General features: G+C 41.6%; 2 protein-coding genes and 1 long non-coding RNA gene across 7 annotated transcripts; 1 reads left to right on the top strand and 2 right to left on the bottom strand.

Annotated features, from left to right (window-relative positions):
* Positions 1 to 494: 494 nt before the first annotated feature.
* LOC106599473 (uncharacterized) lies at positions 495 to 25,082 on the bottom strand. The gene is made up of 3 exons (XR_014391862.1): positions 24,500 to 25,082; positions 17,650 to 17,808; positions 495 to 1,043 (listed from the first exon to the last, which is right to left on the bottom strand). It is a non-coding gene; the product is annotated as an uncharacterized LOC106599473 (long non-coding RNA).
* Positions 25,083 to 34,097: 9,015 nt separating this feature from the next.
* Positions 34,098 to 79,726, bottom strand: LOC106599477 (vasoactive intestinal polypeptide receptor 2). Its single transcript, XM_014190730.3, has 13 exons — positions 79,079 to 79,726; positions 61,843 to 61,948; positions 59,866 to 59,979; positions 52,475 to 52,566; positions 41,700 to 41,797; positions 41,339 to 41,471; positions 40,832 to 40,982; positions 39,869 to 39,929; positions 39,519 to 39,588; positions 38,789 to 38,880; positions 37,223 to 37,349; positions 37,047 to 37,088; positions 34,098 to 36,630 (listed from the first exon to the last, which is right to left on the bottom strand). Exons 1-13 carry the CDS (start codon positions 79,127 to 79,129, stop codon positions 36,457 to 36,459), a joined length of 1,311 nt encoding a protein of 436 aa, XP_014046205.1. The 5' UTR covers positions 79,130 to 79,726; the 3' UTR covers positions 34,098 to 36,456.
* Positions 79,727 to 90,988: 11,262 nt separating this feature from the next.
* On the top strand, positions 90,989 to 115,204 carry zmy11 (Zinc finger MYND domain-containing protein 11). Of its 5 annotated transcripts, none has more exons than XM_014190355.3 (17): positions 90,989 to 91,242; positions 97,240 to 97,375; positions 98,489 to 98,648; positions 99,162 to 99,185; positions 103,533 to 103,556; positions 103,902 to 104,063; positions 104,757 to 104,834; positions 105,189 to 105,281; positions 108,810 to 108,897; positions 109,264 to 109,319; positions 109,470 to 109,547; positions 109,692 to 109,810; positions 109,961 to 110,225; positions 110,547 to 110,651; positions 110,792 to 111,067; positions 111,705 to 111,890; positions 112,331 to 115,204. In XM_014190355.3, the coding sequence occupies exons 2-17, from the start codon at positions 97,245 to 97,247 to the stop codon at positions 112,451 to 112,453; spliced, it is 1,968 nt and encodes a 655-aa protein (XP_014045830.2). In that variant the 5' UTR covers positions 90,989 to 91,242; positions 97,240 to 97,244; the 3' UTR covers positions 112,454 to 115,204.
* Positions 115,205 to 121,896: the final 6,692 nt, after the last annotated feature.

Here is a 121,896-nt window from a genome sequence, read left to right as displayed (position 1 = left end):
GAGTTCTGTTGAGGCTACTGTAGACCTTCAGTGCAAAACAGTGTGTTTTAATCAATTATTTGGTGACATATGAATATATTTAGTATAGTTTTAACTAAAAAGCATAACTTTTGAAATGTTTTACCATTTTTATTTCTATTAAATTTACTGAGGAGGATGGTCCTCCCCTTCCTCCTCTGAGGAGCCTCCAATGTGATATACTGATTCTATTCCATAGGTCAACCAGAGGACCACATTTGTTATATATTTGATGATACAGTATATAATGTCTACTGCTTAGCATGACTGAAGAAAAGTCGATGTGAGTAACATGCATGATGAAGGATAGTTTTCTCAATTTCAATTTCTCAATATCTGCAGGAATTTCCTCAATGTCAACTGAGCTACCCACAACCCACAACAATACCTGAGGGAAGGTCATCTGTTAAACATTAATCTCGGTTACGTGGAGCGGCACAGGGGAACCCAAGAGCAGACTCAGACGAGGAAACAGATGAATGAACCAAGGTATTTATTGTAACACAGGTAGATATGGAGTGCAGATCCGGGGAAGCTTGGATGAGTTGTAGGAAACCAGATGTGGAGGCTGAAGTTGGAGTGTGCTGGGTTGGGACAGGGTATACAGGTCCAGAGGGGAATCCAAGGGAGTGGTGGTGTGGGGAGTCCAGAACAGGGTAGCAGGGTGGTGAGATGTGGAACAGGAGACAGGCGCCAGAGTCAGGGCGGCAAATTGAGCAGCAATTACGATCTGGCAGAGTGGAGGTGGCAGAACTGAGTATTTGTAGAGGTCTTGATAATGGAACGAGTTGCAGCTGGTAGGGATCTGCTCTGACTCCAGCACACCTGTCTCCAAAAACGCAATCACACACAAACAGAAAGGGAGGGGGAGAGAGAGAGAGAGAGCGTACTGGGGGAATGGCTGCAGGTCAAGCAGTCACCGGATGACCACTAGGGGGTGTGGCAGGAGCAGATGTGACAATCTCAGGCTCAACACCCAGAACCAAATCCACTAGTTACAAATAAAAGTTCCCTTCCTGGAGTTGCTGTGTGAGAGAGAGAATGATGATCAAAAGATGAAGGGGAAAAAAATTAAAAATACAACATAATAAAAGTACATTTGAATGACACCAAGTGGCAGTGTTTTTACAACTAATGCCGGTTTGCCTGAGGCTGATGCCGTGCAGGTGTTTGTACACATGCATATACACACACTCTCATTCAAATAAACACATACAAGAACACACATATACATGTAATAGTGCCAGACATGCACACAAACATATACAGTTGGCATTTCTGTTATGATTTCAGTTGTCCTTGATGTCCTTTGTTTTAAATGTATTATTATTATTATTTTTTAATTGCATTGTTGTATGCACTGCAGTGCTAGCTAATTGTAGCTTAGGCTTTCAGCACTAGATTCATTCTCTGATCCTTTGATTGGGTGGACAACATGTCAGTTCATGCTACAAGAGCTCTGATAGGTTGGAGGACTTCCTCCGGAAATTGTGATAATCACTGAGTAGGTCTATGGATGGGAGTGAGAACCATGAGCCTCCTAGGTTTTGTATTGAAGTCAATGTACCCAGGGGAGGACGGAAGCTATCTCTCCTCCAGATACATCATGGTGGTACCCTACAGAGTTCTGTTGAGGCTACTGTAGACCTTCATTTTAAAACAGTGTGTGTTAATCAATTATTTGGTGACATATAAATATATTTAGTATAGTTTTATCTAAAAAGTATACATTTTGAAATGTTATACAATTTTTATTTCTATTAAATTTACTGAGGAGGATGGTCCTCCCCTTCCTCATCTGAGGAGCCTCCACTGTGATATACTGATTCTATTCCATAGGCAAACTAGGGGTGAAAGTAGCTTTTGGGGTGGCAGGTAGCCTAGTGGTTAGAGAGTTGGGCCAGTAACCGAAAGGTTGCTAGATCGAATCCCTGAGCTAACAAGTTAGAAATCTGTAGTTCTACCCCTGCACAAGGCAGTTAACCCACTGTCCCTAGGTTGTCATTGTAAATAACAATTTGTTCTTAACTGGCTTGCCTAGTTAAATGAAGGTTACATAAAATATATATATTTTAAAAGGTGCTTACAATATAAGCCATGGTCTATAGAATCTTATGCATTCAATTATGATACATTTTGTTGATTGGCATGACTGACTGATATTCTACAGATATAGAAAAACATACTTTTGACAATAAGATTTCCAAGAGGAAATTGAGCAACTGAACTGCCCACAACCCGCAACAATGCTTCAGGGAAGGGCATTAGTTACACATAAAGAATAGACTTGTTCACCATGTCATTTCGTTCCATTCCATAGGTCATTGTGGGATGAAGCAGCAGTGATCTGTCCACCCCTGTGTTCAATTGCTGTATGTGTGCATCCCAAATTACACTATTCCCTATGGCCACTGGTCAAAAGTAGTGCACTATATACGTAGGGAAAATAATGCCATTTGGGACGCACCCTATGTGAGTGACAGGGTTGGGTTAGTGTAGCTGCAGGGACCAGTACAATGGGATAATCAATGGCCATGGGCTGGTCACATAGACACATAGAGAGTGATTATATTGACCCTTCACACTTTCAATGACATACATCATCTACATTAGCCCTCATTTGGACATCTTTATCCTGCTACAGTATATTTTTCTCAGAAAGTCATATTTCTGGTTGATGTATGATTATCTGGTAAATCTGGTAAGATCATGTGACTCAAAATCAGTAGAACTGTGGATTTATTTAGTGTAGCAATGGGGTGAGGGGACACGTCCCCACCACTCTACCCCCTATTTGATGAAATTGTCAGTTGTCCCAACTTTTATTTATAGCAAGCACAATTAAGTCAATGAATTCCTGTGGAAAATCCAATAGGCGTCCCCCAGCCACTGAAGCCTCTCATGCAAGGTGACCTGTGCATCAAATGGCATATAATCTAAATCAAAATCTGGCACTTAACCGACAGCAGTTAGACAAGATTGACCTCTGTTACTGTTAAATCGCACTGAGAGATGTTCACCAATGTTTTCATGTTGTTTATTTTACACATACTGTTTACGCTTCATTACAGTTAAAATGCTATTTTTAAAACCCCACCTAAAGAATCAGTCAGTTTACTTTCATTAATGTATGTTTCTTGAAGATGACTTCATTTTAGACCAAAATAGAAGCTAACTAAATGCCCTAGATATTAAATGCCCAAAATAGAAGCTAACTAAATGCCCTAGATATTAAATGACCAAAATAGAAGCTAACTAAATGCCCTAGATATTAAATGCCCAAAATAGAAGCTAACTAAATGCCCTAGATATTAAATGCCCAAAATAGAAGCTAACTAAATGCCCTAGATATTAAATGCCCAAAATAGAAGCTAACTAAATGCCCTAGATATTAAATGCCCTAGGTCAACGTATCCATGGACCTCTGACTATGGTTGCAAAGGGAGGGTATATTACTGGTAACTTTCAAATGTTAACAGTAAACTACCAGAATTATTCATAACTTTCAAGTTTAAGGGGGGAATTTATCACAAGACAACTGGTGGCCTTTTGGGGTACTTTTTGGGTGCTCTGGCCCTCTGTGTGGCCTTATCACATGTAAAATATATAAAATAATCAACTAAGATGAGTTTAAAATAAAAAATTGAATGTAAAGTCTGTAAAACATTATCCTAAATATAAACCATCAACTTAGTGAATACCATTGGTGTTTAATATAAGGGTTTCAGCATGCGATATCTTCAGCATTTTTTGAACACACTTTAATTGATTTACTTTCATATGTTTTTGTTGTTAATGTTTTGGCGCCAAACTGGTGGCTGTTGTAAAATAAAAAGTAAATCATTGGAAGAGTTGCAGTGTCAATTGAAAATAATGCATTGTTGATTAAATGCTTTTTTTTATTAAGCTATTGTATTATTTCTTAAACCATATTGTCTATCGTCACTAGAAACTCGTGAACAATATAGACACAGATATACAAATGTAATACTATATATTAATACATTTTTTCAAGTTATTCAAGTATAAATGACCAAAGTTACAATAGGTTGCCATAGATTACATGATAATTACCAAAATGACTGAATGTTCCGGTAGCTTTTGCAACCCTACATCTGACCACTAATTTATCCAACAGCACTCTGTGACTGTGTCACAAACGGTACCTTATCCCCCCATAGGGCTCTGGTCAGAAGTAGTGCACTATATAGGGAATAGGGAGCCATTTGGGACAGAATGTATCTGAACACTGCAGCAGGTCCCCCTATTCACTAGAACATATTCATCACAAGAAGCAAACCTGATGGGAACCATCCTTTCTCTGGCTCAGCCACAAGGATAAATTGCTCAATAGAAATGAAAAAGAAGGGACACACAAAATACACTGGTTGACCATTCACTCATCTGGAACCACTCTTGAGCCTGCTTAGAGAGCATCCTGCTCAATTGAAGTCTAGGGCTTTCATTCTGATGACAAGGGCACAGAAATGATTTTAGATAAAGGAGGAAAACAGAGTCTAATTCCTTATGGTTAAAGTAATTGAACACAGAATTACGTAAGAAGTTCCCTAGATGGAACAGTATGCGTTCCAAATGGCACCTTATTTCCTAGATAGTACACTACTTTTGACCAGAGCCCTGTGGGTAGTGCACTAATAGTAGTGCACTATATAGGAAACAAGGTGCCATTTGGGATGCAGACATTACCTCATAATATACATTACTGGGGCTTGTTAGGGTCTACTCTGTATAGCCATGTGTGTATAAAGGAGGATGAGTATACATAAATAGGTTTATTCATACTTTCCATTACACAAATACACTAGAGCAGTTCATGACATGTCAAGCTATGAATATGAACTATGTTCCTGTCTATTTGTCTTGTCTGAATTGTATATTGTACACGTTAGAGGCAGAGTCGGTTAGTATGTGGTTCTCCTCACCCACGCTGTATCTAATCATTGCATCCTCTGCTGTATAGCTTAGCATTATTTCTCTGATTATAAATACAACCCCTCGTGTTGTTTTGCCCTGGTGGGCAGGTATGCAGATCCAGCTGAAGAACAAGTGAAACAATTCTGAAAGCAGATTAATAATATTGCTTTGAAATTTGTATGCTTCCATCCTTAGAAGCTCAAGCGGTATCTCAACAGAATGGACCCGCTTGTTTGCCAATCATTACGTATGTCCTTTAGAGTTTGACATGTTATGTGCTGTATATTCTTATGTCCTCCAAAGATACTGTACGTTACAGCATTTCAATGACATATTAATAAGTATTTTCAGCTTCAGCAACAAATGATCACAAATGTCTTTGTCGATTGGTGTCTGAATTCTGTTGCCACAGTCCTTGGTGATTGAACTTAGCTCAAACATACATTTTCTAAACACAATGACTAAACAAACAATTGTTAGGCTACCACTGCAAGAAAGAGCAGTTTCTGGGAATTTACAAACCCGAGCACATCCGTTTCCACTGTTGTCACTAGTTACCACAGCCATAAAGCCAAAAACCTCACTTATTAAAAAAATTATAATCTCAAAATAGGATTTTAAACCTAACCCTAACCTTAACCCCAATCTCAACCACACTACTAACTACTATTTATCTTCTTACAATGGGATTTTAAACCTAACCCTAACCTAACCATAACCTTAACTTTAGGGCTCCTGAGTGGCGCAGTGGTCAAAGGCACTGCATGTACATACTACCTCAATCAGCCCGACTAATCGGTGTCTGTATATAGCCTTGCTACTGTTATAGCCTCGCTACTGTACATAGCCTCGCTACTGTTATTTTTCACTGTCTTTTTTACTGTTGTTTTTATTTCTTTACTTACCTATTGTTCACCTAATACCTTTTTTTGCACTGTTGGTGAGAGGCTGTAAGTAAACATTTCACTGTAAGCACGTGACCAATAGACTTTGATTTGATCTCAGTGCTAGAGGCATCACTATAAGACCCTGTTTCGATCCCGGGCTGTATCACTACCAGTAGTTATCGGGAGTCCCATAGGGCGGCGCACAATTGGCCCAGCGTCGTTAGGGGAGGGTTTGGCCAGTGTAGGCTGTCATTGTAAATTTGTTCTTAACTGACTTGCCCAGTTACATAAAGGTAAAAAAAACCTACTAACCTTTAATTAAGACAAAAAAGCAAATTTCTGTTTTTATACATTTTTACAATAAGCCAGAAAGTCTACTCAACAAATCAGATGAGGGAGTGTGATGATGTGTATGCCGGCTCAGAAGGCCCACCTACCAGACCAATTAGATGAGGGAGTGGTATGACACGTATTCCGGTTAGCAGGAAACGGCGTATCTCGAGTTCAAGTTTAAGGGCCAAATAATGAACTAAATTCGGCAACAAGAATTGGCAACATCACAAAAATTCATAACATTGAGAAAGGACAAAGTTTTGGGCAAAATGGTGAGTTGTCTTTTCATTTTTACATAACTTCTGCTAATCTCATCTAAAATTTGCTAGCTAGCTAGCATAAGGGATTCCATTCCAAGCACAGAGGACTTATTCTATTTGACAGAGCAATGTTGTTAGTTTCCCTACAAGCCTTTTATTCTAATAGTAAAATATCATATTCTTGACATTCAAAAGATGCACAGCCTTTGGCAGGAAAACAAACTCAGTTGGGAGACGTCACGTCTACTCCTGCTCCTCCTCTCTGGCGCTCGTTGTCTCATCATTATGCACACTTGCCACCATCATTACATGCAGATGCTCCTCATTTTACTCACCTGGACTCTATCACCTTTCTGATTACCTTTCCTCAGGCGTTATTGACTCTGTTTCTGTATATGTTTCATATCTGTATGCTACTCGTGTTTCTTGTTTTGTTCCATGTTTGTTTATTTATTAAATTCACTCCCTGTACTTGCTTCCCGATTATTAGCATATACATTACAGAATAACGCCTCACCAAAGGGATGAAACAGGGATTTATTTTGCTTTATTACTGGTGACGTCGTGTCCAAGGGCGGCTGCCGAAGCAACCGGGGATGCCTCAGCTGGCTCATCAGGCTTCCATGCCTCAGCTGGCCCGTCGGGCTCCCATGCCTCAGCTGGCTCATCAGGCTTCCACGCTTCAGCTGGCTTGATAGGTTCACAAGCCTCGGTTTGCTCGTCAGGCTTCCATGCCTCAGCTGGCTCATCAGGCTTCCATGCCTCAGCTGGCCCGTCGGGCTCCCATGCCTCAGCTGGCTCATCAGGCTTCCACGCTTCAGCTGGCTTGATAGGTTCACAAGCCTCAGTTTGCTCGTCAGGCTTCCATGCCTCAGCTGGCTCGTCGGGATTCCATGCCTCAGCTGGCCCGTCGGGCTCCCATGCCTCAGCTGGCCCGTCGGGCTCCCATGGCTCAGCCGGCTCGCCGGGCTCCCATGGCTCAGCCGGCTCATCAGGCTTACACGCTTCAGCTGGCTTGATAGGTTCACAAGCCTCGGTTTGCTCGTCAGGCTTCCATGCCTCAGTAGGCTCGTCGGGATTCCATGCCTCAGCCGGCTCGCCGGGCTCCCATACCTCAGCCGGCTCTACAGGTTCCCGCGCCTCAGCTGGCTCTACAGGTTCCTGCGCCTCAGCTGGCTCTACAGGTTCCCGCGCCTCAGCAGAGTAAATAGTACCCGCAAAACACCAGTCTCAACGTCAACAATAAAGAAGCGACTCCGGGATGCTGGCCGTCTAGGCAGAGTTGCAAAGTAAAGCCATATCTCAAACTGGCCAATAAAAAATGTAATATTAAGATAGGCAAAAGAATCCAGCATCCTGGAGTCGCCTCTTCACTGTTGACGTTGAGACTGGTGTTTTGTGGGTACAATTTAATGAAGCTGTCAGTTGAGGACTTGTGTAGCGTCTGTTTCTCAAACTAGACAATCTAATGTACTTGTCCTTTTGCTGGTGAACTGGTGAACAGAATGAGCAGCATTACCGAGGGGATCCGTGACAACAGCTTTGCACACTCTTGGCATTCTCTCAACCAGCTTCAGGATGTAGTCACCTGGAAAGCGTTTCAATTAACAGGTGTGCCTTGTTAAAAGTTAATTTGTGGAATTTCTTTCATTCTTAATGTGTTTGAGCTAATCAGTTGTGTTGTGACAAAGTAGGGGTGGTATACAGAAGATAGCCCTATTTGGTAAAAGACCAAGTCCATATTATGGCAAGAACAGCTCAAATAAGCAAAGTGAAATGACAGTCCATCATTACTTTTTTGTATTTTTGTATTTTATTTCACCTTTATTTAACCAGGTAAGCTAGTTGAGAACAAGTTCTCATTTACAACTGCGACCTGGCCAAGATAAAGCAAAGCAGTGCGACACAAACAACAACACAGAGTTACACATGGAATAAACAAGCGTACAGTCAATAACACAATAGAAAAAAAAAGAAGGGAAAAAAAGTCTATATACAGTGTGTGCAAATGGCGTGAGGAGGTAAGGCAATAAATAGGCCATAGTAGCGAAGTAATTACAATTTAGAAAATTAACACTGGAGTGATAGATGAGCAGATGGTGATGGCAAGTAGAAATACTGGTGTGCAAAAGAGCAGAAAAGTAAATGAAAACAGTATGGGGATGAGGTAGGTAGATTGGGTGGGCTATTTACAGATGGGCTATGTACAGCTGCAATGATCGGTTTGCTGCTCAGGTAGCTGATGTTTAAAGTTAAAGTTAGTGAGAGAAATATAAGTCTCCAGCTTCAGCGATTTTTGCAATTTGTTCCAGTCATTGGCAGCAGAGAACTGGAACGAAAGGCAGCCAAAGGAGGTGTTTGCTTTGGGGATGACCAGTGAGATATACCTGCTGGAGCGCGTGCTACGGGTGGGTGTTGTTATCGTGACCAGTGAGCTGAGATAAGGCGGAGCTTTACCTAGCATAGACTTATAGATGACCTGGATGAATATGTAGCGAGGGCCAGCCGACTAGAGCATACAGGTCGCAGTGGTGGGTGGTATAAGGGAATTTGGTGACAAAACGGATGGCACTGTGATAGACTGATCCAGTTTGCTGAGTAGAGTATTGGAAGCTATTTTGTAAATGACATCGCCGAAGTCGAGGATTGGTAGGATAGTCAGTTTTACGAGGGTATGTTTGGCGGCGTGAGTGACTTTAAGACATAAAGGTCAGTCAAAAAGTTTCTTCAAGTGCAGTCTCAAAAACCATCAAGCACTATGATGAAACTGGTTCTCATGAGGACCGCCACAGAAAAAGGAAGACCCAGAGTCACCTCTGCTGCAGAGGATAAGTTTATTAGAGTTTCCAGCCTCAGAAATTGCAGCCCAAATAAATTCTTCACGGAGTTCAAGTAACAGACACATCTCAACATCAACTGTTCAGAGGAGACTGCGTGAATAAGGCCTTCATTGTCAAATTGCTGCAAAGAAACCACTACTAAAGGACACCAATAAGAAGTAGATACTTTCTTGGGCCAAGAAACATGAGCAATGGACATTAGACCAGTGGAAATCTGGCCTTTGGTTTGATGAGTCCAAATTGGAGATTTTTGGTTCCAACCGCCGTGTCTTTGTGAGTTGCAGAGTAGGTGAACGGATGATCTCCACATGTGTGGTTCCCACCGTGAAGCATGGAGGTGTGGGGGTGCTTTGCTGGTGACACTGTCAGTGATTTTCACTTAACCAGCATGGCTACCACATCATTCTGCAGCGATACACTATCCCATCTGGTTTGCGCTTAGTGGGACTATCATTTGTTTTTCAACACGACAATGACCCAACATACCTCCAGGCTGGGTAAGGGCTATTTGACCAAGAAGGAGAGTGATGGAGTGCTGCATCAGATGACCTGGACTCCACAATCACCCGAACTCAACTCAATTGAGATGTTTTGGGATGAGTTGGACTGCAGAGATAAGAAAAAGCAGCCAACAAGTGCTCAGCATATGTGGGAACTCCTTGGAAATGCATTCCTCATGAAGCTGGTTGAGAGAATGCCAAGAGCGTGCAAAGCTGTCATCAAGGCAAAGGGTGGCTATTTGAAGAATCTCAAATATAAAATACATTTTGATATGTTTAACACTTTTTTGGTTACATTATTCCATATGTGTTATTTCATAGTTTTGATGTCTTCACTATTATTCTACAATGTAGAAAATAGCTAAAATAAAGAAAAAAAATGGAATGAGTAGGTGTGTCCAAACGTTTGACTGGTGCTGTAATAATCTCTTTCTGTTACAGTTTAAGATATAGCCTACTACATACTATCCAGTTGCAAGTGTTTTGGTGTAATGTAATCCCGGACCAAAACTATGCTCCCATGAAAATGTAGAGATAAATCAAACTGATGTGGGATGTGTTCCATTGTGTAATCGATCATGATAGAAGGGAACAGGGCGTGCTGACTGGTACTGTATAGGGAGTAGGGTGCCATTGTTGATAACAGGATGATGGGCTGCCTCTTTCTCTGCTGTATTGTGTGTGGGTGGTCAAGTAGGAGGGGTGGGTTGCTGGGCAACATGGTTACTTCTATTACCTTATGATAGGAAGAGATTATGGTTGATTCCCAAATGGTACCCTATTTCCCTAAATAGTGCACTACTTTTGACCCGAGTCCATTGTGCTTTGGTTAAAAGTAATGCACGATATAGGGAATAAGGTGCCATTTTGGACATGTTTGTCATAGTATTCTGCCAACCTCGTCAACCTTGACACAAGGGCATGATGTGTTGTGCTGTGCCCACCACAAAATAACCTTATCCTACACAGTGAATGAATGAGGACACTATGTAGTAGAAAGCTCTCACTAAAGGTCTTACGAAATGTAAAATTAAATCAGAGTGTTTATACAGTTCATTTGATTTGACTGTAGACTGAAACCACAACTATAAGCAATAGCCTTCCAGAAACATTCACAGAACATTTTCACGGAATATGGTTACTGTGGATTTAACCATTCACACATGGAAGATAATGGATCTGGCTGCAGCATTTAAGCTGTGCTGTAACTGTCATTGTTTTTTATTTTGATAGAAAAATGCATAGCATTATCCTCAACAGTAGATTTATTCTTTAGTTTCACTTAATCATTTTTCATTGTGACACAAGTGAGATCTGAAGCCCGGTCCTGCTCGGGAAGAATAACCAACTCTGTGGCAGCAAATACACTCTCTGCACAGAAGAGACACAATTGTGTTATATTTGATAACATGGTAACAAAACAGCACTGGTTGTATACAAACTTTTACAGATGCACCATTGAGAGCATCCTGTCGGGCTGCATGACCACCTGGTACGGAAACTGCACCATCCGCAACCGCAGGGCTCCCCAGAGGGTGGTACGGTCTGACCAACGCTTCACCGGGGGCACACAGCCTGCCCTCCAGGATATTACATTACATTACATTTAAGTCATTTAGCAGACGCTCTTATCCAGAGCGACTTACAAAATGGTGCATTCACCTTATGATATCCAGTGGAACAACCACTTTACAATAGTGCATCTAAATCTTTTAAGGGGGGGGGGATTACTTTATCCTATCCTAGGTATTCCTTAAAGAGGTGGGGTTTCAGGTGTCTCCGGAAGGTGGTGATTGACTCCGCTGTCCTGGCGTCGTGAGGGAGCTTGTTCCACCATTGGGGTGCCAGAGCAGCAAACAGTTTTGACTGGGCTGAGCGGGAACTGTGCTTCCTCAGAGGTAGGGGGGCCAGCAGGCCAGTGGTGGATGAACGCAGTGCCCTTGTTTGGGTGTAGGGCCTGATCAGAGCCTGAAGGTATGGAGGTGCCGTTCCCTTCACAGCTCCGTAGGCAATCACCATGGTCTTGTAGCGGATGCGAGCTTCAACTGGAAGCCAGTGGAGAGAGCGGAGGAGCGGGGTGACGTGAGAGAACTTGGGAAGGTTGAACACCAGACGGGCTGCGGCGTTCTGGATGAGTTGTAGGGGTTTAATGGCACAGGCAGGGAGCCCAGCCAACAGCGAGTTGCAGTAATCCAGACGGGAGATGACAAGTGCCTGGATTAGGACCTGCGCCGCTTCCTGTGTGAGGCAGGGTCGTACTCTGCGAATGTTGTAGAGCATGAACCTACAGGATCGGGTCACCGCCTTGATGTTAGTGGAGAATGACAGGGTGTTGTCCAGGATCACGCCAAGGTTCTTAGCACTCTGGGAGGAGGACACAAGGGAGTTGTCAACCGTGATGGCGAGATCATGGAAGGGGCAGTCCTTCCCCGGGAGGAAGAGCAGCTCCGTCTTGCCGAGGTTCAGCTTAGGATATCTACAGCACCCGATGTCACAGGAAGGCCAAGAAGATCATCAAGGATGTCAGCCACCCGAGCCACTGCCTGTTCACCCTGCTACTATCCAGAAGGCGAGCTCAGTACAGGTGCATCAAAGCTGGGACCGAGAGACTGAAAAACAGCTTCTATCTCAAGGCCATCAGGCTGTTAAATAGGCACCACTAGCCGGCCCTCGCCCAGTACCCTGCCCTGAACTTTAGTAAATGTTACTAGACAGCTACAACCCAGTTACTCTACCATGCACCTCAGAGGCTGCTGCCCCATGTACATAGTCATGGAACACTGGTCACTTTAAATAATGTTTACATACTGTTTTACCCACTTCATGTGTATATACTGTATTTTAGTCAAGGCCTATCCTATTTAACTATTGCTGTACATATACTATTCTTCAGATATACTACACTACGTATTCTATCCATATACTGTCCATATTGTCTATACATAGCATCACATAAAAATAAATAAAAAATAATATATAATAATATACATGTATATATACTGTATTCTCCGGACTTCAACATTGCTCCTCCTAATATTTCTATATTCCTTAATTCCATTCTTTTACTTTTTAGATTTGCGTGTATTGTTGTATATTGTTAGATATTACTGCACTGTTGGAGCTAGGAACACAAGCATTTTGCTACACCCACAATAACAACAGATAAATATGTGTAATTGACCAATAAAAGTTGATTTGATTTGAAAACATTAGGCATACATCGCCATTCAGAGAGGTGAGGAGAGGGGTCCCTTAAAACATCCATAAGTACTGTACCATCCAGTAAAGGACAGGCCATAAGGCATTTTGGGCAAATGCCAGATAGGTTGGTCCATCTTTAGCCCTTTGGGCATGTCCTTTGTAGCTCAGTTGGTAGAGCATGGTGTGTGTAATGCTAGGGTAGTGGGTTTGATTCCTGCAACCACCTACATGTAAAAAAGAATAATAATAATAATAATAATAATAATATGCATGCATGACTGTAAGTCGCTTTGGATGACAGTGTCTGCTAAATGGCATATAAAATAAATTGGGGGTTTGGTGCAGAATGTATGGCTAATAATAGGGGCCATGTTCCCAGTCTGTCCCAGTCTCCCTGGAGATACCAACAATGATATTTCTGAATGAAAACCACTGAACTGTTCACTCCCCAAAGAGTACACACTGTGCAGAATTATCAAAAGCAAACAAGGTACAAAATATGTTCCATTTTGAATTATAACCAGGGACAGAAATAATTGTCCATGTACAGTATGTATAGACTGAATAATGTAAGACGTTTGAATTAAAACACTCTGTATGTTTAATGACTTAGGACTTGGATGAGGGACTAATGTTTGGATGGGGCACAAAATAAAGAGATTTCTGACTGAAATGTTGCTAATAAATGTGCAGGTAAAATTGTGTGTGTAGGATTTTGGGGATGTAACTCCCTGCACCACAAGTGAGAAAAGCATGCTAGTGTGCTTGTTAACCCTTAATTTTCTAATAACTAACGTTTCTCTCCCTATCTTATGTGGGGGTAAAGTTCCAATGACGAGGAATGAGAGGAAGGATAGCAGAGTCTACTCCCTCCACCTCAACCCCCTCTATCCCTCGGCCTCATTGGATTATATGGATTAGAAGAGCACAGATGTCAATCAGAAATCAATGCGGTGTAGAGCGGTGTAGAGCTAAATCCATCATTGTGGAGGCAGATGGTCTGGCATGGACACTGCCATCTGGGACAGCAGTGGCCAAAAATAAAACGTAATACCTTGAATATAAAGTCACAATGACATAACGAGGATCAGTCAAAATGTACACATATACTGTATGTCAGCTCATGGACGATACAATAAAGTATAGCTTGTACACTGCCCGATACAATACCAAAAAACGGTCAAATTTGGGCTCACATTTTGGGCTAAGGGAAGGGAACACTACAACATCTTTGCTCTCCAACCAAGGTGCATGGACTGAGGAGCAAACTGAAATAAAAGAGGAAATTCAGCTACTCTTGGAGTACCGTGGAAGTTGATAAAATAGCTTATTTATCATCCATGGCACCACTGGGCTCCCCTCAGTTTAACTAGCAACACAATGATTGACAACAAATAATAATCGTTTGGTAGGTGCTTATTTGTCCTATTTCATTGGAATTTGAAATGTGGTTTTTTTTTGTTGCATATCCAACTCCCACTGAGACACCCTCAGAGAGTATGATTGACAATTTAACCTCTTAGGGTGCTTGGACACTGAGCCCAAAAGATGTACCCAAACGTTGAGTGGAAGTTAATTGAATATATCATAGTAAAGACTGGAATGAAATAAATGAAACAGTATGAAATACATTACTTAATACCATTCCATTTATTCCATCCCAGCCATTAATATGAGCCCATCCTCTGATGTAGCCCTTTCCTGCAGTCAAATGACCTAGTGGCCTCATGAGTGGAATGTTATTCATATTTTTCATAATTTCATAATAGATACATAAAAAAAAGAAAGTGTTTGTTTTATTTCAGTCTTCTGTGATATATTTCAAGTGTAATATTGGGATGCAAACTCAAAATGTTATACATTTCAACTGTATATCTGACATGGTACAGGAGTCATGTGTACCATGTGTGAGATGTATACTTTTGTTTCAGTGTAGATTTGTTTAAGACTACCAAGAAACACCCTGTGTGACCCTGATTTTGGTTTAAAGTAACTGTCCAGTGTTTCCAGATTTCTCTTAAATATTACCTATAATTAAGTACAATATGAATTAAATCGTTTTTCTTCCCCATAAAAGGTCATTCATTATGTTAAAAAGCTGCATTTCTGTGTTGGATTGGTTTTCGCGTACCCCAACATCAGAATGGTGTGGACATATACCAGTCATTACAAATATTAATGTGAGTAGACTGCTGATTGCCAACTCAGCCAATGAGCCAACATGTCATTATTTGGGTATGAGTTAACACTACATGAACTTTAAATTAAAAGTCATATTTTCACTGGAAAGTTACTTTAATGTGCCAACAGCCACCACTACGGGGAACATTGTATTTGTGGTAAATGAGTGTTCAGGGCAGATTAGACTTAGTTACAAACAGACATTGATCTATCATGCTGAAATGTAGCAGATACATGGTGTTATATCTAGGATTAATCCCATAAACGAAAGGAGAGCTCCAACTAAATATAACAGTAAGCATTTTTACATTTTAGTCAGTTAGAGCAGATGCTACTTTTAGAGCAATTAGCTACATATACAATCAATGCATTCAATGTTGATATTTTCAACACATAAAATGTAGAATAGTTTAGTTTTACCATAATGGTATCTATCAAATAAATAGGATTACATCCTATACCTATGATTTACATTATGTGTGTGGGTGAGGGAGTAAAAGGTAAACTCCTTATGCTGGTTGCATCGAAAATGACACACTATTCCCTAAATAGTGCACTACTTTTGACCAGGGCCCATGCCTTGGTCAAAAGTAGTCCACAATATAGGGAATAGGGTGCAATTTGAAACACATTGACAGTATATGATTAATCAGAGAGCATCTATGATCAGAGTACAGGGTGTTAAGTACACTGAGTATACAAAACACTATGAACACCTGCTTTTTCCATGACATTGACTGACCAGGTGAATCCAGGTGAAAGCTATGATCCCTTATCGATGTCACCTGTTAAATCCACTTCAATCAGTGTAGATGAAGGGGAGGAGACAGGTTAAAGAAGGATTTTTAAGCCTTGAGATAATTGAGACATGGATTGTGTATGTGTGCTATACAGAGGGTGAATGGGCAAGACAAAAGATTGAAGTGCCTTTGAACGGGGTATGGTAGGTAGTAGGGGAATGGTAGTAGGTGAATGGTAGTAAGGGAATGGTAGTAGGTGAATGGTAGTAGGGGAATGGTAGTAGGGGAATGGTAGTAGGGGAATGGTAGTAGGTGAACGGTAGTAGGTGAACGGTAGTAGGTGAACGGTAGTAGGTGAACGGTAGTAAGGGAACGGTAGTAAGGGAACGGTAGTAAGGGAACGGTAGTAGGGGAATGGTAGTAAGGGAATGGTAGTAAGGGAATGGTAGTAAGGGAATGGTAGTAAGGGAATGGTAGTAAGGGAATGGTAGTAAGGGAATGGTAGTAGGGGAATGGTAGTAAGGGAATGGTAGTAAGGGAACGGTAGTAGGGGAATGGTAGTAAGGGAATGGTAGTAAGGGAATGGTAGTAAGGGAATGGTAGTAAGGGAATGGTAGTAAGGGAATGGTAGTAAGGGAATGGTAGTAAGGGAATGGTAGTAAGGGAATGGTAGTAGGTGAATGGTAGTAGGTGCAATGCAATATTAGGAAGGTGTTCCTGATGTTTGGCATACTTTTCTTTCTTTTGTATTGCAAAATTGAAGTTGAAAACAACTGGTTCAATTGTCCAATACTCAATCTTCCCTATAATTTTGGATGCTCTCTGGAATTGGAACGATAACAACATAATCAATATGTCGTTATCTCTCATTCCCAGAGACCTCCATCCAAAACCATCCATCTAAAACGATCAAAAATACCCAATATTTATATATATATATATAGATGAAAATGACAGCAAGAAGAGATGCTGTCTGGAGGATTTAGACTCCGTGGCAGTTAAAGACCTATTGAGGTTAATGCCGTGTGGCATACTACATGTCCAATGCGGCCATGCTGATGTGACAATACCATATCATGGTCAGCATCCCAAATGGCACCATTCTCCCTATATAGTGCACTACTTTTTTAAACATTTTTAGTTATTTAGCAGACACTCTTATCTAGAACGACTTGAATGAGTATTTTTTATGTGCACTATATAGGGAATTGGGTGCCATTTGGGATGCAAACATGGTCTCTGCAGTGATAGGCAGAGCATGGAGATATCCACCACCAGGGCCGAAGCTATTGTACATATGACACAGAGGTCCGCACCTATGTAATTTTTTCAAAAAGAAACAATTATAATAATAATTATAGATTTTTTGAAACTCAGTTGGGGTCTCAACTTACTGTTGAGTTAGAATAGTAGAATACACAAGGTGCAATTTCGAAACTTGGTTGCAGCAGTTTTATTCGTGTTACTTTATGTCACTCAATTAGCCCATGTCAGTTAAAGCATTTAGATTGGTAAATTAGTGTACTTAGTTTAGCCAGCTATCTAAAGTTGTAGTAATCATGGCCGAATTACCGACCGGACCATGCAGGGCATGTACCCAGGGGCCCACCCTTCCAGGGTCCCCCATTGATTTTGTTAGTCACTCAGATATCATATTAACATGGCATAACTTATTGGAAAATGTGAAGAATTGCAGGAAATTTGCTGTGAAACTGAAACAAAAAATAATTTTTTTTAAATGTAGCTTCATTCACCATTCCTCGATCTCTTCCCGTGGGCGACGGTATTCCCCAGCCTGATGCCAAGGTCCAGCCCCATCCAAAATCTCCTCCCAAGTCCATTTTTCCCCATAGTCCATATACTGAGCGTGCCGCTCCTCTCTCCGCTGCTTGGTGTTGGTTAGGTGGGGGATTCTGTCACGAAAAGAGCCGTGTTGAATAGACCAAACTGCAGCGGGAATATGGATACTCATATTTTAATTCAAAAAACGGCGTAAAGCATCCACTGGAACAAAAAACAATACACACGACAGGAACAGTCTTACAGGCATACAAAAACGCAGTGCAAGAACAATCCCCCACAAATGACAAACACACCCTAATATATGGGACTCTCAATCAAAGGCAAATAGACCACACCTGCCTTCAATTGAGAGTCCCCACCCTAATTAACTAAACATAGAACCAGACTACCTAGACTAAACATAGAATACATGAATCTTAAACAGTGCCCAAAAAACACCCGGAATACTTAAATCAAATGCCCTTACTACAAAAACACCACCCCGAACCACATAAACCAAATACCCTCTGCCACGTCCTGACCAAACTACAATGACAATTAACCCTTATACTGGCCAGGACGTGACAGTTTTTCTATTCTCCAAATAGCATTTTAGTTTTTAAATGTATAGAAATGCAGTAAATGAGCTTGAACTTTCCAAAATAATTATTGCATATGGGGAAAACCATTTCAACCAACATGGCCTTAATCCGATTCATCCACAATGCACAAACAGACTGGCACTAAGGCTAGCCTAATGCCTGTCTTGTCACTGCAACAAATATTTTTTTACAGTCAGTTTCTAAGATGTGTTCATGTTCTAATATTAAGGTGAATATTCAGATGACTTAGAAGAGCCAGAGCCACTTTGGCTCAAATTGGGGAAGCGGAATGGAGCACATTGACTTTGATTATTGTACAGGTTAAATGTTACAAAACATGCTTATGAGGTAGAGTTGAAGTTCATTGAAGTAGACAAGAGGACCGTGATGAACAAGAGGAGTTTGGACTGAAGATTGACGCTGGCTAGAGAGCTGTGGCCGTGGAGGGAGACAGTCCTCTGCTCTCTGCCTGATAAACAAGAGCGACAGACGGCTCAGGCTGGCAGACGGCAGCGACCCCTTGTCCGTAAGTCCCCCCTCTGACTGGTACACTGGCTACGTCCCAAATAGCACCCTATTCCATATGACTTGTTTCTTATTATAGTGAATATGGTGTCATTTGGGACACAGAGTGTCCTGAGCCCGACTTCCCTGCACTGGCCACTGACTGTCCACACTGAGTCTTTACTCTTATCAGCAGCCCCTTGTCACCACCAATGATGCCTTTTCACAGTCATTTCAAAGTTCTCTCTCCACATTTTACTGACAGGTATAGTGCACAGTGGGTATATTCTGCTCCCCCCTCTTGTTTCGGTAAAAAGCTGAGGGATGAGGCTGAAGAAATTAGAGTTGAGTGATTATTGCTTTTTGAGGTTGGTTCGGTTTTGGTTTGATTATTTAAGCAATAAGGCACAAGGGAATGTGATATATAGCCAATATACCACGGCTAAGGGCTGTTCTTAAGCACGACGCAATGCGGAGTGCCTGAATACAGCCCTTAGCCATGGTATATTAGCCATATACCACAAACCCCCGAGGTGCCTTACTGTTATTATAAATGGATTATAAACGTAATTAGAGCAGTAAAAATAATTATCTGATATACCACAGCTTTCAGCTAATCAGCATTCAGGGCTCGAACCACCCAGTTTATAATAAAAAATAATTATGCTTTAGATTTCAATTTCAATTATTTTTTACACATTAAATGCATTATGAAATAATTAAATTGAATTTAGAGCTTTTTAATGGAAATTCCAAAACCCCAAAAATAGTGAACATTCAATTGCCAAAACATAGAAAATATTCCATTGTCTCTGCCAGGTCCACATTGGGTAGACATCAATAGAGAAATAGGACATTTATATGAAATAATCTAATATTTCAGTAGTGTTTTAATTTGATGACTTTATTATTTTTCATTCTTTAAAGTCATAATCTCATCTCATCTCATCTCATGCCAGCCAGCCAGCCAGCCAGACAGACAGACAGACAGACAGACAGACAGACAGACAGACAGACCATCTAACGTGTTGTGATCCCCATACTGTATTGTCATTATGTAGCACATAGGGTTGTGTGAAACTTACGCCTCAGCTAAGACGCTTGAGGGAGAAAGGTCGCACGTGTTTGCAAGGCAGAGGTCCCGAGTTCACGGCAGGTATGTGGTACTCACTAAACAAGCAGAGTTGATGTCCTGTATATTCACAGCCTGCCTAAGTATGCTGCAGAGCTGTCTGACAAAATAATTGTACTCGTTTTTCAAAGTAGATAAGAGCATACTTTCACAAACTGTCTCTGTCCCTCTCGTTGTTGTGTTGTCGCTGTCTCTCGTTGCTGTCCCTCTCGTCGTTGGAGTAAAGCAAGCTTATATTTAGAATTTTGATGGGGTACAACAGTTTAACTAAGCTCATGAGGCATCTATTAGTTATATTCTTCAATAATCAATGGGGACAGTGCATTCGGAAAGTATTCAGAGCCCTTGACCTTTTTCCAGATTTTGTTACTGTCACGTCCTGACCATAGTAAGACGTTATTTTCTATGGTAGAGTAGGTCAGGGCATGACAGGGGGTGTTTTGTGTTTTTCAATATTTTCTATTTCTATGTTCTTAGGTTCTAGTTTTTGTATTTCTATGTTGGTTTGTTTGGGATGATCTCCAATTGGAGGCAGCTGGTCCTCGTTGTCTCTAATTGGAGATCATACTTAAGTAGGGGTTTTTCTTCCTGGGTTTTGTGGTTGATTATTTTTGAGTAGTGTTTGTTTCTCCACTGCGTCACGGTTTGTTGTTTTGCCAATTCAGTTTATTTATGTATTGCAAAGTTTCACAGATTAAATAAAATGTGGAACTACACGCACGCTGCACTTTGGTCCCCTCTCTACGACAGCCGTGACAGTTACATTACAGCCTTGTCCTAAAATGGATTCAATTGTTTTTTTCCCTCATCAATCTACACACAATACCCCATACCGACAAAGCAAAAACATATTTTTGAAATTGAAGCAACATTTTTGCAAAAAAAACAAAACAATATCACAATTACATAAGTATTCTGGCCCTTTACTCAGTACTTTGTTGAAGCATCTTTGGCAACCATTACAGCCTCGAGTCTTCTTGGGTATGACTCTACAAGCTTGGCACACCAACATGTATATTTGGGGAATTTCTCCCATTCTTCTCTACAGATCCTCTCAAGCTCTGTCAGGTTGGATTGGGTGCGTTGCTGCACAGCTATTTTCAGGTCTCTCCAGAGATGTTGGATCGGGTTCAAGATCAGCCTCTGGCTGGGCCACTCAAGGACATTCAGACACTTGTCCCGAAGCCACTCCCGTGTTGTCTTGGCTGTGTGCTTAGTGTCGTTGTCCTGTTGGAAGGTGAACCTTCGCCCCAGTCTGAGGTCCTGAGCGCTCTGGAGCAGGTTTTCATCAAGGATCTCTCTGTACTTTTCTCCATTCATCTTTCCCTCGATCCTGACTAGTCTCCCAGTCCCTGCCGTTGAAAAACATCCCCACAGGATGATACTGCCACCACCATGCTTCATCGTAGGGATGGAGCCAGGTTTCCTCTAGAAGTGACGCTTGACATTCAGGCCAAAGAGTTCCATCTTGGTTTCATCAGACCAGAGAATCTTGTTTCTCATGGTCTGAGAGTCTTCAGGTGCCTTTTGGCAAACTCCAAGTAGGCTGTCATGTGCCTTTAAGTGAGGAGTGGCTTCCGTCTGGCCACTCTACCATAAAGGCCTGATTGGTGGAGTGCTGCAGGAATGGTTGTCCTTTTGGAAGGTTCTCCCATCTCCACAGAGAAACTCTGGAGCTCTGTCAAAAGATCTAAAAACGTGTTTTTGCTTTGTCATTATGCGGTATTGTGTTTAGATTGATGAGGAGAAAAAAACGATTTAATCATTTTAGAATAAGCCTCTAACGTAACAAAATGTGGAAAAATTCAAGGGGTCTGAATACATTTTACGTGTAATAAAAAAGTTTGATGTAGCAACTGCTGATTTCCCCTTTAAAATATAATGTTTATTGATTCAGAACTCCACAGCAGCAGTTGCAAAAGGGTAATAAAATGTGTGAAGATAAATTGCTTTTTGGGAATATACACAGAAAATGGAAAGGTTGACCAACAATGCTGGATCATGATGAGCAGGCCATATCAGCTCCAAATCTATTTTCTATGGTCGGTTGCTATCCATTGTCCTGGAAGAAAGTCAATAATGAGTGAGTATCCTATTAAAAAGGCAGGAAAGTCATCAGGAAATTCTAGAGCGTATCTAGGAAGAGAGAGAGAGTCCTATCAAGGCTAGAAAGATTTTGCACCTCTGAAGACATCCACATCCATGTCCCAAATGGCAACCTATTCCCTCAATAGTGCATTACTTTTAAACAGACCCCTATGGGCCCTGGTCAAAAGTAGTGCACTACATAGGAAATAGGGTGCCATTTGAAATGCAGACTACATCCCCTTGGTATCAGCAGTGTTAAAGAAAGCAGCAATAAAGGCAGAGGGAGTTAATTTTCTCCTCTTTGCTGATGACATCAAAGTCAGCAATGGCACAAACACAAAAACCATTGCCTTTTAATTGAATGAATCCTAGTGCTGATGGAAACTCACCCAAACCAACTCCAGGTGTGTGTGATGTATTACATAGATCAGAATAAGCATGACTTCTCCATGGTTCTACGTTCAGCTTGTCCCTCAGTGATTATTAGCAAAGCAAACATGACAGTACAGAGGACTCCCGCAGTGTAGCATTGGCACATCTGATTTCCAAGAATGTCCCCTACCCCCCCAGATATAATGTCTGTGTCCCATATAGCACACTATTATCTTCCTAGTTCAGAATCCTTTGGGCCCTGGTCAAAAGTAGTGTACTATATAGGGAGTAGGGTGTCATTTTAGCCTCAACCACAGTGTCTGATGAATTCCCTCTGTGGCTCAGTATCTATGAAGTATACTCAACTGGTATAAAGGGACATCATAGCTCTGTACACCATACCTCTTTCTGCTCTTTGATAAATGGATTGTGGGGGTGTAATGGAAGCCAATTAACTCATACAGATGTAGGATCTTAATTTAATCACCCTGTTGCAGGAGAACTTTCCTGCAATAAAGGACATTTTCAACTTGCAGTGTATTGTAGGTTTAAAAAGGATTCTGAAGTTTGTAATTTCCACTTTGAAATTTCAGACTTGATTTTCCCTGCGAAAAATGTATCAATCGCTACAAAAATGTCCTTTTACTATAATCCACATAATAATTCACATTTCCTGGATTATTTTCCTGCTGTAGCAAACTGGCTCAAATTGAGATCCTACACATGTATATGTCAATTAGATTTACATTAGTATATTCCATCCAAAAGGACCAGAGCCATATCTAAAAGGACCATATGAGCCACTCGCAAAAGGGTGTTAAGAAATATGAAATGTATTTTCAATAATTCAACCATTAGGCCCAGAACTAACTTAAACCTTATGTAGTTTGTCATGTACAACTATACTTCTAAATTATCAATGTAGTACAGTAAGATTTCACGTTTATCAACTTTGTACTGTAAGGCATATATTTAAAATCAAAGGCATCAACATCAGAGATTCCTTAATGTTCTGAATACACTTTTCAGAATAACAATTTATTTTAGCTTGTTTGTCTGATACATGAAAAGGAAACACAGGGGACAGCTCTTTAATAGTTCTGTGATAAGCTGTGTTGATATTTTCAGTTAATTTACTCTGTGTGTTTGCAGCATGAACAACAACCCTAGAGCACAGATTATAGGCTAGGCTTCCTTCCCTTATGTGGAAAGAGATTGTCTGCATCCCAAATCCTAATCACTACATTGTGCACTACGTTTGACGAGAGCCTTATGGGCCCTGATCAAGTGCACTTTGTTAAGGAATAGGTTGCCATTTGGGACTTAGACATTCTAATCTGCTTTTTGACTGAACCCATCAATATGTGAACACTTCCCGTCGCTATGGCCTAATCAGGAGGATTGTAATACTATAAATAAATATGATATGAATCTGTCCATCAGGGCAATCAGCCACTTCTGTGTCAGCAGCAGCTAAAAAGGCTTGGAGTGGTTTGGGTACATATACATATTTTTTCATTTCTTTTAGCTATTGCTTCAGGATTTCTGACCAAAATGACAAGTCACTTGCCCATTTCTCATAACCTGGCCCATGAGTAAAGCCTAATTCCAATTTCTTGACATAATAGTATACTGTATATATTGTTAACTGGGTGGTTTGAGCCCTGAATGCTGATTGGCTGACAGCTGTGGTATATCAGACCAAATACCATGGGTATGAAAAAACATGTATTTTTACTGTTCTAATTACATTTGTAACCAGTTTATAATAGCAATAAGGTACCTCAGGTTTTTGATATATGGCAACATACCACGGTTAACCCTTAGGCCTCAACATTAGATAGTTTACATTGGTAGTGGCCACAGATACCTAGGGTCATTATGGACCCCCCCACACAATGCCTAGGTGGCTCTACACCCAATTCCTCTCTTCCAATTGCATAGAATACTACCTATATCAGGGATCTCTACACAAAATTTTAACGACAGGTCACCAGGTTAGAATGCCTCAACAGATATTTCGGCATTTAACACCTAGACTACACTAAAATCCTTAACATCTATCATTTAATGCAATCATACAGGTACTATTCCCCAAATCCGCGTGAATAAAGATTTACTGACCTTCGTCTTGTAGGCTGGGAAAAGCAATGTAGGGTGGATTCCGTCACCGTCTCTGTCGACCTTAGATATATACCGGCCTGCTATGGAACCCCAATCACAGGGGACAGGTCTTTAATTTACGGGTCAAAGACCCACCCGTGCACAGTTTTCGGCGTGTTACCTTAGGAAGACAGGGACAGGTATTGGGATCCAGCTCGAAGGACCAATTGTTAAGAGAATTTTGTTCTCAAAGTCCTTCAATTAAACTACTCAGTCTGCAACCCAGAATTTGTAAGATTCTGGTTGAATGAAACACGGAGACCCAGCTTACAATAATCCGAATGTGTATTTACGAGAGCTCTGAAGTCCATTATACAAAGACATCCATTTTATAGTTCACTTCATATCCTACGCACATACATACACACAAACAGTAGATATCCTACACACATACATACACACAAACAGTAGGTGAGTTGTGTGCTTCTCCAGAGTTTTCACCACTGTGTATCACTACCCAGCGCTGTCTATTCCATTCCCCAGAGATAAGAGAAACCTTGAGGTACTCCCTGTCCTATCTTAAGTTTCTCAGAGTCCTAGCCAGGTCGAGCCAAACACAGTCTCTATTGTTCTCGGTATTTTCTTCGGCACACACATACACACATTTATCTCCCTCCCAGTCCAACTTAATTGGACTTATGTTTAATACTTTAATTATGCATTATACATGCTACATAAACAACTAATTACTAATTAGTTACATTTCAGGGTAGAATTATTGAATCATTTTCTTTAAACATATAAAATCTTTTATCAAAAGGTAAAATAAAAAGTGATGAGCTTTGAGGGCACTATGGTGTTGAACGCTGAGCTGTATTCAATGAATAGCATTCTCACATAGGTGTTCCTTTTGTCCAGGTGTGAAATGGCAGTGTGAAGTGCAATAGAGATTGCATCATCTGTGGATCTGTTGGTGCGGTATGCAAATTGGAGTGGGTCTAGGGTTTCTGGGATAATAGTGTTGATGTGAGCCATGACCAGCCTTTCAAAGCATTTCATGGCTACAGACATGAGTGCTACAGGTCGGTCGTCATTTAGGCAGGTTACCACAGTGTTCTTGGGCACAGGGACTATGGTGGTCTGCTTGAAACATGTTGGTATTACAGACTCAGACAGGGAAATGTCAGTGAAGACACTTGCCAATTGGTCAGCGCATGCTCGGAGTACACGTCCTGGTAATCCGTATGGCCGCCTTGTGAATGTTGACCTGTTTAAAGGTCTTACCCACATCGGCTGCGGAGAGCGTGATCACACAGTTGTCCGGAACAGCTGATGCTCTTATGCATGTTTCAGTGTTACTTGCCTCGAAGCAGAGCATAGAAGTTATTTAGCTCATCTGGTAGGCTCGTGTCACTGGGCAGCTCTGTGCTGTGCTTCTCTTTGTAGTCTGTAATAGTTTGCAGGCCCTGCCACATCCGACGAACGTCCGAGTCAGTCTAGTACGAGTCCCCGGCCACTAGGAGCACCGCCTCTGGATGAGCATTTTCCTGTTTGCTTATGGCGGTATAATACTCATTGAGTGTGGTTTTAGGGGCAACATCAGTCTGTGGTGGTCTACAGCTTATCATGAGATACCCTACCTCAGGCGAAAATAGCATGGTTGGTTAAGAGCCGATAAGACGGCAGCCTTCAGGCACCAACACATTGTCCCTATGGAACGCACCCATGGACATCCAACCCTCTTTTGCATTACAGCCATTTGAAAAATGTTGGTTGCCATGATCAAAACATGTTCTAAATGTCAGCAGTGAACTCATTGGCTGGTGTTTTTCCAAGAAATTAACTGACCCCTCAAGCATGTTGGGACTGAGTCAGGGACTACAGCTGGCAAGTTGTGGGGAATCAATTACCTAGACAGCTCCAGGTGAATACTACCTAACAGATGGCCTTCTGCAGTGGCATTCATCTGTTCATTCATGTCATGTTTAAGAATAGTTTTACAACTAATTAACATCTTGCATCTAGACGTTCCACTAGCGGAACCCTGTTCCGCCAGCGGAACCCCTAGCCAACAGCCAATGGCATCGCATGGCGCGAAATACAAAACCAACTAAAATACCACAATTCATTTTTCTCAAACAATCAACTGTTTTACACCATTTTAAAGATAAGACTCTCATTAATCTAACCACATTGTCCGATTTCAAAAAGGCTTTACAGCGAAAGCAAAACATTAGATTATGTCAAGAGAGTACCCTGCCAAAAATAAATCACACAGCCATTTTCAAAGCAAGAATATATGTCACAAAAACCAAAACCACAGCTAAATGCAGCACTAACCTTTGATGATCTTCATCAGATGACACTCCTAGGACATTATGTTATACAATACATGCATGTTTTGTTCAATCAAATTCATATTTATATCCTAAAACAGCTTTTTACATTAGCATGTGATGTTCAGAACTAGCATACCCACCGCAAACTTCCGGTGAATTTACTAAATTACTCACGATAAACATTGACAAAAAACATAACAATTATTTTAAGAACTATAGATACAGAACTCTTTTATGCAATCGCGGTGTCAGATTTTAAAATAGTTTTTCGGCGAAAGCACATTTTGCAATATTCTGAGTAGATAGCTCGGCAATCACAGGCTAGCTAATTTGACATCCACCAAGTTTGGTGCTCACCAAACTCAGATTTACTATAAGAAAAATTGGATTACCTTTGCTGTTCTTCGTCAGAATGCACTCCCAGGACTTCTACTTCAACAACAAATGTTGTTTTGGTTCGAAATAATCCATAGTTATATCCAAATAGCTCCGTTTTGTTCGTGCGTTCATGTCAGTATCCGAAGGGTGACGCGCGGGCGCATTTCGTGACAAAATATTTCAAAATATTCCATTACCGTACTTCGAAGCATGTCAAACGCTGTTTAAAATAAATTTGTATGCTATTTTTCTCGTAAAATTGCGATAATATTCCAACCGGGCGACGTTGTATTCATTGAAAGAGAGAAAGAAAAACATGGAGAATTCACATGAACGTGCATCTCCAGTGTCACTGTTCTCAGCCTGACCACTCACAAAATCTCCTGCTGTTTTTCGCCCAGAGACTGGAGAGACATCATTCCACTTTCTGGCGCCATCTGAGAGCCAATGGAAGCCTTAGAAAATGTCACGTTACAGCACAGATGCTGTATTTTTGATAGAGATGCCACAGAAGGAGAACAAATTGTCAGACAGGGCACTTCCTGTATGGAATCTTCTCAGGTTTTGGCCTGCCATATGAGTTCTGTTATACTCACAGACACCATTCAAACAGTTTTAGAAACTTTAGAGTGTTTTCTATTCAAATCTACTAAAAATATGCATATTCTCGTTTCTGGGCAAGAGTAGTAACCAGTTTAAATCGGGTACATTTTTTATCCGGCCGTGCAAATACTGCCCCCTAGCCCCAACAGGTTAAAATGCTAATCATTTAATAAAATTTTTGACATGCGTTTTTCTGGATTTCTTTGTTGTTATTCTGTCCCTCACTGTTCAAATAAACCTACTATTAAAATGATAGACTGATCATTTCTTTGTAAGTGGGCAAACGTACAAAATCAGCAGGGGATCAAATATTTTTTTCCCCCACTGTATGACCTGTTTTGTTACAATGTCTACACGGTGCCTCACAGTCTCTTGCGAAGTGTCCATTCTGGTTACAATTGTAACATCTATAGTTATCTCCATAGTTATCTCTATCTGACCCTTTTTTTTACCCTCCCTGGTAAATATCCCCCTTTTTCTGTCCGGACCTTTACCTGCTATCTCACCTAGAGTGGCCATCAAGTATTCTGCCCCTCAACTTCTTCTTAGTCTCCTCGCTTTTATCATGCTGTTCATAGTGGATCGCGTATCTCTTTACCTCTCTTAGTTCTGCTAGTCCCCACCCCACAAGTGTTTTCTTAATGGTACGGTTTATCTCCGGGCGCATTCCACTGAGGAAGGCTATTTTTAGCTGTTGGTGATATGCAGTGTTAAACCCAGCTGCTGCGGGGGGCTCTGTCAAACCACTGTTGGCGTTAAACACATCCTTCAGTCTCTCTAAGTATTGGCTAACGGTCTCACTATCTCCCTGCCTGCATTCAGAAACCTTAGAGAAGTCTGCGTGTCGGTGGTAATAGTCCCTCAAATTATTACACAGTTCTGTAACTTTGATTACATAATCCCCATCTGCAGCCCATGGTAATACAAATTGTTATGTCCTGGCACCCATTGTCCCCGAACCACTGCCCAATCTTTCCCCACCAACTGCCTGACTGCTCTCTCCACTTCCCCAGTATTGAGCTTAAAACTGGCAGCTAAACCTTCCAGATCCCATCTGAACCCTTCCATGCCTGTCTTGGGATGCACCATTCCTTCCACTGCTCTTTCTACATCCCTATGTGTCCATGCCCTGTACACTTCTAAAATGGGTTCTTGTCCTGCGTCCCCAGCCCGTGGGTTAGGTAGAGCAATTAGAGGATACTGACTGTCTGTCCCCTCCTTCTCCTCTATCCATTCTGAATCATCTCCACTTTCCTCTTGACTATCTCCCTCTGGACTCCGGTTATGGGAATCGAGTCTGCTGAGAGCTGTAGATTGTGCAACCCCGCGACCCCGCTCTCTTCCCTTTCTCCCTCCTTTCACCTTTCTTGGCTTTCTCCCTTTCTCCACCTCTATCCACTTTCTCAATAAGGTTGCTAGATCCTGTCCTTCTCCCTGTTTCTCCTCCTCTCTTCCTCCCTCGGCCCCCTGAGGTCCCGCATATGGGGGTGGTAGCAGCGGAACGGGCGGCACCTGGTCGGGCTGCCTCCGTCTCACCACCACCACCTCGTCATCAGGATTCGCTCTCCATGCCTGGTTCGGCCAGGGAGGGGTATAATTTGGGTACATGCAGTGCCTCTGGAGGGGCCGAGGGAGTTGTTATCTGTTCTGGGCTACTTACTTCTACCTTCTTAGTAACTTCCATTTTCTTTTCACCCTCTACTCACTTCCTTGCTTCGGCCAACCTCACCCTCGTTGTCTCCAACCTCTCTACTCGCTGTTTGTCCACATTCTCTCCACATGCCTTATGAATCTGTCTTACCAATAGTCCCAATTTTTCTACATCCAATCTTCCATCAAATTCATACTTCTTCCTCCACTTTGGATCGAAGTAAATATTTATTTTATCTTTTAATTCCATGTATCGCTCATCTCCCGTTAATTCCTGCACCTCCTTTGAGGATTTGCCACCCATGGTTATTCAATAACTATTTGTTATTAGGTTGCACAATCTATGCGTGTGTTTCAATCTGTTATTATCCTTAATCTATGTGTGTGTACTTTTACTCTGTTTCAATTTAAACCTTCTATGTGTCTCACAATCTATGTGTTTATCACTCCTCTCTATGTGGGTGCTCACACTCTATGCTCACAATCTCTGTGTACGTGCTTTTCACTTTTCACAATCTATGTGTGTGTGCTCCCTCCTTCCATAGAATAGTCAGACCAATTTTTGCGCCCTGTTAGATCTTGACTACCTTCCCCGCTAATATACTCTAGATCAGTTATCCGTTAGATCTCAGAGCATTAGCCCGTCCAATGTATCTTGACCAGTTTAACCGTTAGGCCTCAACATTAGATAGTTTACATTGGTAGTGGCCACAGATACCTAGGGTCATTACGGACCCCCCTACACCTTGCCGAGGATGGCTCTACACCCAATTCCTCTCTTCCAATTGCATAGAATACTACCTATATCAGGGTTCTCCACACAATATTCTAAAGACAGGTCACCAGGTTAGTTTGCCCCAACGGATATTTTGGTGTTTAACACCTAGACTACACTAACTCCCTTCTCCACTACATGCAATCATACAGGTATTATTCTCCCAAATCCGCGCAAATAAAGATTTACTGACCTTTGTCTTGTAGGCTGGGGAAACAATGTAGGTCGGATTCCGTCACCGTCTCTGTCGACCTTAGATATTTACCGGCCTGTTATGGAACCCCAATTTCAGGGGACAGGTCTTTAATTTACGAGTCAATGACCCGCCCGTGCACGGTTTTCGGCGTGTTACCTTAGGAAGACAGGGACAGATTTTGGGATCCGGCTCGAAGGACCAAATTGTTACGGGAATGAAGTTATCAATGTTCTTAAACCGAACGTCAATTAAACTACTCAGTTTGTATACCAGAAGGTGTAAGGTTCCGGTTGAAAGAAACAGACTGAGACCCAGCCTACAATGGTCAGAACGTTTATTTACGAGAGCTCTGAATATCATACAATGTACACAGCCTTTTATACTTAACATTTGGTCATACCATATGTCATACCCCTTACAAATGCCCCCCCTCTTCTTTAACACTGTCAATGCTTATTTACAAGTCTTCTCCATCACATACATTGCTTATCATATCCTGCCCCATGTTCCATAATCTACTGCAAGCCTAACGGTTTCTCCCCTCCCTGGGTGGGGAGACCTTCTTCCTGTTATCAGTTTCACAGTAGTCACAAGTTGTCTGCTGTCTGTTAACAGTTCCCCTTTCTCCATGAATTGCTAAATCCTTAAGATTAAACTTTTCCTACACACACACAAACACACACACACACACACACACACACACACACACACACACACACACATTAGTACCTTCATCTTATAATCACTCGGTTATACATTTTCAGGGTGAAATCATTTAGTCAAACCTTTAATCATACAATTTTCATTACAAGTAGACAATTCCATCCTCTGTAATACAGTAATGTTTTCCCTTTGGAGTAACCAAAATACACACATTTTTGTCAGTGACCCAAATGCAGGTAATTAAACAACATTCATATACATTTAATGATGTATCTTATTTAACATAAAACATCTATATTGGAACTATGAATAGCACAGTACTTTCTAAGTGAAGAGAACTTGTGCCTCTGCAGTTGAGAATCAACTTTCTAAGTGAGGGGAATTTGTCTGTGAATTTGAGTTTGAAGAGGATGAAATAAAACATCCATATTTGTGGTAATCCTTGTAACATTTTTCCTCAAGTGCAGATAAGCTTGAGTGATGGTATTTGCCACCTCCCCCTCTTACAGTTGAAGTCAGAAGTTTACATACACTTAGGTTGGAGTCATTAAAACTCATTTTTCAACCAATCCACAATTTTCTTGTTAACAAGCTATAGTTTTGGCAAGTCAGTTAGGACATCTACTTTGTGCATGACACAAGTAATTTTTCCAACAACTGTTTACAGACAGATTATTTCACTTATAACTCACTGTATCACAATTCCAGTGGGTCAGAAGCTTAAATACACTAAGTTGACTGTGCCTTTAAACAGCTTGAAAATTCCAGAAAATGATGTCATGGCTTTAGAAGCTTCTGATAGGCTAATTGACATCATTTGAGTCAATTAGAGGTGTACCTGTGGATGTATTTCGAGGCCTACCTTCAAACTCAGTGCCTCTCTGCTTGACATCATGGGAAAATCGAAAGAAATCAGCCAAGACCTCCAAAAAAAACTAGACCTCCACAAGTCTGGTTCATCCTTGGGAGCAATTTCCAAACGCCTGAAGGTACCATGTTCATCTGTACAAACAATGGTACGCAAGTATAAACACCATGGGACCACGGAGCCGTCATACTGCTCAGGAAGGAGACGCGTTCTGTCTCCTAGAGATGAACGTACTTTGGTGCGAAAAGTGCAAATCAATCCCAGAACAACAGCAAAGGACCTTGTGAAAATGCTGCAGGAAACAGGTACAAAAGTATCTATATCCACAGTAAAACGAGTCTTATGTCGACATAACCTGAAAGGCCGCTCAGCAAGGAAGAAGTCACTGCTCCAAAACCACCATAAAAAGCCAAACTACGGTTTTCAACTGCACATGGGGACAAAGATCGTACTTTTTGGAGAAATGTCCTCTGGTCTGATGAAACAAAAATAGAACTGTTTGGCCATAATGACCATCGTTATGTTTGGAGGGAAAAGGGGAGGCTTGCAAGCCGAAGAACTCCATCCCAACCATGAAGCACGGGAGGGGCAGCATCATTTTGTGGGAGTGCTTTGCTGCAGGAGGGACTGGTGCACTTCAAAAATAGATGGCAACATGAGGGAGGAAAGTGATGTGGATATATTGAAGCAACATCTCAGGACATCAGTCAGGAAGATAAAGCTTGATCGCAAATGGGTCTTCCAAATGGACAATGACCCCAAGCATACTTCCAAAGTTGTGGCAAAATGGCTTAAGGACAACAAAGTCAAGGTATTGGAGTGGCCATCACAAAGCCCTGACCTTAATCCTATAGAACATTTGTGGGCAGAACTGAAAAAGTGTGTGCAGGTAAGGAGGCCTACAAACCTGACTCAGATACACCACCTCTGTCAGGAGGAATGGGACAAAATTCACCCAACTTATTGTGGGAAGCTTGTGGAAGGCTACCCGAAACGTTTGACCCAAGTTAAACAATTTAAAGGCAATGCTACCAAATATTAATTGAGTGTATGTAAACTTCTGACCCACTTGGAATGTGATGAAAGAAATGAAAGCAGAAATAAATAATTCTCTCTACTATTATTCTGACATTTCACATTATTAAAATAAAGTGGTGATCCTAACTGACCTAAGACAGGAAATATTTACTAGGATTAAATGGCAGGATTTGTAAAAAACTGAGTTTAAATGTATTTGGCTAAGGTGTATGCAAACTTCCGACTCCAACTGTACATTACCTGTTTGCAATCATTCCTGAGGAGCCTCTTGTTTTGTCTCTGTTGCTCCACATCCTTGAGTGTAGCCAGTAATGTGGGAGGTTCACTCAAGCTGTAAGGAGGCTTCTCAACAGCTTTGAGAATGAAGTACAACAAGAAGATACATTTTAGACTGACGGTCACAAAGGAAAAAGAGCAGAAAAGTGCTCTGCTCCACCCATTACATTTTTTCTATCCAATTTCTCCAGTATGAGTTCACTGTTATGAGTTTACATCTTACCTTTAAGGTTAGAGGTTTCCATATGTGGCTCAAATGTATGCTTAATAATGATATTTGGCCTGAGGCCTCGCATTCTTTATCAAAGCTTTGATTCAGATATTTAGCCAAAATATTTTCCCATAATGAACCCATTCTCCTTTTGAAGAAGTAATTAAACCCACTCATTCACATATCCCATCCACTCATATCCCAAATGCAAGAATACAATCAGGATGTGTAGAGAAATAGAGTGACTCCAGTGTGGATCAGTGGTTGTTTCTTTCTTGGACAGCATCTTCTCTTCCAATTAGTGCTGCTGCCTCCACCCCGGAGCAACTCTGTCAGCTCAGATCATCACAGCTCCTCGTCTCAGAGTCAGCGACACGTTCAGCTAGCGTCCCCGAATCCTGGCTTGCGTCCCAATTGGCACCCTGTTCCAAAAATAGTGCACTACTTTGACGCACAATAAAGGGAATGGGGTTCTATTTGGGATACAGTCCTGGAAACTAAAGTAAGCTAGAGCTTTGACAGTACACCGTCTATGAACCAGCAAAAAGGCCAAGGTTTAATCAGAGAACATTTCTACTGTACAATAATAACATTTATTTAAGGAACTAGTCTCATCAATATGTAAGTCATAAAAAGGTTAAATATTGAAGGTCAAGTTTATTCATCATGTGCTCATAACATACATACCCAGACATTAAACAAAGCAACATTCAAAAGCATGTTGCTAATATATAAAACTTTTTGTTATGCAACCTTAGAACATGTCCACTGTAAAGCGGTGAGAATTCAGCTAATGGAAATATCTCTTAACCATAAAGGCAAAAACAAATTTTGTTCTCATAAGGACATCAATACATAGCCTGGTTCCAGATCTGTTTGTGCTCTTGCCAACTCCATGGCGGTCCATGTAAAGCCAATGACAATGCGTATGACACTTGGCATGACAAGGAGTTGGCATGAAACCACAAACAGACTGGTGTTCAGGCTCATCAATACAAGGATACATCACTAATGTTCACAAAATGAACACATTAACTGTGGTAGCTATGACATTACAGATATTACTCCACTTCTCCATCTCCTTGGATCTTTAATATACACATAGGATGCACCCTAAATGGCACCCTATTCCCTATATTGTCCACTAACAAAGTAGTGCACTATGTAGGGGATATTGTGCCATTTGGGAAGGAGACAGCAACAGAATGTAGAATAAAATAACTCTAAAGATGAAATAGCAAGTATTAGGCACTGTTAACATTTTGATTTACTACATCAATGACAAACATGCAAAAAACACAATCCTGGCAGAATTCTACATGGCAAATACATGAGTTCGCTCAACATATGAAATCTCTTCGGAGATCAGGGAATAATAGTACACTTGGGAGGATTTTCCATGAAATACAAAAGATGACCGTGTTGGAGCCTAGGTCTCCTAGTATGACCTCAAGTCTAAGCATTGTCACCTTGTCAGTGGAAACACCTTTGTGAGGGAAATGCCAAGGTAATCAGCAGTCATTTCCTATCAGTCTTCCATATCTACACGAAGCACCTGAAATCACGGTCTGGTTCAGGGTCAGTTTGTTCAGCCGGATGGATGTGTGTATAGCAGTCCAGACAGGAGCATTGATCTACCACAGAACTCATACCTTGAGTTAAAATTTAAATAGACAGCATAGGTATATAACTTACAGAGATGGCTTTGGTTGGTTGTCTTAGTGAGGAATTAACACACACAAAGCATAACATACTGTAAAAGATAAAGAGGAAAATTACATTCACATGATACAATACTAACAAGAGATTGTTCATCAATCATGTTGTGGTATGACATTCATGGTGTCTTTGCAGAAAATAATGCTGAGTAATATCTTAGCAAAAATGACATACCAGTACTTTAGACTTTGCGGCAGGTCAATAGACCCTCTAATATACACAATGGTCCTTTACAATTCATCTCCTCTCCTACCTGCTCATATTGTACTTGTTCTCAACTATCTCATTTAAGTCTCTATATCTATTTTAATCCTCTCGACGGTAATACAAAGCAACATGTCAAATGTACGTACTGTATATCTATCTATACATCTTTGCCATGACAATCCTAGTCTCCTTGTAATCATGTTTGACAAAATGACATCTACTAGAACCCCAGTTCAGTTCGACAACACATTGCTTAAATGTTTAAACAGCAAATGAACCATGAAGAAAACTAAATCTATGCTACAGTTATTTTACATTTACGAAAGTAGATACAATGTTTGACAGTCAAGATGAAACCATTGTTAATTAGAATCCATAACTCTCTCTTACCCTTTAGTTCTTTTCACTCTGAAAGTCATCACAAGTGACTCAACCGATATTGTCAATGTCCCAAATGGCACCCTATTCCCTGTTTAGTGCACTACTTTTGACCAGGGCCCATAGGGCTTTGGTCAAAAGTAGTGCACTATATAGAAAATAGGGTGCCATTTGAGACTCAGGTATTAACTTGAAAGACATTGTTCATTTAGACTAGTGTCAGAACACATGGGTGGAGGGCTGCATGAGGTCACTAAGCACAGTGTGAAATCCATTTCATCACAGAGGGAAAGAGAGAGGGATAGGGAGAGGGATAGGTATACTAGCCATGCACAGCACTTCTCCCTGGCATCCATTAATGAAAGGTTTATTTAAACTAACCAATGAATTAAAAACATTGACATTACTGCAGACAGACCAATTTATTCATATCTGTTAAAAATACCCTGTTACGACATCTGCTATAAGTTGCAGGCACAATAAAGGGTACAGGTTTAATAGACAAACTCATTAGAAGATCCTAGAGCCATTTCAGTAATTGTTCTGCCAATACTGTGGGCCAACCTAACTTTTTAGTGCCCACAACTGTAGCCTATGCTTGCTGTAGTGTGTATTTAGGCCAATACCAGAGTTTTATAGCGTTTTAATGGAGACAGATGCCTCTTTACCCGCAGCCCTCACAGTACAGTAGTCTCTGTCTGCAGGAAGGACTGGGCACGACAGTTACGTTGGAACTGAGCCATGTTCTCTGAGCCGTTTCTGGAGGCATAGGTGTTGTGCTGGGTGTAGTTTCTGGCCATATGGCAGTTGAGGCATATACTCTGCCATTTTCTCTTCAGTTCCCCTTGAACCTGAAGTAGGAAGATAAATCTCTTAGCACAAAGGGAAAACTAGTTGACATCTGTCAATTCATAGCTATACTATATCATGTTTCAATATAATCCTGTCCTCGCCGATTTACTACAATGAAAACAAAGCAGACAACATTTAAAATGTCAAAGTTTAGCAACTGCTAATAAAAGACCTCCCTAATTAGACTGTAAACATTTCTCTTAATCAGTTAAAACCTTGTTTTCCAAAATAGCTTTCATAAAAGCCCCCACTTTTCTTCCCAAATTGACCCAAGGAAGACACTGTCAACACTGATTCACTAATCATTTACACTGCTATTTGTCTTCTTCATTGAGCCATTAGTCCAAAGCAACCCTTTAATTCCAGAAAGAAAAGAAACAACAATTAAGTCAAGAGCTTAAAGACAATGGCTTACCTCACTGTTTAAGAAACAGTACAGGATGACAACCACCAGGCCCTGCCAATAGAACATCAACAGAAAATCCCGCAAATGAGAGAGAACCAAAAACACAAACAATTCCCAACAAAACTGCCAAATATAGCCAGAAGATATTAATTAGGATTAAATTATGCAAAAATGATCAGTTTTACCTGAAAGGATCCGATAGCGAGGTCAAAGAAGATTTTGTAATCTGCCATGGATTCATTGAGAGACACAAAGACAACGTAATGGATGCCAAACAGAGGGATCAACAGGAGAGTGGATTTGGCCAACCTCCTGAAAACACACACAATATTACAGATACTGTATGCAGGGGACCTAGCGACTACACACTGTTATATTCAATAATATACTGTATAATATAATAATAATTGTTGGTTATATGGCCGAAACGTTGGTGTTTACCAATTTAAATTATTGGGAGCATATATGTATGCGACTTTACATTTTTTGTTGAGTTGGCACTTCTCTAACTATTTTGGGTGTGCGTCCTCATGCTTTTTTGTACATATCCACATCAATGGAATACGTAAGGGATAATCAACAAGGGGCTGTGCCAGTGCACGTCAGGCAGTGGAGGCTGGTGAGAGGAGGACGGCTCATAATAATGGTGTGTAATGGCTGGAATGGAGTGAATGGAATGGTATCAAACACGTGTTTGACACCATTCCATTCCAGCCATTATTATGAGCCGTCCTCCCCTCACCAAGCCTCCACTGATGTCAGGTCAACATCACACCCGGCATCATGGTTTATTTCCACATTCCCATGTTGACGATCTCTTTACATAAAGCATGTCTGGAGTTTCTCTAGAATCCCATAAATATGCAGCTCAATAACGTGCAATGTGTATAGAACGGCATAGAGAATATCCTGTCAACAAAAGGGCACCCAAAATAAACCGTAGTCTTTATCTAAGTTTTTACCCAGCATTCCACAGCCTTTTGCCACAAGAGCAGTCATTCAGATCTACATATATCCTTAGGGATATATTTCTCTGAAGAGGCAGCATCTTAGCCTTTCTAAAACCTCAACAGACTGCACAGATTACAGAGTGAATTACTCAGTTTTGGTGATGCTACCCTTCTGGCTGCTGAGAATTTCCTCAGAAGGTTTTCAGGGAAGCAGATAGTCATCAGCAGACTGGTCTGAACTCAGGGATGGCTTTGTGCTGCAGTGAGAGTAAAGTCTGCATCCCAAATGGCCCCCTTTTACCTATATAGTGCACTACTTCTTACCAGAGCCCTTTGGGCCCTGTAGGGAATAAGGTGGCATTTGAAATGCCTCCTAAATCGTTAAGGGATACTGACTGCCAAGTGCCAACCTGTGATTCTTAGCACTGAGGTGGATTATGCTGTAGCAGTAGACACCAGCTCATCCAGTTTTAGCATCACCACCTGCCTCTTATCCCTTAAATCCCCTCGCTGACCAGATGGGAATATTTCTCCCTGAAGGCAAAGGCGTGCTGTGATGACCAGCTTTATAGCTAGCCTGAATCTTGTGTCACTCTGCAGTCTGCACTATAGAACACCTTCAGGCTGCATGTCTTTGGCCTGAGAAGGCAACTAAAATACCACATGTCAGTGGCATGCAATTGTATACTGTGGCATTTAAGTGTTGTGACATAGGAATGTTGATACACTCCATTGTTGAGTACTCATTGTCTTTTGCCTGAGTGCAGTAACACATGCCTACTTGGGTACAACAGCACATACCTGTATTGTGACTGGTCGTTGCCACCCACATCAGGACACCTCAGTTTCTGAACCAAGATTCTTATAATACTGATGAACAGGAGGAAGTTCACCTGGAAAGCCAGTCAACAGACATGATATATAATATATTATCATATAAATATGACACATATTTGTATATTTAGTCAAATTTGTTCACTGCATTGCTTTTGAAGGGCATTTAGGTAATCTATGACCAGTAATGGTTTACATTTGAGGGAAATGTGATGCAATCAGATAAGAGGAAACTGTAGAAGCCGTTACATATAAATCACTTGCTGTAAATAACTATGTTTGGACAGGAGAAATGTCGATAAAGCCAGGATCAACCTTGAATTATATCCAGGAACTGCATTAATTCACATGCATGCAGAGTAACTACATAAATGTAGCATGCTCTTGCTATTACAGTCCTATCAGCTCCCAGTATGCGCTAGATTGACAGATCTGAATATTCTCTGTCTGCATCCCAAATGGAAACCTATTCTCTTTTGCAGTGCACTACCTTTGAGCAGGGCCCATGAGGCTCTGGTCAATAGTAATGCACTATATAGGTAATGGGTGCCATTTGGGACGCATCCTCTGTATGACATTTACTTATCTAGTGGACACCTGTTTAGTTAATGCCTGGATATAGCAGCAGTTGGATGCTGCATATGGTAAAGGGAATTACAGCAGCAGCAATGGGTCAGGATAGATGTTGGATACCTACCATGATGGAGATTCCTATGGGCACATTGATCACCCACATTGGGATTGGGTTATCATTCTGTTCCCAGCAGCTGAAGAAATAGGAAAAACCTATATGAGAACATTAGTAAACACGTTCCATGCATCCCTGCCCATACTAACCTAACCACAGCACATTGTACTGGTCAAAATGATTTGAGCATTAAATCAAAAGGATAAAGGTTGCCAAATACTTGATTAATTTGATAATCACATGAATCTGAAGTCACAAATTATAACATGCAAACCAAGACAAACAGCAGTCTGGCAATCACATAGGAAAAGAATCCAACACATCAATCATATACATTTATGATTTCCAAGGTAACTCACCCAGTATCCTCATAATAAACCCTTGCAATAGCCCATGCAGAAACAAACACTGTTGGGATTCCTGAAACAGAGAGGAGAATACATCTGAAAGTATAAATGGATTGAATGTACTGTATGTTCCTCACTGTTGTTGATACTTTGCACACAGTATATATTCATGATTATAAACTGGGTGGTTCGAGCCCTGAATGCTGATTGACTGAAAGCTGTTGGATATTAGACCGTATACCACATTGCGTTGTGCATAAGAACAGCCCTTAGCCGTGGTATATTGGCCATATAACACAACCCCTCTGTCACGTTCGTCATAATAATAATGGTTGGACCAAGGCGCAGCGTGAATAGCGTTCCACATAATTTATTAGAAAGTGACATTTTTGAAAAATACAAAACAAATAAAGAATAAACGAACCGTGACTACAATGAAACTACACATAAACAGTATCCCATAACCCACAAGTGAAAAACAAGCTACTTAAGTATGATCCCCAATTAGAGACAACAATTACCAGCTGCCTCTAATTGGGAATCATACAAATCACCCAAACATAGAAAACTAAACTAGAACCCCACATAGAAAATAATAACTAGAAAAAAACCACTGTCACGCCCTGACCTACTCTATCATAGAAAATAAGAGCTTTCTATGGTCAGGACGTGACACCCTCATGCCTTATTGCTTAATTCTAAACTGGGTGGTTCGAGCTCTGAATGCTGATTGGCTGACAGCCGTTGTATATCAGACCCTATACCAAGGGTATGACAAAACATACATTTTTACTGCTCTAATTACATTGATAACCAGTTTATAATAGCAATAAGGTACCTCGGGGGTTTGTGATATATGGCCAATATACCACGGCGTCCAGGCACTCGCATTGCGTCGTGCATAGAACAGTTCTTAGCCATGGTATATTGGCCATATACCACACCCCCTCGGGACCTTTTGCTTAAGTAGCTTACCCCAGCCAATGAGAAGATAAACAATGAAGTGCCTATTTTCAGAGAAGATGACAATCAGCAGCATATGGAGGTAGAGGCCCTCAACCAGCAACCAGAAGAAGTTGGCCATGATAAAGTAGTGAAAAATCACCAGGCTCGCCTTGCATCCAATCTGGAACAACATTGTAGTACATCACTTGTGCTGCTATACAAAGAGAAATTACTGGACAATCAACACAAAGAACAAACGTGTGTGTCCATATGGAAACTGAATTCCATGTCCTTATTCTGATACACGAAGAAGTGGAAAACACACATTTCTAAAGTATACCCACACAAACATAATCAGAGTGAACTGAAGGTACAATAACCAAAACATGTGTCCAATGGAAACTGAATTCTGTTCCTCAATCTCAAAGAAGTGAAAGAAACATGTTTCCAACCAATCTATAGAAATACATATCAGTCTGATTTGTGAATGGACTATAAGAACCAGAGATATGCAGGCTGATAAACATCCTGGCTCACCAGTGAAGGCAGCTCAGAACACTGATTGCTGCGAGAGAAGAGGATGTCGTCCTTCACAAGGACCGCCACCGCCCTCAGGATGAAGGAAAAGAACAGGTTGAGGTGAATGTAGTTCCTCGTGCAGTGTAGTTTTCTATAGAGGGGGTGGCAGAGGTAATTATTAATCAGAGGATCTCTGGTGTGTTGATCCAATACCCTGCTGCTCTGAACAGAGGGTGTTCTCTACTGTACGTAACTAAGGTTGTGTCCCAAATGCCACCCTATTTCGTATATTAAGAACTAATTATGACCAGGGCCCTTGGCAAAAGTAGTGCGCTATATAGGGAATAGGGTGCCATTTGGGATGCATCCTAACGCTCACCTGAATACACAGAGGATGGCGCTCCCGGTTGTGAGGGCGATCAAAGACAAACTGTGGCCCAGGGTGTACAGAGTCTTCACCACCATAAAGAAGACCAGCTATAGGAGAGAGAACAAACAGTACAGTCATTGGCAGTATCAAAGCTGTATATATTCAATTAAATGAAATGTAAAAAAAACTATGGGCAATTACTTCACCAACATATATAGAAGACAAGTTAGAATAAAGAACATGTGCAAGTCATGTGCAATATCAACATTGTGTGTACTTTCAGAATGTACTTAATCCTAACATCAAATGAATAATAAGGAAGGACAGATTATAGGTTGTAATAGTTTTTAAACATCCTCAGCAGGTAAACATATCATTACAAATACTAAACCATTCTTCCATGAGACTGGCATGCATCAGCACATCCAAGACCTTCAATTTTATCAATCAATCAAATGTATTTAATAAAGCACATCAGCAGTTGTCACAAAGTGCTTTACAGATCCCCAGACTAAAATCCCAAAGAGCAAGCAAGCAATGCAGAGGCAGAAGCACAGTGGCTAGGAAAAATCCCCTAGAAAGCAGGGAAAAAGCCTAGAGCGGAACCAGGCTCCGAGGGGTTGCCAGTCCTGTTCTGTTACACCCTGATCTGTTTCACCTATTCCTGTGATTATCTCCACCCCCTCCAGGTGTCGCTTATTTTCCCCGGTGTATTTATCCCTCTGTTTCCTGTCTCTCTGTTGCCAGTTCGTCTTGTCAAGTCAACCAGCGTGGGTTTTCCCGTGCGCCTGCTTTTTCTTATCTCTCTTTTGTTAGCCCTCCCGGTTTTGACCCTTGCCTGCCTCTGAAACCGCCTGCCGGACCTTTCTGCCTGCCACTTTGTACCTCCTGGACTCTGACCTGGTTTTGATCTTTTGACTGTCCACGACCATTCTCTTGCCTGCCCCTTGGATTATAATAAATATCAGACTCAAGCCATCTGCCTCCCGTGTCTGCATCTGGGTCTCGCCTTGGGCCCTAATATCTTCTGGCTGTATAGCGTAGCGATTTAAGTGGTCAATTAAGGCCAGATCGTTTTTCAAGACATTCAAATGTTAATAGATGTACAGCAGGGTCAGATAAGAACTATAATGGCAATAGAGGGTGCAACCCTTCAACACGTCAAGATTCCACGTCAGTTGGCTTTTCACAGTCAGGGATTCAAAGTTTCAAAAGCAGCTTTCTATCTTTAGAGAAATTAAGATAAAGTCACAAAAGTGGTAAAAAACATTTGGGAGAAAAACATGTACCAAGCATTACTGTCAAAAAGAGCCTTCCCCTGAGAGGAGGTACTGAGTGCAGTGCTTACTGCTTATCATTTCAACCCACTCAAAGAAAGATTTACACGTTGATTCAAAGGGATTTACTATGTCATTAAAAGGACCTGCGTGAGCAGAGGTAGGAAAAGCAGAGGTACAGAATCATTGAGACATTTTGAGAGACATTTAGAGACTCCTTTCCAGACTCACAAAAGTGTACTGTAGAGATGGGCGAAAAAAAGTGCTTCTACTGCTAAATCATTTCAACCCGCTCAAAGAGTGATTCACAGGTTGATTCAAAGAGATTGAAATCTGTTAAAAGGACCTGTGTGAATCTGCTCTCTAATATTGTTTCCCCAGGAAATGTGTCAAATGTTTGATTTCCACCCTTTTACCACTGTCTAGTGAAAAACAAAGTGACTTTCTTTAAAACGTCAGACAAGGACCCTACCAACCTACCAATGCACCAACACTCCCAGTTTGAGGCAGGGCCAAATGTACATTATCTTACTAAAACAATAATTCTCTCTAAAAGCACGGAGAGAGCTCCTGTTCTGCAGCGACCTCTTCTACACCTGCACTTCACACTATCCATTGCTCATTGTTCTTCAAAACGCGCACACACGCATGCATGACATTTGATATCACATCAGTTCTTGTTTTAATTATTCTAAAATATACAGCACGTTTGAACATCACACCATAAGTACCCTTCAAATATAACTATAAGAAAAAGCTTTCCAGCCAAAGTTGAGGTTACAAAGCCTGGTCCCAGATCTGTTTGTGCTCTTGCCAACTCCATTGCTGCCATTTTGCATTTGTATTTATTATGGATCCCCATTAACTGCTGCCAAGGCAACAGCCACTCTTCGTGGGGTCCAGCAAAATTAAGGTCATTACAATAAATATACAGTGCATTAGGAAAGTATTCAGACGCATTCCCCTTATCCACATTTCTTTACATTACAGCCTTATTCTAAAATTGATTAAATAAACACATTTTCCTCATCAATCTACACACAATACCCCATAATGAGAAGGTGAAAACTGTTTTATTTTTACAAATGCATTAAAAATAAAGAACTCGAAATTGAACACAGGTGTATCCTGTTTCCATTGATCATCCTTGAGATGTTTCTACAACTTGATTGGAGTCCACCTGTGGTAAATTAAATTAATTGAACATGATTTGGAAAAGCACACACCTGTCTATATTAGGTCCCACAGTCGACAGTGCATGTCAGAGCAAAAACCAAGCCATGACATTGAAGGATTTGTCCGTAGAGCTCTGAGACAGGATTGTGTCGAGGGACAGATCTGGGGAAGGGTTCAAAAACATTCCTGCAGCATTGAAGGTCCTCAAGAACACAGTGGCCTTCATCATTCTTAAATGGAAGACGTTTGGAACCACCAAGACTCTTCCTAGAGCTGGCCATCCGGCCAAACTGAGCAATCGGGGAGAAGGGCCTTGGTCAGGGAGGTGACCAAGAACCTGATGGCCACTCTGACAGAGCTTCAGAGTTCCTCTGTGGAGATTGAAGAACATTCCAGAAGGACAACCATCGCTGCAGAACTCCACCAATCAAGTCTTTATGGTAGAGTGGCCAGACGGAAGCCAATCTTCAGTAAAAGGCACACTATTTGAAGTTTGCCAAAAGGCACCTAAAGGACTCTCAGACCATGAGAAACAATATTCTTTGGTCTGATGAAACCAAGATTGAACTCTTTGGGCTGAATGCCAAGCGGAAGGAAAGCATCATCCTGTGGGGATGTTTTTCAGCAGCAGGGACTGGGAGACTTGTCAGGCTTGAGGGAAAGATTAACGGAGCTAAGTACAGAGACATCCTTGACGAAAACTTGCTCTAGAGCGCTCAGTACTTCAGACTGGGGCGAAGGTTCACCTTCCAACAGGACAACAACCCTAAGCACACAGCCAAGACAACGCAGGAGTAGCTTCGGGACAAGTCTCTGAATGTCCTTGAATGGCCCAGCCAGAACCCGATCAAACATCTCTGGAGGGACCTGAAAATAGCTGTGCAGTGACACTCCCCATCCAACCTGACTGAGCTTAGGAGGATCTGTCGAGAAGAATGGGAGAAACTCCGCAAACACAGGTGTTCCAAGCTTGTAGCGTCATACCCAAGAAGACTCAAGGCTGTAATCGCTGCCAAAGGTGCTTTAACAAAGTACTGTGTAAAGGGTCTGAATACTTATGTAAATGTGATATTTCTAAAACCCTGTTTTTGCTTTGTCTTTATGGGGTATTGTGTGTAGATTGATGAGAAAAAAAAGAACACATATATCCATTTTAGAATAAGTGGTCTAAATACTTTCCGAATGCACAGTATATACAATAATATTTTACAACACATTAAGTGTGTGCCCTCAGGCCACTACTCTACTACCAAACATCTACAGGACAACACAAACTCCATGTGGACGTGTGTGTATAGTCCTTATGTTATCATGTGCGTGTGTCTGTCTCTTCACACATCTATGCCCGTCATGAAACGAAAGATTTCAACCTCTGTGAATACCGGTGAACCTCGTCTCTGCAACCGGTAAAAATTGCATGTTTTCTGTTTCATATGTTCAAAACCCGAGCCCTCCCTTAGGCCTACTATGATGAAATCTGGTTCAACAGCAATGAGTGTCTTTTTTATCCTGACGATTTTATGATATCATTACATTTTACATAGTTTTTATAAAACCTGCTTGTTTTTCGTTTAATTTTATTACAACCTAATTTAATAAAATATTTCACTTTCCTGGTTTTATGGTGACAACGTCCGTGGCGTGCTTGCAATGCAACTTCTGGAGATGTGTGAATGCTATCTGATCTGTAAAAGGGTTCAGATTATGTTCATTAAACAGGCCTATTTGGGAGCAGTATAACGGTGAGTGGACATTCCCCCTATCAAAATATACTGGATCTTTGTCCAGCAACTGTGAAAAGTTTGGAGGTGCATAAAACCCTCCATAATCTGTGTTGTTTTAATATTATATGCCCAGAGGGAGAAATGCTGGTTCCCTTAAGTGTGACATACTATTGCCTATTTAAAACTAGTTGTTATTTTGTTTAGAATTTGATTAGAATTATTTGTTCTCTTTTTAGGCCTTATCAATCAATCATTTAATCTTGCTTATTGCCAAATGTTTTTCCATGTCCATGCTCAGCCATAATGAAATTTAGAGTAGGCTTAGCCCCTATATCAGTGTGAATGCTATTGAAGCCATGTAATTACTTAGAACAATGTGGACTGCAAATGGATTCAAGTTCATGTATTTAGCAAAAATAAAAGACTAAGTACACAACTTGAAGCAACCACATATTTTGGGATGGAGCACATTCTGATTGGCCTTTGAGGGGCCAATCCTCGACAAACCCACAAATGTATCAAAACCCAGCCCTTTCACGCCAATGCCAGCAAATGAGCCGATTATTGTGAAAGTGAAAATAGCAAAAATACATTTGACTCACCCCTGAACCTATAATGCTACCTCCTGTGCTTAGATTTACCATTGTGTTAGTTTTGTTAAAATAGAGCCCTTTATATCTTTTATGTTTGTTTCATAGTACAGTTTCTCCTTTTTGTTCAGTTTAGTAACATGATTTCTCAGTTTACAGTACATTTACCAATCGGTTGTGCATTTTCTTAATGGGTGCATGCTTATTAGTAACTGGAATAAGAGATTTCATAAACATGTCACGTGCAGTGTCTGGTTGCTCCTTATTACACACCACAGACCAGCAAATATTCTTTACATCTTCAACATAGGAATCACTACAAAACTTATTTTATGACCTCATATGCATTATATTAAGCCCAGCCTTTGGAACTTCGTTTTTTCTAGATATGACTACTATATTATGATCACTACTCTACATCCAATGGATTTGGATACTGCTTTGGAGCAGATTTCTGCAGCATTGGTAAAGATCAATTTCATTCCTGTGATGTTTAAAAATACCCTGGTAGGTTGACTGATAACCTGAACCATGTTACAGCTTTTTCTTGAGTGGACGGCTTGATGAAAGCCAATTAATATTTAGGTGACCTCTCTCATTGTCAAGCCAAACAGAAGGAGTGACAAGGAGTTGGCATTATAGCATAAACAGACTGGCACTCGGACTAGAGGTTACATCCCAGAAGGGGGTTCCCAAAGAGCTTGCACTGTATTGGTAATGGCAGGGGCATCATTTGGTACTTCTTGCCCCTCCACCAATTTCAAGGATTCCTGGCTTCACTACAGTATTGCAGGCATTGCAAAAGTTCTGAACTCTCTGTGTGAAACAAGTCATAGAGGAAACATGTGTTCTTTCTATTTTTCATAGTGAGAGAAGATGAATTTTCCATTCCGAAAGATTGGACTTGGCCTTAACATGGACAAACCGGGGGAAAGGCTTGGGTGAGAGTACAGTTGGTGAATTTCCCAGATTAATGGCCACTCGGTTAGAGGAAAACATTTTAGTGTATTAAATATTTAAGAAAGTAGGAGTTTTATTTTCATATGGAGATCAGTAGAGTGCCACCGGTGGCTCTGTGATCCAGACCAGTGGGGCCTCTTAGATAACCTCCAATAGAATAGAGCGCAGAGAGCACAATAGGCTGTTCGAGGTCATTCCTCAATCTGAATGAAGCAAGTGAATCGTAGGGAATTGTGGCCAGCAATTTAACTACAGTCAGTTTGCCAAATAAGAATTACTGTTGGGAGGATTATTGAAATGACCTTAAATTAATGGGTCATTTGTGAGTTTGATTGCTCTTTTTTCGGGGCTTATCTCTGGTTCAGCTTTCTTCAAAGAAGATTGCTCTGATCAAATGCTGGGCAGTGGAATAGCAGTATGAATCATCAGACTTCTTCATTTTTCCTCCTGGAACATTGCTGCTACTTGGCCTCTTATTAACATCTGCTGTATTGGGCCAACCAGGAGGATAGTAATTTGGAGTCTGTGTCCCAGATGGCATCCTATTCCCCACAGGGCTCTGGTCAAAAGCAATGCACTATATAGGAAATATCAGGGTGCCATTTGGGACACACGTGGTGCAATGTTTAGATTGAGGAGACAGCTGGGTGCCACGGTGAACAGGATTTTTTCTTTAGCTTTTAAGGCGCCTGTGTTTCATCTGTATTTCAAGGCATCAGGTGGAATTGAGAGCACGCACACACACACACACACACACACACACACACACACACAAAAACACACACATACAAAAACACACTACACCAGACCGAGGACAGAATTTCCATGCATTTAGCAAAGGGTTATACGGCTAGTTTTCATTATCAGCATGAGGGCCTTCACACCCAGAAATCAGACCACAAACTAAATCAAATGTTATATTATATAATACAATCGAAAATCACTCACACAAGAACATTGTCATGTTCCTCTCTATAATGTCCAATGTAGCAATACCTTGATTGCAATGTCTGATATATGATAGACTACAGTATTGTATTTCCAAACACAGCTACTTGCATGTCATATCATGTATTGTTTCTTGCTCAAACTTTGAACGATGATACAACACCAGAGAGACCAGAGACCTAGAGATCTAGAACAGCAGAGAGACCAGAGACCTAGAACACCAGAGAGACCAGAGGCCTAGAGATCTAGAACACCAGAGAGACCAGAGACCTAGAACACCAGAGAGACCAGAGGCCTAGAGATCTAGAACACCAGAGAGACCAGAGACCTAGAACACCAGAGAGACCAGAGACCTAGAGATCTAGAACACCAGAGAGACCTAGAGATCTAGAACACCAGAGAGATCAGAGACCTAGAGATCTAGAACACCAGAGAGACCAGAGGCCTAGAGATCTAGAACACCAGAGAGACCAGAGACCTAGAACACCAGAGAGACCAGAGACCTAGAACACCAGAGAGATCAGAGACCTAGAGATCTAGAAAATCAGAGAGACCAGAGACCTAGAGATCTAGAACACCAGAGAGACCAGAGATCTAGAACACCAGAGAGACCAGAGGCCTAGAGATCTAGAACACCAGAGAGACCAGAGACCTAGAACACCAGAGAGACCTAGAGATCTAGAACACCAGAGAGACCTAGAGATCTAGAACACCAGAGAGACCTAGAGATCTAGAACACCAGAGAGACCAGAGACCTAGAGATCTAAAACACCAGAGAGACCAGATGCCTAGAGACCTAGAACACCAGAGAGACCAGAGACCTAGAACACCAGAGAGACCAGAGGCCTAGAGATCTAGAACACCAGAGAGACCAGAGACCTAGAGATCTAAAACACCAGAGAGACCAGAGACCTAGAGACCTAGAACACCAGAGAGACCAGAGACCAGAGACCTAGAACACCAGAGAGACCAGAGGCCTAGAGATCTAGAACACCAGAGAGACCAGAGACCTAGAGATCTAAAACACCAGAGAGACCAGAGACCTAGAGATCTAGAACACCAGAGAGACCTAGAGATCTAGAACACCAGAGAGATCAGAGACCTAGAGATCTAGAACACCAGAGAGACCAGAGGCCTAGAGATCTAGAACACCAGAGAGACCAGAGACCTAGAACACCAGAGAGACAAGAGACCTAGAACACCAGAGAGATCAGAGACCTAGAGATCTAGAAAATCAGAGAGACCAGAGACCTAGAGATCTAGAACACCAGAGAGACCAGAGATCTAGAACACCAGAGAGACCAGAGGCCTAGAGATCTAGAACACCAGAGAGACCAGAGACCTAGAACACCAGAGAGACCTAGAGATCTAGAACACCAGAGAGACCTAGAGATCTAGAACACCAGAGAGACCAGAGACCTAGAGATCTAAAACACCAGAGAGACCAGATGCCTAGAGACCTAGAACACCAGAGAGACCAGAGACCTAGAACACCAGAGAGACCAGAGGCCTAGAGATCTAGAACACCAGAGAGACCAGAGACCTAGAGATCTAAAACACCAGAGAGACCAGAGACCTAGAGACCTAGAACACCAGAGAGACCAGAGACCAGAGACCTAGAACACCAGAGAGACCAGAGGCCTAGAGATCTAGAACACCAGAGAGACCAGAGACCTAGAGATCTAAAACACCAGAGAGACCAGATGCCTAGAGACCTAGAACACCAGAGAGACCAGAGACCAGAGACCTAGAACACCAGAGAGACCAGAGGCCTAGAGATCTAGAACACCAGAGAGACCAGAGACCTAGAGATCTAAAACACCAGAGAGACCAGAGACCTAGAGACCTAGAACACCAGAGAGACCAGAGACCAGAGACCTAGAACACCAGAGAGACCAGAGGCCTAGAGATCTAGAACACCAGAGAGACCAGAGACCTAGAGATCTAAAACACCAGAGAGACCAGAGACCTAGAACACCAGAGAGACCAGAGGCCTAGAGATCTAGAACACCAGAGAGACCAGAGACCTAGAGATCTAGAACACCAGAGAGACCAGAGACCTAGAACACCAGAGAGGCCAGAGGCCTAGAGATCTAGAACACCAGAGAGACCAGAGACCTAGAACACCAGAGAGACCAGAGGCCTAGAGATGTAGAACACCAGAGAGACCAGAGACCTAGAACACCAGAGAGACCAGAGACCTAGAGATCTAGAACACCAGAGAGACCTAGAGATCTAGAACACCAGAGAGATCAGAGACCTAGAGATCTAGAACACCAGAGAGACCAGAGGCCTAGAGATCTAGAACACCAGAGAGACCAGAGACCTAGAACACCAGAGAGACCAGAGACCTAGAACACCAGAGAGATCAGAGACCTAGAGATCTAGAAAATCAGAGAGACCAGAGACCTAGAGATCTAGAACACCAGAGAGACCAGAGATCTAGAACACCAGAGAGACCAGAGGCCTAGAGATCTAGAACACCAGAGAGACCAGAGACCTAGAACACCAGAGAGACCTAGAGATCTAGAACACCAGAGAGACCTAGAGATCTAGAACACCAGAGAGACCTAGAGATCTAGAACACCAGAGAGACCAGAGACCTAGAGATCTAGAACACCAGAGAGACCAGAGACCTAGAGATCTAAAACACCAGAGAGACCAGAGACCTAGAGACCTAGAACACCAGAGAGACCAGAGACCAGAGACCTAGAACACCAGAGAGACCAGAGGCCTAGAGATCTAGAACACCAGAGAGACCAGAGACCTAGAGATCTAAAACACCAGAGAGACCAGAGACCTAGAACACCAGAGAGACCAGAGGCCTAGAGATCTAGAACACCAGAGAGACCAGAGACCTAGAGATCTAGAACACCAGAGAGACCAGAGACCTAGAACACCAGAGAGACCAGAGGCCTAGAGATCTAGAACACCAGAGAGACCAGAGACCTAGAACACCAGAGGCCTAGAGATCTAGAACACCAGAGAGACCAGAGACCTAGAACACCAGAGAGACCAGAGACCTAGAACACCAGAGAGACCTAGAGATCTAGAACACCAGAGAGATCAGAGACCTAGAGATCTAGAACACCAGAGAGACCAGAGGCCTAGAGATCTAGAACACCAGAGAGACCAGAGACCTTGAACACCAGAGAGACCAGAGACCTAGAACACCAGAGAGATCAGAGACCTAGAGATCTAGAAAATCAGAGAGACCAGAGACCTAGAGATCTAGAACACCAGAGAGACCAGAGATCTAGAACACCAGAGAGACCAGAGGCCTAGAGATCTAGAACACCAGAGAGACCAGAGACCTAGAACACCAGAGAGACCTAGAGATCTAGAACACCAGAGAGACCTAGAGATCTAGAACACCAGAGAGACCTAGAGATCTAGAACACCAGAGAGACCAGAGACCTAGAGATCTAAAACACCAGAGAGACCAGAGGCCTAGAACACCAGAGAGACCAGAGACCTAGAACACCAGAGAGATCAGAGACCAGAGACCTAGAACACCAGAGAGACCAGAGACCTAGAGATCTAGAACACCAGAGAGACCAGAGGCCTAGAACACCAGAGAGACCAGAGACCTAGAACACCAGAGAGATCAGAGACCTAGAGATCTAGAACACCAGAGAGACCAGAGACCTAGAGATCTAGAACACCAGAGAGGCCAGAGGCCTAGAACACCAGAGAGACCAGAGACCTAGAACACCAGAGAGATCAGAGACCTAGAGATCTAGAACACCAGAGAGACCAGAGACCTAGAGATCTAGAACACCAGAGAGACCAGATGCCTAGAGACCTAGAACACCAGAGAGATCAGATGCCTAGAGATCTAGAACACCAGAGAGACCAGAGACCTAGAACACCAGAGAGATCAGTGACCTAGAGATCTAGAAAACCAGAGAGACCAGAGACCTAGAGATCTAGAACACCAGAGAGATCAGATGCCTAGAGTCCAGAGAAACCAGAGACCTAGAGATCTAAAACACCAGAGAGACCAGAGACCTAGAGATCTAGAACACCAGAGAGATCAGAGACCTAGAACACCAGAGAGACCAGAGGCCTAGAGATCTAGAACTCTCAGAGAACATCACCCTGGTTACCTTATCATGCTTTTCCTCTGCCCCACACACACGGGTTATTTGGGGAAAAACTTCAGACCATCCGTCCTCTGTACAGTTCTTACTTATGTTTCCTGTGGGTAGGAGAAAAACATTGCTTTTGTCAGTTAAATGTTTGTATTGCCTCATCTCTAAAATACTTATAAATGGTTATTCCTTTCATAAATCATAGTCAAAAGAAAATTGCAGCATGTATTTTTGTAGACACAATTATTTGATTTCTCTGGTAAGTGAGTCTGATGAATGATATTTATTCTGCTAAGATGATCCTCCTTTGTATACCCACTCAAGTCGACCAAAAAAGTTTGTGTGATTTGCTACACATGGCTTCACACACAACCCTAAGTGGTTGCTCAGTGGCTGTGATTCCATTTTGAGCATGACGCTTGATGGCTTCCATTAAAGTTTCATTCAACTGGTTCTTGTTTACAGTGTTGTCAAATTATTCTAAAAAACATTCAGACAGACTTCTCAAGAGCAAATAGATGTCATTTTCAGAGTTTTTTCACAAAAACTTCTCTCCCTCTCTCTGGGAAGCGAAAGGGTTCCATGTTTAATTCAAAGAAGCCTTCGACTTACTCAGTTGAGTACTGAATGAACCCAGTATGTAATGTCATGTAATGTACTTTGCCACACACTATTTAGGACTACAGCCACAGGCCTCTTTCTTTCTCGGCTCCTTTGAATGTCACACTCCATCAGTCTACTCTACACAGACCATGCCACAGCAGCCTACCTACTTGTAGGCTTGACGGGTGCTATAGGGATCGCAGAGGTTTCTGTTACAAATACATCTTCCAAGCCAATTTACATGCCCAACTCATCCTCTCCAATTCAATTTCACACAGCTACATTTAGTCGGAGGTATCTTGAATGTGGGGCGTTCATCATAAGACTGGAACCTGTCTTAATGTAAATACAATGATGTTACAGTAATCTATCATCTATCATACTCTTTGTCTGGGTAATTAGTTTATAATGAATGAAGTGTCAGTTCAGATTCGTCTAGACAGTCACCAGTAGTGATGGGTAGGATGAGTGCTCCACAGAATCCTAGTCTGCCACATGGGCCATTGGAGATTGTGGAGTGAGCAGACATGATTAATTTTGCCTCTAGTCCATGCAGTGCAGAACATACTGTATCATTCTTGGCTTGGTGCAATTTGGCTTGGTGCAATTCACCATGATTCAATGGAGAATTTTGCCATAGTATATAGGCTACAAAAGAACAATAGACAGTGCATTTGGAAAGTATTCATACCCCTTTACTTTTTTACAGCCTTATTCTAAAATTGACTATATTGTTTTTTCTCCCTCCTCAATCGACACACAATCTACACACAGCGGCAGGTAGCCTAGTGGTTAGAGCGTTGGGCCATTAACCGAAAGGTTGCTAGATCAAATCCCCGAGTTGACAAGGATAAAATCTGTTGTTCTACCGTCATTGTAAATAAGAATTTGTTCTTAACTGACTTGACTAGTTAAATTAAATACATTTTAAAAAATCCCACAATACCCCATAACGACAAAGCAAAAACAGGTTTTTAGAAATGTTTGCTAAAAGACTCAAATATCACATTTACTTAAGTATTCAGACCCTTTACTCAGTACTTGGTTGAAGCACCTTTGGCAGTGATTACATCCTCGAGTCTTCTTGGGTATGACGCTATAAGCTTCGCACACCTGTATTTAGGGACTTTCTCCCATTCTTCTCTGCAGATCTTCTCAAGCGCTGTCAGGTTGAACACACAGCTATTTTCAGGTCTCTCCAGAGATGTTCGATCAGATTCAAATCCGGGCTTTGGCTGGGCCACTCAAGGACATTCAGAGACTTGTCCAGAAGCCACTCCTGCATTGTCTTGGCTGTGTGCTTAGGGTCGTTGTCCTGTTGGAAGGTGAACCTTCGCCCCAGTCTAAGGTCCTGAGCTCTCTGGAGCAGGTTTTCATTAAGGAACTCTCTGTACTTTGCTCCGTTCATCTTTCCCCCATAGGGATGGTGCCAGGTTTCCTCTATACGTGAAGCTTGGCATTCAGCCCAAAGAGTTCAATCTTGGTTTCATCAGACCTAAGAATATTGTTTCTCATGGTCTGGGAGTCCTTTAGGTGCCTTTTGGCAAACTCCAAGTAGGCTGTCGTGTACCTTTTACTGAGGAGTGGCTTCCGTCTGGCCACTCTACCATAAAGGCCTAATTGGTGGAGTTCTGCAGAGATGGTTGTCCTTCTGGAAGGTTCTCCAATCTCCACAGAGGAACTCTGGAGCTCTGTCACAGTGACCATTGGGTTCTTGGTCACCTCCCTGACCAAGGCCCTTCTCCCCGATTGCTCAGTTTGGCCAGATCTAGAAAGAGTCTTGGTGGTTCCAAACTTCTTCCATTTGAGAATGATGGAGGTCACTGGGTTCTTGGGGACCTTCAATGCTACAGACATGTTTTGGTATCCTTCCCCAGGTCTGTGCCTCGACACAATCCTGTCTCGGAGCTCTATAGACAATTCCTTCGACCTCATGGCTTGGTTTTTGTTCTGACATGCACTGTCATCTGTGGGACCTTATATAGACAGGTGTGTGCCTTACCAAATCATGTCCAATCAATAGAATTTTCCACAAGTGGACTCCAATCAAGTTGTAGAAACATCTCAAAGATGATCAATGGAAACACTATGCACAAGCTCAATTTCGAGTCTCATAGCTAAGGGTCTGAATACTTATGTAAATAAGGTATTTCTGTTTAAAAAATATTTTCAAAAAAGTTGTTTTCACTTTGTCATTATGGGGTATTGTGTGTAGATTGCTGATTTTTATTTTTTTATTTAATACATTTTAGAATAAGGCTGTAAAGTAACAAAATGTGGATAAAGTCAAGGGTTCTCAATACTTTCCGAATGCACTGTATACTTGGGGCCCATTTTTGTTTCTGGATTTCAACGTGCTCCAACTGTAGAAAATCTACATTACACTGGTCTGTGCACCTCTGTAATTCTGTGAAATTAGGAACATTGGTCTGGTGTGAATCCAAATCCTGAAAATGGTGTGAGCTCTACCCGGAAAGATGCACACATAACATTGTAGTGTAGCTGTAGCAGTGGCGTGTATTCATGGATGACCAGGAAAAAATAAAAAAAACACAAAATTATTTATCTTTCATCTCGCTGTGTTTCATAAATGTACTTCAACCTGCAAGAGGTTCAATGTATCTCACCGGAGAAAGCATCCAAGTGAACGAAACAGCGCCCCTCTGTCTAGTATGTGTAGCCCATCTATGCATTTCGCCTCCCATGATAAAAAAATATTTAAAATAGAAGCCTATCAGCATTGAGCTAAACTGAGTGAGTTCAGCTTTGAATGGTCCTGGCGCACCAAAAAAAAAGTGTCAAGGGAAGCCAGTTCACACCAATCACATTAGAAGCCAAATGACAGAAAACTTGAATTGTTGCATCTCGTTGTGTCGTTGTCCTCTGGCGACTAGCTAGCTATCTAAAATTCTCCCCTTCCTAAATTATCCATGGATGGAGATAGCGATTTGGACGTGTGGTTTTACTTAACTCTCCATAAATTCATACATTGTGCCCCTGTCCTGAGAGGATGGAAGTTCAGCGTGTAGCTAGATGTAGTAATTTTAGGCTAATGTTAACTAGCTGTCCTGGCGCATTATTGCCCATGAAAGGAAGTTAAGGCTAGCGAGCAAGCATTTTAGCCAGGTAGTCTAGGACAACAAAAACTTAGTGTGTACTGTATGACAGAGTCAGACCAATTTAGGCAACATGAAAGAGGAGGATGCCATTGGCGTTTCTCTACAAGTAGGGTGAGTCAACATGTTTTTTCTACTTACACGCACGCATGCACGCACACACACATAAATCAGTACTATGGACAGCCACATATTTAGCTTACGTTGATTGGACTAAATTATTTTTGGTATCTTTTAGTAGTCACTGTAAGACTAAGTATAGGTGACTAGATGTTGAAATGGTGCTGGAATAGCGGTTCTATATCAGTAGTTGTTTAGTCGTCAAAAAAATGTCAGAAACATTAACTTGCTTGACCACACTGTAGGTCATGTAACTGTTTGTTTCATGCAATATGTTTTGTGGACTTCACCATTTTTGTGATAAAACAAAGGTGTGGTTGAATATATTCTTCCACTGTGTCTTCTTATTGTCTCGGCCTTAGGCATAAATATCACGGTCACAAGGCATATGAACTAACAGGTTATAGAGAAAACAACGCAATTATCACAACACATACAGTACCAGTCAAAAGTTTGGACACACCTACTCATTCAAGGGTTTTTCTTTATTTTTACTATTTTCTACATTGTAGAATAATAGTGAAGACATCAAAACTATGAAATAACACATATGCAATCATGAAGTTACCAAAAAAAGTGATAAACAAATCAAAATATATTTTAGATTTTAGATTCTTCAAGGTAGCCACCCTTTGCCTTGATGACAGCTTTGCACACTCTTGGCAATCTCTCAACCAGCTTCACCTGGAATGATTTTCCAACAGTCTTGAAGGAGTTCCCACATATGCTGACCACTTGTTGGCTGCTTTTCCTTCACTCTGCGAACCAACTCATCCTAACTCATCTCAATTGGGTTGAAGTCGGGTGATTGTGGAGGCCAGGTGTGATGAGAGTGATGCAGCACTCCATCACTCTCCTGGTCAAATAGCCCTTACACAGCCTGGAGGTGTGTTGGGTCATTGTCCTGTTGAAAAACAAATTATTATCCCACTAGGCGCAAACCAGATGGGATGGCATATCGTTGCAGAATGCTGTGGTAGCCATGCTGGTTAACTTCGTGGTGACAGGGGGCAGTATTCGGAAATTCAGATGAATAACGTGCCCAAATTAAACTGCCTGCTACTCAGGCCCAGAAGGTAGGATATGCATATTATTAGTAGATTTGGATAGAAAACACTCTGAAGTTTCTAAAACTGTTTGAATGATGTCTGAGTATAACAGAACTCATATGGCAGGCAAAAACCTGAGAAGAAAATCCAACCAGGAAGTGGTTTGTAGTTTTTCAATTGATTGCCTTTCCAAACCACAGTGTCTGTGGGGTCATTTTGCACTTCCTAAGGCTTCCACTAGATGTCAACAGTCTTTAGAACCTTGTTTCATGCTTCTACTGTTACTGGGGAGAGAATAAGAGCCGTCTCAAGCCTGGGACCAACGAGTTGTTTACTGTGCAGGCACACAGGCGCGCCGTTCCTTCTTTTTCCTCTGTAATAAATACGCTATTGTCCGGTTGGAATATTATCGAAGATTTATGTTAAAAAGACCCTAAGGATTGATTGTAAACATCGTTTGACATGTTTCTATGAACGATAATGGAACTATTTGACTTTTCGTCTCGGGTTTTGCGCTCGGGCATTATGCCTTTGGATTAGTGATCTGAACGCGCGAACAAAACTGAGGTATTTGTACATAAATATGGAGTTTATCAAACAAAACAAACATTTCTTGTGGAAGTGGGAGTCCTGGGAGTGCATTCCGACGAAGATCAGCAAAGGTAAGTGAAGATTTATAATACTATTTCTGAGTTTAGTTGACGCCAGAACTTGGCGGGTAACTGTATAGCTTGCTTTGATGGCTGAGCTCTGTACTCAGAATATTGAACAAGCTTTCGCCGTAAAGCTATTTTGAAATCTGACACAGCGGTTGCATTAAGGAGAAGTGTATCTTTAATTCTTTCAATAACTGTTGTAAATTTTATCAACGTTTATGAGTATTTTTGAAAATTGATGTGCTCATTCACCGGAAGTTTTGGAGACAATACATTTTCTGAAGATCATCAAAGGTTAGTGATTAATTTTAGCTGTATTTCTGGTTTTTGTGACGCCTCTCCTTGCTTGGAAAATGGCTGTGTGGTTTTTCTTGTTAAGGCGCTGTCCTAACATAATCTAATGCTATGCTTTCGCCGTAAAGCCTTTTTGAAAATCGGACAATGTGGTTGGATTAACGAGAAGTGCATCTTTAAAATGGGATATAATAGTTGTATGTTTGAGAAATTTGAATTATGAGATTTTTGTTGTTTTGAATTTGCCGCCCTGCTATTTCACTGGCGGTTGAATAGTGTGTCCCACATGTCCCAGAGAGGTTAAGTGTGCCTTGAACTCTAAATAAATTACTGAGAGAGTCACCAACAAAGCACCCCCACACCATCACACCACCTCCATGCTTCATGGTGGGAACCACACATGCGGTGATCATCAGTTCACCTACTCTGCGTCTCTCAAAGACACGGCGGTTGGAACCAAAAATCTCAAATTTGGACTCATCAGACCAAAGGACAGATTTTCAACAGTCTAATTGCTCGTGTTTCTTGGCCCAAGCAAGTCTCTTCTTCTTATTGGTGTCCTTTAGTAGTGGTTTCTTTGCAGCAATTAGACCATGAAGGCCTGATTCAAGCAGTCTCCTTTGAACACTTGATGTTGAGATGTGTCTGTTACTTGAACTCTGTGAAGCATTTATTTGGGCTGCAAATTCTGAGGCTGGTAATTCTAATGAACTTATCCTCTGCAGCAGAGGTGACTCTGGATCTTCCATTCCTGTGGCGGTCCTCATGAGAGCCAGTTTCATCATAGCGCTAGATGGTTTTTGAGACTGCACTTGAAGAAACTTTCAAAGTTCTTGAAATGTTCTGCATTGACTGACCTTTATGTCTTAAAGTAATGATGGACTTTTGTTTCTCTTTGCGTATTGTAGCTGTTCTTGCCGTAATATGGACTTGGTCTTTTACCAAATAGGGCTATCTTCTGTATATCACCCCTACCTTGTCACAACACAACTGATTGGCTCAAATGCATTAAGAAGGAAAGAAATTCCACAAATTAACTTTTAAGAAGGCACACCGGTTAATTGAAATGCATTCCAGGTGACTACTTCATGAAGCTGGTTGACAGAATGCCAAGAGTGTGCAAAGCTCTCATCAAGGCAACGGTTGGCTACTTTGTAGATTCTCAAATATAAAATATATTTAGATATGTTTAACAATTTTTTGGTTATTACATGATTCCATATGTTATTTCATCGTTTTGATGTCTTCACTATTATTCTACAATGTAGAAAATAGTACAAATAAAGAAAAACCCTGGAATGAGTAGGTGTCCAAACTTTTGACAGGTAGTGTATGTTGAAATATAGCTTTTTTTCTGGCTTGGCTTCCCCGGTGATTTTACTCACGCACCGCTACTGAGCTGTAGTCATTACAGACAACATGAGAACATTGCTTGAGGAAAATCTCAAACATCTCTAACATTTGCATGATGTGGGACACAACACTTACAGAAATCCACCCAGAAATGTGACTTTGACATTGATATTGAAATTCATATATGAAGAAAACTATAGGCTACAATACTGTACCATTTCTGCCAAAGAATGTCTTGAGCACTCTGGGGCATTCTCTAGAGACTGTCTCTCCAACCTCTGCACGGCCCCAACATGCTATGTTATCCCAGATAGCTTTGCATCCCGCTCCTGTCAAGAGATTAGACAGCAGAGTTTTAATATAAATACAATGATTCAAGACAGTTGTTTGTTTGTCTCATATTTGTGAAATTTGTAGTTGCCTACCTCATGCAACAATTTCCCAAAGCAAATCTACTTTGTCATAGGGGATTCAAGACCATACCCTCACCCTACAAGTTGTTCATTATGGATAGCATCATACTGTAGCAGTATTGAATATGATAAATGCCTCACATACATAGTGTATGCACAGCGTACAGCGCACTAGGCTCTTTCAGAATGAATGATAGTCCATTAGGCTACTGGTACTATGAAACTCTATGATAGATTCTCCGTGTGGGGGTGAAGTGGCTAAATGTGTGAATCTATTTGTCTCACCAATGTCAGGAGGAAGGCCAAGGCTAAGAAAGCCTTTCTCTGAAACTTGACTCCTGAAATATTTTGTTATTAATTAAACTAAAAGGTGTACAAAGGAAAATGGCATACAAAGGAAAATGGCATACAAAGGAAAAGTCCACAAAATACGATATTTAGGTGTTTCTTTCATTAGTCCACTTTTGAGACAGTCCCAAAATGTTTTGCATGTCAGCAGTCAAGTTTTCAAGATATTGGACATTCAAGAAGCAAAGTGTCACTTGCCACATCTTAGTTGTAAAAATGGAGCGCTTAGCCTTAGCTCAGTAAAACATAGCTCCGCTCCCTTCCAGAGATAGAGACAGCAGAGAAAGCCTCCATCTGTAAACAACATAGCTAGCTCTATAAAAAGAAAGCTATTAACATCAGATAGAATTAATTAAATTAAAACACATTGTGAAAAGCGGACAAAGAAATACATATTCACAATGTGACCCACATAAGTATCTCTTCACTCTCTTAGTGGTATAATATGTGTCTCTCGGTGTCTCAAATGGCACCCTACTCCATTTATCGTGCATAGGGCTCTGGTGATATTATTTCAAGTGCAGCTCCTGCTTTATGGTATCTCCATACCTGTGATACAGTGTCTGACAATGGCAGTGCAGTACCACACTATAAGATACAAATGTTGAGCATATTGCCACCCACAGTGATTACTGGCGCTAACAAACACCGATTTTTTTATCCTAAATGTTGCATAATCATATTAGGCTAGTGCAACTGATGCATGAAAACCCTGCTCCCTTTAATGTTGACCTGGATGCTCTCTATGCTTTCGAAGCACAGTTGACTTAATTGGTAAGAACATGGCGCTAGCAACGTCAGGGTTGTGGGTTCGATTCCCGCTGGGGCCACCCATACGCAAATGTATGCACTCACTGATGAAAGTCGCTTTGAATAAGGTGTCTGCTAGACAGCGAATATTAAATGAATATTACACAAACACAGGCTCAGAAACATACACATTGTTTTTTTGTCGGGACTCAGGAGAAAGCCAAAGACTGAGTGTCTTGTCTTTGATAGCGTACACTAATTCCCTTGACAATTAACCTTATTTCTCTACCCAATTAGTTGAATTTATGTAGCACAGCCTTGGCTATAACTCACAGTAAAGTTTCAACATAGTAAGTCGGCAGCATGGTGGGGCTTGCAGGCATAACATTTTGTAGAATAATCATAGGCATGAGTTGTAGAACCTTCAACATGTTCAACATTTACTTCGAGATAGTTAAAGTGCAAGCTATTCAGATTTTAAATGGAAAGTGACAATACATCAAAGTTTGTGGCGAGTGACCTAAAAATCGATGTAAAAAAAATGATCTTGCACCATTCACCAAAATATGCAGTCTGTTTCCATTCCCGGAATATTCAAAAATCTATTCACAAGCCATGGTTTATCTTAACTGTCAGATGAGGAGATAAATGTGAAATCAAAATATGCCGTGATGGTGTCACCTTTGGATGCATTTGAAGATTCTTGTTCCCTCAGCTTCACAAGACATTCCTCCTGGTCTTTCTCAAGCTCCACAAGGAAGTTACATGTTGGATGTCTTCCACTCACCTAATTAAAAAGAAATTCAATGTTTGATTAACTTGAATTAACTCATCCTTAGATGTTAGTATTTTAATAGGTCAGTTGTGTAGTAGAAAGAAAGGTGTACAGTAATTACATTCATGCACATTCATATTCTGAATTCAATGAATTATTCATAGGACATCGTATCTTATAGGCTACAGAATAGCAGGCAAAGACCAGTGAACAAGACATTAATCCAGCTGGCGTGCCGCGGGACAAATCTGGCCGGGGGCATAAAAATGTCAGCAAATCAGCTCCAAGTGATTTTCATTTTGGGAATCTGTTCGAAGGTATTCCGACGCATAATAGAGAGAGATTTCGTGATTGTATACAAACGTAAGCAAGGTTTGAAATGATTATGTTTCAGTCAAATATTATATCTGTTTGGGCTATTTGCGGTCTACAAATGATTTGTAATTATTTTCCGACCCCCCTGACCATCCACTCAGCCCGCGGCTGAATCTAGTGGATGATCCCTGATCTACAGTATCAGGTATCATGTTTAAGATGCTTTGACACTGTATCTTGTTTTAAATTGTAAAAAAATCATGGCATCTGAGCACTGAATTTCCACCTTCCTAACTACATGCGAAGTTGAGACAGGGAATAAATGAATTAAATAATGAGTAGGTTTACTGGAGGGGAAAGATTCCCATAGTATTACAGATAGAATCAAATGGATGTGATTTTTTCCATTTTAAATAAAGTAAATGGAGAGATGGATAGAAAAACCAACATAATGGCCTCCCGAGTGGCGCAACGGTCTACAGACCCGGGTTTGATCCCAGGCTGTGTCACAACCGGCCGTGACCGGGAGTCCCATAGGGCGACTCAAAATTGACCCAGCGTCATCCGGGTTAGGGGAGGGTTTGTGTCATCAGTTGAACGGTGTTCCCTCCGACACATTGGTGCAGCTGGCTTCCGGGTTAAACGGGCTGGTGTTAAAGAATGTATATTGGCGGGTCATGTTTTGGGGGGGCGTATGACTCGACCCCGAGCCTGTTGGGGAGTTTCAGCGATGAGACAAGATCGTAATTGAAATTCTGAGAAAGAAGGGGATAAAAAATAATAACCAATGTATTTACACATCATGAATTTGCACTCTAAATATTCTGTGTAGGTTGGTGGTTATGGGATATAGGGTAGTAGAGAATTCCTCGACAAACACCTTCAGCACCCTAAATGGGAACTGTATACATTCCCTAAATCCCTAAAGGGTTTCAGACGTCTGTGTGAGAGAGTGTGTGAGTATGTTACCGGCGTGTTAGTCTCTTCAGGAGGAGTCAAGTGCAATACAAAGGTGATGATGGACTGAGTGTGAAGAACATAATAGTCAAACTGGTCAGAGTGCTGCAGGAAGAGAGTGGCTTAAAACAAACTGTATGTCAGAATTAACTTTTGTTTCACGTTAGTCTTTTTCTGCTAAACACACCCAATCCCTGCCAGGAGAAACAAGTGGCATGTGACAGAAAGGGTGAGAGCCACACAGTGTGACACAGAAAGCGTGCCTCAGGGGGAACACACACACACACACACAGTACGGCATCAGGCAGCAATGTCTATAAAAAGGCTACAGAAGCGTTAACAAACAATCGGGGGCACCAAGTGGAAGAGACCTCGCACTGGGTCATTGGGCCCTTAATGCTTTATCCCAAATGGCACCTTATGCCCAACTTTTGATAGTACACTATATGGGGAATATGGGTCCATTTGGGACACAAATAATGACTGATGTGACCCCCGGCCTCTGTTAAGGCAAACACACATACTGTATCTACACTGACAGTCCAAAACACATCCAAAGAAACTATATCGCACTGTGGAACTGACTGGCAACTGGTCCTTCTAATCGTGTCCCAAATGGTACCCTATTCCCTACATGGTGCACTACTTTTGCCCAGAGCCTTAAGGACCCTGACCAAAAGTAGTGCACTACAAAGGGAATAGGATGCCATCTCCTTTCTCTCCTCTCCCTTCAGGCCGAGAGAAACCATAAAATCAGTGTTTTCATTTTAAACAGAATGTTTCCCCTGGCAAGCTAGGATGGGCACTGAGGACACTGCTACCTTTCGTGAGTATGCGGTCTCGTGTGAGCAGAAATAATCACTCTGACTTGGGACTCTCACAGCGTTGCCCAAAATGGAAGAGATTGCCAGGTCAGTGGCTGGGGCATGCATCTCTGTGAGAGTTAGTGACTCACTCCTAGCATGCTAAAGGGCCTTTTAAATGAGGCTGCACTCAGCACTCAACCACTAATTACTGGTTTCACCCAGCGTCAACTCGGCTGTCACTACTAATGTGTGTGGCCTTAGTTATGTTAATGCAGCAATCCTATCTATTTTTTGCTAAACCAAATGTATTTTTTTAAACGCTTCTTTGCTAAACCAAATTGTGGCAGACAGACATATTCATTGAAAGGCCATTGGCGTTGTAGGATATTGCTATGATTAATTTCTAGTATTCTGCCAGAGAAAGGAGATGCAGAGTAGATACATTCCAAATGTAATATATCTTAGTAAATGCAACTCAACGCAGACTTTCAGGCTAAAATGTGAAAGTCTAAACTTCTAATATTACTACTGTGTATCCCACAGCTGATTTTGTAACTAATGTTAAAAACACAAACACTGGGGACACACAGTAAGTCTCTGTAGCTTTTTATTTGATTATCCTTTATCCAATATTGTTATGATTCGAATTGCAGTATAATATGATTCATACAATAATATCAAATAAAACCCTAATGTTTACCTCTTTCCCCTAACTGTCACGACTTCTGCCGAAGTCGGTTCCTCTCCTTATTCGGGCGGTGTTCGGCGGTCGACGTCACCGGTCTTTTAGCCATCGCCGATCCATTTTTCATGTTCCATTTGTTTTGTCTTGTTTTCACACTCACCTGGTTTCAATTCCCTAATTACATGTTGTATATTTTCCCTCTGTTTCCCCCATGTCCTTGTCGGGAATTGTTTATTGTAAGTACTTGTACTATGTGTTACTGATACGCTACGGGTTTTGTACCCATGTGTTTGTTATTTTGTATGCCATTAGTTTTATATATTAAACTGCTCCGGCTATTCACCAAGTTCTGCTCTCCTACGTTTGACTTCCCTGCCACCAGTTACGCACCCCTTACACTAACAGATAAACTGTTTTAAACAGGATCACTGGACACAGATTTATCTGTCTATAACCAGATGGACTTGTGAACCCAGGACTGGTATATAATATATGCCATTTAGTAGACGCTTTTATCCAAAGCGACTTACAGTCATGCATGCATTTTACGTATCACTAACCCACTTCCCACATACCATATTCAATCTGTTATAATTTGATGAAAGGCAGTGACTAGACTTTACTATTTTCAGGGCCAGCTTAACAAACAGGCACGCAGAGCACGTGCCCCTACCTCCAGGGGTCCCCCAACCAAATGTTTTTTTCGGGGGTTGTGGGCCCCATGGAGGTCGGGGGACCCTCAGATAGCAATATGATAGCAAATTAGCTATAGTCGCAGAAAACTAGCTTTAAAAATTCTACATTTTCTCTCAGCATCACGGCAAAATGTGAACAATGGCATGAGATGAGCGATAAAACAGCCCATTTTTCTCTCAATCACAGCAAAAAGTGTAGAATAGCATTATAAAAGTGCACATTTTTTCAACATAAATTGTCTTGAAATGCAGGAAGTTAGCTGTTTTCCTGGAAAAAAAATCCCTCATCAATGAGATAACAGGGCACTGACTATTGAATGAGACAGAATTACTTTGTGTGCGATGGATCCAATGTACTTTATACTTGGAAGTCAAGGACATATCATTGCAATAAGCAACCACTTCAATGTCATATACAGGTTAATTGCGCATATGAGGCAGCTGTTGATCTTGATCTGTTGATTGAGGTACAAGATAATTATGAGTTTTTGCTAATGACCTGAAAAGAGTCCACTTGGAAATGAAAAGAGAAGGCCTATTACCAAATCTGATTTGGCAACAGCCTTCCCTGTAGCTCAGTTGGTAGAGCATGGTGTTTGCAACACCAGGGTTGTGGGTTTGATTCCCACGGGGGGCCAGCACAGAAAAAAAAATGTATGATATGTATGAAATTATATGAAATGTATGCATTCACTACTGTAAGTCGCGCTGGATAAGAGTGTCTGCTAAATGACTAAAATGTAACAGTCTCTGTAGATGCCTACAGACAGTGCATACAAATTATGCTCAGATAGGTATTTCTGTACAGTACAATATGTCCTTATTTTCATGTATTACAAAGGAAGCACTGCGTTGTATTAAACATTAATACCTACTGTATAGACAGGCTATATTATTTATTTAACCTTTATTTAAGTCATTTTTTTTTATTTACAATGACAGCCTACCCCAGACCAATTGTGTGCCACCCTATGGGACTCACAGTCACAGCTGGATGTGATACAGCCTGGATTTGAACCAGTGACTGTAGTGACACCTCTTGCACTGAGATGCAGTGCCTTAGACCGCTGCGCCACTCGGGAGCCCAAGAGCTTATCGAGAGCTTCCATACTTGGCTCAACATACAGTGCTTAAGTATTTCTAAGACATTACTCTACTGTAGACAGATGGGGTGTACACACAAAATAGGTATAGCTAGACAGACTCCATCTCTTATCTAGAGGTTCTGAAACTTTCCTCAAGTTTGTTCCTGCTTAGTAAATACATTTATTGAATTCATCGTATTAAGTATATTGAATTCAATGTATTTCTACTTGTCTACTTGTTCTACTTGTCAAAATTGTCAGTAGCTACTGAAATTGTTGAATCTCTGTAACCCATATTAATATGGGATAAATTAAGGATTATTCGCTCTGCTCTGCTCACATCTGGTTGATGGAGAAGAAAAGTTAATACACATCAAATATTTAACCTATTTTGAGAGAAGGGGTTCATTTGCCCTGGCAAAAAGTCCTCTAGCACTTTCATGATACAGTACAGTTTCTTTCCCATTTTGCCCTAATTGCATCAAGCATATTGGCACCATACCAAACCAACAGTGATTGGGCACATAGGCTGTGTTTACACAGCCAGCCCAATTCTGATATTTTTTCCACTAATTGGTCTTTTCACATCAGATCTTTTTCAGAGCTACTCTGATTCATGAAAAGACCAATTAGGAAACATGAAACATAACATAATACAGAACATTAATAGACAAGAACAGCTCAAGGACAGAACTACATATAATTTAAAAACGGCACACATATCAATACATACACACAATATCTAGGTCAAATACGGGAGAGACGTGATGCCTTGAGGTGTTGCTTAATCTGTTTTTTGAAACTAGGTTTGCTGTTTATTTGAGCAATGTGAGATGGAAGGGAGCTCCATGTAATAATAGCTCTATATAATACTGTACACTTTCTTGAATTTGTTCTGTATTTGGGGACTGTGAAAAGACCCCTGGTGGCATGTCTGGTGGGGTAAGTGTGTGTCAGAGCTGTGTGTAAATTGACTATGCAAACAATTTTGAATTTTCAGCACATTAATGTTTCTTCTAAAAAGAAGAAGTGATGCAGTCAGTCTCTCCTCAAGTCTTAGCCAAGAGAGACTAGCATGCATAGTATTTATATTATGATTACGATGAAGAGCAAGACCTGCCACTCTGTTCTGGGCCAGCTGCAGCTTAATTGGGTCTTTCTTTGCAGCACTTGATCACATGACAGGACAATAATCAAGATAAGACAAAACTAGAGTCTGCAGGACTTGCTTTTTGGAGTGTGGTGTCAAAAAAGAGGAGTAACTCTTTATTATGGACAGACCTCTCACCATCATTACAACTATTGAATCTATATGTTTTTACCATTGCAGTTTACAATATAAGGTAACACCAAGTAATTTAGTCTCCTCAACTTGTTCAACAGCCATACCATTCATTACCAGATTCAGCTGAGGTCTAGAGCTTAGGGAAGGATTTGTAGCAAATACAATGCTCTTAGTTTTAGAGATGTTCAGGACCAGATTATTACTGGCCACCCATTCCAAAACTGACTGCAACTCCTTGTTAAGGGTTTCAGTGACTTCATTAGCTGTGGTTTCTGACATGCATATGGTTGAATCATCAGCATACATGGACACACAGGCTTAGTTTAATGCCAGTGTTAGAACCAGTAAATGACTTTGGCTTCCCTCCAGGCCTGAGGACAAAGACATTCCTCAAGGCTTTGATATGACAGATAGGAGTGGCTATAGAGTCAGCTACCATCCAAGTTGTCAATGCCAGGAGGTTTGTCATTATTGATCAATATCAGTCATTTTTCCACCTCTCCCACACTAACTTTACAGAATTCCAACATGCAATGCTTTTCGTTCATTATTCATTTTTTTATGCATGAGTATGATGGCTCACTGTTCATTGTTGGCATTTCCTGCCTAATTTTGCCCACTTTGCCAATGAAGTAATCATTAAAATAATTGGCAACATCAAATGGTTTTGTGATTAATAAGCCATTTGATTCGATTAAAGATTGAGTTGAATTCATCTTTCTGCCCATAATTTAAAGTACTCCAAAGTTTTTTTTCCATCATTCTTTATATCATTGATCTTGGCTTAATACATAATACAGTTTCTTATTCTTTTTGTTGAGTTTAGTCATATCATTTCTCAACTTGCATTAAGTCAGATGTGCAGCCAGATTCCTTTTGCCCCAACTCTTTCAACCATACAGTTTTTCAATTCCTCATCAATCCATGGAGCCGTAACTGTTCTAACAGACCATTTCTTAACAGGTACATGGTTATCAATGATTGGAAGAAGCAATTTAATAAATTCATCAAGTGCAGCTTCTGGATGCTCCTTATTAGTCACATCAGACCAACAAATATTTTTTAAATCATCCACATAAGAGTCACAGCAAAATCATTTGTATGATCTCTTATACACTATTTTAGGCCCAGCTTTTGTAACTTTTGCTTTCCGGGCAGTGGTGTGTATTCATGGATGCCAAGGGAAGCCAGGCTTCCCCAAATATTTCACCAATAAATAAATACCATTAATTTCTCTTAGTCTCTCTCTTTGTTTTCATAATTTTCCGTCTATTCGCAAGTGGCTGAAATCATCTGAGCAAGGGAAACAGCGCCCGTCTGTCTCAGTATGGGAACCCATGTATCTGATACAGTCTGGACCAAAAGAATATAACTTGTTGCCGCTGTAGCATTTGATTGATTGATGCCAGCAAGCATTTGGCTCCCCATGATAAAACATTTTATAAAATAATTAGCTGAACTCAACTGTGAGTTGTCCCGGTGCAGCAAAATGCCCCCCAAAGGAGGCCAGTTTGGATTTGGCTTCAGACCAATCAAATTACTTCCTTCGCAAAACGTCATTTTCAGAAAAAAAAGTTTCTGGTCTGCTTGTGTTGATGTCCTAGAGTAGCTAGCCTGCTACCTTTCCTAAGCCATGGATGGAGATTGGGATTTGGACTTGTGTTTTTTACTTAATTCTCTGTACAGGCCAACGCCGATTCTGATCTACCTTTAATAACGAAATATGTTGTGCCAATGGCCTGAGATGATTGAAGTTCAATATGTAGCCTAGATGTAGCCTAGTAGGCTCACATAAACAAGCTAGCTAGCTAACATAGCTGGTTCATTGTTGCCCATGTAAGGAAGTCAGGGTAGCAAGCATTTTAGCTATGACAACAAAAACTAAAAAAGTGTACTGTTTGACAGAGCCCGTGGTGACCCGCCATTCAGGGCAGGTGGGGCATAGCCCACCTGTTTAGCATGTTTTGCATGTTATTTTCGCATTAATACGTGTCACATATCAGTTTGCAAACAAGGAAAAAAAGAAAATAATTGAGTTAATAAAGCTGCATACAAACATGGTATTTTTTGCTTTCTTGAGTAAGGCAACTCCAAAATGCTGGTGTTTCAGCCTAGCTCAGTGTTTTCCATGGTGGTGGGGCAGCCAGAGGAAAATATTGAGCGTATGGGTTGGTAATGTTCTCTAGTTGTGCCGTGATTGGCTCAGTGGTCTGTCACTCATGAGGACATTACGTCACCACCAAATCTATGGGGAGAGATCAAAAATTCAAACCCCTTGGGTGCTGCCATAGAATTACATTAGAAGTGGCCATCCAAGAAGCCTCAAAGTCATTGGCCACAGATAAAATTACATCAAATCATGTTATATACAGTGCCTTCGGAAAGTATTCAGACCCTTTGACTTTTCCACATTTTGTTACGTTACAGCTTTATTCTAAAATGTATTTTTTTTTAAATCTCTCAATCTACACATAATGACAAAGCAAAAACTGATTTTTAGAATAAACAAAAAAAATCACATTCACGTAAGTATTTAGACCCTTTACTCAGTACTTTGTTGAAGCACCTTTGGCAGCGATTACAGCCTCGGGTATGACGCGACAAGCTTGGCACACCTGTATTTTGGGAGTTTCACCCATTCTTCTCTGCAGATCCTCTCAAGCACTGTCAGGTTGGATAGGGAGTGTTGCTGCAAAGCTATTTTCAGTTCTCTCCAGAGATAGATCGGGTTCAAGTCTGGGCTCTGGCTGGGCCACTCAAGGATATTCAGAGACTTGTCCAGAAGCCACTCCTGCGTTGTCCTAGCTGTGTGCTTAGGGTCATTGTCTTGTTGGAAGGTAAAACTTCGCCCCAGTCTGAGGTCCTGAGCACTCTGGAGCAGGTTTTCATTTAGGATCTCTCTGTACTTTGCTCTGTTCATCTTTGCCTTGACCCTGACTAGTCTCCCAGTCCATGCCGCTGGAAAACATCCTCAGAGCATGATGCTGCAACCACCATGCTTCACCATAGTGATGGTGCCAGATTTCCTCCAGACGTGACACTTGGCATTCAGGTCAAATAATTCAATCTTGGTTTCATCAGACCAGAGAATTGTGTTTCTCATGGTCTGAGAGTCTTTAGGTGCGTTTTGGCAAACTCCAAGTGGGCTGTCATGTACCTTTTACTGAGGAGTGGCTTCTGTCTGGCCACTCTACCATAAAGGCCTGACTGGTGGAGTGCTGCAGAGATGGTTCTCCTTGTGGAAGGTTCTCCCATCTCCACAGAGGAACTCTAGAGTTCTGTCAGAGTGACCATTGGGTTCTTGGTCATCTCCCTGACCAAGTCCCTTCTCCCCGAATTGCTCAGTTTGGCTGGGTGGCCAGCTCTAGAAAGGGTCTTGGTGGTTCCAAACGTCTTCCATTTAAGAATGATGGAGGCCACTGTGTTCTTGGGGACCTTCAATGCTGCAGAAATGTTTGGGTACCCTTCCCCAGATCTGTGCCTTGACACAATCCTGTCTCAGAGCTCTACGGACAATTCCTTCGACCTCCTGGCTTCGTTTTTGCTCAGACATGCACTGTCAAATGTGGGACCATTTCCAAATCGTGTCCAATCAATTGAATTTACCACAGGTGGACTCCAATCAAGTTTAAGAAACATCTCAAGGATGATCAATGGAAACAGGATGCACCTAAACTCAATTTTGGATCTCATAGAAAAGGGTCTAAATACTTATGTAAATAAGGTATTAATGTTTTTTCTGCTCATCGGCCATTAGACATAAACATTACACAAGTTAGAAATCGCAAATTCAACAATGAGGGGTTTGGAAGGAATCAGTGGCTAACTGCAAGAATTGCTAAGCAATCACGAGCCTGCTATTTAGTGGAGTGGATGTGTTATCCATGTCTGGGTTTAAGAGTCTCTTTTCCAAGCTTAAAAGGATAAACTTTCAACATTGGCCATTCTTTCAATCCAGCATGACTTCTGCCACATTCAAAACAACTGAAAACTCGGAACTGGGAAATCTCAGACTTTAGTGAGTTCAAGACAACTTTGAACTCAGAAAAAAAATTTGCTCTGACTGGGAAAATAAGTTTTGAACAAATTCCAAGTCTAGAGCTCCGACCTGAAGATTACTAACATCATGATTCAACATTGTTTTTTTGTTGCTGTTCCCAGTTGTCTTGAAAGCACAATAAATCCAGAGAATGACAGACTGATGTCAAAGTTTGCCCTCAAAGGACCACCGTGTCACCTTCCTGTTGAAGTGAGCACAGCACAACAATGTGAGTCCAAAAATATATTGTATGCTGATGCATGTAATATGCCAGGGAGATATGTATAATGTAGCTAAGAAAGTAATACTAAGTGTATGTTGTATAGTAAGCTGTTAGTAGCCCATGTGCCTCACCCTAATAATTCAGTCCCTTTTCCACTCATAATTTAGCCTACTGTTCTGACTTGGTGGTGCACATGTAGCCTATAGCCTGTTTTAGAGAAATGTCATCATCGAATATTGTAAGAGCTTTCATTGTCTGCTTATATGCCCCCTTTAGTTATCCTGCAGTTCTGACTTGGTGTACAGGGAGAGTACTGGAAGAACAGCCCATTCTGTCGCTGTGCATTTCAAAAGTGCTGAACAAATAGTTATATTGACTACGTCTGTCCTTGCTCATTAATGTCTTAATCGAAAATACAGATTGCCTCTTCTCTGCTCGTCTTCCTGCTATGCCATAGTTTGTGCATCTCAATTGTCAGTAGGAACCACATTTGTTTAAACAAGTCAGCCATATCAGCTATGTTTTTTTAAAAGGCAGTAAATGAGGCTGAATGAACTGTTTCACTGCCAGACAAGGCTCCGCTGATAGCCATGTGTTGCAGTGGTAAGGTGTTGGGACGGCTGTTGGGACAGCTTTATGTAGGCCCTAACAGTTTGTGGGCACCATTTGTCACCATTATACTCCAATAAATGTATTGTTAATGTTGTGTTGTGTAGTGGCTTTGCTGGCATGCATCAAAAAAAAAAAAAAAAGAGTTTGCCCCACAAAGATTTAAAATCGCCACTGGACAGAGCCATAGACCATTTTGCCAACATGAAGAGAGGAGGATGGCATTGGCGTTCAACTAGTCTACAAATACTGTAGGGTGAGTCAACATTTTTTGCTTTACTTGAGGGTGCACGCACGCACACACACACACAGACACACACACATACAGTTGAAGTCGGAAGTTTACATACACCTTAGCCAAATACATATAAACTCAGTTTTTCACAATCCCTGACATTTAGTCCAAGTAAAAATTCCGTCTTAGGTCAGTTAGGATCACCACTTTATATTTAAGAATGTGAAATGTCAGAATAATAGTAGAGAGAATTATTTTTTTCAGATTTTATTTCTTTCATCACATTCCCAGTGGGTCAGAAGTTTACATACACTCAATTTGTATTTGGTAGCATTGCCTTTGTTTAACTTGGGTCAAATGTTTCAGGCAGCCTTCCACAAGCTTCTCACAATAAGTTGGGTGAATTTTGGCCCATTCCTCTTGACAGAGCTGGTGTAACCGAGTCAGGTTTGTAGGCCTCCTTGCTCGCACACGCTTTTTCATTTCTGCCCACACATTTTCTAATTCCGTCTTAGGTCAGTTAGGATCACCACTTTATATTTAAGAATGTGAAATGTCAGAATAATAGTAGAGAGAATTATTTTTTTCAGATTTTATTTCTTTCATCACATTCCCAGTGGGTCAGAAGTTTACATACACTCAATTTCTATTTGGTAGCATTGCCTTTGTTTAACTTGGGTCAAATGTTTCAGGCAGCCTTCCACAAGCTTCTCACAATAAGTTGGGTGAATTTTGGCCCATTCCTCTTGACAGAGCTGGTGTAACCGAGTCAGGTTTGTAGGCCTCCTTGCTCGCACACGCTTTTTCAGTTCTGCCCACACATTTTCTATAGGATTGAGGTCAGGGCTTTGTGATGGCCATTCCAATACCTTGACTTTGTTGTCCTTAAGCCATTTTGCCACAACCTTTGAAGTATGCTTGGGGTCATTGTCCACTTGGAAGACCCATTTGCAACCAAGCTTTAACTTCCTGACTGATGTCTTGAGATGTTGCTTCAATATATCCACATAAATTTCCATCCTCATGAAACAATCTATTTTGTGAAGTCCACCATGTCCCTCCTGCAGCAAAGCAGCCCCACAACATGATGCTGCCACCCCCGTGCTTCACGGTTGGGATGGTGTTCTTCGGCTTGCAAGCTTCCCCCTTTTTCCTCCAAACATAACGATGGTCATTATGGCCAAACAGTTCTATTTTTGTTTCATCAGACCAGAGGACATTTCTCCAAAAAGTACAATCTTTGTCCCCATGTGCAGTTGTAAACTGTTTTGGAGCAGTTCCTTGCTGAGCGGCCTTTCAGGTTATGTCGATAAAGGACTCGTTTACTTGTGAATATACATACTTTTGTACCTGTTTCCTCCAGCATCTTCACACGGTCCTTTGTTGTTGTTCTGGGATTGATTTGCACTTTTTGCACCAAAGTACATTTATCTGTAGGAGACAGAACACGTCTCCTTCCTGAGCGGTATGACGGCTGCGTGGTCCCATGGTGTTTATACTTGCATACTATTGTTTGTACAGATGAACGTGGTACCTTCAGGCATTTGGAAATTGCTCCCAAGGATGAACCAGGCTTGTGGAGGTCTACAATTGTTTTTCTGAGGTCTTGGCTGATTTCTTTTGATTTTCCCATGATGTCAAGCAAAGAGGCACTGAGTTTGACGGTAGGCCTTGAAATACATCAACAGGTACACCTCCAATTGATTCAAATTATGTCAATTAGCCTATCAGGAGCTTCTAAAGCATGACATAATTTTCTGGAATTTTCCAAGCTGTTTAAAAGGCACAGTCAACTTAATGTATGGCTTTTTTAATGGCTTGGCTTCCTTTGTGATTTTACCCACACCCGCTACTGTTTCCTGGATATAGCCCCTTTGTGATCACTGCACCAATGGGTACGGATACAGCTTTAGAACAAAGTTCTACAGTATTAGTAAAAATGTGATCAATACATGTGGATGATCTTGTCCCTGTAGTGTCTGTAAACACCATGGTAGGTTGATAAATGACCTGAACCAGATTGTAGGCAGTGAGATGCTTCCTCTTGAACAGACAGATATTCAGGTCCCCAAGATAGTAGACATCTGTGTTTGCGATACATATACTATCAAGCATTTCACACACATTTTTATTTTTTACCTTTATTTAACTAGGCAAGTCAGTTAAGAACAAATTCTTATTTTCAATGACGGCCTAGGAACAATGACAGCCTAGGAACGGCCCTGCCTTGTTGAGGGGAAGAACGACAGATTCGTACCTTGTCAGCTCGGGGATTCGAACTTGCAACCTTTTGGTTACTAGCCCAACGATCTAACCACTAGGCTACCCTGCCACCCCACATTACTTAGATACTGACTGTTAGCACTTGGTGGCCTATAGCAACACCCCAAAATAATAGGTTTTAGATGAGTCAGGTGAACCTGCAACCACAGCACTTCAATAACACTTGACATGAGATCTTCCTAAGCATTACAGGGATATGGCTCTGAACATATAGAGCAACACCTCCCCAATAAGCATTCCTGACTCTTCTATAGATGGTATATCCTTGTATTGCTACTGCTGTATCATCAAACGAATTATCTAAGTCTCAGAAATGGCTAATATATAAATGTTATCTAATGTTTGCAAGTTATTGGTTTCTTTAACCTTATTTCTAAGGCTACATACACTGCTCAAAAAAATAAAGGGAAGACTTAAACATCACAATGTAACTCCAAGTCAATCACACTTCTGTGAAATCAAACTGTCCACTTAGGAAGCAACACTGATTGACAATAAAGTTCACATGCTGTTGTGCAAATGGAATAGACAACAGGTGGAAATTATAGGCAATTAGCAAGACACCCCCAATAAAGGAGTGGTTCTGCAGGTGGTGACCACAGACCACTTCTCAGTTCCTATGCTTCCTGGCTGATGTTTTGGTCACTTTTGAATGCTGGCGGTGCTTTCACTCTAGTGGTAGCATGAGACGGAGTCTACAACCCACACAAGTGGCTCAGGTAGTGCAGCTCATCCAGGATGGCACATCAATGCGAGCTGTGGCAAGAAGGTTTGCTGTGTCTGTCAGCGTAGTGTCCAGAGCATGGAGGCGCTTCCAGGAGACAGGCCAGTACATCAGGAGACGTGGAGGAGGCTGTAGGAGGGCAACAACCCAGCAACAGGAGGAGCACTGCCAGAGCCCTGCAAAATGACCTCCAGCAGGCCACAAATGTGCATGTGTCTGCTCAAACGGTCAGAAACAGACTCCATGAGGGTGGTATGAGGGCCCGACGTCCACAGGTGGGCGTTGTGCTTACAGCCCAACACCGTGCAGGATGTTTGGCATTTGCCAGAGAAGACCAAGATTGGCAAATTCGCCACTGGCGCCCTGTGCTCGTCACAGATGAAAGCAGGTTCACACTGAGCACATGTGACAGACGTGACAGAGTCTGGAGACGCCGTGGAGAACGTTCTGCTGCCTGCAACATCCTCCAGCATGACCGGTTTGGCGGTGGGTCAGTCATGGTGTGGGGTGGCATTTCTTTGGGGGGGCCGCACAGCCCTCCATGTGCTCGCCAGTGGTAGCCTGGCTGTGCTTTGGCAAAGTGGGTGGCGTTATATCCTGCCTGTTTGGCCCTGTCCGGGGGTATCATCGGATGGGGCCACAGTGTCTTCTGATCCCTCCTGTCTCAGCCTCCAGTATTTATGCTGCAGTAGTTTATGTGTCGGGGGGCTAGGGTCAGTCTGTTACATCTGGAGTATTTCTCTTGTCTTATCCGGTGTCCTGTGTGTATTTAAATATGCTCTCTCTAATTCTCTCTTTCTCTCTTTCTGTCTTTCTCTCGGAGGACCTGAGCCCTAGGACCATGCCTCAGGACTACCTGGTATGATGACTCCTTGCTGTCCCCAGTCCACCTGGCCGTGCTGCTGCTCCAGTTTCAACTGTTCTGCCTGCGGCTATGGAACCCTGACCTGTTCACCGGACGTGCTTGTTGCACCCTCGACAACTACTATGATTATTATTATTTGACCATGCTGGTCATTTATGAACATTTTAACATTTTAACATTTTGACCATGTTCTGTTATAATATCCACCCTGCACAGCCAGAAGAGGACTGGCCACCCCTCATAGCCTGGTTCCTCTCTAGGTTTCTTCCTAGGTTTTTGGCCTTTCTAGGGAGTTTTTCCTAGGGAGTTTTTCCTAGCCACCGTGCTTCTTTCACATGCTTTGCTTGCTGTTTGGGGTTTTAAGCTGGGTTTCTGTACAGCACTTTGAGAATATCAGCTGATGTACGAAGGGCTATATAAAAATAAATTTGATTTGATTTGATTAGCCTGACTGCCATTAGGTACCGAGATGAGATCCTCAGACCCCTTGTGAGACCATATGCTGGTGCGGTTGGCCCTGGATTCCTCCTAATGCAACACAATGCTAGACCTCATGTGGCTGGAGTGTGTCAGCAGTTCCTGCAAGAGGAAGGCATTGATGCTATGGACTGGCCCGCCCGTTCCCCAGACCTGAATCCAATTGAGCACATCTGGGACATCATGTCTCGCTCCATCCACCAACGCCACGTTGCACCACAGATTGTCCAGGAGTTGGCAGATGCTTTAGTCCAGGTCTGGGAGGAGATCCCTCAGGAGACCATGTGCCACCTCATCAGGAGCATGCCCAGGCATTGTAGGGAGGTCATACAGGCACGTGGTGGCCACACACACTACTGAGCCTCATTTTGATTTGTTTTAAGGACATTACATCAAAGTTGGATCAGCCTGTAGTGTGGTTTTCCACTTTAATTTTGAGTGTGACTCCAAATCCAGACCTCCATGGGTTGATAAATTGGATTTCCATTGATTATTTTTGTGTGATTTTGTTGTCAGCACATTCAACTATGTAAAGAAAAAAGTATTTAATAAGATTATTTCATTCATTCAGATCTAGGATGTGTTATTTTGGTGTTCCCTTTATTTTTTTGAGCAGTGTATATTAATATGGGCTATTTCCAGCCCTTTCCTGGGTAGCTCCTCTGAGATAAACATAGTCTGGAGCGTTTCAGGTGACCCATATTATTTGTGCCTCCAAACAATTTAAAAATCGAAGTCTGTAACTATAAAAGTCTGTAAGACCATGCAGACAGTAGAGTCAGACAGTCCTATTTAACACATTTTTCAGAGGTCAACAACATCCTGTGTGAAAGGCATTCTATCATAGAGTTGCATATAGAATCTGTTTGGGTTCTACTTTCCACATTGTTGCAGAATATTGTTTAAAAAAGCTGTATTTCACTCTCACATGAGTTAAATCATTACATCAGAATTCACTGCATCATAGCTCACACCGAACGGCTGTTATATCTTGTTCTGATGGGTATAAGCTTATTATATGCACTATAGGACCAGGCCTCCATTCACACCTGTGAACCGTTTACTCTGCCACACATTGGGGGCACAGACAACATAAGCACAGCAATGGGTAAATTCAGAGCATCCGGTGAGGGGAAGATGATGAGGATGATATTTAGCGAAAATATGAAATGACTTAGACTATCATTTGCCCTGCAAAGAGCACTCCAATGACAGCTTTATGGAAAAATGAAATCTTGATGCTTTGAATAGCACAACCCTATTCATTACTGCTACAGCTGTAGGATCTTAATGTGATCACCCTGTTGTAGAACTTTCCTGCAGTGCAGGAATTGTAAAAGTTGTAGTCTATTTGAGGTTTAAAAAGGCTTCTGACGTTTGGAATTTCCACTGACATTTTTTACTTGATTTTCTCTTATGAAAAATGTATCAACCCCTATAAAAATGGATATTAATTAGACTCCACATAATAATTAAAATGTGCTGTTGTTGCAGGATTATTTTCCTGCTGTAGCAAACTGGCTCAAATTAAGATCATACATCTGCGTGTGTTTATACCATATCGCTTTGGACTGTGAAAAATGCTGCATGTTTAAATCAAGAGTTGAACTTCTGTAAACTGCAGAGAGCAAATTGGTGTAATAAACTAGAGTAAACAAGTAGAACATTGTACACTAGGCTACCCTATATGGCCAAAACCCTCTTCTTACCAAATCCATCAATCATAATGCCACACATTTGTTAGTTTATATTTTCAAGCAATAGAAAGCTCTTCTCTTCATCCTTGTGCACATTTTATCATCATGCATAGGCCTAACACAAAACGAAATATACAATAAAAGTACTGTTGTAGTACTTACCACTGACAGACACGTTGATAAAGACAGAATAAAAACAATCAAACTTCTCATATTTAATTCGTTGGTCACCTGTCGGACTTCATTGATGAGAGGTCACAATCCCATTCAAGTGACTAAAAGGGTTTTATGAAGAAGGAAAAAAATCCAATATTCCAAGTTAAAAAGAATTAAAACCAACTATGAAGTTAGATGAAGGAATGAACCTTGAAAGGCTTTGATTTGCCAAATCCAAATACTTGATAAAGAGAGAGGGAGAAACAAGCACTGCTTGGTTGTCCGCGCGCACTGTTTTGGCATCACTTGGCACTTCGTCTGGTCTTTGGGAAAAAATCACAGGTCTGCAGCAGCCGTGTCAAATATTACATTGAAAGCTTTAGTAAGTCCCGAATCACCGAACTGAGGCTCAAATGCAGAAATTCCGTTTCCCTGAAGCCATCGAACCAGAGTACCATCTGCACGTACGGGGCAATTGTGTGCTGGTAGGCTACAGCAGCACTGGCGTCCGTGGAGGGATGCTTTCTCCTTATGAACTTTGAAATGACTGAAGCCTGCTCTGTGCTGTTACGCAAGTCAAAAAACCCGTGAATTATATTGACCTATTGGAGCACATGTTATGCTATTACCGTGTTAGTATGGAGGGTGATCCGTGCCATTTCGAAAATGCTTAAGTGCTCAATTGAAATGTAAAATGATAAATGCTTTTATATGTTCATATCAGTATGCATGATTCATGACAATGAAATCAATTGAAAATGGCTAATTGAATATTGGAAATGGTTCATGGAAATTCTAAATTAAAATGGGAAATGGAAAACAGAAAATGGCAAATGGTTAACAGAAAATGGTAAAACGAATGTGCAAAGTGAAATGGAAACTGGCTGTTTCCATATTCAAATTGCCCAATTTAGCATTTTGTCTTTTTATTCTAAAAGTTTATTTAAATTGCTTCCTGGAGGCGTGAACCAGAGAGCAACAGGACACCACCATGCAGTGATACATCCCATGTGCATTGATTTTAGACTAGTGTAACTGACGTGTTTCAAACCTGGTGTCCTGTACACCAGAAGAACATTTTAGCCTGCCAAGCCAAAACCTAGGCAATTTAGCTTGGGGAGCTAATGCAATTTGTCTGGTCCCTGGCAAAGTTACTCAACATTAGGCAAAGTTACTCATCACATGGTCACAAATCACTTCTTCCTGGTTACTTGTTCGCATGATGAGTAACCTTGCCTGATACCTGAAGAGTTGCATTGGCTATAGGCTTTGGTTTAGCGGGCTAATGTGCTCTTCTGATGTGCAGAATAGCCTTGTTTGAACCCTGTCAGTCATATTTGTTTCATGGCTCAGATGGGTCTCTGTGAGGAAGAGGAGGTCAAAAGATGGTGAATTGTAACTGAGGTGGTTCAGTTACCACACATGTATGATGAGTAGGCCCTACCTTGTCTGAGACCTGAAGAGTTGCATTGGCTCCGTGAATCAATTGCTAGGCTTCAGTTTAACAGGCCTATGCTTTTCTGGTACACAGGAGACCTGTTTACACTAGTCTAAAATCAATGTACAGAGAGCCCGCCATGGCTAGGATGTACTATTACATAGGGGTGTGTTGCTCTCTTGGTTCACGCCTCCAAGAAGCAATTTGTATACACTTTTGAAAATGAGAAAATGCTTAATTGGGTAGTTGGAAAATGAAAACAGACACTTTAAATTTCATTTTGCACATTGCATTTACAATTTTCTGTTTACCATTTGGCTTTTCAATGAACTATTTTCCATTTTCATTTTAACTTTGCAATTTAATTGTGGCATGACTCATGCACACTAATATGAAAAGAAAAATGCATTTATCATTTTCCCATTCCTATTTAGCATTTAAGGCAATGCATTTTCAAACTGGCACTGCTAACCCTCCATATGCCAGATCATGTGAGAATAAAATTTGATATTTTCAAATGTAAAAGTCATCATGTTTGTTCACAGAGGGGGATGCATTTCATAGCGTCGATGAAATTCATCCCCATATTTTGCAATCGATTCCACTCCACAGAGGCAGATGAGTGTTCTGTTTGTATGACCTGGACTAATCTCTAATATGATTGGTTTGACCCAGGTAGAGAACCTGGATATCAGAAGATGTCGGCACACATTTTCTCCAGTGGTAAAGGATGCAGTACAAAAGGGAGGTTATTTCATTTGAAGACTTGTCAACAGTCAGCACAACTAGACACCAGGGGGACATTTCAGTCATTTCACAACTTTGTTTCTTTGAAGTGGAGCACTTTTCATTGAAAAACTCCAGAAGAGCGGAACAGGTAGACGAGACACTAACCTTACATCGGTCACCCTAAAAAAAGGAATCCTAAATGCCTGACCAACCACCTTGCATTGGTTGAATTTGAAGACTTTGTTGGCATTCGATTCGACGCTCTAATTTAAACACCTGTCTGTCAATTACATGGGGACTCTGGAATGTCTCCATTAACTGTGCTGTATTTGTAATGTCCGAAATAGTTTCACCCCCCCCCCCCCCCCCGCACACACAAAAAGACAAGATGTGAGCATGAAAGAGAACATTCAATCCACTAAAGGTTAGCCAGTCTGTAACCCACTGAAGGCTCTAACATAGAACTACACAAATCCCCCAAACGTTGTGTGTTATCTAATGTTCATTTCATGCACGTAATTAAGCACTTATAAGTTATAATCACAGGAGGCCCAAAAAGTAAGATAGAGTAAGTTCAGTAAGTGGAGTCAAATAAATGAGTTCAAAAAGTTGGGACCATTCGGAGAACTCTGCTGTTATTCTGTTGGATGGCATTTCACCACTGAAAAACAAGAAAGAAACAAAATACAAAACCATAAGGAGCTCAATGCCATAATGAGAAATAAATAATTAGTTGTAGTGCTTGATGGGACAACATTAAATCCAAACACCTGTTACTATAACAAAAGCTATTTCTTAACAACATACAGTGGGGTCCAAAATTATTGACAGCCTTAATAAATATGAGCAATAATGACTGTATAAAATAAATAATTTAAATACTGAGGTATATTGAATGATCCAAAACATTTTGAAATTGTATTATTTTATAGGCCTACTACTAAAATTGCTCAGACAAAGAGATTTTGTTTAACAATAAATGTTTTTGGTTTTTTTCATAAAGGTAGGGGTCAAAATTATTGACACCCCTAAAGATTCTTAAAAATTACTTGTTGGATGCATTTGCTGTTAGTTTTGGTTTTTCAGATAATTTTGGGCCAAATAGAAATGAGTGGTTAAACATGTATTGTGTCATTTCGGAGTTACTTGTATTGTAAATAAAAACATATGTTTCTAAACACTTCTACGTTAATGTGGATTCTACCATGATTATAGATAATCCTGAATGAATCGTGAATAATGATGAGTGAAGAAGTTACAGAGGCTCAATGATCATACTCCCAAGACATACTAACCTCCCCTGTTATTGGTGAGAGATTAGCATGTCTACGGGGTATGATCTTTGAAAAAATATTACTTGTTTAACAAAATCTCTCTGAGCAATTGTATTAGTATAAACTCATAATTTACCCATTTATTTATTTTGTATACAATGTAGCTCAGTATTTGAATGATTTATTTATACAGTCATTATTGCTTATCTTTATCAAGGGTGTCAATAATTTTGGACCCCACTGTAAAAAACTGCATTTTACTCAAATAACCCTTCTTTAAAGGAGGAAAACTTGACCCATTTATGGAAGTGATATCTTCCCCTGGGAAGAGAGGCAGCTCATGGAACATTGATCCTTTCCTCTCTGCACCATCTGGTGTCATGGCTGGAAGGAGTTCTTCACTGTCTTCCCTTGTTCCTAAAGTTGAACACTTTCCCCCAAATCTAAGGACTTTTTCTCAAATCTGTGTCTGAGTGCTGTTTTAGTGGTCCTGAGACAAAAATACTATGGCTTTAGACTAAACCTTTTGTAGACTTGTCATTGTCATTTCATTTATATCACATTACTGTAATGTATTTTGTTGCTTTGCATTATTCATTGCCTTGAAAAGCTTTCTCAGTTAGTTCAACAATATCTTCCCGTGATGAGGTACAGTGTATGAACATATTCACCTCTCCAAAATGTACTTAAAATAACTTCAGGTTTCTAGACTAAACATTCGAATTAACCCTCGTCCAAGTCAGGCAAACTTCCAATTCAGACTCCTCCCTCCTCTCATTTTAGAATGTATCCATTTTATATCAAGCTACCATTTACATAGAAGCTGTATACTATTCTCATCAATTGAGTCTCTGTACCTTGGAAGCAGATTCACAAAATGAGCTAGCGCAAAATGTAATAATAAATGGCTAAATATGTAGCTAACAGAGCTAACGTTCCAAGCGGGTAAAATGTTTATTTCAGCAAAGTACTAAACCATAACACCCTTTTATCATGTATTTAGACAGTACTCTTGTATGATATTGAGTAAGTATACCAGAAGTCTGGGAGAACACTATATTGTCTACTAAGTGAGGTCCGCTAAAGCAATGACCAGTCCCCCTGTTAATGTAGGAAGATTGATGATTCCCTGCCATGAATAACATATTACCATGTCTAACTGTATAACATCTCTCACCTTGTCTAAATGTGTTTTGATGTAGATATAGTAACTGAATATTACTATACAGTCAGATACTTTAATTTACTTTACTAGCAACTGCATAAAACACACCTGGGTGGTGACCAAAAATGTCTGAGAAGTTCCAGCATCCAGACAATAGTTTGAAATAGAGCAATGTAGACAGGCGACTAATATGAGACCTTTGTCTGCACTGATAAAGATTTGAAAGATTACTTTAAAATATGCAGCTGGACTATATCCCAAACCATTACACTTTGGAATGAGGAGGTTTCACTCATGATATGTGTTTTGTTTAACTGTTAGTAATTAACTGCAAACCTCACAGAATGAATGCTGGCTCATGTGTGATCCAGGGGCTCCTGAGTGGTGCAGTGGTCTAAGACACTGCATCTCAGTGCAAGAGGTGTCACTACAGTACCTGGTTTGAATCCAAGCTGCATCACATGTGGCTGTGATTGGGGCTCCCATAGGGCGGTGCACAATTGGCCCAGCGTTGTCAGGATTTGGCCGGGGTAGGCCGTCATTGTAAATAAGAATTTGTTCTTAACTGACTTGCCTGGTTAAATAAATGTGTGAATACTCCACCTGGGCTATAAGTATGTGGAGCCATACCTTCAAAAAACTATAGTTTATTTAACTACTGTTTTTAGCTTGCTGTAAAGGGGAATGAAAGACTTTTGTACACCAGGGAAAGAAAAAAATGATCACATTGGGATAAATTGTGAAAGGTCCTTGCAATGGTCAAGACATTTTAAAAGTTTTAAAGTCACATGAAGTGTAAATATTATGTAAAATAATGAGCTGTACTACAGGGATTCAACCATCCCAAATAAAAACAATGCTGAGTGATTTTCATATCATCATGATAAAAATTAATTTCCATTGCGGCCCTCGTACTTAGGCTTATCGTTACGAGAGCAAGCAATGAAGGCCTGCTATTCATGTTGGGAAATATAATGAATGTGCTTTTTCTCTACGAAAAAATAACATTTCCTTTCTCTATTTCAAAGCAGTGCAGACATAGCTACAGTATCAGAGGCCATGGAAATAAAATACTTCTGAAGAAACCTTGAGAAAGGAGTAGGTACGTACCTGCCCTTCAACATAGGAGGCAATCATCTGAAATGGTCAGACAAACATAGTGACCATCATGAACAGACATGTGGGCTATGTAGAGCACTGACTGTATAAATACATACGCAATTTAAATAATAGATTTTTTTTTTTTAATTGTCGAAATCCTAAATTCAATTAATTTTCACTTAGTCATGCATTGATGTAAATGGGAGACATCAATGGTAGTGAAAATAAGATTTGCCACTGAATAGCTCAAATAGTCCCAAAGTTTGAATATAGTTTTTTGGGCTTGAAAATACTAGACTATTGCCTAAGCACTGATCGCTATAGCTTGTAGTGGTGTGAAATTATTTGCAGACTTTCTACAATGCAATAGATTCTGGAACATAGAGGTTGTGGAATGAACAATACAGACCTCTACTGTCTTTACCTAGTGAAGTGCAGAAGATGTCATGTCAGTCCACGGGAGGTTGGTGGCACCTTAATTGTGGAGAACGGGCTTGTGGTAATAGCTGGAGTACAATAGGGGAATGGTATCAAATACATGGTACCATTCTATTTGCTCTGTTCCGTCCATTATTATGAGCTGTTCTCCTCTCAGCAGCCTCCTGTGTGTCAGTCTGACTTTTGAATGAAGTCAAATTCTTCAAAAAAAGACATACCATGTCTCCTGCTTAGTGCTTTGTTTACACCCTCTAACATCAATGTTAAAAATGATTTGCACGTTTCCTAAGTGCTATACACCTTGTTTGGAGAGCGAGGTAGTGGCAGTGTTCTGACCCTAAGGGCTATGATGGGGTCATGGGCATACTCTAACTCGTATAATAAATTCCCTGGTTTTCCCCCAATCCCGGTTGGAGTATATTCGGAATCAGGAGGGATTAAGCAGAAAATCCGGAATCCTACAACCAGGATTTGTGGAAAATGTTGCAACCCTAACCCTGATACTTCAGCTACACTACACCCATCGCATTGCATTTCCATCAGCATCATGTCAATGGGACGTTCTACCTGCTACACCAGAAACCAACCTCATTATTTCAATTCACAAGATACAATTGAACCTTGACGATTCTTATAGATAGTATAGACAAAAGCTTTCATTGATTTCAAAGGAAGCATTCCCTCAATGGCTGATGACTGTAGTGTAGCAGGGCCGTTATACTGTCACTCCAAATGGAGTGCCATGACAGTCTGAATAGTATTACCCTATTCCGTAAAACTATGATGACTTCGCAATGTGAACTGACCAAACGGCTTATATGAAGTTCATTGTTCATTAGCAAATTATAAACTTTGAAACTCTGCACTGCAGAATACAAATGACTTGACTTGTCAGCCAACAGAATAATTTAACACTCCAGTATGACTTACTACAGGGTTCTGTGTTTACTGAAACACAGAGCCTTTTTCATTTTCTATTGTCCTGTAAGAAAAGTGTTGTGAAAAGTTTCGTTTAACATGTCTTTCTCGCAAACGAGCCGAGCACAAAGTGTAGCACTATGTCAAGTAATACTTGTTTCCTTGTAAGGATAGAGGGCTCTGAAAGACCCATAAATACTAAACAGACTGAGTTACCATTTAAGCTGTGTTAGTGTGTGTATATTTGTGGGTGCCTCAGTCAGACACCTCTGAATAGTATAAGGGGACAGGGGACAACTGAAACACAGACATATGAATGTCAAAGAGATTACTTGTACTGAGTGGTAAGCCCCCCCCCCCCAAAAAAAAAATTTGCTTATGAATCAAATGCTATTGATGAATATGTCAGTATTAATATGAAAACTGTGTACTAAAGACGTCTGTATGCGTTTCATTTCCCTATCTATTTAGTCTGTTCAAATTGCTTCACTTCCTGCCCTCACCCACCTGCCATATGTGGCTGTGTGAATTAGAATATACTGCAGTTCACCACCCCTCTATGTATATAGTTTTATGTTGTTTGTGTTCATGTATACAGTATCAAGCTGATGAAAGCATGATTCATGAAGAGTTAATGCAGGCTTTAGGATGTCAGTCTGTTTAAAATGCTTTTTAGTTTTTTTCCAAACTCGTATTTGAAACATTCTATAGCGTAAACAAACATTCTGTTCATCCCATCCTTGATGGAAATAAAAAAGACATACATGCTTCCCAAAAGAGTTAGGAGATTAACAGCAACTGTTTTTGCTGGAATATACATAGTAACACTAATACTTATTTTCTTGAAAGATGAATTCAAGTTTGTGTTTTGTATTATGATCGCAAGCAAAACAACAGAAGTAAGTAGCCATAGCGTTCATAATCAGAGTGATATGGGGGGGGGGGGGGGGGGGGGGGGGACTGTTCAAAGAACACAAACACAAGGATAGAACATGCTTTTACAGGCTGTGTTGCCAGAGGAAGAAACGTCCACCAATAAATGGGCCTGACCATGGAGGAGGCAGGAAACTAGAATTAAAATAAGGGAACTCTGATCTATTCATTCTAATTCTATGGGTATGACCAGAAAGAATGTCAGGGATGGGGTCGCTATGGGATCAAAGTAAACAAAGTGAGTAGATAATCTACTCACCACCAATGGTTTTACGTCAAATAGCTCATACAATAGCGCAACGATTCTGCCTGCACATATTTTATTTTCACAATGTCCTTTCCAGCACGGTTATGCATAATGGGGCTAGCCCAGTGCAGCTCAGCTTGGCCCTACAGTGTGAGTCAGACTAAAGTCTGGCTGGATAATGTCTTCACCACCTGCAGGGAGAGAGAGAAGATGTTCACCTCACTGCCTGGTTGGCAAGCACCAGGCCGGGCACATGAATCTGACACTGGGCTCTTGAATCTGACATACTGTAAGCATTAGAGTGAATATATATTCACCAGAAGAGGTTGGTAGCACCTTAATTGGGGAGGATGGGCTCGTGACACTAGCTGAAGCGGAATGAGTGGAATGGTATCAAATACATCAAATGCATGGTTTGCCATTATTGTGAGCCATCCTCCCCTCAGCAGCCCCCACTGATATTCACATAACCCATTTATGATGACTGGGCCTAATCACTCAGTTTCACATTGATGTCAAACTCATTGATGGCAGATTTAAGTATTCAATCTATTACAAGTTGTCTGGAGTAAACGGTTCCTGTTGCGAAACGTTTTGGACTAATGATTACACCCCAGGGGTTTATTCAGTCGGATCCCGTTGCAAAACGTTTTGGACTAATGATTACACCCCAGGGGTTTATTCAGTTGGATCCCGTTGCAAAACGTTTTGGACTAATGATTTCACCCCAGGGGTTTATTCAGTCGGATCCCGTTGCAAAACGTTTGGTAACAGACATTTACATTTTTGCAATTTAGCAGACACTCTTATCCAGAACAACTGAAATGTGGAAGACACATTTCAGTTGAATGCATTCAGTTGTACAACTGACTAGGTATCCCCCTTTGCCTTTCCTTTTATTTTTATGTAAACATTCCAAAACGTTGTGTCCTGCTGAACGTGCCCCATGTGCAGTGTAATGTATGTCATTCCGTGTTACTATATCGCCGCCCAGTGGTGATTGATTCTCGCATGAGAACCCCCGTTAGTTTCGTTTTGAAATAGAAAGGCAATTCCATGATAACAGAGAGATGCTCCGAAAGATTTTTTCCCATGTATGTCAAACAAACCAAAAGATTGCAAAGTTAAACATACCAAAACATTCTATGCACAAGGATGACTTTAAACAATTTTCCACTCAATGTTTTACAAAAACACATTTACTTGAAGAACAGCTCAGATGCAATGTTAGTTAACAGAATGAAGGCACCAACAGCACAAACCGTGATTATTTTGCTAAACTTTGCATCTGCACTCTTCTTCAAGTAAATGTGTTTTTGAAAAAATGTTCTGTGGAAATTGTTAAAAGTTGTCATTGTGCATATTTTTTTTTAAAAATGTATACATTTAACTAGGCAAGTCCATTAAGAACAAACTATTATTTACAATGACGGCTTACACCGGCCAAACCCAGACGACGCTGGGCCAATTGTGCGCCGCCCTATGGGACTCCCAATCACAGACGGATGTGAAACAGGTTGGATTCGAACGAGGGACTGTAGTGACACCTCCTGCACTGAGATACAGTGCCTTAGACCGCTGCGCCACTCTCTTTCCAACCGAAGAGACGACAACTGCAACTGGACAATATAACTAATATGGCTGAGCTTGCTTTATGCGTGGTTGCATTGTGTAGGCCGTTGCATCTGCTATTTAAAAGTTACTCAGACAGTATGTCATCACGCGGTCTAGGTTGCTTAGCCACCTGAAGTTTTAATATAAACCAAATTTGTGCTGTAGTCCAGTAGATCAGCTCGACAATTGTTTGATTAGGTACAGAAGAGTGAGAATTGGCACAATTGTATATTTTTTCATGCTGAACAAAACCTGATATAGTGCCATTTCAGAAAGCATCTGGTCGACCTGTAGCACCCAGAGTTTGAGATAGTTGGCCTTGAAACAATGTTATTGACCATGTTTGTACATTACAATTATTATTATAAAAAGTTTGGTTGTTTTTATTTAATAAAGCAATAAGGTTGATTTGACACTAAACACAATACAGAGGGTTGCAAATTACTCACATAATACATCAGTCCTCCTTTCCAATTACCTACCAGTTCACCAAGAGTTTGGCACTTTTAAACTCATGCAATTGAGGAAAGGATCTCCTTTAGGGTCATAAACAAAATGTGAGGACATATAGTTCTAGTATGTCTCTTATGGTATTTGAAAGGACATTGTGGCTGTTGTGAACTTACTCTGTTGGCTCTTATTATTTCTCATATCACATTTCAGTTGAAATCAGCAGTTGAAAATAATAAAGCGTCCTCCCCGCCACTGTTTTGTTAAAAAGCTGAGGGATGGGGTTGGAGAAATGTAACCACTCTCAAATTGATAGACATGTCGTTTTAAGGCTATACAGTGTTTGTTAACATTTACTGTACTGATCTATGCAACATGAATAGATGGAAATCATTTCCTATATACCATCTCAAAATTCCAATATACTATCTTGAAATATCGACTTAGTATCCAAGATGTTTGACTTACAGTACCAGTACACATATGGCAAAGGGTGGCTACTTTGAAGAATCTCAAATTTAAAATGTATTTTCATTTGTTTAACCCTTTTGGTTACTACATGATTCCATGTGTGTTATTTCATAGTTTTGATGTCTTCACTATTATTCTACAATGTAGAAAATAGTCCAAATAAGAAAAACCCTGGAATGAGTAGGTTTGTCCAAACTTTTGACTGGTACTGTATGCATCTTGAAATGTCGACTTACTATCTCTAAATTCTTAGATACACTAACAAAATGTTGACAGAACAATCTCAATATTTTGAGATATGTATATCTGTGGAGATGCAGTACTATGAGACATACATTTCCCCAGATGTATAAATGTGAAGCGTCTGCTTGGCGTTTCCACTCACAACCAAATATGGTAGTGAGAGAAAGCCCTCTAGCTGGCATTGGGAGAAGATGGAACGAGATGGATTTTGGCCAACATTCTGCAAATGTTCTCATCGATGATACATTTGATCTCAATACAGTTTTCTGTTCCCAAAACTAGAACATATGGAACGACGTTTTTATAGACTTTATCCTTTGCAAAAGTTTTTAAAAATCGCGTTGTTTGGGAGTGCAAAGGAAAATTGAGTTATTGCACACGCGCACTTCACAGAGGAGGCGTTCCCTAACGGAAATATGCAGATGTTTGTTAGAACAAGCCAATAGGATCTCGCCATCTCGTGCTTGGCTTTGCCCACCTCCATGCCTGTTCTGTCCACTATGACTCATTTGTTCCCATCGGAAACGGCTGGCTGTGGTGTATCTTGGTTTAGTTATACAAATCTTCGTTATCTCATATTTTGAGATCATATCGAAATAATTGTTGTTGGGTTTTTTTTCTTTGGGGGAAGAGAGAGAAAGAATGAGCTTCCATATTTTTTGCCTAATATCTTTAATACCATTTGTATGTAATTATTTCCTGATATGTAGCAATGTATAAAGCACTTGCCATTGCTATGTAATCTATTGAGAAGTATTGATAAATGTGACATAAAATGTTAATTGGTTAAATACCTGTACAGGTGGATATTTTCTTTTTTTCAACATTTGGCCAGATGCCCGTTCAGATACTAAAAATAAATGTACTCTCAAAAGTTGCCTCACAAAAATAACAAAAACAGAAGAGGACGTGTCAAATCGTAATTCCACCACTAGAGTTCTCCTGTGTAAAAATCTGTCCTGCTCTTTTAATGTTGGCGCTGTGTTTACCTCTCCCCAATCCTGTGCTGTGTGGCCAGGCCAGCTGGACGTAAACCTGACCATAATTCAGACAATCTCAAACTATCCCGGAAATGCAAATGTAAAGTATCTTACATTGAATCCTTCACGGATTTATACAGTGACATATATTATTAATACTGTAGTGACGGTAAGTTGGACATTTATTGTATATAAAATGTATTACTTAAATTAACATATTACGGTTAGCTAACAGCTAGCTACCTACTGTAGCTGTACCTGTTATGAACATGGCGCGTTCTGAAAACAACGATTCTAACTAACATTCATATTTTCTGTATACGTTTTGGTAGTTGCTTTGTTACTGTCTAACAACTATATTTTATTTGTCTACGTGGCTAATAAAATGCATGTTTGAAAGCTTACGTTAAATAGCTAGGTAGCTCCTACAGAACTGCTTTGCTTTCCAGATCATGCTAACTAACGTTAGCTAGCTTGCTAACAATTATGTTGTCGAACCATTTAGGTTGATAGCTTCAGCAGTTTATAACAAACCATGATTATTTAGGTATTTTAGCTAACTAACGTTTTTGACAAGCTTTCTTTAACACACGCTTTGGAGATTACCCTAACCAAACGTTAACTAGCTAACTAGCTTCCTAGTACTAGCTAACTATCAAGCTGACAACATTAGCCAGCTAGCAAACTGGGAGTGGGAGCTGCTAGTTTGGTCGTGTGGCCTTGGACGCCTTTGTTGAAATATCCACGGACTGTGTTGAATACTTAATCCGGAAATCAGGCCAGGGATTGGTCTGGGGAAGAGAAGGCACATTTACCCGCTTGCCCCAACTACACTATCAATGTGCAAATAGTTGGTCAGACAAAATTAACACAGCCACGACAAAGCTTATTAATGCATTGATGTATCCAATAAACGAATCTGCTGTTTAAAAAAATAATGTACATCTTTAGTATTTAAATAAATAGTATTTATTTATTTAGCCCATCAGCATTTTCATTCACAGGACCTCTCCTTTAGGATGTCTGTCTCGCATACTATTATTCATGTTGAGTTTGACACCCGTATTAGTGGATTGATTGTTTGGCTAATTTGCTCATACTATGTACACAGTAGATATAATTTATGTCTGCCTCTGTTGAGCACTGATTGTGTTGTAAAAGTGGAAACAGTCACAGGTGGACCTTGAGGAAGACAACATTCATGATTCATAGCTACATTTGATAAACAAAGGCTCTAAATAATAAAGTTGATCTTATTGCCACTACTAGACCTACCTTGTATGATTATAAGCTCTGGAGTTTGATGACGGGAGTGTTGTGCTCCTGGACACCTAGCAGCCTAATTGATTGGGGAGTGTAGGACCTCTGTAGTCATGACATTATGTAGTGTCAGTCCCTAGACGGAGGTGTGTTTAGGTAGCAGCTGTGAGCAGTTGCTGTTACCTCTGGATGCATCCCAAATGGCACCCTATTCCATATTTAGTGATCTACTTTTGACCAGGGCTTTGGGTTAAAGTAGTGCACTATATGGCGAATATGGTAGCATTTGGGACGTTACCTTTGTAAGGTGGCAGCGGATGTGGAGTTGGAGCACAGAGTAGTGCCCTGGCACCAAGTCACAGGTGACTCTTATTAATACCTACTCTGGTTTGCATTGCATGGGATATCACATCGCTCACTGTCACCTCTACTCCTCTCAGCTCTTATTCACCTTCTCTCAGCAGGCTGCAAGTCAGACATCGGAAGAGACATGATGTTACAGTGATTTAGAGTCTGTCGTCAATCCTCATTTAATTAAATGTTTACCAGATGCCCCTCTTCATTTTCCCCAAACAATATTTTAAACGTTTTTTTTAGAAAGGTGTGATTATAGGAAACATAATGTTCTCAAGCTTCCTGTAAAGAGATACTCAACCATTAGGTGGTGGATAAATGAAGACGTCTTCCTAAGGCCATTTACACCATTGAAAAAAATGGTAAGTTCCGGTCTTAACGGGGTGTCTCTCCCATAGGCACCAATGCGATAGCAGGTTGGTCTGGTCTGCTTAGTTTATTGACTCTATATGAACTATAAAAAATGTGCAAATAGGATGTCTCGCTTCCTCTTCCTTCAATTTCCTCTTGGATTATAGCTGAACTATGCCTCTTTGAGCCTCCAGTAGGCTTAAATCTCTTGATTAGGTTAAGTGTTGAACTAAGATTTCTATAGTTTTTTAGGACACTGTAAAGTCCATGGAGAATAAGAGCACCTCCTCCCAGCTGCCCACTGCACTGAGGATAGGAAACTCTGTCACCACCGATAAATCCACTATAATTGAGAATTTCAATAAGCATTTTTCTACGGCTGGCCATGTTTTCCACCTGGCTACCCCTACCCTGGTCAACAGCACTGCACCCCCCACAGCTACTCGCCCAAGCCTTCCCCATTTCTCCTTCTCCCAAATCCAGTCAGCTGATGTTCTGAAAGAGCTGCAAAATCTGGACCCCTACAAATCAGCCGGGCTAGACAATCTGGACCTTTTCTATCTCAAATTATCTGCTGAAATTGTTGCAACCCCTATTACTAGCCTGTTCAACCTCTCTTTCGTGTCGTTTGAGATTCCCAAAGATTGGAAAGCAGCTGCGGTCATCCCCTTCTTCAAAGGGGGGGACACTCTTGACCCAAACTGCTACAGACCTATATCTATTCTACCCTGCCTTTCTAAGATCTTTGAAAGCCAAGTTAACAGATTACCGACCATTTCGAATCCCACCGTTCCTTCTCCACTATGCAATCTGGTTTCAGAGCTGGTCATGGGTGCACCTCAGCCACGCTCAAGGTCCTAAATGATATCTTAACCGCCATCGATAAGAAACAATACTGTGCAGCCGTATTCATTGACCTGGCCAAGGTTTTAGACTCTGTCAATCACCACATCCTCATCAGCAGACTCAACAGCCTCGGTTTCTCAAATGATTGCCTCGCCTGGTTCACCAACTACTTTTCCGAGTTCAGTGTGTCAAATCAGAGGGCCTGTTGTCCGGACCTCTGGCAGTCTCTATGGGGGTGCCACAGGGTTCAATTCTTGGGCCAACTCTTCTCTGTATACATCAATGATGTCGCTCTTGCTGCTGGTGAGTCTCTGATCCACCTCTACGCAGACGACACCATTCTGTATACTTCTGGCCCTTCTTTGGACACTGTGTTAACTACCCTCCAGACGAGCTTCAATGCCATACAACTCTCCTTCCGTGGCCTCCAACTGCTCTTAAATACAAGTAAAACTAAATGCATGCACTTCAACTGATCGCTGCCTACACCTGCCCGCCCGCCCAGCATCACTACTCTGGACAGTTCTGACATAGAATATGTGGACAACTACAAATACCAAGGTGTCTGGTTAGACTGTAAACTCTCCTTCCAGACTCACATCAAACATCTCCAATCCAAAGTTAAATCTAGAATTGGCTTCCTATTTCGCAACAAAGCATCTTTCACTCATGCTGCCAAACATACCCTCGTAAAACTGACCATCCTACCGATCCTCAACTTCGGTGATGTCATTTACAAAATAGCCTCCAATACCTTACTCAATAAACTGGATGCAGTCTATCCGTTTTGTCACCAAAGCCCCATATACTACCCACCACTGCGACCTGTACGCTCTCATTGGCTGGCCCTCGCTTCATTCTCGTCGCCAAACCCACTGGTTCCAGGTCATCTACAAGACCCTGCTAGGTAAAGTCCCGCCTTATCTCAGCTCGCTGGTCACCATAGCAGCACCCACCCGTAGCACGCGCTCCAGCAGGTGTATTTCACTGGTCACCCCCAGAGCCAATTCCTCCTTTGGCCGCCTCTCCTTCCAGTTCTCTGCTGCCAATGACTGGAACGAACTACAAAAATCTCTGAAACTGGAAACACTTATCTCCTTCATCAGCTTTAAGCACCAGCTGTCAGAGCAGCTCACAGATCACTGCACCTGTACATAGCCCATCTATAAATAGCCCAAACAATTACCCTACTGTATGTATTTATTTATTTATTTTGCTCCCTTGCACCCCAGTATTCACGTCCCTTGCACCCCACATTCACCTACTGCAAATCTACAATTCCAGTGTTTTTTAATTGCTATATTGTATTTACTTCGCCACCGTGGCCTTTATATTGCCTTTACCTCCCTTATTTCACCTCATTTGCTCACATTGTATATAGACTTGTTTTTGTACTGTATTATTGACTGTATGTTTGTTTTACTCCATGTGTAACTCCGTGTTGTTGTATGTGTCGAACTGCTTTGCTTTATCTTGGCCAGGTTGCTGTTGTAAATGAGAACTTGTTCTCAACTTGCCTACCTGGTTAAACAAAGGTTAAATAAATAAATAGTTTTTTTTAGCAAGAAGGTCTACATTTTTAGAGAAGTGATTCGCTCGCTTAAATCACTTAAAAAAAAAAAAAATAATATATATATATATATATATATATATGTATGTATGTATGTATGTATGTATGTATACAAACTCAATATGTAGGCTTCATGTACAAGATGACATGGTTATTGTAAGCAGTGGATGTGCAGGGCCTTAATTTCTGAAATTTGGCTCACATTTCAATATCACATGCTTTTTAATTTGACTATGACCAATTGAAGCGAAATATGAAGTAGGCTACATACATTTTGTCCTTTGGTCTTTAAATGTTAGTTGAACAAAAAAAAAATATTGATTTGCATTCTGTTTGTGAAGTCTGTGGACTAACATTAGCATATGGTTAGCTTGGAACAGAAGTTTTTTAAATTGACATTTTACATTTCAAAGTAACTTTCATTGTAAAAAAAAAAAAAAACTCTGGAGGGCGTCTTTAAGAAGAGTAATGCGTAAAATTGGATTAGAAACGTAGTTAACGGGGCGACAGGTAGCCTAGTGGTTGGAGCGTTGGGCCAATCGTTCTCCCCTGAACAAGGCAGTTAACCCACTGTTCCCCGTTAGGCCGTCATTGTAAATAAGAGTTTGTTCTTAACTGACTTGCCTAGTTAAAATAAAGGTTATTTATTAATAACAGGATGAGGCAACTGCTATTATTCCTTTCTTTAAAATCTCGAGTAATATTGTATTCCATCACAGTAGACTTGTTTTATGACAGTGCCGTGAAATGGCACAGCTTTCTTTGTTTCTTTTGCAATCAATTTTTTTGGGGGGGATTATGTTTTTCTTCCACTGAATAGCCTAGAATATGTGTAGGCAACCCTGTTCCTGGAGTGCCGCTAGGCACCACACCTGACCAACTGAGCTAATTGCGGCACTCCAGGACTAGGGTTGCCTACCCCTGGCCTAGAATCTAGATGTTGGCCATTTCTACTACAGCTCCCTAAGCACTGATTCCTGTTACGTTGCAGTGTTTAAGGGAATGAGAAACAAAGCCCAATAGAACTAGACTTGGCCATACATAATAGTGTATTTTAGGATTACATTTAGCAGACACTCTTATCTATAGCTACTTACAGGAGCAATTAGGGTTAAGTGCCTTGCTCAAGAGCACAGCAGCAGATTTTTCACCTAGTTGGCTCAGGATGTCTAACCAGCAAATTCGTGGTTACTGGGCCAGCGCTCTTAACCGCTAGGCTACCTGCTGGCCATGGGAAGCCCCCTGTGTCACTCGCATGATCATTGGAGCTATGTTGTGTCGTGGACAACGGACACCTATTAGGCCAGTCAAAGCACGTTTCCGAGGTCAGGCCTTTCTGACATGGGAATAAACATTGTTTTTGTTGTCTTGATTGGGTTGACCAATCCTGGTCCTGGAAGGCTTTGGAACCTGCAGATTCTTGTTGTTTCTTATCCTGAATAAATTCTTATCCTGGCTGTTTAAGCTAGGAAGATGGCTAAAGGTAGCCTGATGGAACCATCCTAATGGCTGCGTTCACCGTTCTGTTGACGTCAGTGAAATAGAATGGTGAACGCAGCGATCCGGAAGGTTCCACCAGCCTAGGCTGGAGGTGTAGTTTACCCATGCTCTGAACGGGTGGTGCGCCTTGATGAGGATTTCTTCACTTGAGCTGAGAGGGGGAAGAAAAAAAAACTTTCGCTGTTCATTTCCTGATTTGAAACTGACGCATTCCAAGTATGTTCGGCAGTGTTTCTAGAAGTAGCCTAATGGTTTGAAACATTACTTCTCTCCCATGCCTTGCAGGTGTCATGAATAAAGAGATCATGTCGCGTGTGGTGAAGAAGAGGCAGGCGGATCCAAAGGTGGTCCAGTACGTGTGGGCTGCCATTGAGGTCATCCGCAACCAGAAACAAATTGCCAACATGGACAGGATCTCAAAGTAAGTATTCCAGTCATTGTAGTTCTGTTCCAAGACGCTTAGAAAGTGGAGACGTCACAAACGCCCCCAAAAAATGGTCTTAAATATTAGTGGAGACACCCTGCCGTTTTGTAGACAAAATGATGAGGTGTCTCCAGTTGTTTACATTTGTGATGCACCTTCTATGCATATTCACTTTCAATACGGATAGATGGATGGATGGTGGTTGGTTTTAGCCACTCTGCTTTCAGGGTCATGCTTGATCAATAGGTGAAATGGTTTCATCGTTCAATACTTGACATTAAATTCCTTTTGCTTAATGCCATTCAGACCATAAATTATTTCAACCAACCTATATTGCAGCTTCCATTGTAGCAACTTTATGAATATATATTTTTTATTTAGACCGATTTAGGTCCTATTAGATTGTTTATGATATGTGATTATCATGTAATATTCTTACAGTCTAATCTAAATTCATTCATGCTGAAACCTATGTCTGATCAGTCCTTATTTTCAGTTAATGGAATAGGAATATGGCTAATTGGAATCCTCTGGCAAACAGAGAGCCTTGGGAGTTGTCCACGAGCAGAATGAATGAATGACACAGAGTGGCTGTTGTCATGGAGATAAAGCGATGAAATTCAATGGCAGGCACTGCTGAACTGTCTTAAAATACATTTTGTATTTGAGTGGATGAGGTGGTGACATTGAGAGTCCAGGAAAATACAGTTTAATATGAAAATGAAGGCAGTTGGTACAGGAGGGGAGGTTGTGCTATAATCTCTTTACATTAGATGTGGAAAGGCTTCGACTGTCTGTGCAGAACATAAAACGGTTGGCGGCACAGTCATTAGTGGTTTTGTCCCAACTAGTCCATGTAATGGGTTGCACTGTGATGATGTGGTGGTCCCAATGCAGGCAGCAATATTTTTCTGGGGGGCTAGGCCCTACTTCAAGATTTAAAATTGGATATCTTTGGCACTCTTGTCTGTTTTGTTCTATTCTCGCCCATTTTCTTGTGAATTGCATATTTGGCTGCTCCTTCTGAGGTGAATGGGTTTCTCCTTGGTTGAGTTGTTAGAGAATGCAGGCAGGCAGAGGCAGTGATGTTGGTGTGTTGTGCCTGTGCAGGTACCTGAGCCGTGTGTTTGGCATGCACCCCAAGGAGACAGCCAGGCAGCTGAGTCTGGCAGTGAAGGATGGCCTGGTGGTGGAGACTCTCACTGTGGGCTGTAAGGGCTCCAAGGCCGGCATTGAGCAGGAGGGCTACTGGCTGCCTGGAGACGAGCAGGTAAGAGAGGGGTTTTACCCTGCAGTGATAACACAAACCCCAGCAGTCCTTGCTGGTTTCTTCATCATCAACACCTATTTCTCCTATCTCCCTCAGCAACACCTCTATGGTTCAGAAGAAAATGTACTTAGTTCAAGGAATTCTCCCTTTATTCAATGTTTTTACGTCTCTTATTTGTAAGGAGTTGTTTGTGTATATCTGCTATGCTAGACAACTTAGTAATCCTTCAGTCATTGAGGTGCTGTGAACTATAGCACTGAATTCACCATTGATTATAACGACCTGGTGATTCAAGTCACGCTGCTCTATTACCAATTTGTATGTGAGGCTGACTCGTTAAAGTCATAGGTATGATGACCATGCACACATTCCTTTAGTACTGTAGTTCTGCTATACACCAAACACACTGGCCCCACACAGTACAGTCAAATTTAGCACTACTCTAAGAGAAGTCAATTGACTAGAGCAGCAGGACTTTAAACACTGCTTTCTGGATCACTTGCAATCACACAGGAGCCGAAGGCCGAAGGAAGCAAGGTAAGGGTGCATCGTTGTTTTCTATTTTTTTTTTTTATCTCAAATTTATTTTACTAACATCATTCCGCTTCAAATCACTTCTGCCACTTCTGCAGCGCAATCTGGGATTTTATGGAATCTTTTAAGAGCTGCATACTCTTTAACATAAAATCAGACAACAAAAGACTAATTGAATTATCTGTTTAAAAATATGATTTCTAAAGTATTTTCAGTTGTAATGGTTAACCATTTACGTCACAGACAGTAGTTTTAACACAAGAGATGCTGATATTCCATGTGAAAAGCTTCCAGAAAGCCCGGTGTAGCGCTGTGTCTCAGTGGCCCAATTTCTTGCGGAATGGATCAGTCACTTCCTTTAAATATTTGCTCGCTACTTATCTACACATGTAACGTTGCTTTAAAAATAGCTCAAAAAACCTAATAAACATTGCCAGGGTTCCATACAGTGAAAGCTGTTGTCTTCATGGCTTTGTTTGACACATACTTCAAAATAATTCTCCAAAGAGAGAGTCTCTGAAGAAAAAGTTTCAGAATTATAGTAGCACATTTCAATGTCATAGTCTTTTGCGTGAAATGACCAGCAATGCCAACATAGCCGCAGGTTTGTAGCAAGCATATATGATGTGTGTAATAGATGTAGTTTTGCTGATGGTGGTAGCAGTAGTAACTCCTCAGGAAGGGGTGTGTACCTTCATTCCTCTGTGTGTTATGATCTCTGTGACTCCAGCATGACTTTGGTTTGATGAACAGGGGATATGGTGGTGTGTTGTCTATACTATGGTTACATCCCAAATGGACTCGTGTTCCCCATCTAGTGCACTACTTTTGACCAGGGCCTATGGGGGTCCCTGGTCAGAAGTAGTGCACTATAGAGAATAGGGGGCCTTTGGGATACAGCCTATTTATGCCTGACTGTCCTTAGAAATGTTAGCTGACTGATTTCATAGGTCAGCATCGCTGATGTATTGTGTATCTGAAGAATGGCGACGTAATTACAGTACATTATGAAGCTCCGTTGTCTCAAGTGCCTGGATTCAATCCAACTGTCATGTTTGTGTCCTTGGAAGTGACCAGTGCTTGCATCCCAAATGGCACCCTATTCCCTATATAGTGCACTACTTTTGACCCGGTCCCATAGGGGGATAGGGTGCTATTTTAGACGCAAGAATGTTTCTTTCCTCCGCAACAGCAGCAGTATTTGTTGATATTCCTCACCATTGCATTGATCATAAACTTGCATGCTGACCAAACCGGTACTGCGTGGGTGTCTGTGTATGCATGCTGGTTTTGTCTATCCACACCAGATGGGTTCATGACGCGCAGGTTAATATCAAAACCAATTATATTCATTTGGGGACAGATCAAAACACAAATGAAACTTTCATGGCCATTTAGGTAGCTTGCTGTTGCTAGCTAATTTGTCTTGCGAGACTTTGGGTTGTTATTTTAACTAAAATTCATATGGTCCTTTTTTGTTGTTGCTGGATCTTTGTAGAATTTTGACCAATTTTGAGTGTTACAAAATTGTGTGTTCTCTACTCCGATAATTAATCCACAGATGAAAAGGAGAAACGTAGTTCATTTTTGGTACATTTTCTTTGATTAATCTTGTTCAGATTTTAGATGGCGGTTGGCAACCAAATTTAAGGTGCATTACCGCCACCAACTGGACTGGAGTGTGGACCTCGTTCATACAGTATTTCAATCACCCACGTGGGTATATGCTCGTAAAAACCAATGAGTAGATGAGAGTGGTGGGACTTGCAGCGCGTCAAGCGCCTAAAATAGAACCAAATTCTATTTTAGCGCCTGGTTACGCAGACACGCGCAAGCAGTTTGGAAGAAATGATTGAATAACATGTTTGTGTAAATTTATCTTGCAACACTCGCTCATGCAACGTGGCCGGTTTGATCAGCATGTTAGAGGATCAACCCTTGATAAATGCGTTCCAAAGTAAATAGATAATGGACCAAAGTCAGTGGATTTAATCCAGGCACGCCCAGTATTATTATTATTTAGACTCTTCTTGTTTACGATATTCCATATCCTGAACGGTGCATCCTATCTCTGGTTTGTTCAGTTACTCAGAAAAGAGTGGCAGAATGGCTTGTTGATGGATGTGTTTGAGGTGAAGCTCAGTGGGGAAAGCCAAATAGCACCCTTTTCCCTAGTTAAAGCACGACAAGGGCCCATAGCACTCTGGTCGAAAGTAGTGCACTTTTATATATGGAATAGGGTGCCATTTGGGACACATACAGTGTCTTCATGTCTGGCCTTAGCTAGTAGCTTCATGGTTATGTATTGCGAATGCAGGGAGGGGAGTGTGGCCTGTATTTGTAATAATCTCTACAGCTCTCCTGAGAGGAATGGGTATGTGGTGTGTCTATAGGGAGGTTGGCTCAGCTAGCCTGCTGCACTGCAGAGTGCTGGTGCCTGCATAATGTCACCCTATTCCCTATATAGTTCACTACTTTTGACCCGGGCACATAAGGTTCTGGTAAAAAGTAGTGCACTATGTAAGGAATAGGGTACTATTTAAGATGGATCCCTGGGCTGGCTTATGTAATAGATGGACCTGTGCTTCCAGGCACATCTGTGCTCAGCCTGCTTTCTCTCTGCCTGGCGTGTCCCAGCTTGAGACTCTTGATAGTGTTATTGGGGTTGGGAGACAGCATGATCCAAACTGGGTCGGCCCTACGAGTTCTAGCTAGCACCTCCCCTCACAACCGCTCTGCTTTTGGTGACCGTTTTAGACAAGGCTCATTCTCCCTCCTAAAAGTTCCCCCTCTGCTGTTTTTAGGGAGTCAATTATAAAAATTCTACAAAATAGATATAATTGCTTGTCAATAACATGTGATATATTTGTATAACATTTTGTATAACTCTCCCTTGTGTTATTATACATGTGCAACAGCCTTTTGTTTTCTTACATGAGGATGTTGGATGTCCTTCACTTGATTTCATCTCTGCAATAACCACCACACTAACATCATGCCAGTGTGGTGGTGATATTTAACACTCCAAGTGAGGTAGGCAATGTTACACTGTAGGAAGCATCATCAGACAGTGCTTCCCCATAGGCCTCACCTTTTTGAACTCACAACCTTTTCATTCAGAATACAATAGGACAGGGACACGGCGTGGACAGTGTAGTACCCTTCTACACTTGACTTGACTGTGCAGTGGGACTGGGCCAGGTGCATCTAGCAGGGCTGAACACCACCAACAGACTAGGTCTCAACTGGAAAGAGCCATCCAAAATAGCCCTGGACAGGAAAAGATATGGAGGGACCTTGTGGAGGCCTTGGTGGGGTGAGGCCTAATAAAAACGAATTGCCTCTGGCAGAGCTTGCTTCACATCAGGCTCTCATGGCCCTCTAGGCTGGCAGTGGCACTGCTGCTGTCTATGCACTCTCCTTTTGTCCTTTATGACTATTTATGGCTCTGTGTGTTAGTTTGGGCTCCTCCTCTCTGCTCCCCTGTGATGGAGTGCTCTCCAGCTCACTAGGTTTAAACAGAGCATGTGCAACAGAGGCTGGATAGAGTTGGAGGGAAGGACACTAGGATCGTGCACTGATGGAGTGTAGTAGGTCAGGTTGTCCTGAGTTAACCACCTTTAACTAGGATGTTTTTATTCCTTAATCTGAAAGGGTTTTGTGGGAAGGTGTAGGCTAGTTGTTGACATTTTGCAATAATAAGTCCTTATTCACTTCCTTTACCACTCCAGACTATGAGGAGGAGTGTGACTGGTGGTTGTTGGTTTGAATCCCAGGCAGGCAGATGGTTTCTAGCTCTACGCCTCTTAGTGAAACCTGTAACAAGACTATAGTAAATCATGAGTAATGCTTTGAGCAGCAGGTTCAGGTTGGCAGGAATTTCCCCTACCCTTCCCTAGCTTCCATCAGCCTTTCATGCATGCACGACCACATCAGGGTTTAATATGAACTTTGGTTGCTTCCTAAATGGCACCCTATTCCCTTTATAGTGCACTACTTTAGACCACAGCCCACCAGGGCTCTTGTCAAAAGTTGGGCACTATATGGGGAATAGGGTGCCATTTGGGAGGCACACTTCATCTAGCCTCAGAACACAGAGGGGGAACTTTAGTTGATGTGAAATATCGCAGATATGTGTGCTAATAATTACATTCCGGTAAGCAAGCGTTTCCGCAATGGTCACACATTAGCCTTAGGCCTGTATACTCTCATCCTTCCTTCCAAAGAGGTTTATTTAAGAGATTGCCCTTTAAATAATTGGCTTGCACAGGGGTTATGCTACACAATCCACTGTACACACACTGTTTATTTGCTAGTTAATTAATCAATGATGGGGGTGTTTAATTGCAGACGGAGAGCGAGCCGCAGGAGGAGGTCAGTCAGAATTCACTAACTAAACATTCAATAACTGTTGTTGTGAGATAATGTTTGTATAGGCTACCAGTAAAAACTTGATTGTGATTTTGAATAGTTTTTATTTAACATTTATTTATACAGGAAGTCCAATTGAGGTCAGAAGACCTCTTTTCCAAGGGCGACCTGGATATAAGATAAATATGCATAGATCAAAGAACTATGATGTGATGTGTATTGTGGAACAGCTGGTGAAGTGGGTCCAGGAGTGGCCCCCTGGCTGGGGGTGTAGACTAGTCTCCAGCAGCCCAGCCGTCAGGTCGGTGCGGAGGGGGGGCACCGATCACTGTGCTCCGTATGTTTCAGGAATGGGAGGCAGAGAGCCACGACTGGTATTGCTTCGAGTGCCACCTGCCCGGAGATGTGTTGGTGTGTGACAACTGCTTCCGTGTCTATCACCTCAAATGCCTGTCTGACGAGTACAAGCCCCGGGACAGTGGATCCCACTGGCAGTGTGTGGTGTGCAGGGTAGGTACTCCATGTTGGTCTGCTGGTGGTGTCTAGCCTATAGTACCTCTTATCAAATTATTCAAATGTATTATCTAGGCCCATAATTGATCATGCTGTTTTTCACTTATTAGATAAATATTATTATTTTCATGGGACCAGTACCATCCCTGTGACCTGTCCTGTCTCCTGTCCTGTCTGCTCTGTCTCCTGTCTGCTGTCTCCTGTCCTGTCTGCTCTGTCTCCTGCCCTGTCTGCTCTGTCTCCTGTCTGCTGTCTCCTGTCCTGTCTGCTCTGTCTCCTGTCCTGTCTGCTCTGTCTCCTGTCCTGTCTGCTCTGTCTCCTGTCCTGTCTGCTCTGTCTCCTGTCCTGTCTGCTCTGTCTCCTGTCCTGTCTGCTCTGTCTCCTGTCCTGTCTGCTCTCTCTTCTCTCTCTCCACTGTGCTGCAGGCGGTCTATTTCCTCCTTTTATTGTTTTGGATAATTTATGATATGCAATATACTGTACACAGTCAGCTCTCATCAGTTATAACCCACTGCTGGTTTGAATAGAGCACTGGATGGGTTACAGCGTCATGCTGAGCTCTCTCTCGCTCTCTTGCTCTCTCTGTCTTTTGCTCTCTCTCTCTCTCTCTCTCTCTCTCTCTCTCTCTCTCTCTCTCTCTCTCTCTCTCTCTCTCTCTCTCTCTCTCTCTCTCTCTCTCTCATTCTACAGGGTAGTAAAAAAAAGAACCTGAACAAGCAGGAGATGTGCAAATACCTGCGTTTTATCATTCAGCGCATGAAAGAGAGGGTGAGTGTTCCATGGAACAGTTAGTTTTGTGTTCAGCGTAGGTATGTAGGGCCAGGCTGTGGCACTGGTTCCATCCCAAATGGCACCATATTCCCTATATTATGCACTACTTTTGACCAGCCCTCCCATTGGTTTCTGGTCAAAAGTAGTGCACTATGTAGGGTATAGAGTGCCATTTGGGACTCACACACCATATTGAATCAGAGCACTGCCATGTTTTATATCACTTAAAATCAAGGCCAGTAAAATCTCCCACCACAATGGCCTGGGCTGATTCCAGCCCCCCGCCTCTTCCTCCTCCTTTTCGTCCATAAAAGTGATATTAAATCTGTTTTTCTTTTTTCGGGCTTGCAGGCCGTGGACTTGAACAAGAAAGGCAAAGACACTAGACACCCGATGTACAGAAGGCTCATCCACACCGCGCTGGACGTCGCCAACATTCAGGAGGTAACTAATTGGCCTTAAATACACTGCTGAACAAGGGTTTCACACTGTGGATCTGTCCCAAATGGCACCATATTCCCTGTGTAGTGCACTTCTTTTGACCAGAGTCATTTGGGACGCATTCGGGATTTCACACTATTATTTACTTATGGAAGACCGAGCCAAGACAAAGACTAAAAAACAGCTTCTATCACCAGGCCATCAGACTGTTGAACAGCCATCACTAGCCGCCTACCAAGTGACCCAGAAACTCACTCACACAAAACACACACACACACATACACACACAAGCTATCAATAACATGCATACCTCATACTCACAAACTCGCGCGCGCGCGCGCACACACACACAGCTGACGCTGCTGTCCCATGTTATAGAGGAATTAAACCACTGGACACTGTATTTAAATCCTGTATTCGCCACATGGTTCATTCTAATATTTCTACTACTGTACATTGGATTTTAGTTACACTGTTTATGCACACTGCATTTGTATGTTTATGCTGGATTCTTGACAGAGCTCACTCTCATATATTTACTGCTGTACATATCATTCCTAGTATATCTAGTGTAATTGAATTGGTGTGTATATATGTATAAATTGCGTTTTGATTAGTTTTACACTGCTATTTGGGTTGTTAATTAGATTCGTTACGATGTTTCTTGCGTGACATTTAAAAAATGTTTTAATTATTTGTGTGCTTGATTTGACATTTTACTGCATTGTTAGGAGCTAGTAACATAAACATTTCGCTGCACCCGCTATAACATCTGCCAAACTGTGTATGCGACCAATAAACTTTGATTTGAATTCCCTGCCCTTTGAACTTTTCATGATATATTGTATACTGTTGAATCCTTTAGTTTATCCAATGTCGAATGTAGGCCACTGTCCGAAAAAAAACAATGTCCACTGACGTCTTCTGCCATCCGATCTTCCTCATGTTGTTCATAATGTAATAAGGATCCCATGGTTGTCTCAAAAGACACCCTATTCCTTCATAGTGCACTATTTTTGACCAGGTCAAAAGTAGTGCAATACAGTGCATTCGGAAAGTATTCAGACCCCATGACTATTTCCACATTTTGTTACATTACAGCCTTATTCTAAAATGGATTAAATAGTTTTTCCCCTCATCAATCTACACACAATAACCTATAATGACAAAGCAAAAACTGGTTTTTAGAAATGTTTGCAAAAAACCCGGAAATATCACATTTCCATAAGTATTCAGACCCTTTACTCAGCACTTTGATGAAGCACCTTTGGCAGCGATTACAGCCTTGAGTCTTCTTGGGTATGATGCTACAAGCTTGGCACACCTGTATTTGGGGAGTTTCTCCCATTCTTCTCTACAGATCCTATCAAGCCCTGTCAGGTTGGATGGGGTGCGTCGCTGTACAGCTTTTTTCAGGTCTCTCCAGAGATGTTCGATCGGGTTCTGGCTGGGCCACTCAAGGACATTCAAAGAATTATCCCGAAGCCACTCCTGCGTTGTCTTGGTTGTGTGCTTAGGGTTGTTGTCCTGTTGGTCCTGAGCAGGTTTTCATCAAGGATCTCTCTGTACTTTGGTCCGTTCATCTTCCCCTCGATCCTGACTGTTCTCCCAGTCCCTGCCACTGAAAAACATCCCCACAGCATGATGCTGCCACCACCATGCTTCACCGTAGGGATGGAATTGGCCAGGTGATGAGCGGTGCCTGCTTTTCTCCAGATGACACGCTTGGCAATCAGGCCAAGGACTTCAATATTGGATTCATCAGACCAGAGAATCTTGTTACTCGTGGTCTGAGAGTCCTTTAGGTGCCTTTTGGCAAACTCCAAGTGGGCTGTCATGTGCCTTTTACTGAGGAGTGGCTTCCGTCTGGCCACTCTACCATAAAGGCCTGATTGGTGGAGTGCTGCAGAGATGGTTCTCTTTGTGGAAGGTTCTCCCATCTCCACAGAGGAACTCTGGAGCACCATGGGGTTCTTGGTCACGTCCCTGACCAAGGCCCTTCTCCCCGATTGCTCAGTTTGGCCAGGTGGCCAGCTCTAGGAAGAGTGTTGGTGGTTCCAAACTTCTTCCGTTTAAGAATGATGGAGGCCACTGTGTTCTTGGGGACCTTAACGCTGCGCTGGACCCTTCCCCAGATCTGTACCTTGACACAATCCTGTCTCGGAGCTCTACAGACAATTCCTTCAACCTCATTGCTTGGTTTTTGCCCTGGCATGCACTGTCAACTGTGAGCCTTTCCAAATCATGTCAAGTCAATTGAATTTACCACAGGTGGACTCCAATCAAGCTGTACAAAAGTCTCAAGGATGATCAACGGAAACAGGATGCAACCGAGATCAATTTCAAGTCTCATAGCAAAGGGTCTGAATAAATGTGTAAATAAGGTACATTTGTGCCAGCAGCATACCACCCTGCATACCACTGCTGGCCTGCTTCTGAAGCTAAGCAGGGTTGGTCCTGGTCAGTCCCTGGATGGGAGACCAGATGCTGCTGGAAGTGGTGTTGGAGGGCCAGTAGGAGGCACTCTTTCCTCTGGTCTAAAAAATATCCCAATGCCCCAGGACACTGCCCTGTGTAGGGTGCCGTCTTTCGGATGGGACGTTAAACGGGTGTCCTGACTCTCTGTGGTCACTAAAGATCCCATTGCACTTATCGTAAGAGTAGGGGTGTTAACCCCGGTGTCCTGGCTAAATTCCCAATCTGTCCCTCATACCATCACGGCCATCTAATCATCCCCAGCTTACAATTGGCTCATTCATCCCCCTCCTCTCCCCTGAAACTATTCCCCAGGTCTTTGCTGTAAATGAGAATGTGTTCTCAGTCAACTTACCTGGTAAAATAAAAAAATGGTGCAAATTTCTAAAAACCTGTTTTTCGCTTTGTCATTGTGTGTAGATTGATGAGGAAAAAAAGTAATTGAATCCATTTTAGAATAAGGCTGTAATGTAACAAAATTTGGAAAAAGTTAAGAGGTCTGAATACTTTCCGAATGCACTGTATATAGGGTGCTATTTGGGACTCGGCCCCATGTTGTTTGGTAAGGGTCTGTGTAAGGGCATGTCAGATGTAGCCCCAGTATAAAGCTGTGATTGTGTAGCTGAGGCTACAGGCTATCAGATTGCCTCTCCTCACAGCGAGGGGGTCAGTGAGGTCTCCTCTGCACTGTGATCACTGGTGCATTCCGCCGGCCAAGCCCTGCCTGCCAAATAGGCTGGAAAACAGCAGAGCGCTCCCTGCCACTGGCCAGGGACGTATTCATTAGTGCACAATGTATCAAAACGTTTCGCAACAGAAAACAAAAAATAGTGTTTCTTGGAGATGTTCAGCTTAGTTCCTCCATGTTTCACTCCTTTTGGTGTCTAGTGAATACGATCTAGGCCTCTGGAAAACAGCACTTGGGTCTGCCCTGGATGTGTGGTGCACTGCCCTCCTCTGATCTCTTATGGTACTGCAACCACACCACAGCCCCCTCTGCCCTGCCCAGTGTGAATAGGCCTCTTTGTGCTCTCTCTCTCGCTCTCTCTTTTGCAGAACCTCACCGAGGGGAAATACAAGAGCTTCGACGAGTTCAAGGCAGATGCCCAGCTGATCGTGCACAATACCGCCATTTTGTTTGGAGGTGGGGGGGCGTTCACAACCACTCTGTTATCATGGCCTGCGTCCCAAATTGCACCCTATTCTCTTTATAGTGGACCATAGGGCTCTGGTAAAAAGTAGGGAATAAGGTGCCATTTGGGACACATCCTTGAAGAGCATATTGCTATCAGATTTCCCTCCTATTATTAATTGCAGCTGTAACATAAGACTGTATAGTTGTTGCAGAAATGTAATTTTAGTTGGAGCCAGTCTGTGTTATTGGACTACCAAGGCTCTCTTCATGTAGTTGAAATGCCGTTCTTGTGATGGCATGTTCAATAGAACAAAGTCTTTTAAATGTACTTGAATGTTATTTTCCCAACGTTAATAAAACCTGTTTTTGCTGCAGTGCATAGTGACCAGGCTGAAATAGCGCGGTTACTCTACAGTGACACATGCCATGAGGTAAACAGTAAAAAAAGATTTGCACTAGATAGAATTTTCAGCACACAATGACATTTGTATTGCAGTATTCTAGGTGGTTGTGTCTGAGTGGCACGGAAGCTGTTATTTCTCTCTATTCTCTTAATTGAATCTCTCTCTCTCTCTCCCCAGTTAAACGAGTTAATGCTATGTAAGAACTGTTTCTACCTGTCCAACGCTCGACCTGACAACTGGTTCTGCTACCCCTGTGTGAGTATGAAACTGTATTGGCTTCAATGCCCCTGCGGATTTGATTGTTGAAGCACCACTATAGCACCAATGGAATTGCCCTAAGGGGACAAAGAAAGTTGATTGAATTGTATGTATTATCTTTGCTTGTGCTTGTTGTTGCAGACTCCTAATCACGAGGTGGTGTGGGCTAAGATGAAGGGCTTTGGCTACTGGCCAGCCAAGATCCTGCAGAGAGAGGACAATCAGGTGGACGTCCGCTTCTTTGGCCACCAGCACCAGAGGTCAGCCATCACACTGGGCACTGAGCTGTATACAGAAACACAGTCGATCATCTTGCGCTTCTTATCCAGAATCTCTAGCTGTAATATCCCCTGGCTATGGAGCTATGAGGGAGGCCCTGGCTGCTCTGACTGTTGTCTCCTCGTCCCCAGAGCGTGGATCCCGGCAGACAACATCCAGGACATCAAGGTGTCGGTGCAACAGCTGCAGGTGAAGCGCAGCGCGGGCTGGAAGAAGGCCTGTGATGAGCTGGAGCTATCCCAGCGTTTCCAGAGGGAGGGCCGCTTCTGGAAGACCAAGATGGTGGAGAGGCTGGAGGAGAGGAGAGGAGAAGGAGAGGAGAGGCTGACAGAGAGGCCGGAGGAGGCCGAGTCCTCCATCTCCTCCACCAGCAACACCAACGAGCAGGTCAAACATGTACGTATGCTGCGCTCCAACTGCCTCTCTCTCTCTCACACACACATTGCGGTTTACATATAGGCCCACAGCTTACTAACAGATACTCTGGTATGTATGTTTAGCAGCTCCACCTGCTGGCTGATTGATATTACAGGGCCTGTATTTTAATGAATTTTAATGATTGAGAATGTGAGGATCAACACAAACTTTCATATCCCTACACCATCTGTGTTGTCATGGCTCTAGCTCTGATCGTTGCCGTAGTGACAGAAACAGTGTATCTAACAGAGGTGTTAGAAATCTGTTGGATACTGCAGTTCTGTAATTTCTCCACAGCAGAAAGCAGACAGACAGGCAGACCGAGACCGACAGACAGACAGTCAGGAGCCTAAAGCAAAGAAGAGCCGTCGCGGTCAAGCTCCGGATCCCAAAGAGGAAGTCAGTGTAAGTATCCTTACACACTGCTGTTGTATGGTCACCTCAGCCATTGTATTGCTATAGTGTGGGTTTTATTGTGTTCGTTTTAATGTCTGTGTGTCCATTTCTCTATCTCTCATCCCATCTCCGTCCCCTCTCTCCCCCAGGACCCGGAGCCTGAGATAGAGGCTGTGAGCAGCAGCCAGGAGATCCCCGTGACGACGCCCCACCAGCCAGAGAAGCTGTCTGTCTCCACGCAGACCAAGAAGGCCTCAGCAGCCTCGCCACGCTGCCTGCACCGCAGCACCCAGACCACCTCTGACGGAGCCTGCCAGAACATGTGCCACGAGAAGTATACCAAGATCTTTAACGACGTCAAGGACATGATGAAGGCCGACAACAAGAGGGAGACGGAGCGTGTGGTTCGAGAGGCCCTGGAGAAGGTGAGGGACTGGGGGATTGAGACCGACGGGGGGTTCGAGAGGCCCTGGAGAAGGTGAGGGACTGGGGGATTGAGACCGACGGGGGGTTCGAGAGGCCCTGGAGAAGGTGATGGACTGGGGGATTGAGACCGACGGGGGGTTCTAGAGGCCCTGGAGAAGGTGAGGGACTGGGGGATTGAGACCGACGGGGGGTTCGAGAGGCCCTGGAGAAGGTGAGGGACTGGGGGATTGAGACCGACGGGGGGTTCGAGAGGCCCTGGAGAAGGTGAGGGACTGGGGATTGAGACCCGACGGGGGGTTCGAGAGGCCCTGGAGAAGGTGATGGACTGGGGGATTGAGACGACGGGGGGTTCGAGAGGCCCTGGAGTAGGTGAGGGACTGGGGGATTGAGACGGGGGGTCTGAAGGAAGCTGGGGTTGTATCAGGTGAGGCGAGGGAACCAGTAGACTGACACTGAGAAAAGCTTTTATTGAATTATTCTTCAAGAAAAGAAACCAGCTAAAACATGAGTATACGACATGTATCAAGGTTTTAACCTGCACTAAAATGACAGTAATAACCCCTGATCCAAAAGCACCTACAGTAAGTTCTGAATATGCTCCTGAGCTGAGGGTCATTCTCTGTGGTGTGTCTCCAGTTGCGTTCTGAGATGGAGGAAGAGAAGAGGCAGGCGGTGAGCAAGGCGGTGTCGGGGGCCCAGGCTGAGATGGAGAGAAAGTGTAAGATGGTGAAGGAGAAGTGTAAGGAGGAACTGGTGGAGGAGGTGAAGAAGATGGTGGCCCAGCACAAACAGCTACTCTCGACCACCAAGAAGAAGCAGTGGGTGAGTGAGACCTTTCTCTTTCCCTCGTTCTCTACCACACACAGCTCAGTCTGTTAAAACCAGTGTCTCACTCATTGAGACCTAATGGGCTAAATCCATAATATATTTGGACATGCAAAGTTTTTACCTTGTGTGAGCTACATTCAGGGCAAAGGACACCACTACCTAGCTAAGATTTGCCCCACACCCCACTACCAAACTAAGCAAATCCTTGACCTTTTCGGATTCTTAACTCCATAACCAAAAGTACATAAATAGAGCAGTACTAAACATAGTAAAATATAATGTATCAATTGAATATGACTGAACAACAGCAAATTAGTTATTGTAATATTGGTATTCACAAACTCTCATAGTAATTAAAAAAAAATCCAAACCTAAGGAGGGGCTATGTCAGTTCTGAATGTGTGTGTGTGTGTGTGTGTGTGTTAATCTTCCAGTGTTATAACTGTGAGGAGGAAGCCATGTACCACTGCTGCTGGAACACCTCCTACTGCTCCATCAAGTGTCAACAGGAGCACTGGCACGCCGACCACAAACGCACCTGCCGTAGGAAGAGATGAACAACCGCGCCCCCTACCCTAGCTCGCCTTCCCATTGGCTTGCCCCACTGTCACTCACCCAACCACACCCCTACCTGCCTTCCTGAACACTTTGTGGACCGAATCTTTGCGCAACGTCTGAAAAAATGGTCTCTTCATTTTATTTCATTACATTATTATTTAATATACCCAGTGTATTGATTTGTTTAGTTTTTTTCCGAATCAAGACCATGGCTCGAATGCATAGCATGGTATGATTTTTTTATTGTGCTAATTTGACCTATGTTGGAGAATGTGTTATTTAAGTTAGTAATAACCAATGAGCATTAACTGAATACATTTTATTACCTGAATTTTTTTATCACTTTTCTTACTGTAAATGTTTAACAATTAATATTACAGTCGATTTTAAACCGTAAGTACTATTGCAATGTTGAATAAGCTCTGCTTTCATACAGAAAATATTTAAAAAATGCTATAAAAAAAAAAAACGAGGAAAAGAAACTTCAAAACGGTAAATGTAGATGAATCATGGTCATTTAGCGTGATTTTATCATGAACATAGTTTGGTGAACAGCACCTTTTTATTGTTTTTACATGCATCTCTCATCTTCAAGTCACTTAAACATCATTGGGAACAGGGTTATGAAGTCGGCTATAAAGAAGCTGACAAAAATCTTCCGTTTGTTATTATGCACATTTTGGGTTGACTTTTTGAATACATTGTAATTTTTATGAATCAAAGAAAAAGTGAAACATTTCTTGGGGGAATATATAGCAATCTTTACTGAGCTGGATCTTAGAGAGGTTCCTTCCTAATTTGACAGTTTGCACATTTCATTTCTTTTCATAACCCAAATGCTTGTAATATTGCCAAAAACAACATTTGTTGAACCTTATCTTAACAGAGAAACTGTGTTGAGTGCTGTTTTTTTCCCCCCCTCGTTTTATTTTTTTGGTTGACATCAGTGTTATTGTGATGTTCGCTGTAAGTACGCTTTTACAATACTCAGTGACTAGTTATGAGACTCTTCACTGCATATGCTGTATTTGGTGGTTACTTTCTGTTTTTTCAACACCATCCTCATATTCTGAGTAAAGAGATGTGCATGTTTGATAGTTTCACTTTTTTATTACTAGAAAAAAAGCTTGCAGATTATTTTGGTTTCCCATAGACAATGAATACGGATGGACCAATATAAAATATATGCAAATATGAATGATCAGGCTTGTTATCTTTTAGTCATTTTTATTTTTCTCTTACTGGAGTCTGGTGTGCAATGTTATCCTTTTCTTGTCTTGGATCATTTATTAAAGGGTAATGTAATTGCCAATTTTATTTTGAACAGAAGTACTAACCAAGAGGCTACTTGGGAAGTCAGACAATATTGGAAGTCCATGTGACTGTTTCCTTAGTTATGAAGAGCCGACTGAACAGAGGAAATGTCATCACCTGCATTCATTCATTTTATTGCCTAGTTTTGGACACTCGGTTTTCAATGATGGCAACTCTCTTTTCCGTTAGCTCTGACAAGTGCATCACTTTTCAGAACTAACACAATTATTTGTATTAGTTAGAACAGTATGATTTATTTTGAACATTCTTTTTTTTTTCAATTTATTTTTCTCTTTCCTTAACCATATTCTATGTTTTTGTTATTTTTCAATCAGAGAAGCAGCATAATGTTTAGAAGTAATTAACAAACTGCTTGATTTGGGACATGTTTTAATTATGTTCTCAATTTAATCTTGATGCACTCCCTCAGGAGACCATGAACCGAATCATGCATGCCCTGCACGAATGCCACAATCTCTCTTTCTCAATCTCTCATGGCGTTCTTAACAAAATCATATTCTGTTTGTCATGGTTGCACTACATGTAAATAAACTTGTTCTCTTACACCATGTAATTCTCATGAGATTATAAGCTACACACACTGATGGTACACTCTAATGGAAGTTATTTACATGGCTGAGGTTTGCAACTCTAGTTCCCCACTGGCGCGCTGCCCTCTATTTGTAAGGCTAAGAGAGAGGACTAATGTAATTGGGGAATTAAGCTATTTATAAATATGTTAACTTGAAAACCAGCAGAACCCTGCAGTTGTCCCCTCACATATGGTCAACTGTCTATCTATTACTGAGGTGACGGACTGTCCAGACCTCAACCACTGCTCTTAAAAACATACATGTTTGGTCTTCATTGTTACAAACACTTCTTTGTCTGGGCTTTGGAAAGTATTACATAGGGGGTTAAATCCAATTTGTGAATTTTATCGGCTTACTTCTACTACAGTATGTATTTTATATTTGTCCATTCCTGTATGATGATCATTTGTGATATTTTCCCTATGTGGAAATATTTTGATGTCATTCCAATTTGTGTAAAGTATTTCTGGTAACTTGCATGAGTAAGATGTGTGTATTACAGTCCTTTTTTCATGTTAAAAGACAGTTCCACTTCCTGAAAATGATGCAATATGACAATGATATTTCCTTTTCCTCTGAAATTGCAGTCTAGCAAATTTTCTCACCATTTAATTGATTAAATACTAACTTTTTTGGTGAGGAAAAGTAAAGTTTACGGTCTCACCCATGACTTCTATACGATTCTTTGACCTGGTCAACTTTTTCCCTGTCCATATGCACACTATTAATAGTGGCTTAACATTTTCTATACTCCCGGCATTTTGTTTTACGCTTTAGCTAGCAATATGTATATACATATATTCTATGTGCTAACATGGAGAAATAAATGTATCAACAAGTTCATGTAGTTGTCGAGTATTCGTTTTTATGTCCATCGAGGGATAACTCGGTAACTATGGGCCCTGGTCAAAAGTAATGCATTTTGGAACAGACAATATACTCAATGAAACCTGGGAAATGTTTACAGGGTAAGACAGTTATTTTTTTATTTTTTTATTTTTTTAACTGTAAGAAAGTACTTTTTTTTAAATCAGTTGAACAATGTTCACTGTGCAATAAAAATGAACTCATTTTCAGATCTTTTCAAACATACTTTCTCATATTTTTGGCCTTACCATAGAACGGGATTCAATCCGATCAGCGGTAGATCCCCGTAAAGGCGCCTTTGAAATGTTAAATTAGATTGAGCCAACATACAGTGGCTTGCATAAGTATTCACCCACCTTGGAATCTTTCCTATTTTGTTGCCTTACAACCTGGAATTAAAATAGATTTTTTTGGGGGGGGTTTGTATCATTTCATTTACACAACATGCCTACCACTTTGAAGATACTAAATATTTTTTCTTGTGAAACAAAAAATCTGAACTTGAGCGTGCATAACTATTCACCCCCCACAAAGTCAATACTTTGTAGAGCCATCTTTTGCAGAAATTACAGCTGCAAGTCTCTTGGGGTATGTCTCTATAAGCTTGACACATCGAGCCACTGGGATTTTTGCCCATTCTTCAAGGCAAAACTGCTCCAGCTCCTTCAATTTGGATGGGTTCCACTGGTGTACAGCAATCTTTGTCATACCACAGATTCTCAATTGGATTGAGGTCTGGGCTTTGACGTGACCATTCCAAGACATTTAAATGTTTCCCCTTAAACCACTTGAGTGTTGCTTTAGCAGTATGCTTAGGGTCATTGTCCTGCTGGAAGGTGAACCTCCGTCCCAGTCTCAAATCTCTGGAAGACTAAAACAGGTTTCTCTCAAGAATTTCCATGTATTTAGCGCCATCCATCATTCCTTCAATTCTTACCAGTTTCCCAGTCCCTGCCGATGGAAAAACATCCCCACAGCATGATGCTGCCACCATGCTTCACTGGGATGGTTTTCTCGGGGTGATGAGAGGTGTTGGGTTTGCGCCAGACAAAGCGTTTTCCTTGATGGCCAAAAAGCTCAATTTTAGTCTCATCTGACCAGAGTACCTTCTATATGTTTGGGTAAAATGTTTTTTTTTTTAAAGAATTTCTTGAAACAAGTTTTTTTTCCATTTCACTGTGAAAGGGTGTGTGAAGGGAATTACGTTCCATTTACGCGCACAAAATCTGAGCCATATTGTACAATCCAGTTGTGCAAAGCTCTTAGAAACTTAACCAGAAAGACTCACAGCTGTAATCGCTGCCAAAGGTGATTCTAACATGGATTGACTCAGGGGTATGATTAATTTTGTAAAATAGATATTTATGTACAGTTGCAGTCGGAAGTTTACATACACTTAGGTTGGAGTCATTAAAAATCGTTTTTCAACCACTCCTCATTTTTTTGTTAACAAACTATAGTTTTGGCAAGTCGGTTAGGACATCTACTTTGTGTATGACACAAGTAATTTTTCCAACAATTGTTTACAGACAGATTATTTCACTTATAATTCACTGTATCACAATTCCAGTGGGTCAGAAGTTTACATACACTAAGTTGACTGTGCCTTTAAACAGCTTGGAAAATTCTAGAAAATGATGTCATGGCTTTAGAAGCTTCTGATAGGCAAATGTACATAATTTGTGTCAATTGGAGCTGTACCTGTGGATGTATTTCAAGGCTTACCTTCAAACTCAGTGCCTCTTTGCTTGACATCATGGGAAATCAGCCAAGACCTCAGGAAAAAAAATTGTAGACCTTGGGAGCAATTTCCAAACGCCTGAAGGTACCACTTTCATCTGTACAAACAATAGTACACAAGTATAAACACCATGGGACCACACAGCCGTCTTACCGCTCAGGAAGGAGACGCGTTCTGTCTCCTAGAGATGAACTTACTTTGGTGTGAAAAGTGTAAATCAATCCCAGAACAACAGCAAAGGACCTTGTGAAGATGCTGGAGGAAACCGGTACAAAAGTATCTATATCCACAGTTATATCAACATAACCTGAAAGGCCGCACAGCAAGGAAGAAGCCACTGCTCCAAAACCGCCATAAAAAAAGCCAGACTACAGTTTGCAACTGCACATGGGGACAAAGATCGTACTTTTTGGAGAAATGTCCTCTGGTCTGATGAAAAAAATAAAACTGGCCATAATGACCATTGTTATGTTTGGAGGAAAAAAGGGGAGGCTTGCAAGCCGAAGAACATCATCCAACCGTGAAGCACGGGGGTGGCAGCATCATGTTGTGGGGGTGCTTTACTGCAGGCGGGACTGGTGCACTTCACAAAATAGATGGCATCATGAGGATGGAAAATGATGTGGATATATTGAAGCAACATCTCAAGACATCAGTCAGGAAGTTAAAGCTTGGTTGCAAATGGGTCTTCCAAATGGACAATGACCCCAAGCATACTTCCAAAGTTGTGGCAAAATGGCTTAAGGACAACAAAGTGAAGGTATTGGAGTGTCCATCACAAAGCCCTGACCTCAATCCTATCGAAAATGTGTGGGCAGAACTGAAAATGTGTGTGCGCGCAAGGAGGCCTACAAACCTGACTCAGTTACACCAGCTCTATCAGGAGGAAAGGCCAAAATTCACACAACTTATTGTGGGAAGCTTGTGGAAGGCTACCTGAAAAGTTTGACCCAAGTTAAACAATTTAAAGGCAACGCTACCAAATACTAATTGAGTGTATGTAAACTTCTGACCCACTGGGAATGTGATGAAAGAAATTCAAGCTGAAATAAATAATTCTCTCTACTATTATTCTGACATTTCACATTCTTAAAATAAAGTGGTGATCCTAACTGACCTAACACAGGGAATTATTACTAGGATTAAATGTCAGGAATTGTGAAAACTGAGTTTAAATGTAATTGGCTAAGGTGTATGTAAACTTCTGACTTCAACTGTCTTTCATTATGGGGTATTGTATGTAGGAAGGTGAGGAAAAAAATCTATTTAATACATTTTGAATTCAAGCTGTAACAACAAAATGTGGAAAAAGTCAGGGGATATAAATACTTTCTGAAGGCACATATGAAAGTTGTCATAGTTGATGCATTTTGTAATACATTGACACATTGAAAACAATTTACACATCTTCAGATTAGATGTTCAGGATTTATTTTATTTTTATTTAACTAGGCAAGTCAGTTATGAACAAATTTTTATTTACAATGACGGTCTACCAAAAGGCAAAAGACCTCCTGTGGGGATGGGGGCTGGGATTAAAATATATCTATCATATAAATATAGGGCAAAACACACATCACGACAAGAGACAACACTACATAAAGAGAGACCTAAGACAACAACATAGCAAGGCAGCAACACATGACAACAACATGGTAGAAAAACAACATGGTTCAAGCACAAAACAAGGTACAAACATTATTGGGCACAGACAACAGCACAAAGGGCAAGAAGGTAGAGACAACAATACATCACGCAAAGCAGCCACAACTGTCAGTAAAAGTGTCCATGATTGAGTCTTTGAATGAAGAGATTGAGATAAAACAGTCCAGTTTGAGTGTTTGTTGCAGCTCGTTCCAGTCGCTAGCTGCGGCGAACTGAAAAGACAAGCGACCCAGGATGTGTGTGCTTTGGGGACCTTTAACAGAATGCGACTGGCAGAACGGGTGTTGTATGTGGAGGATGAGGGCTGCAGTAGATATCTCAGATAGGGGGGAGTGAGGCCTAAGAGGGTTTTATAAATAAGCATCAACCAGTGGGTCTTGCGACGGGTATACAGAGATGACCAGTTTACAGAGGAGTATAGAGTGCAGTAATGTGTCCTATAAGGAGCATTGGTGGCAAATCTGATGGCTGAATGGTAAAGAACATCTAGCCGCTCAAGAGCACCCTAACCTGCTGATCTATAAATTATTTCTCCCTAATCTAGTATGGGTAGGATGATCATCTGAATCCGGGTTAGTTTGGCAGCTGGGGTGAAAGAGGGATTACGATAGAGGAAACCAAATCTAGATTTAACTTTAGCCTGCAGCTTTGATATGTGCTGAGAGAAGGAGTGTACCGTCTAGCCATACTCCCAAGTACTTGTATGAGGTGACTACCTCAAGCTCTAAACCCTCACAGCTAGTAATCACACCTGTAGGGAGAGGGGCATTCTTCTTACCAAACCACATGACCTTTGTTTTGGAGGTGTTCAGAACAAGGTCAAGGGTAGAGAAACTTGCTGGACACAAAGGAAGCTTTGTTGTAGAGCATTTAACACAAAATCTGTGGAGGGGCCAGCTGAGTATAAGTGTATCATCTGCATATACATGGATGAGAGAGCTTCCTACTGCCTGAGCTATGTTGTTGATGTAAATTGAGAAGATCTTGGGGTCTAGGATTGAGCCTAGGGGTACTTCCTTGGTGACAGCCAGTGGCTGAGACAGCAGATTTTCTGACTTTATACACTGCGGTCTTTGAGAGAGGTAGTTAGCAAACCAGGCCAAAGACCCCTTAGAGACACCAATACTCCTTAGCTGTCCCACAAGTATGGAATGGTCTACTGTATCAAAAGCTTTGGCCAAGTCAATAAAATAGCAGCATAACATTGCTTAGAATCAAGGGCAATGATGATGTCACTGAGGACCTTTAGGTTGCAGTGACACATCCATAACCTGAGCGGAAACCAGATTGCATACCAGAGAGAATACTATAGACATCAAGAAAGCCAGTCAGTTGATTATTGACAAGTTTTTCCAACACTTTTGATAAACAGGGCAAAATAGAAATAGGCCTATAACAGTTAGGATCAGCTTGATCTCCCCCTTTAAATAAAGGAAGAACCGTGGCTGCCTTCCAAGAAATGGGAACCTCCCCAGAAAGGAGAGACAGGTTAAAAATGTCAGAGATAGGCTAAACCATCTGACCCAGATGTTTTTTTGGGGTCAAGTTTCAGGTGCTCCTCTAGCACCTGGGACTCAGTGACTGCCTGCAGGGAGAAACTTTGTAGCGAGGCAGGGGGAAAAGAGGGAGAAGCATCAGAGATAGTCACATTAGAAGAGGTGGGAGATGAGGAAATGTTGGACAGGCAAGGAGGCATGGCTGAGTCAAATAGGAATCCTGACTTAATGAAGTGGTGATTAAAGAGCTCAGCCATGTGCTTCTTGTCAGTGACAACCACATCAATATTAACCTCTTAAGGGACATGGGCAGCTGTGAGGAGGGTTTATTCTCCAGGTCTTTAACCGTGTTCCAGAACTTCTTGGGGTTAGACCCACAGAGAGAGAACTGCTCCTTAAAGTAACTAACTTTGGCCTTCCGGATAGCCTGAGTGCACTTATTTCTCATTTGCCTGAATGAGAGCCAATCAGCCTGAGTATGCATGTGCCAAGCCTTTCGCCAAATGCAATTATTGAGGTGGAGTAACTCTGCAAGATCACGGTCGAACCAAGGGCTGAACCTGTTTTTAATTATAATTTTCTTTATGGGGGTGTGTTTGTTAACAATACCACTGAAAATATCAAAAAAGAAGGTCCAAGTGTCTTCGACAAAGGGGATCAAGTTGATTCTATACCATTTTACAGAGGCCAGGTCATGAAGGAAGGCTTGCTCACAATTACAATGATAATTGAATATGGCCAATAAAATAAAACAATCATACTGTTGACACGTAAGCTATGGTGTAAAGGAACCTTTTGCCTTGTGTGGTGGGTTTTGACACTCTTATGTAGCTGTCATAACCAGCCATAAAATAACTACCGTGGTACTGTAGTTTTTTTTACACTCTTATGTAGGTGTCATAACCAGCCATGAAATAATGTAATATGTCACAACCGATCTAAATATATGTGTGCATGACAGTGTTATGACCAGTTATGTCAGCTGTTATGACATGACATGGTTAAGATCGTGTCATACCATGTTATGACACTCAAGTGATACCGATGTTCATATGGGTAGACCTGTGTCCAGCTTTCATTATAGGAATGGCTCAGATATATACCTCTGCAATGAAAGCCACTGAATAACAGCAGTGTACCAGATGGATTTGAGACAAGTAGATTTACAGCACTGTGTTGAGTATTGGATGGGACAATTATAATTTTTCAACGAGCAGATATGATAACCACTTTATTTATTTGTTTAGCCCCTTTTCCTCCCCAATTTCGTGGTATCCAATTGGTAGTTACAGTCTTGTCTCAACGCTGCAACTCCCTTACGGACTCGGGAGAGGCGAAGGTCGAGAGCCATGCGTCCTCCGAAACACGACCCTGCCAAGCCGCACTGCTTCTTGACACACTGTTCGCATAACCCTTAAGCCAGCTGCAGTTGCACCGTACAAGTGGCGACCGTGTCAGCATGCATGCGCCCGACCCGCCACAGGAGTCACTATAGCACGATGGGACAAGGACATCCCGGCCGACCAAACCCTCCCCTAACCCGGACTACGCTGGGTCAATTGTGCGCCGCCTCATGTGTCTCCCTGTCGCAGCCGGCTGCAGTGCCTTACCGCTGCGCCACTCAGGAGGCACGTTAACCAGTATCTGAGCAAAGCACATACTCTGTTACTTTGTACATTTCCACAAACTGTACCCTGTTCATGTTCAGTGACGATTGTTAATTAAAATTCATTGACTTTGAAGAGATAAGCCTTTCACAATCTAAA

Source organism: Salmo salar, chromosome 03 (assembly GCF_965601325.2).
Source record: "Salmo salar chromosome 03, fSalSal1, whole genome shotgun sequence".
Classification (NCBI taxonomy): domain Eukaryota; kingdom Metazoa; phylum Chordata; class Actinopteri; order Salmoniformes; family Salmonidae; genus Salmo; species Salmo salar.
This window is presented reverse-complemented; position numbering and strand designations above follow the sequence as displayed.

Excerpts from the sequence above, each read along its gene's own strand:
- zmy11 (XM_014190355.3), top strand. The coding sequence starts at position 97,245 with ATGAATAAAGAGATCATGTCGCGTGTGGTGAAGAAGAGGCAGGCGGAT. Across the intron at positions 98,649-99,161 it reads GGCTGCCTGGAGACGAGCAG|GAGCCGAAGGCCGAAGGAAG; the intron begins GTAAGAGAGGGG and ends GCAATCACACAG. Across the intron at positions 109,811-109,960 it reads TTTGGCCACCAGCACCAGAG|AGCGTGGATCCCGGCAGACA; the intron begins GTCAGCCATCAC and ends CCTCGTCCCCAG.
- LOC106599477 (XM_014190730.3), bottom strand. The coding sequence starts at position 79,129 with ATGAGAAGTTTGATTGTTTTTATTCTGTCTTTATCAACGTGTCTGTCA. Across the intron at positions 61,949-79,078 it reads TATCAACGTGTCTGTCAGTG|GTGAGTGGAAGACATCCAAC; the intron begins GTAAGTACTACA and ends CTTTTTAATTAG. Across the intron at positions 37,350-38,788 it reads AACGACCAGTCACAATACAG|GAGGTTGGCCAAATCCACTC; the intron begins GTATGTGCTGTT and ends GTGTGTTTTCAG.